This window comes from Cynocephalus volans, chromosome 2 (assembly GCF_027409185.1).
Source record: "Cynocephalus volans isolate mCynVol1 chromosome 2, mCynVol1.pri, whole genome shotgun sequence".
NCBI lineage: Eukaryota > Metazoa > Chordata > Mammalia > Dermoptera > Cynocephalidae > Cynocephalus > Cynocephalus volans.
In genome coordinates, this window is record NC_084461.1 from 154616604 (window position 1) to 154760782 (window position 144179).

General features: G+C 41.6%; 1 protein-coding gene across 1 annotated transcript; it reads left to right on the plus strand.

Moving 5' to 3' along the window:
• Window positions 1-40653: 40653 nt before the first annotated feature.
• Window positions 40654-92114, plus strand: NSG2 (neuronal vesicle trafficking associated 2). Its single transcript, XM_063087991.1, has 4 exons — window positions 40654-40782; window positions 55103-55186; window positions 89420-89530; window positions 91923-92114. Exons 1-4 carry the CDS (start codon window positions 40654-40656, stop codon window positions 92112-92114), a joined length of 516 nt encoding a protein of 171 aa, XP_062944061.1.
• Window positions 92115-144179: the final 52065 nt, after the last annotated feature.

Below are 144179 nucleotides of genomic sequence, written 5' to 3' on the forward strand. Positions count from 1 at the left end.
CAATTTTTTTGAATTTGTTGAGACTTGATTTGTGACCTAACATGTGGTCTATCCGGGAGAATGATCCATGTACTGATGAGAAGAATGAATATTCTGAGGTTGTTGGATGGAAGGTTCTGTAGATATCTTCCTAGTCCAATTGGTCTAGAGTGTTTAGATCTTGTGTTTCTCTGCTGATTCTTTGCCTAGATGATCTGTCCAATATTAAGAGCAGGGTGTTCAGTTCTCCAGCTATTATGGTATTAGTGTCTATCTCCTTTTTTAAAAAAGGTCTAATAGAGTTCACTTTATAAATCTGGCTACTCTGACATTGAGTGTGTATATATTTATGATTGTTATGTCTTCTTGATGGATGAATCCTTCTATCATTATGTAGTGGCCCTCTTTATCTCTTTTTATGGTTTTTAGTTTAAAGTCTATTTTATCAGAAATATGAATAGCTACTCCAGCTCATTTTTCATGTTTGTTTGCATGGTATATCTTTTTCCATCCTTTCACTCTTAGTCTCTGTGTGTCTTTATAGGTGAGGTGAATCTCTTGAAGGCAGCATATAGTTGGGTCCTCCTTTTTAATCCAGTCAGTCAGTCTGTGTTTTTGAGTGGGGAATTTAATCCTTTTACATTAAGAGTTGTTATTGAAAAGTGTTGATTTACTCCTAGCATTTTATTGATTTTTGTTTGGATGTCTTAAGTGTCTTTTGTTCCTTTCTTTCTGATTTACTGTTTGTCTTCTGTATTTGTTGGTTTCTTGGGTTGTAGAAAAACTATTTTTCTCATCATTGTTAGCATTTTTATTTTACTAGTGGGTTTTGATTTTTCTTAAGTTTTTTATGGCAGTGGTAGTTATTTTTCAGGTACCAAACCCAGTACTCCCTTGAGAATTTTTTGTAAGGGTGGTTGTGTGGTAGTGAACTCCCCCAGTTTTTGTTAGTCTGAGAAATATACTATTTGCCCTTTATTTCAGAAGGATGGCCTTGCGGGGTAAAGTATTCTTGGCTGGCAATCTCTGTCTTTTAGTATTTTTGAATACATCATCCCATTCCTTTCTGGCTTTTAGGGTTTGTGATGAAAAGTCTGATGTTAGTCTGATTGGAGCTCCCTTATAGGTGACTTGACACTTCTCTCTTGCAGCTTTTAAGATTCTCTCCTTGTCTTTGTGTTTTGCCAATTTGACTATAACATGTCTTGGAGAAGACCTTTTTGGGTTGAATTCGTTTGGGGATCTTTGAGCTTCCTGAATCTGAAGATCTGTGTCTTTCCTATACCTGGGACGTTTTCTGCCATTATTTTGTTGAATATGTTTTCAATGCAATCTCCTTTTTCCTCCCCTTCTGGAATATGCATGACTCAGATATTTGAGTGCTTAAGGTTGTCTGATATCTCTCTTAGATTTTCTTCAATGTTTTAAATTCTTTTTTCTTTTTTTTTTGTCTGCCTGTGTTATTTCAAACAGCCCATCTTCAAAGTCAGAAGTTCTCTCTTCTGCTTCTGCAAGTCTGCTTGTTAAACTCTCTGTTGTGTTTTTTATTTCATTGAATGAATTCTTCAGCTCAGCAAGCTCTGCTACATTCTTTTTCAGGGCATTGATTTCCTTGTACATTTCTTCTTTCAGGTCCTGCATACTTTTCCTCATTTCATTGTGTGGTCCACCTGAGTTTTCTTGTATCTCATTTAGTTTCCTTAGAATTATCACTCGAAATTCTTTGTCAGACATTTCAAGGGCTTCTTGTTCTATAAGATCTAGAGCTTGAGAGTTATTACTATTTGGTGGTATACTTTCTTGATTTTTCACATTTCTGGTATCTTTCCTTTGGTGTTAAGTCATTGTGGCAGGGGATTTTCACATTCCAGTGGTTTGACACTATTGTCTGGCTAGGATCCTGCTGGGACTGCCAATTTGGCAAGGCTGTCTCAGTGCCTGCTCAGTCACCTTGGCACCTTGGGACACGTGGTTGCCACAGGTCTTGTGCCTCTCCTGGGGGTGGTGCCTCTCTGTTCGGCATGCACTGGCACTCGCTCGTGCTGGTGATGGGGTCTGGTTGCGGTGGTGGGCGGGGCCTACCTACACGGTCGTGTTGGCACCTTGGGGTGCGTGGTCACCATAGGTCTTGGGCCTCTCCAGGGGGCATACATTGCACTTTGTGTGGTCTCCACTGACTCTGAGTCAATGGGCTAGTGGGGGAATGAAGGAGCAAGAGAAGGCTCATTACTTGCTGGTGGGGAAAAAGTCCTGGAACCCTACTTGGCCTTCTCTGGTATCACCCCATTGGGGGTATTGGGGTTCATTAATACGGTCTTATCAGAATGAAAGCCTGGGCTCCCTACTCAGCCTTTGCTGGTATAGGTGTAGTCCCATCTTTTTCTGTGGTATTTGGCTAGAGTAGAGTGGTTATTGTCTTAAAGTTTTCTGTCTTGCTAGACTATCCCTTTCCTGGTCCTTCTGATAGAGAGAGCAAACTTTTGTTGGGCCTTTTTTTCCCCCCCTGTCTGAGCCTGCTGGCATTTCTAGGTCACTGTCTTCTTTAGCTTTGTCTGGAATATATGAGGAAAAGGAAAACCTAGGGAACCCACCACTGAGTTATTCCTCAAATCTTGAGGCCCTTAGCCAGTCTGTCTTCTTCTCTACTGTTCAGAGTCTTCTTATTTTTGTTTTATATTCAATATCTAAGGATTTTAGTTTTTAATACTTTATGGGAAGAATAGGAAGAAGTATGTGTACTCCATTTCCTTGGAAGTATAAGTCTCAACTGATAATTTACAAAGGAAAGGTACAAATTCAATGAAGAAAGGGTAGTCTTTGCAATAAATGTGTTGGAACAATTGGGTATCCATGTGCAAAAAAAAAAATTAACCTCCACTTAAACCTGACATCTTATGTAAAAGAATAGTTAAAAATGGATCATAGATCTTAATGTAAAATGTTTAGATGAAACATAGGAGAAAGACTTCATGACAGGATTAGGCAAAGAGTTCTTAGACATGACACCAAAAGAACAATCTACAACAGAAAAAAAACTGAACTGGTAAATTAGACTTTATCAAGTTAAAATCTTTTGTTCTGCAAAAGATACTGTTAATGAAATTGAAAGCTACAGAATGGGAAAAAATGTTTGAAAAACACATATCTGAGAAAAGGCTAGTATCTAGTACATAAAGATAATCTCTAAACTCAATAATAAAAAAAACAACCCAATTAAAAAATGAGCAAGAAACTTGAACATATACTTCACTAAAGAAGATATACAGAGGGTAAAAAACCCACAAAAAATGTTCAATATCATTGGTCTTTAGGGAAATTCAAATTAAAACTATAATGAAATAACAATGCATACCTATTAGAATGGATAAAACAAAAAATACTGACTATATCAAAAGCTGGTAAAGATACAGAGTAGTGGGAACTGTCATACATTGCTGGCATGGATATAAAATGGTGCAGCCACTTTGAAAAATAATTTGGAATTTCTTAAAAAACTAAACATGCAACTTCTCTACAACCCAATAATTGCATTCCTAAACATTTATCCCAGAGAAATGAATTTACATTCACACAAAAACCTGTACATGAATATCTATAGGAGTTTCATTTGTGATAGCCCAAAAGTGAAAATGACCCAGATGTACTGCAATGGATGAATGATTAAACTAATTGTGGTATGTTCATACCCTGGAATATTACTCACCAATAGAAAGAAACACTGATATATATAACGACGTGGATGAGTCTCCAGAGAATTATGCTGAGTGAAGAAAGCCAATCCCGAGACTGCCAATCAAAAAGGTGGAAAAGACAGTACTCAGCATCACCTTCTCTCACAATCAACCAATTTACAACTATTAAAAAGCAACAAAAGCCAAGCTGAGGCTGCTAGAGCTCGGGGGAAGAGGAGGAGAGACCTATGGAGTTCGTGAAGGCAGGAGAATCCACGATGAGAGAAAGAAAGGATGGCTTCGACTATTTTGAGCCCCAACCCTTTCAAGGCTGGCCCAGGTAAGCACATGGCGAAACAGCTGGCAAAAGCCGCAGCTGTGCCCTTCGTATGAAATTGCTTGGAGGCTGCAGGGGAAAAGAGGGCTTTGGTGGTCCCCAGGCCAGCAAGACCACTAACAGTGTTCCCGTGGACCCACATAGGAGTGAAGGGCCACAGACAACTGAAAAAAGGAGCCACTCAGAGGCTGGTGAGTCATCACAAGGGACTAGTGCATGGCTCGTCCCATGGGAAGTACTTGGAGTATGGGGGGTGGGGGAGATGGGTAAACCGGGAGAACACTGGGGCCAAGCATGCGCAGCTGACCTGCCCTCCAATCAGTACAGGCCCACTCAGTGGAGACTGGTCAGAAATATAGAACTGTAGGGGGTGAAGTTTGCTGAAGAGACTCAAGCCCAGACCAGAGTTTCCACACAACCCAGGTGTACTGAACCTCACAAGACCTGGAAGTGCTTACAAGGTCAACAAATAAAACCTAAGCTGCACAAAAAGGCTTCCCCAGAGAATCAGCAGCAAAGCAGAAAATTTAGCTCCACCACAGGGCTGAAGAGCTGGTCCCCACAGGAAGTTCCCCTGTTTTAGAAGTAACCAAAGGACAACAAATTAGTTCCAATGCAGAGTTTAAGTCGTGGGGGCAGCTAATAATCCAGCACAGAACTGAAAGAAAACAACCACAGATCGTAGACAAAGTTCTGTTATTAACCAGTAAAGGTCTAACACCACCAAAGACCACCTATAAAACCTAGAAGAGCCAGAACACCCCCAGGCTCCCAAACTGAGGCAGTGGGGGGGGCATGCCCCCACTCCAACATCTATATCCAGTCCAGTGATGACCACCAGGCCACAACGGGAAGAGCCCTGGGCTCCTGAGCAGGGCAGGGAATGCTGAGGGCCTCAGCCTCCCCATCCCACCATCTGCATCCAGCTCAGCTATGACCACCAAGCCACTACTGGAAGCACCCTGGGCTCCCAAGCTATGGTGGTGGGGGGCCAAAGGCCTCAGCCATGCCCTCTGATGTCTACACCCAGCCCAGTGATGACCACCAAGCCACTGCCAGAAGTGCCCTGGGCTCCTGGGGTGGGGGGCCTGAGGGCTTCAGCCACGCCCTGCTGAAGTCTGCATCCAGCCCAGCCAGGACCCAACTGTTGCCAGAAGCCCCCTGGGCACCCCTGCTGCAATGAGAGGGGTGCCATGGGCCTTGACTAAGACCCCCCTCCTTTGTTCCTCCTCCTCCAACCCTATTCCCCTCTTTTCCCTTCTCCCTCTCCCCCAACTGCTCTGCAACAACATCTTAGAATGTAAAAATAAAAATAAATAAACAAATTACAAAAAAAAAAAAAGAAAAAGAAAGCCAATCCCCAAAGGTTACATACTATATTATTCTATTTACATAGTGTTCTTGAAATGGCAAATTTATAGAAATATAGATAGATTAATGGTTACCAGGGATTAGGAGAGGATTGGGGCTGGAGAGAAGTGCATGTGGCTAGAAAAGGGTAAAATAAAGAATCCTTGAGGTGATGGAAATGTTCTGTATTTTGACTGTATCAATGCCAATATCCTGAATGTGATTTTGCATTATGGTTTTGCAAGATGTCACCATTGGGGGAAACTGGATAAAGAGTAAACTGAATCTCTCTGTTATTTCTTACAGTTGCTAGTGAACCCACAATTTACTCAAAAAAGTTAATTTAAAAAATTGTGTACTAACCCTTAGGCTCAATTATTACTTATTATAATAATATATAATAAATAAAAGGTTCTCTAAAAATATCAATTGATCATATGTCTGTGGGTCTATTTCTGGATGCTATTCTATTCTGTTGCTCTATGTGTCTGTTCTTTTTCCAATACCACACTGTCTTGAAGTAATTTTGGGGTAGTTTGTTCTATAACTAGCTATAGTAATTTTAGAAATTAAGTAGTATGTCCCACAATTTAAGGTGTACCCTCCCCAATTATAATTGGGTGGGGACCCAATTATTCTGGCTATTCTAGTTCCTTTGCCTTTTCATATAAATTTGAGAATCAGTTTGTTGATTTCCACGAGAAATCATTTTTGGGATTCAATTGCATTGAGTCTATAGATCAGTTTGTGGTTTCAGTCTACATATCTTGCAAATATTTCATAAGATGTATACTTAAATATTTTTAAATTTTTGGTTCGCTTCTGAATGAGACAATTTGAATTTTTCATGGTTAATTGTTAGTATATAACAACTTTTTGGATTCCCACAGATGCCTTTTACTTATTTTCCTTGGTTTATTGCACTGGCCAAGACTTCTAGAATGTCAGTTGTCATGTTGGTCTTTCTGTGACCCTACTGTGTGCTCTATTATTTTAGGAATCTGGTGAAGTTTAGAGAAGTTTTTCAAACTGGAAATAGTCTAGTTTGACTATAGGGAACTCCATTATTCTCAGTATTTAGTATATGCCACATTAGCTATACTTCCACTCTGAACCAGACCTGTTCTTTTCATAAAATCATCATGAAATGTATTCTTCCGGACATCAAGAAGCAGACACCAAGTGAAAACTGAAATTATCCCAACAAAAGGCAATGCCAAGTAATTTCCAAACATGTACTACCTACTCCAGCCTGAAGGTGGGAGTCTTCAATTATATAATGGTGTAGGCACAGATCATGGAGGCGTGGTGACATCTATACATGAGTCTCCTGACTTATGTGAGTCTGTTTCAGGTGGGACCTTCATATATCCATTTATTCATGTAATATTTATTGAGTACATATCACATACCAGATTCTGTTGCAGGCACTGAGGGAACAAAAGTGAACAAAACATACAAAAATTTCTATTTCTTTCACCCTCCCTTCTTCATCCTGAGAGCACTCCCTAATAAACTTCCTGCATTCAGAGCTTCTCAGAATTGGCTTTTGGGGGAACCTGTCCTGCAACCAAAACCTTTCCACTCAATTGTGATTTATTTGAAAACACAGACTAGGAAGTCTTTTTGTTAGAATAGACAGATGACTGAATCATTTAACAGGAAAACAGTCTCCTGGAATGCCTTTTAAAGACATAAATTTCCAGGCAAAATTCAAAAACTTTCTCAAAAAGCCTTTATTCTAATCAACTTATTTCTTTCCAAATGGATTTCTAGAGCTTAATTGGATGGGTTCTTTGTAAATTACCTTGCTTGTACTAAGTTGATGTCAATTTTCACCCCTAGGACTTGCCTCTTTTATTTAGACAATTTCCTTCTTCATCTATTTCTAGCCAGCTAGAGGAGAAATAATGGCCTTTCTGTCACTTGTCTTTCTGCTTCTCTAGTGTCCTTTTTCTTTCTTTAAATCAAAAGTAGTCAATGCCCCTTCCTTTCTTAAGAAGAAAGAGAATCTTACACTTTTCATAGCTTTATGACTACTGTTATTTGAAATTTAAATATAGAACTTCTAGCAATAGTATGAGCATACCTTCCTTTTATGCTTACTTCAGGGAGATTCTTAGAACAGATTTCTAAAGAGCTTAAATTCCTATCAGACCATTAAATTTTGAATAACATTCTTAAGCTGACAACTTAACAAGATTTATAATGAGACATTTAAAGTGCTTTTATTATCTCTTTCATTGGCATATATTTATACTTGGAAACAAAACAAAACACTAAATGCTAAGATGAAATGAAAACTGATTTCAGAGACATCACAGATTCTTTGAAACGTATGTATGTAAAATAATTATTTTCAGGTAAAGCGTCATTTGAGGCCTTCTGGAAAAAAACCACATTGTATTCGCTTTTCTCCTGCTTCCAATTCTGGCAAAATTGTCTCAGGAAATGGAAATAAAACAGGGGGAAATAAGCATCAGTGAAAAAAAGACTCTGGTTTAACATTTAAGGTTGTACTGATAAATATGGGATAAAGGAGAGTCAGAAAAAGGAAAAGGAGAGATACATATGTGCTAATTATCTCATTTTACATGGGGGAAACCAACAGAATTTGTTCTATTTTTGAGGCTGAGAGATGAATGTCGATTTAAATATGTTTTTGACATATTAAAAGATAACCAGACATAATTAAAAAAAAATTATTGGAGAAAAAAAATTTATGTAGAAAACAATGAAGAAAATGATGGAAATAGCAAGGAACCAGAAAAAAACTATGACAAGTTGTAAGACAATATATGTCATCCTAAGAGTTAATTTTAAGTGGTTAAATGCCCATATTAAAAAGGTTACTTATAATGACCTAGTCAAGAAACAAAGTCCAGGTATAAAAGGTTAGGAAGAGCAAACACAAACCATAGAAAGAATTGTTTGTAATTGTATTTTGGATAAAGAAGAGTTAAAATCACAAAATACTAAATAGGACTAATAGGTCCTGTCACATCCATAAAAGCAAAATTCACAAGAAGATGTGACATCATGAAACTGTGCGCCAGATATCATAGCTTTAACGAAAGGAGAACTTTCACAATGGTTATGGAAAATAGAAACACCCCTCCCCTCTCATTTCTTGACAGATCAAGCAAGTCAAAAATAAATGAGGGCACAGGACATTTACATGAGGTAATAGTTATGTATAAAAATCTGCATTTATAGCAAATATGACTTCTTTCCTTATATCCAGAGAATTTTAACAGAAATACTGCATATATTAGGCTTTAAAGAAAATTTAATATATTCTCCAAAGTAGAAAATATACAGACCACACTCTTGGACTTCATGTGATAAAACTGGAAACCGGTCTCAAAAGGTAAACATCTGAGCAACAGTGAAAACCAAGCATTTAGAAACTAAAGCAAAACAAAACCATTTTACTGAAAAACTCTTGAGTCAAAGAGAAAGACAACTTTCAGTTATAAAATACATAAAAAATGATAATGAGAAAGCAGCAGTAATCAGAGATAAATTAAAGTAAAACATTAATTTATTTCATTGTCAGGAAGAAAGCAAATCAGTAAGCTAGATATTTGTCCCAGGAAGTTCAAAAGAGAAAAATGAGATAGACTTAAGGAAATCAGGAATATAAAAATAATTTTTTAAAAAGAATTAATATAAAAAGGCAAGTTATGGAGGTTTTCAAGATGGCGGCGGCTGCGGCGGCTGGCGCGGAGTAGCTGAGGTGGAAAAGGTGGCCACTGGGCCTCAGGCAGCCGGGAAACCTGTGGACCTTCCTCTTGCCATCTCTTAAGGGAGGACTGCTGCTGCTGGCCGGTCGTGGGGGGTGACCGCCACTTTGCCCCCGGCAGGAGAGACTGCCTCATTTACAGGCAACAGCTTTGAAGTGTGGAGCAGGAAAAGAACTGTTTCTTAGCTGCAAAAGTGAGTCTTGAAACAGGGAACGCGGCGTCAGTGCTGCTGTGGATGCAGACAGGATCCTGGAGGCTGGGGCCGTGCTGAAGGTGGCCAGCTGCCCTATTCAGGATTCGAGGTTTCAGGCCGGCATTAAAGAAGATTCCTGGGAGCGCCCGAGCCGCGCCGCGACTGAACAGCCCGAGGCGGCAGCGGCCGAGAACTGGGAAGGCAACAAACCAGAGACAGAGTGAGTGCCCGACCTGGCACAGCACTGTGAGTGACCCCTGGCCCAGCTCTGTTAGGGGAGGTGGATGCCCACCCGGCTCCCGCCTGCACCACCAGGCCACTCACCGCCCGGGTGCTGCCTCCATTTTCCCAGGTGCGGGCAGCCCCGCCCAGGTCGGCCATCACTGAGCCCTCCCACTTGCTTGGCCTGGCACGGGGCTTTCCAGAGCCTGCGGACCGGCCTCCCCTCCCACTCCCTCCATGGTTCTCTGGCGGGGCTGGTGTCGGGGGGCATCCCCGGCCAGTGTCAGGAGGGCAAGGAAGTACAGGCGGGCCGACTGTCACTCCACCACACCCTGGACTCTGGCCCCAGGTAAACTCCCTGTTACTGGGAGGCAGACACCATCTCTGCAGCCACCAGTTTGGAAAAAAGCCTAATGAATTTCTGGTTGGGAATAGTGTGGTAGGAGAGTTCCCAGGTCCGCTTGAACCTGCTGGAGACCAGGCTGCAGGTGGGCGCTAGACTCGGATTATACTGGGGGGATACAAAGGTGAACAAGACCCGAGAAAGATCTACATAGTGCTACAAAGGCACCCAGAGAGACCGGTCGTCTGTGCCTAGCAGAAACCTGGTAGACTTCCTGGGCGAGGCGGTGCCGAGCATGGTCTTGAAGGCCCAGCTGATAGACGAGGGGTGCAGAAGACACGCCCCAGCCCAGCACAGTGTGCACAGAGTGGGGAGACGTGCGGCCAGGGAGGCGGAGAATCGACAGAAACCACACACCCGGTGGGGTCGCCACTGCACGATCTAACAGCCTGGGCCAGAGCACAAAGAACAGGGAGAAGTCCTGCACAGGAAGTGAAAGCTCAACAGAGATCACACACCCTGTGGTACGTGATCCACCAGCCCAGCAGAGTCCAAGCTGACCAGAAAGGTGGCTCCCCGGAGAAGCCCAAGACCCGAGGCAACCACACACACAAGGCACTAGAGGCCAACTGAGCAGTCACGGAGGGAGCCATACGAAATTGGCAACCACAGCAACATCCTAGTTAGTCATTAGTCTCAAACCGGTGGACTGTAAAACCCCCTGCCACAATGAATAAACACCAAAAAAAAAGATACCAGAAATACAAAAAATCAAGAAAGTACACCACCAAAAGTTAATAAATCTCAAACTCTAGATCCTATAGAACAAGAAGCCCTTGAAATAACTGATAAGGAATTTCAAGTGATAATTCTAAGGAAACTGAATGAGATACAAGAAAACTCAGCTAGACATCATGATGAAATGAGGAAAAGTATACAGGATCTGAAAGAGGAAATGTACAAGGAAATCAATGTCCTGAAAAAAAATGTAGCAGAACTTGCTGAACTGAAGAAGTTATTCAACGAAATAAAAAACACAACGGAGAGTTTAACCAGCAGGCTTGTCGAAGTTGAAGAGAGAACCTCTGAACTTGAGGATGGGCTTTTTGAAATAACACAAGCAGACAAAAAGAAAGAAAAAAGAATCAAGGACATTGAAGAAAATCTGAGAGAGATATCAGACAACCTTAAGCGATCAAATATCCGAGTCATGGGTATTGCAGAAGGGGAGGAAAATGGAGATTCCATTGAAAACATATTCAAGAAAATAGTGGCAGAAAACTTCCCAGGTATAGGAAAAATCACAGATCTTCAGATCCAGGAAGCTCAACGATCTCCAAATGTATTCAACCCAAAAAGACCTTATCCAAGACATGCCATAGTCAAATTGGCAAAACTCAGAGACAAAGAGAGAATCTTAAAAGCTGCAAGAGAGAAGTGTCAAATCACCTATAAGGGAGCCCCAATCAGGTTAACATCAGACTTTTCATCACAAACCCTAAAAGCTAGAAAGGAATGGGATGATATTTTCAAAATACTAAAAGACAAAGATTGCCAGCCAAGAATACTCTACCCTGCAAGGCTATCCTTCCGAAATGAGGGGCAAATAGTATATTTCTCAGACAAACAAAAACTGCGGGAGTTCACTACCACACGACCACCCTTACAAGAAATCCTCAAGGGAGTACTGGGTTTAGTTCCTGAAAAATAACTACCACTGCCATAAAAACCCAAGAAAAATCTAAACCCGCTAGTATAATAAAAATGGCATTCATGAAGAGAAAACAAGCTAACAAAAACACTATCTACAACCTAAGGAACCAACAAACACAGAAAACAAACAGTAAATCAGAAAGCAAGGAACAAAAGACACCTAAGACAACCAAACAACCAATAAAATGCTAGGAATAAATCAACACCTTTCAATAACAACTCTTAATGTTAAAGGCTTAAATTCCCCAATTAAAAGACACAGACTGGCTGACTGGATCAAAAAGCAGGACCCAACTATATGCTGCCTACAAGAGACCCACCTCACCCATAAAGATTCACACAGACTAAGAGTGAAAGGATGGAAAAAGATTTACCATGCAAACAGAAAAGAAAAACGAGCTGGAGTAGCTATTCTTATATCTGACAAAATAGACTTTAAACTAAAAACCATAAAAAGAGACAATGAGGGACACTACTTAATGATAAAAGGACTGATCCATCAAGAAGACATAACAATCATAAATATGTACGCACCCAATGTTGGAGCAGCCAGATTTATAAAACAAACTCTATTAGACCTAAAGAAGGAAATAGACACTAATACCATAATAGCAGGGGACCTGAACACCCCACTGTCAATATTAGACAGATCATCTAGGCAAAGAATCAGTAGAGAAACACAAGATCTAAACAAGACTCTAGACCAATTGGAATTGGCAGATATCTACAGAACATTCCACCCAACAACCTCAGAATATTCATTCTTCTCAGCAGCACATGGATCATTCTCCAGGATAGATCACATATTAGGTCACAAATCAAGTCTCAATAAATTCAAAAAAATTGGAATAATCCCATGTATCTTCTCAGACCACAATGGATTAAAACTAGAAATTAATAGCAAACGAACCTCTGGAAACTATACAAACACATGGAAATTAAACAGCATTCTACTTAATGACATATGGGTCCAAGAACAAATCAAGCAGGAAATCAAAAAATTTATTGAAACTAATGAAAACAATGATACATCATACCAAAACCTGTGGGATACTGCAAAAGCAGTATTGAGGGGAAAATTTATTGCATTACACGCTCACTTCAGAAGAATAGAAAGATGGCAAGTGAACAACCTAACACTTCACCTTAAAGAACTAGAAAAACAAGAACAATCCAAACCTAAAGTTAGCAGACGGAAAGAAATCATTAAGATCAGAGCAGAACTGAATGAAATTGAAAACCAAAAAACAATTCAAAAGATCAACGAATCAAAAAGTTGGTTTTTTGAAAAGATAAATAAAATTGACAAACCATTAGCATGGCTAACAAAAAAAAGAAGAGAGAAGACTCAAATAACAAAAATTAGAAATGAAAAAGGCGATATTACAACTGATTCATCTGAAATACAAGGAATCATTCGAGACTACTATAAACAACTATACGCCAACAAATTTGAAAATCTGGAGGAAATGGATAAATTTCTGGACACACACAAGCTCCCAAAACTGAACCGTGAAGACGTAGAAAGTTTGAACAGACCAATAACAATAAAGGAGATTGAAGCTGTTATCAGAAGGCTCCCAACAAAGAAAAGCCCAGGACCAGATGGATTCACAGCAGAATTTTACCAAACATTCAAAGAGGAATTGACACCCATTCTTTACAAACTATTCCAAAAGATTGAAACGGACGCAAATCTCCCAAACTCATTCTATGAAGCAAACATCATCCTGATACCAAAACCAGGTAAAGATATAACCAAAAAAGAAAACTACAGGCCAATATCCTTGATGAATATAGATGCAAAAATCCTGACTAAAATACTAGCAAACAGAATACAGCAACACATATGTAAAATTATTCATCACGATCAAGTGGGATTCATCCCAGGGATGCAAGGTTGGTTCAACATACGCAAATCAATAAATGTGATACACCATATTAATAAACTCAAACACAAGGGCCATATGATCATATCTATAGATGCTGAAAAAGCATTTGATAAAGTTCAGCACTCATTCATGACAAAGACCCTCTATAAGTTAGGTATAGAGGGAAAGTATCTTAACATAATTAAAGCCATATATGCCAAACCTACAGCCAATATCATCCTGAATGGGGAAAAGCTGAAAGCTTTTCCTTTAAGAACAGGAAGTAGACAAGGATGCCCACTCTCACCACTCCTATTCAACATAGTGTTGGAAGTACTAGCCAGAGCAATCAGAGAAGAGAAGGAAATAAAGGGCATCCAGATTGGAAAAGATGAAGTCAAAATGTCCCTGTTTGCAGATGACATGATCCTATATATCGAACAGCCTAAAACCTCTACAAAAAAACTGTTGGAATTGATAAATGATTTCAGCACAGTAGCAGGATACAAAATCAACACACAAAAATCAGTAGCATTTCTATTCTCCAATAGTGAACATGCAGAACAAGAAATCAAGAAAGCCTGCCCATTTACAATAGCCACCAAAAAAATAAAATACTTAGGAATTGAGTTAACCAAGGCTGTGAAAAATCTGTATAATGAGAACTACAAACCACTGCTGAGAGAAATTAGAGAGGATACAAGAAGATGGAAAGATATTCCATGCTCTTGGATTGGAAGAATCAACACAGTGAAAATGTCCATACTACCCAAAGTGATATACAAATTCAATGCAATCCCCATCAAAATTCCAAAGACATTTTTCTCAGAAATGGAAAAAACTATCCAGACATTTATATAGAACAATAAAAGACCACGCATAGCCAAAGCAATGCTGAGCAAAAAAAATAAAGCTGGAGGCATAACACTACCTGACTTTAAGCTATACTACAAAGCTATAATAACCAAAACAGTATGGTACTGGCATAAAAACAGACACACTGACCAATGGAATAGAATAGAGAATCCAGAAATCAACCCACACACTTACTGCCAGCTGATCTTTTACAAAGGCACCAAGCCTATTCACTGGGGAAGGGACTGCCTCCTCAGCAAATGGTGCTGGGATAACTGGATATCCATATGCAGGAGAATGAAACTAGATCCATACCTCTCGCCATATACTAAAATCAACTCAAAGTGGATTAAGGATTTAAATATACACCCTGAAACAATAAAACTTCTTAAAGAAAACATAGGAGAAACACTTCAGGAAATAGGACTGGGCACAGACTTCATGAATACGACCCCAAAAGCACGGGCAACCAAAGGAAAAATAAACAAATGGGATTATATCAAACTAAAAAGCTTCTGCACAGCAAAAGAAACAATTAAAAGAGTTAAAAGACACCCAACAGAGTGGGAGAAAATATTTGCAAAATATATATCTGACAAAGGATTAATATCCAGAATATATAAGGAACTCAAACAACTTTACAAGAAGAAAACAAGCAACCCAATTAAAAAATGGGCAAAAGAGCTAAATAGGCATTTCTCTAAGGAAGATATCCAAATGGCCAACAGACATATGAAAAAATGCTCAACATCACTCAGCATCCGGGAAATGCAAATCAAAACCACACTGAGATACCATCTAACCCCAGTTAGGATGGCTAAAATCCAAAAGACTATGAACGATAAATGCTGGCGAGGCTGTGGAGAAAAAGGAACTCTCATACATTGTTGGTGGGACTGCAAAATGGTGCAGCCTCTATGGAAAATGGTATGGAGGTTCCTCAAACAATTGCAGATAGATCTACCATACGACCCAGCCATCCCACTGTTGGGAATATACCCAGAGGAATGGAAATCATCAAGTCGAAGTTATACCTGTTCCCCAATGTTTATCGCAGCACTCTTTACAATAGCCAAGAGTTGGAACCAGCCCAAATGCCCATCATCAGATGAGTGGATACGGAAAATGTGGTACATGTACACAATGGAATACTACTCAGCTATAAAAACGAATGAAATACTGACATTTGCAACAACATGGATGGACCTCGAGAGAATTCTATTAAGTGAAACAAGTCAGGCACAGAAAGAGAAATACCACATGTTCTCACTTATTGGTGGGAGCTAAAAATTAATATATAAATTCACACACACACACACACACACACACACACACACACACAAATACCGGGGGGGGGGGGGGGAAGAAGATATAACAACCACAATTATTTGAAGTTGATACGAGAAGCAAACAGAAAGGACATTGTTGTGGGGGAGGGGAGGAGGGAGAAGGGAGGGAGGTTTTGGTGATGGGGAGCAATAATCAGCCACAATGTATATCGACAAAATAAAATTAAAAAATAAAATAAAATAAAATAACATAACATAAAAAAAAGAATGTTATGTCCAAATTCTAAACCATTCTCCAAAATTAATCAATAACAAGTACAAACAGTTAAACAATGTATAATAAAGAAAGAAAATAAGAAGTGAATTTTTACATTATAGTCTAAGAACACAGATTTTAATAAAAGTCCTCATTTTAAAAAGTGAAAGAAAAAAAAGAAAAAGGCAAGTTATAACACAGTTGTGCAGTGTGAACTCATCACTGTTAACTACAATAGAGATATAAATCAGAAAAAAATTCTGCAAAGCATACACACGAAAATGTTTAAAAGTGGTAGGAATGAGTAGCTGTTCTTTTTAAATGTTCTGATTTTTCCTTCAATGAACATATAATTAGAAATACTTATATACTTTGAGGTGATTCTAAAAATAAACAACCAAACAGTAAAAAAAAAATAAAATAAAAAATAAAATAAAATAAAATAAAAAATAAAAAGATTTAATAAGTTACAAAACTCAAAACAATGAAACTGACTAATATAAGAGCTGGTTCTTAAACATGCTCATCTAATAATAGAATAATAAGAATAAATATTTTTGTTTTGCATGCACAGGTGTTGTGCATATATTAATTATCTAACCCTTATAACAACCCAATGTGGTAAGTTATTAGTAGTATCCTCAATTTACAGTGAAGAAAATAAGGCACAGAAAGGTTAAATAACTTATCTACAAATATAAATCTAGCAAGTGGCAGAGCTGGGGTATGACCCCAGACACTGTGGCTCCAGAGACTGTATCCTAAATTCCCATAATATACTCACAATTATTAAGAAAAATAGTTACAAACTCACAGAAACAATATCAATTTAAAAATTATAAGTGAAAAAAATGCGTATGATGCTATGCTAAAAGCATGAATGATTTAGAAGTATTCTTTTTTTTTCTTTGCATAGTACATTTTTTTATTGGTTATGAATATTCATGAGATACAAAGCCGATTGTCACCATTTGTGCTCAAGATGTGATGGCTAGATCCATCCTGGCAGCATGCCCATTACTACAAATTGCGATTATACCCCATGTCCCCCACCCAATGATCTCCGACCTCCTTCCCCATCCCCTTTTCCCCCTCTCCACTGTATGTCCCTAGGTATGCTCTCTCCCTCTGCAAGTTCAACACACCACTGTGGTTTTTCTTTCCTTCCTTCTGCCTCTCAGCTCCCACATATGAGTGAGTGCATGTGGTATTTATCCCTCTGTGCTTTGCTTATTTCACTCAACATAAGTGTCTCCAAACTCTTCCATGTTGTCGCAAATGGGAGAATTTCATTCTTTTTTATGGCAGAGTAGTATTCCATGGTGTATATATCCCACAGCTTCCTTATCCAATTATCCATTGATGGACATTTAGGTTGGTTCAGTGTCTTGGCTATTGTGAGCAGAGCTGTGATGAACATGGGAGTGCAGGTATCCCTTCAACATGATTATTTCTATTCCTCTGGGTATATACTCAGAAGAAGGATTGCTGGATCATATGGAACATCTATCTGTAGTTGTCTGAGAAAAACTCCATACTGTTTCCCATAGTGGTTGTACAAATTTAAAGTTACACCAACAGTGCGGGAGTGTTCCCTTCTCTCCACACCCTTGCCAGCATTTGTTAATCTCCATCTTTTTGATTATAGCCAGTCTAGCTGGGGTGAGGTGATATCTCAGTGTGGTTTTAATTTTCATTTCCCTGGTGACTAGTGATGTTGAGCATTTTTTCATGTACCTATTGGTCATTTGTATGTCTTCCTTTGAAAAATGTTTATTCAGCTCCTTTGCCCATTTTAAAATTGGGTTATTTGGGGTTTTTTTTACTGTGTAATTACTTGGGTTCCTTGTATATTATGGATATTAATCCTTTGTCAGATGCTAGAAATATTCTTTATAAATTATTTATAATGAAAGCTACCTAGCATTATTAGATAAAGTTGAAATGAATAATTATTCCTGTGTTTCATCCCAGTCATTGCCAATACACTGCATTAAGGATGTATTATTAGGCTAAAGGTAAAGCTGATGAAGTTTAAACTCTTTAGCATGGCACTGTAATGGATAGATATCTGTTGTTTGGAGTGCTCAATATTCTTTTCCACTTTTTGGGAATGCTTCTTTTCTGTCTTCCAAGAAATGTTGCTGCCCACTTCAATCATGTAGTTTGAATGGGAGTTGTCATCCTCTTACATATCTTATTTCCCATGTCAGAAGTGGGCCTGAGTTCTACTTGGGCCCATCAGAGCCCTTTCTCAGGAGTTTTGAACTTAGAACCTGAGAGAGCAAGTCTCAAATTCTTCTTTGGTATGGTGGAGAAGCTTGTCTTAGCAATACTTATTCTGAAAACAAAATTTTGATTAAAATATAAAACAGCTGGTTGAAAAAACAATGGGATACTGCTATATACATATTATAATGGCTAAAATCCAAAACACTGACATTAACCGCTGGCAAAGATGTGGAGTAAAACAGGAACACTCATTCATTGATGGTGGGAATGAAGAACAGTATAGCCACTATGGAAGAAAGCTTGTCACTTTCTTACAAAACTACACAATTTTTTTCCATACGATCTAGCAATCGTGTTCCTTGATATTTATCTGAAAGAGCTGAAAACTTATGTTCATATAAAAACCTGCACACAATTGTTTAAAGCAACTTTATTCATAATTGCCAAAACTTAGAGGCAACCAAGGTGTCTTTCAGTAGGTGAATAAATAAACTGAGGTACATGCAGATGATGGAATATTATTCATTGGTTAAAACAAATGAACTATCAAGTCATAAAAATACATAAAGGAACTTCAAAAACACATGACTAAGTGAGAGAAGGCAATTTCAAAAGGCAACATATGGTTCTGACTATATGACATTCTAAAAAAGGCAAATTTGTAATATGAGGTTGCCAGAGGTTTGGTGAGAGGAATAAGTGGAGCACAGGGGATGGTTAGGGTAGTGAAACTATTCTGTATGGTACTGTAATGGAGGATACATGTCATTATACATTTGCCAAAACTCATAGAATGCACAACACAAAGTGAACACTAATGTAAATTATGGATTTTGGTTAATAATAATGTATAAATACTGGGTCATGAATTGCAATGAATGTACCACACTAATGCCAGATGTTAATAATAGGGGAAACTCTGTGTGTGTGTGTGTGTGTGTGTGTGTGTTTAAGGAGGAGTGGCAGGAGAGAGAGTATGTGGGACTCTGCACTTTCCACTCTATTTTTCTGTAAACTTAAAACTGATCTTAAAATAGTATGTTAAAAACAAAACAGCTGTTTGAAGGACAGGGAACAATGAAACATGGACTTTAGGAGATAAAGTTCTGGACAGAAGTTAATAATAGGTTGAGGTAAGCTATAAATTCATCACTGTTTTTCTCTTCACACTGCCAATTCTTAATGGCAGGCCTAGAAACTGAGCAGAAAGTGGTGGCCCAGAGCTTTCAGCGGTCTCTTGGGCAGACAAACATTGGAGTTCAGTACTACAACATACACAGGACTGGAAAGGACAAGATCCCAAAGAAAAGGTAGCTGCTGAGAAGTGAGCCCAAACTTCACTACCATTTTTCCCCTCAAGATGTTTTCTGATTCCTAATATGTTCTTGAGACTGATGACCCAAATAAAAAGTGTATGTGACGAGACTAAGAAACTTAAGCAGAACCTTTGAAGTCTCATGGTGCCACAGAGAGACAAGTGGAGTCCAGGGTCTGCCATGGGGGAGAGGTCCTAGTAAACAACCTAGGCTTCATTTGAGACCCCAGACGGACTGTTCAAACTAAAAATAGATCAGGCCTTACAAAAACTTAAGCCTGGCCTCTAATAATCTCAATCCCTAATTGGATCAAGGTGAAAATGCCCCTATTTAACTGCCTGCTAGAACAAAAGTAAATTCTTTTTATAGGAAGATAACAGTATCTAGAGCCTCTATACATTTTTCATATACAATATAAAATTTTCAACAAAAAATTAGCAGGCATGCCAGAGTCAAATTACTAAAAAATAAGGGAGTGAAAAAAGGTAACAGGCCAAGGTCTACGTGTGATCCAGATACTAGTATTATCAAACATGAACTTTAAAATAATTTTGAATAATTTCATTAAGAAAGTAAAAGACAGCATGTAAAAATAGTCCTGACATATATAAAAAGAACTGTAAAGAAAAAACTAAAATCAATAACTCAATAGAATATTTAACAGGAAAATGGACAAATGAATAGAAAAAAAGGCTAATTATAAATATTGATACAAACTTACAACATTACAGTTAGATAGGAAGAATAAGTTCTGGTGCCCTAGGGTGAAAATAGCTGCTAATATTTTATTGTATATTTCAAGACAGAAAAGAGGATCTTGAATGTTATAACCGCAAAGAAATGATAAATTTTTAGATGATAGATACACTAACTATTCTGATTAGATCATTATGCAATATATGCATGTACTGAAACAATAAATTGTACCCCACAAACATGTATAATGAAAAAATTAAGATAAAATGGGTGGAAAAAATAAAGATTAGACGGATGAGCTGATTAGTGAGGTAGAAAATAGGTTGAATAGAAAATATCTAGATGAAAGCATAGAGAGAAAACAAAAGATGTACAGTACAGAAAAGACCATAAGACATTGAATGTATATCATGTATCAAGATCTCAGATGAAGGTCTGACATACATGCAATTAGCATCCCAAAACAAGAGGAGAGAGAAAATGGGGTCAATAAATATCTGAAGAGATAAAGTCAGGGAATTCGCAAATCTGGAAAAAATGCAACCACTAATTCAAGAAATACTATGAATGCTATCAATAAAAACACACTTTGGTATGTAACGAAACTGCTGAACTCTATTTATAATAGCCAAGAGTTGGAACCAGCATATATTTCCATTGATGGATGACTGGATAAGGAAAATGTGGAATATATACATAAGGGAATACTACTTTGCTATTAAAAGAATGAAATTCTGCCATTCACAACAATATGGATGAACTTAGAGAAAGCGATGTTAAGAGAAATAAGCCAGGCACAGAAAGAGAAATATCACATGTCCTCCCTCATAACTGGTAGCTAAAAAATTAACAAATAAATAAAAAAGAAAGTAAGATATAACAATCACAATAATTCTTTAACCTTTTAAAAGAAGAGAACAGAACTGAAGACATCAGAGGTGGGAAAGGGGGAGGGGGAAGTTGGGGTAGGGAGAAACTGGAAAAGGGCCACCAAAAGTGATTACATTGTGTAATGGTGACTATACTAATTATGCTGATTTGAGCATCACATATTGCACACAGATATAGACATTCCATGCTGTACACCACAGATATGTATAATCAATTATGTTTCAATAAATAAAAAAACAAGAACAAAACCAAAAGTTGCTGAAAACTAAAGCCAAGAGAAAATATTACAGGGACCTAGATTAAAAAAGAAACTTTATCTTAAAAGGATTATTAATAAGATGAATAGCTGATTTTTCAAGAGAAATAAAAACAATGAGATGCATCTTTAAAGTGCTAAAAAATAAAATCCACAGCCAACCTATAATTTTATACTCAACAAAAATATTCTTTAAAAATGAAGGACAATACCAGACAGACAAAAAATGAGAGAACTTATTGTCAACAAAGCCACACTGAAATTAATACTAGAAAGTATTCTTTAGATAGAATGAAGTGATTTTAGATGGAAGCCTAGTAATGCAGACAGTAATAGAGAATAATGTAAAAGAGAAACATCTGGGTAAATCTACATGGATATTGACTTACTAAAACTTCATTACAATAATAGTGTATGATGGGTTTTAAATATATGTATAATTAAAATTTATGAAAACAAGAGCACAAAGGTAGGAGGATATGAATGTAGTTAAATTGTTCTAAAGTCCTTGCATTGTTTGAGAAGTATAAATGTTAAGTTATATTAGACTATAATAAGTCAAAGATGTATATTGTAATCTCTAGAGTAATGACTGAAGTAATAAAAAGGAAGTAAAAACAAATATAGGTGAAAATGTAACAAAAATATTTACATAACCCAAAAGAAGTCAAGAAAGGAGAAAGAAATGAATTAAAAACAGATGGGACACATAGAAAACAAATAGTAAGGAGGCTGGCTAGTTAGCTCAGTTGGATAGAGCTCTGTGTTACAACACCAAGGTCAAGGGTTCAGATCCCCACACCTGCCAGAAGCCAGAAAAAAAAAAAAAAGAAAAAGAAAAGAAAGAAAGAAATACAACAGAAAGAAAACAAATAGTGAGATTAGTAAGATGTCAGAATAAACTCAAACATATCAATAATTATATTCAATATAAATGTACTAAATAATTCAATCAAAAGATAAATATTTTCATTTCATTTGTGTTATTTGAAATAAAAAACACAACTGAGAGCTTGAGCAGCATGGTAGAGCAAGCAGAAGAAAGAATTTCAGATCTTGAAGATGGTCTTTTTGAAATAACTCAGGCAGACAAAAAAAAAGGAAAAAAAGAATTAAAAACAATGAGGAAAACCTAAGAGAGATAGCAGACAACCTCAAGTGCTCTAACATCCAAATTGTTGGTTTCCCAGAAGGGGAAGAGAAATGAAAAGGTATTGAAAATCTATTCAAGGAAATAATAACAGAAAACTTCCCAGGTATAGGGTGACATACGGACCTTCAGATCCAGGAAGCTCAAAGGTCCCCAAACAGATTAAATTCAAAAATATCCTCCCCTAGACACATTATAGTTAAATTTTCAAAGCTCAAAGACAAAGAGATAATTCTAAAAGCAACAAGAGAAAAGCACCAGGTCACTTATAGGGGTCCCCCCATCAGACTAATAGCAGACTTCTCAACTGAAATCCTACAGGCCAGAAGAAAGTGGAATGATATATTCAAAATACTGAAAGAAGAAAATTGCCTGCCAAGAATTCTTTACCCAGCAGGGCTCTCCTTCAGAAATGAGGGAGAAATAGTGTATATCCCAGACAAACAAAAGTTCTGGTAGTTCACCACCACCTGATCATCCCTGCAAGAAATTCTCAAGGCATTCATTCATCTGGAATCTGAATAATGGTGAATACTATCACAAATACACAAGAAAGAGTAAAACTCACCATTAGGGCCGGCCCTGTGGCTCACTAAAGAGAGTGCGGCACTGGTAGCACCGAGGCCGCAGGTTTGGATCCTATATAGGGATGGACGGTGTGCTCACTGGCTGAGCATGGTGCAGACAACACTGTGCTGAGGGTTGCAATCCCCTTACCTGTCAAAAAAATAAAAAACAAATAAAAACAACCCCCCCCCACCATTAAAACAAAAATGCCAGCAAGAAAGAAAAAGAAGCTAAATCAACCCATCTTAAATTTCCAACTAACATTGAAGAGGAGAAATAAAAGGGGAAATAATGATCAAAAGATATTTAAGCCATCTAAATAAGAAGCAATTAAATGACAGGAATTAAGCGACACTTGTCAATAACTACCCTAAATGTGGATGGACTAAACTCCCCAGTCAAAAGACACAGGCTGACTGATTGGATTAAAAAGCTATACCCAAGTATATGCTGTCTTCAAGAGACCCACCTCACCTATAGAGACATACACAGACTAAAAGTGAAGGAATGGAAAAGATACACCAGGCAAATGGAAACCAAAAACGAGCAGGAGTAGCTATTCTTATATCAGACAAAGTAGACTTTAAGCTGAAAAACATAAAAAGAGACAAAGAAGGCCACTATATAATGTTAAAAGGATCTATCCAGCTAGAAGACATAACAATCATAAATATATGTGCACCCAATACCAGAGCACCCAGGTATATAAAGCAAACACTCTTAGACCCAGAGAAAGAAATAGGCCCTAATACATTAATAGTGGATTATCTGAACACCCCTCTCTCAATATGGGACAGATCTTCCAGGCAACAAGTCAGCAAAGAGACACAGGATTTAATCTACACCTTACACAAACTGAACCTGGCAGATATCTAAAGAACATTTCACCCAAGAAATAAAGAATATACTTTCTTCTCATCAGCTCATGGAACATTCTCCAGGATAGATGACATATTAGGTCACAAATCTAGTCTCAGCAAATTTAAAAAAATTGAAACCATTCCAAGTATCTTTGCAGACCACAATGGACTAAAATTGGAAATTAATAATAAGAGAAACTCTGGAAACTATACAAATACATGGAAACTGAATAATAGCCTCCCAAATGACCTATGGGTCCAAGAAGAAATTAAACAGGAAATCAAAAAATTTCTTGAAACTAATGAAAATAAAGATACATCATACCAAAACCTGTGGCATATGGCAAAAGCAGTACTAAGAGGCAAATTTATTGCAGTAAATGCTTGCATCGAAACAATGGAAAGACTTCAAATAAATGACAACACTATGCCTCAAAGAACTTGAAAAACAACAATCCAAACCTATAGGTAGTAGATGGAAAGAAATAATTAAGATCAGAGCAGAACTAAGTGAAATTGAGATCCAAAAAACAATAGAAAAGATCAACAAAACAAAAAGCTGGTTTTTTGAGACAATAAATAAAATAGACAAACCATTAGCTAGGTTAACAAAAGAAAAGAAGAGAGAAGACCCAAATAACAAAAATCAGAAATGAAAAGGGAGTCATAACAACTGAAACCACAGAAATACAAAGAATCATTAGAGACTATTAAAAACAACTGTGTGACAACAAATATGAAAATCTGGAAGATATGGGTAAGTTTCTAGACACCCACAAAGTACCAAGACTGAACCAAGAAGAGATAGAAAACCTGAACAGACCAATAACAAGCAATGAGATTGAAGTGATAATTGGCAATCTTCCAACAAAGAAAAGTACAGGTTCAGAAGGCTTTACAGCTGAATTCTATCAAACTTTTAAAGAGGAGTTGCTACCAATTCTCCTCAAACTATTCCAAACAGTTGAAACAGAAGCCAGTCTCCCAAACTGATTCTATGAGGCCAACATAACTCTGATACCAAAACCAGATAAAGACACAACAGAAAAAGAAAATTACAGGCCAGTATCCTTGATGAACATAGATGCAAAGTCCTCAACAAAATATCAGCAATCAGAATACAACAACACATTAAAAAAATTACATGCTATGATCAATATACACATCAATTATACACTATGATCATCCCTGGGATTCATCCCAGGGATGCCAAATGCAAGGATGGTTCAACATATGAAAGTCAACAAATGTGATAAATCACATCAACAAACTCAAGGACAAAGATCATATGATTATCTCAATAGATGCTGAAAAAGCATTTGACAAAATTCAACATCACTTCGTGATAAAGACTCTCAACAAATTAGATATAGAAGGAAAGTATCTCAACACAATAAAAGCCATTTGTGACAAACCCACTGCCAGTATCGTCCTGAATGGGGAAAAACTGAGGGCCTTTCCCTTAAAAGCAGGAACAAGACAAGGATGCCCACTCTCTCCACTACTATTTAACATAGTACTGGAGGTACTAGCCAGAGCAATCAGGCAAGAGAAAGAAATAAAGGGAATCCAGACTCAAAAAGATGAAGTCAAACTGTCTCTATGTGCAGATGACATGATACTATATATAGAAAAACCTAAAGACTCTATCAAAAAACTCCTAGAGCTAGTTAATAACTTCAGTAATGTTGCAGGACACAAAATAAATGCCCCTAAATCAGTTGCATTTATATACCCAAATAACGAACTAACAGAAAGAGAGATAAAGAAAGTAAGCCCATTTACAATTGTCACACACACACAAAAAACTTAGAGATCAATTTAACCAAGGAGGTGAAAGACCTCTATAATGAGAACTATAAACCACTTCTGAAAGAAATTAAAGAAGACACAAAAAGATGGAAAGATATTCCATGCTCCTGGATTGGAAGGATTAACATCGTGAAAATGTCTATACTAACCAAAGTGATCTACAGATTCAATGCAATCCCTATCCATATAGCAATGACATTCTTTACAGAAATGGGGAAAAAAACCCTTACCTTTCATATGGAACAACAAAAGACCCCAAATAGTCAAACCAATTCTGTGCAAAAAAATAAATAAATAAAAAAAAATAAAGCCAGAGGCATAACACTACCTGACTTCAAATTATACCTCAAAGCTATTGTAACCAAACAGAATGGTACTGGTATAAAAATAGACATTCAGAGCAATGGAGTAGAATCGAGAACCCAGAAATCACTCCTTAGGCTTATAGCCATCTGATATTGGACAAAGACAACAAAGACTGCTTCTTCCATAAGTGGTTCTGGGAAAACTGGATATCCATATGCAGAAGAATGAAACTAGATATGCATCTTTCACCATACACTAAAATCAACTCAAAATGGATTAAAGACTTAAGTATAAGACCCTGAACTGTAAAATTACTATGGGAAAATATAGGTGAAACACTCCAGCAACTAGGTCTGAACACAGACTTCATGAACAGGAGCCTGAAAGCACAAGCAGCAAAATAAAAAATAAACAAATGGGACTATATCAAACTGAAATCTTCTGCACAGCAAAGGAAACCATCAACAGAATGAAATGACAACTTACAGAGTGGGAGAAAATTTTTGCTACCTATGCATCTGACAAGGGATTAATATCCATAATATACAAGGAACTCAAACAATTACATAGTTAAAAAAAAAAACAATTAAAAAGTGGGAAAAAGAGCTGAGTAGATATTTTTCAAAGGAAGACATAAAAATGTCCAACAGGTACATGAAAAAATGCTCAACATCACTAGTCACCAGGGAAATGCAAACTAAAACTACATTGAGATACCACCTCACCCCAGTTAGACTGGCTATAATCAAAAAGATGGTGAATAACAAATCTGGCGAGGGTGTGGAGGGAAGGGAACACTCCTATACTGTTGGTGGGACTGTAAATTAGTACAACCACTATGGAAAACAGTATGAAGATTTCTCAAACAACTACAGATAGATCTTCCATACAATCCAGGAATCCCTCCTCTGGGTATATACCCAGAGGAATGGAAATCATCATGTCGAAGGATTCCTGCACTCCCATGTTCATTGCAGCTTTGTTTACAATAGACAAGATATGGAACCAACCTACATGTCCATTGATGGATGATTGGATAAGAAACTGTGGGATATATACACCATGGAATACTACCCTGCCATAAAAAAGAATGAAATTCTCCCATTTGCAACAGCATGGATGAGCTTGGAGAAACTTATGTTGAGTGAAATAAGCAATGCACAGAGGGATAAATACGTCATATACTCACTCATATGTGGGAGCTAAGAGAGACAGAAGGAAGGAAAGAAAGACCACAGTAGTGTGTTGGACTTGCAGAGGGAGAGAACATTCCTTGGGCTACAAAGTATAGTGGGGGGGGGAAGTTGGCAGGGGGAGGGAGGTTGGTGATAGTTGGGGGAGGGACATGGGGTACAAATGCAATTTGTTGTAATGAGTATACAGCCAGTAGAATCTGGCCCCCACATCATGGGCATGAAGGGTGACAATTAGCTATGTATCCTATGAATATTCATAACCAATAAAAAAAGATAAAGATTTTCAGACTGGATAAAATTCAAAACCTCATTTATGTGCTGCTTATAAGAAGCATACCTCAAACATAAGGATCCAGAGAGACTTGAAGTTAAAGGATGAAAAGGCATTTACCATACAAACATTAACTGAAAGAAAGCTGGTATAGCTACTTTAGAACCAGATAAAGCAGGCTTTAAGACAAGAAGTAGTTGCAGAGATATAAGGACACTTAGTAATGATAAAAAGGGTTAACCCACCAGAAAGAATTCTCAATTTATGTTTATCTAATTGCATAGCCTCAAATATACAAAGCAAAAATTAGCAGAAATAAAAAGAGAAATAAGTCTGCAATTATATTGAGAGATTTTAGCATGCTTACTAGTAGTTATTAACAGAACAAGCAGACAAGAAAACTAGTAGTGAGCAGAAGATTTGAACAGTATGATAAAGCAATCTGATCATGCTGACCTTTATAGAACTTTGCACCCAACAATAAAAGAATATACATTCTTTTTAAGTGCACATGAAACATTTACCAAAGTTGGCTATATGCTGAGCCATAGAGTAAGTCTTAACAAATTGTGAAGGAATTAAATCGCAAGTAATATTTTCTCTGACCACAGTACAATGTTATTGATTATTACTGATGAGAAATATATCTAGAAGAACCCTCAAATGTTTGGAAATTGAGCAATACACTTCTGAGAAAGGAATCTCAGAGGCAACAATGACAGGTGGTCCTGACGGCTTTTATTAGTCTTAACTTCTGTCTTATGGAGGAAGATGATCTGAGAAAGTTAACATAGACAGACGAAGAAACAAAAGAGGAATAGATGGATGGATGGATGAATAGACAGACAGACAGAAAGATAGATAGATCTCTGTAGTTTCTGAAATTGGGCTACTTGAACCAATACATTTCTGATTCTGTCTAGGGTAGCTTCACAAACTTGTTGCTTGAAACCACAAGAGTCCTGATGAATGCAATATTCAGGAAACACTTTTCCTACCTGAACTCTCCTTAATTTCTTGACTGCCCCACCTATACTCCAATCAGATCAAACTACTCATCATTCCTGGGAATTGATTAGGCCTTTGCACAAAACTTTACTTTCTTTGCCTTCCTGACTCTCATTTGTTATCAGGTCTCAGCAAAGACTTCCTCTCAGAAAACTTTTCTGTCTCTAGGCTAGGACTGGGTGGGTAATGGATTCTTCCTCTGTACTCTACTCCTACCACAGCATGTGCTTCTCTTTATCATAGTGGTCATGTTAGTGTCTGGATTCAGAGAGACTTGATTTCCAATTTTGTGGCTTCCTAGTTTTTGACATTGGGAAGTCACTTCTCTGAGCTTTGGCTTTCTCATCTGTAAGAATTATGTGATATTACACGTGATATGTACTTTAGACTGGTGTTTGGCACATAGCAAGTACTCAAATGTCAGTTATTATTGTTACTTCAGAGATTTGTCATAAAGATTAAGGCACAATGCATACGTCTTTATCACAGTGCCTATGTGATTGGAAGACCTATGCAATTGTTAGTGAGTCTATTTCTTTTATTGGACTGTGAGTTGTTTAATATCTGGAACCATATGGGAGGTGGATCCAAAAATCCCATGTCTGATCTCATGGTCCATGCTTTTCCCACTCTCCATTATTGCCTCCTTGGACAAAGTTGGGACTCAGCTGACATTTACCTTTAAGCATTTTCTCCTTTCCTTTGAGCTTCTTTCTTCCATTTAATCATGCTCCATTTCTTTCCCTATAAAAATGAACTCTTGGGAAGGGATCTGATAGTCTCATTCACATAAAGGCTGATTAATTTAATTATATCCTCTTTCAGGGCCCTGATGGTTAATAATTTTGAACATCATTTAATGTGTTTATTTGCTATTTATTCATCTTTGATAAAATGTTTGTTCAAGTTTTTTGCCCAATTTTTAATTGGGTTGTTTGTTTTCTTATTCTTGAGTTTTGAGAGTTCTTTATATATTCTAGCTACAAGTCTGTCGTCAGGTATATGATTTGCAAATATATTCTCCCACTCTGCAGCTTGTCTTTTAATTCCTCTGAACAATATCTTTGGCAAAGAAGGTTTGACAATTTGATGAACTCCAATTTATCAATCTTATTTTTTATAGATTGTGCTTTTGGTGTCAATTCCCTTCCATTAATCTGTATGTCTATAGATGCTATAGCATTGCCAATATAATGCAGTCTAAAGTACTGTAGCCTTATAGTAAGTCTTAAAAATGGGTAGTGCTATTTCTCTAATTTTATTTTATTTTTCTTTTAAAAAATGAATTATTTTGGTTATTCTAGTCCATTCGCCCTTCTGTGGACATTTTAGAATGATCTTGTTTATCTGAAAAAATTCCTGCTGGAGATTAGAAGTAAAAATTGATTCATAGGCCAATTTTTAGAGAATTGACATCATTAGTTTGTTGAGTATCCAATATATGATCTTGGTGTGTTTTCAATTATTTAGATGTTTGAGCTCTTTCACAAGCATTCTGTAGTTTTCACCATACAGATCCTATATGTATGTATTTTGCTAGATTTATACCAAGGTTTTTTATTTTGGGACGTTATTGTAAGTGGTATTTTAAAAACATTTTTTGTTTCTAATTTTTCACTATATATTTTCATTATATATGAAAATATAATCAACTTTTGCACATCCATTTATTCATGACTTTGCTAAACCCAGCTATTATTTCTAGGAATTTTAAAAATAGATTTCTTGGGATTTTCTATAAAAACAATCATTTCTGCAAATAAGGATAGTTTTATTTCTTCCTTTCCAATCTGTATGTGTCTTATTTGTTTTTCATGCCTTATTGTACTAGCTAGTATACTTCCAAGTATGATGTTGAATAAAATGGTGAAAATGGACTTTCTTGCCATGTTCCAGGTCTTAGGAAGAAGGCATTCAGTCTATTAAATCTTTTACCATTAAGTATGACATTAGCTTTATTATTATTTTTTTTAAAGATGTCCTTTATTAGGTTGAGGAAGTTTATTTCTATTCCCATTTTTCTGGTTTTTATTGTGAACAGATGTTAAATTTTATTTAATGCCTTTTCTACATCAATTCTACTCCTAGGAAAAAACCCACTTGTTCATGGTGTATTACTCTTTTTGTCTATTGCTGGATTTGATTTTCTAACATTTTGTTGAAGACTTTTGCACCTACGTTTATGAGGTATATTGGCCTGCGGTTTTCTTGTCTTGTACTATCTCTGCTTGATTTTGGTATCAAGGTAGTGCTGACCTCACAAAAATGGGTTGGAAACTGTTTATCGCCTCTTCTATTTTCTGGAAGAGATTGTATAGAACTGGTGTTATTTCTTTTAAAAATATGTGGTTGAATTCACCAGTGAAACTATCTAGGCTTGAAGATTCCTTTTTGGGGGGAAGATTTTAACTACAAATATTATTTCCTTAATAGTAAGGACTATTCAGGTTATCATTTCATCTTGGGTGAGTTTTGATAATGTATAGTTTTTGAGGAATTGGTCTATTTAATCTGCTTCCTCATATTTATGTAAATTGGGTTGCTTGTATTAGTTTCTTATTATTCTTTTAATATCTGCATGCTCTGAAGTGTTATCTGCTCATTCATTCATGATATTGGTAATTCATGTATTCTCTCTTTTCTCTTTGTCAGTCTTTCTAGAGGTTTATCAAATTTGTTGATCTTTTCAAAGAACAAGTTTTTGGTTTAATTAGTTTTCTCTATTGTTTTTCCATTTCAGTTTTATTACTTTCTACTCTTTTTTTATCTCTTTCCTTCTGCTTGCTTTGGGGTTATTTTTCTTTTCTTTTTTCTTTTTTTTTTTAAAGATGACCGGTAAGGGGATCTTAACCCTTGACTTGGTGTTGTCAGTACCACGCTCTCACAAGTGAGCTAACCAGCCATCCCTATATTGGGATCCGAACCCATGGCCTTGGTATTATCAGCACCACACTCTCACAAGTGAGACATGGACCAGCCCCGTTGCTTTTCTTTTTTTCTGAGTGACAGCTTAGATTGCTTGTTTGAGACCTTTCTTCATTTAAAATATACACATTTGATGCTGTAAATTTCCCTCTAAGTACTGCTTTATCTGCATTCCCCAAATTTTGATATATTGTATTTTCATTTTTGTTCAGTTCAAATATTTTTCCTAATTTTTTCTTGAGACTTTCTCTTTGACGTGGATTGCTTAGAAGTGTGTTATTTAATTTCCAGCTGTTTGGAGATTTTCCTGTTATTATTCTGTCATTGATTTCTGGTCTCATTTTATTATGGTCAGAGAACATTCTTTGTATCACCTCAATTTTAAAAATCTGTTCAGGTTTATTTTATAATTTAAGACATAGTTTATCTTGGTAAGTGTTCCTTAAAAAGAATATTTATTCTCCTGTGGTTGGGAGGAGAATTCTATAAATGTCAATTAGGTCCAGTAGGATGATGATATTGTCTGGTTCTTCTATAGCAAGGGATGGTTTTGCACCCTCTCCCCCACTTCTTCCAGTAGACATTTGTCAATTTCTGGAGGCATTTTTGGTTGTCACAACTTAGAGGAGGATGCAGCTAGCATCTAGTCATAGAGACAAGGAACACTAATAAATATCCTAGAAAACACAGGACTGCTCCCTGCCCCTCAATAATTATCCAGTCTGAAGTGTTAATAACGCTGAAGTTGAGAAACCCTACTTTGTATCCCTGCTGATTTTCTGTTTGCTTTATCAATTGAGTGAGAGAGGTATTGAAGTCTGTAAGTAAAATTGCGGTCTTGTCTATTTCTGCTTTTAGTTCTGTCAGTTTTACTGCAGATATATTGAAGCTTTGTTATTAGATTCATACACATTTAGGATTGTTATGTCTTCTCACCCTTTTATCATATGTAATGTCCCTCTTTTTCTCTGTTATTTTCTTTGCTCTGTAGTCTATCTGAGATCAACATAGCTAATTTAGTTCTCTTTCAGTCAGTGTTATCATGGTGTTCCTTTTTTCATTACTTTGCTTTTGATTTTTTCTGGTTGTCTTTCATTGATATATTTTCCTTTGTAGTTTTAACTAGCTGGACATTCCACTGCACCACTGTTAATGTCATCTGTGATGTTATGAGGGTGGTGGCCATCAACACTGCAGCCAACAGACTTGGCACTCCCCGAGATCTCTTTAAGGGTTCCAGAGAGAAAGTTCTCTAGCTAAAGATTAGTGCTGCATGGTCAGTCTATGTTGACAATCTCATCAAAAGTGATATTTCCACTCTGCTTACTGTTTTTCTGCTTCTTTCTGTTTCTGGGTGATTCTTGAGGACTGAGTGTGATGATCAGGGCTGAGGAAGAATGTACCACCTCAGCCAGAGCCTGTGTGTTCTGAATGGTCAGGTTCACTGTAATCCTTAGGCCCTTCCAGGCACCAGTTTTCTTGGCGATATCATTACCAACATTCACCCCTTTTAAAATCATTGAAACATAACATAGCTGATTGTACATATCTGTGGGGTACATAGTTGAATATCAATACCTGTGTGCAATATGTGATGCTCAAATCAGGATAATTAGTATAGTCAACATTATACAATGTAATTGCTTTTCATGGCCCTTTACCAATTTCTTCATTACTTCCCCCCGACCCCTTCCCCTTTCCCACCTCTGGTAAACTCAGCTCTGTTCTCTCCTTTTGAAAGTTCAATGTATTATTTTGATTGTTCTTTATTTTCTCTCTTTCTTTCTCTCTCTCTTTCTTTCTGTCTTTCTTTCTCTCTCTCTCTCTTTCTTTCTTTTTTTCTATCTTTCTTTCTCTCTCTCTCTTTCTTTCTTTCTCTCTTTCTCTCTTTCTCTCTCTTTCTTTCTTTCTCTCTTTCTCTCTTTCTTTCTTTCTTTCTCTCTCTCTTTCTTTCTTTCTCTCTCTCTTTCTTTCTTTCTCTCTTTCTTTCTTTCTTTCTTTCTATCTCTCTTTCTTTCTTTCTCTCTTTCTCTCTTTCTATCTTTCTCTCTTTCTCTCTTTCTCTCTTTCTTTCTTTCTTTCTCTCTCTCTTTCTATCTTTCTTTCTTTCTCTTTCTTTCTTTCTTTCTTTCTTTCTTTCTTTCTTTCTTTCTTTCTTTCTTTCTTTCTTTCTTTCTTTCTTTCTTTCTTTCTTTCTTTCTTTCTTTCTTTCTTTCTTTCTTTCTTTCCTCTTTCTCTCTTTCTTTCTTTCTTTTGCTCCCACTTATGAGTGAGGACATGTGGTATTTCTCTTTCTGTGCCTGGCTTATTTCACTTAACATAATTTTTTCTAAGTTCATCCATGTTGCTGTGAATGGTAGTATTTCATCCTTTTTTATGGCTGACTAGTATTCCCTTGTGTAAATATACCACATTTTCCTTATCCAGTCATCCAATGATGGACATTTTGGTTGGTTCCAACTCTTGGCTATTATAAATAGATCTGTAATAAATATGGGAATGCAGGTATCTTTTTGACATGATGATTTCCCTTCTTTTGGTATATACCCAGCAGTAGGATTGCTGGATTGTATAGTAGTTCTATCTCTAGTTGTCTGAAAAACCTCCATACTGTTTTCCATAACAGCTTCACTAATTTACCATCCCACCAACAGTGGAGGAGGGTTCCCCTTTCTTCACATCCTTGCTAGCACTTGTTATTCTCTGTCTTATTGATAGCAGCCTGTTTAACTGGAGTGAGATGATATCTCAGTGTGGTTTTGTGTTGTATTTCCCTGATGCTGAGTGATGTTGAGCATTTTTTCATGTATCTGTTGGCCATTACTTACCAACTCTTTTTGGAGACAGACCCAGGAAGTTGATCTTAGGGGTCAGGGCAAATGTGGCACTGACTTTTTCCAATTTTCAGGTACACAACTTGATCTTGTTGTGGTCAAACCTGAACAGCATGGAAGAGGTGGCTAGTGTTGGGTGAAAGCAGGTGTGAAATGACAGAAGACTATTGCACCTTGTCTTCCTCTGTGCTGAAAGCCAAAATCTCATTCCTTTACTTTTAACCTAGTCATATTATTATATTTGAAGTAAGTTTCTTGTTGACAGCATATACTTGATTCATATTTTTCCTCCACTTTAACAAACTGTGTTTAATTGGTTTGTTTAGATCATTTACATTTAATATAATTTTATTTATTTATTTATTATTTTATCATTACGCAATGTAAACATTTTTTGTGACCCTTTATATTGCATGAAATGATTACTAATTTCAATGACTAAGCAGCCAAAAAAAAAAAAGAAAAAAAAAGAAAAAAAGAAAAGAGAGAGATTCTTTTGAAAGGGTCAGGGGAACTTCTCAATAAGTTTGAGAAAATCTAAGGGAAAGAATTGAGTAAACTTTTCAAAATAAGTAAAATTCTTTGAAGAATTTATTAGATATTGCTCTATTCCCCCACATTTGAAGATTTCATGTTTCATTTGCTAAATTAAAAATACTATATTTGAGATTTAAAATTCTCTATTTTTGAGGGTCTTCACCACTCCCATGAACACATCCAGGCCAGCAATGGAGCCAGCTGAGATGTGTGGGAGTCCGGAGATGGGGTCTGAGGGCCTCCCATATCCAGGTCAGCAAAGAGCCAGCTGAGACACCCAGGTATCCTGAGATGAGGCAGAGGGCCCTTGCCATACCCCTGTCTACATCCCGGCCAGCAATGGAGCCAGCCAAGATGCCTGGGGGTCCTGAGACAGGAGCTGTGGGCCATACACACCCCCAACCACAACCAGATCTTAGAATATTCTTATGAGTTAAATGTGTTTCTTTGGGGTGTGTGACTTATCTGCTCATGTCCTTCACCAAATTTCTTCTTAGATTTTTCTAATCCATTTTTAAGAGTTCTTTTTGCAATAAAAATTAAATTAAATTAAATACTCTATTTTCACTGAGCTTGTTCCTTAATGCCGCAAGTATCTTTTTTAATGTCTGCAATCTCTATTTTTAAACAATTTGTATCTAATGCTTTTTAGGTGCCAGGCCATATGGATTGTTGTTTTGTTTACTTATTTAATATTATTCTATTTTTATTCTTGGCCACAAAGCAAGTCTTACTACATTTAAAAATACTAAGATAGTAGAAAATGTTAGAAAATGTGTTCTCTGACCACAATAATAGAAAGAAATTTAGAAAACTCAAAAATGTGTGGAAATTAAACAACACTCTCCTAATTAAACAATGGGTAAAAAGAAAGATCACAGGGAAATTAGAGAGTACTTTGAGATAAAAATCAAAGCACAACATATCAAAATCTGTAGGATGCAGGGCTCATGCAGTACTTAGAGGAAAATTTATACTTGTCAACACTTATACTAAAAATAAGAAAAATCTCAAATCAGTAATGTAAACTTCTACCTTAAGAAAATATAAAAAGAATAGCAAACTAAACCAAAAGAAAATATAAGTAGGAAATAACAAAGATTACAACAGAAATTTATGAAATAGGGAATTAAAAAACAATAGAGAGAAACTACAAAAACAAAAGCTGATTCTTTAAAAAGATCGGTCAAATTTGCAAACTTTTATCTAGACTGACCAAGAAAAAAAAGAAAGAAGACCAAAATTACTAAAATCAGAAATAAAGCAGGGACATTGTTACATTGTCATTACGGATTTTGCAGTGGTAAAATTTAGTTCTTTCTCTTTCTCATTTGCATTTTTGTTCTACCAGTAGGTTTTGTTTTTACTTGTGTATTTGTGGTAGTGATGTTCATTTTTCGGATTCCAAATGCAAGACTTCCTTGAGGATTTCTTGTAGGGCTGGTTGTGTGGTGGTGAACTCCTGCAGGTTTTGTTTGTCTGGAAAATACATTATTTTCCCCTCATTTCTGAAGGATAGCCTTGCTGAATGTAGTATTCTTAGCTGGCAGTTTTTTGCTTTTAGTAGTTTGAATATATCATCCCATTTTCTTCTGGCCTATAGAGTTTCTGTTGAGAAGTCTGCTGTTCCTCTGATGGGGGCTCCCTCATAGGTGACTTGATGCTTTTCTCTTGCTTCCTTACAGATTCTCTGTTTGTCTTTGAGCTTTGTCGGTTTGACTTTAATGTGTCTTGAAGAGGATCTTTTTGAGTTGAGTCTGTTTAGGGATCTTTGAGCCTCCTGGATCTGAAGGCCTATGTCTCTCCCTATTCCTGGGAAGTTTTCCATTATTATTTCATTGAATAAGTTTTCCATGCCTTTTCATTTCTCCTCCCCTTCTGGAACACCCAGGATTCAAATATTGTGTGCTTAAGGTTGCCTGCTCACTCTCTTAGATTTTCTTCATTTTTTAAACTTCTTTTTTCCTTTTTTTGTCCACCTGGTTATTTCAAAAAGATTATCTTCAAATTCAGAAATTACTTCTTCTGCTTGTTTTAACCTGTTTCTTAAGCTATTGATTGTGTTTTTTATTTTGTTGAGTGAATCTTTCAGTTCCATGAGTTCCGCTGCATTCTCTTGTAAGGTATTAATCTCTTTGTAAATTTCCTCCTTCATATCCTGGATTTTTTTCACATTTCATTGTGTTGTCTAACTGCATCTTTTCATATCTCAGTGAGTTTCCTTAATATTGTTGCTCAAAGTTGCTTTTCAGTCATTTTGAAAGTTTCCTGCTCTATGGGTCTGGTATTTGAGAATTACTGTATTCTTTTGGTAGTGCTATATTTTCTTGGATTTTCATATTTCTAGTATCTCTTTGTTGATGTCTGGTCATCTGGTAGAGCAGTTACTTCTTCTGTTACTTGGAGTGGGATTTGAGGAGAGAGATGTCCTCTTCTTTTTCTGGTCTCTGCTTGTGACTGTGCTTGTGTCAAAGCAGTCAAGAGTCTGGAAGACTGCCTGCATGGTGGCTATGACTACTGCTGAGGTGCTGAGCCACTTTTGTAGCAGCAGTGGCTGTGGCATTGGTTGTGGTGGACCACCTGCACAAAATTCGTGTTTTTGGCATGCTCTCTCGCCTGCTTCTGGGCAGATGAGGTTAGCTGCTCTTGAATCCCACCTAGGACCCTGAAAACTGCTCTCTTGCCTGCTTCCAGATGGAGGGAGCAGCTGCCCTTGACTCCCTCCCAGAACCCTCTTAATGTAATTATTGATGCATTTAGTTTAAGTCTTCTCTTTCATTATTAGTTTTCTTCTGTTTCCTCATTTTTTTTTTTTTTGCTCATCTGTTTTCCCATTTCTATGTTCTGTTGGTTATTTCAGCTTTTTAGTATTCTATTTTAATTTATCTTTTGCATTTTGGCTATATCTTTTTGTATATTCTTGGTTGCTCTAGAGATTTCAACACACATACTTAACTTTTCACAGATTAATTGGAATCAATACTTAATACTTCAAGTGGAATATAGAAATGTTATTACCATATTGGTCCCTTTGTCCTCCACTCTTTATGTTGCAGCTGTCTTATGTATTACACCTACATACACTGAAAACCTCATTAGAAGATGTTATGATTTTTTTCAACTATCAAAGGTATTTTAAATAATTCAATAGGAGAATAATACTCTATTATATTAAGCACCTCTAAACCTCATTCTACAACAAGGGAAGGAACTTCCACATTACTTCAGTCCTCTGTTTATTTTTGCAGCCTCTCTCTTAGGCTCACATATCAGGAATCCTGGATTTTCCATCGCCATTAGACAGGCCCTCTTCTGGACCTCACTAAACTCTTAGGACCTCTGGCTTGAAATTATTAAAAGTGCAATTTCTGCTTGTGGAACCATTATGAGACATGTCAAAGGGAATTTCTTTTTCCCATGAGGCAGCATGGGAAAAAGGATTGAACACATGTTCACAATTGACTCCATTGGTTGTCTACGTTGTGTTGTCCTTAGACAAGGCTTGCTCCTGAGAATCATTCAGATCTTTGGAAAGGAGGGAGTGGAGGACCAATATTTATTGGAACACCTTTCTCTTATATAAATGCATACTTCTGTTAATAGTGCCTTGTCAGCTCTGATGTGTTATAGCCTTTATTGTCTCAGAAACATCTCTCTTTACACACAAACATGCACACTCATTTCATTACTAAATAGTAGCTGTAGATGATATGCTTAGCATGTGGACATTAACTAAGGTGACCAAACAACTTATGCAAACCAAGATACTGTTATACTTTTTGGAAGTAAAGGGTGTTGCTATTACAAATGCCAAGACAGCTGGACCTCATGAAGTACATCGCAAACAGCATTGCAGCTGGGGGTGAATGGCCAACAGTGATTTCAACCACATCTGGGAGAAACCAGTGGTGACAGTCTTGTCCTCAGAGGGTTTGAGGAGAGTGTAAGAGCAATCCCCAGGGATGGACAAATTCAGCCATTCAGAAGCCTGTCCTTGAGTTAAAGGGGGTTTCCTTGAGCACAATCTCTTCTTATATTCACAACCACTCTGCAAGGGAGATATTATTATTCTAACATCAGAGATCAGGAAATGGAGTTTAGACAGTGAATACAAAATGTCCAACATCCATATGGCCTGAATTTGGCGGCGCTGACACTAACACTTTGCCCTCTCTAATTCCAGACAACAATCTGGAATTCATGTAATGTCATGGGCTGGATACAAACTTTGGTAATGGATCAGGGTTCAAACCCCAGTTCTGGTGCAATACCAGCTCTGTGACCTTAGCTGACCTGTATGATCACAGTGTAATGGTGAGAGTTTATGTTTATGCAGTGTTTGACATGTGCACTGCTGTGTACTAAATGTTTTCCTTATGCTATCTTATTCACTCTTCACACTAATTCCATCGTGCAGGTACTATTAGAAGCCACATTCTGCCAATAAGTAGTCTGAAAGAGGCTGGAAGAATGCCCATTGCACAGGAGATACACAATAAATATCAGTTTCCCTTCCCTTCTCTGACCACTAGTCAGAGCACAGTGTAGGTCTTGAAACATTCTGTCTCATAATATTGTTCTGGCAGGTCTAAGGAGGTAATGTCTTCTCCTAATGAATGTGCCTGCTTTTTCGGTTTTTCCAGCGGCTCAAGGATTGCTTGTTATATGGTGCAGATTATTTATTTATTTATTTATTTATTTGGTGTGGCCAAAATCCCTCCCACTTTCTTAAAACCGTTTTGCCCCGTGCAGTGGTTGTGGCCATGCATAAGAAACAGCAGGTGGTGCCAGATGACAGATGGTGTGGGAGCCCGTTCCCCGTTCCCCGGTGGGAGGGGGCGCGAGCGAGCAGGCAGGCAGCTGCCAGGAGCTCTTCCCCGCTCGCTCACGCCTCGCTCTCAGAAGCTCCCGATCCAGACACACGCGAGGCGCTGTCCTTTCAGCACCACAAGCTCGGGCTGAGGAGGGAGGACTCCTCCTCTTCAAATTGACTTGAATCTGCTCTGACCCCCAAGAGTGCAGCACAGTAAGTAGGCATTTGTTTTTGCTATAGCCACTCCCCAATATCCTCCAATATTTTACAACCTCTTTCACCCCCACAATCACCCTGTTTTGTTGAATAACGTTCCATCAGCAGGACTGAAAAGAGAAATTCAGTTGTGCTGGGCTTTTGAGGGTGGGGTGGGAGCACCGTTTGACTTCTAAGGGATCTGGAGAGGAATAAATGTGATTTGTTTATTTAGTTGGCAATCTTGCAATACGGGGGCTGCTAACTTTCCATGGAACCAAAAAAAAAAAAAAAAAAAAAAAAAAACCCAAAACCAAACAAACAAAAAAACCCGGCCCCTCACTATTGAGGAAATGGAGGCATTCCATGGCTGAATAACAGAATCGGGTTCAAGCCAGCCTTTTTTGTTATGGGAAATTGTATCTCATGTACAGTATACATACGATGCAAAAGGGTACACACAGAAACATTGAACATATTTGTTGTGTTTTAGGGGGATTGCTGAAGAAAAACCAATATAATAAAATAGCAACCAAGGTGGTGAGGTGAAATTTATCATATTGCAGGAGGATCCAGAATAATAGAATTTCACTTTGCTGAAGAATAAGCTTTTTTCTGGGATTATATAAATACTTTAGCTCTAGTGTCTTGGGTATTTGTTTTAAGCTTTTATTATTTTTGGAGGTTTGGGATTTTCCTTGAGTTGCCCAAATTTAAAGGCTGTTAAACCCTGTGGGCAGGTGGTGTATTTTGATGCTTAAAGAAGTTTTAATGGGCAATGGGAATCATGTCAGGAAATCTAGCACAGGATCAATGATTAATCACTGGCTTGAAAACCACCCAAGTGGAGCTGTTAAGGACGGTGCTATTTTCTCTGTCGTCAGCCCCCTCTTTCCCTGCCTCACCTCCTGCTCTAACAAGAATCCCACTGTTTGCCTTAGGTCTGGGAAGAAAGGCATAAGGATGGTGAAGCTGAACAGTAACCCCAGTGACAAGGGAACCAAGCCACCTTCGGTTGAGGATGGCTTCCAGACCGTCCCTCTCATCACTCCCTTGGAGGTTAATCACTTACAGCTGCCTGCTCCAGAAAAGGTAAAGCAGGTACTTTTCTTCTCGTCAGCAACCCCTCCCCCAGGTTTCCTCCATCTCAGGAAATAAAACTGCAAAAAATTTCACCTTCCCAAACCCTTTTATTCCTTCATCTGCCAGGTATGCTCCCTTTCTGGTAAAATGTATTTACTCCTTCCAGAGATAAAACATCTCGTGTTATTTCAGATTTACAGTAAGTGTTTATTCATTTTTTTGTTCATATCTGCATACATGGGCAAGCAAATTAATCTTTCCTTATTAAAGTTTTATCACAGCAGATGAATACTAATAAGCTTCTAGATGGTGACAGAGAAAATCCATCTTGATTATTCTGGAGAGCTGTTTTAAAAATTGACTGGTTTGGATATGAAGACAGAGAATTGAATTCAGTACAATAAGCATTCAGTTTTTACCTGCTAAGGCCCTGTCCCTATACTAGAAGTTGGTTATAAAAATACAAAATTACAAAATCCTCATCCATTATAATGAATTAAATTAATGCATCATGGTAAATGCTATACCCAAGAATTACAAAGATTATGAGAGCACACAGGTGGAAAAAATAAATTCTGTTGAGGTGGGGAGAGAGTGAGGAAGGTCTGTGGATGGGACTGGGAGGACAGGTTAGGTAAACTTCATAGGAGAACATTTGAATTGGGCTTTTAAAGGTGAGTCCAACCTTCCAGGTAGACCACAAGAGGAAAAGGCATTTAAGGCACACATATTGAAAGCATAAAGAGCTTGTGGGAAACAACATGGCTGGAGTGGAATGTCTTTGGGGGAGGCGTGGCTGGAAATGAGTGACTGGCTGATGGCACATCTCCTGACATGGGAGTAGTCCATGAAGAATGGAGGTGGGAATTCATACAAAGACAGGGGAGGGGAGATTTATCCCATGGACACAGGTGGGAGAAATGTTATCATTTAAGATACACCTGAGAGAACTTGGAGTTTTATAATGTGAGCTTTTGCACAGTATAACAGAGAGATTTGGAAGCAAATGATAGACTTCCCTGGCTGAAGAGCAAACAATGGATCATTCCATCTGTTTGATTTTCTCATTGCCATCTCCAGAAGGACATTGTGTGTCTTAACCAATTGACTCCATCCAATCAACGGAAGAGGAGCCAAAGCTAGATAAAGGGTCTGGCTGATTGGCTGGGGGTTGAGTCATTTGTTTTGAAAGTGCTGAGTTAGTATGAGAACGTGCAGGGGTGGGATGGCAAAAATAAAAATTCTTGACCCATCCTGAGAAACTAATAAAGGCTTTAAAAATAAATTTTGAACAGGCCAATAACACTAAAGAAATGTGATGGAATAGTATTAATTATCTGCTGCATGTATATTAGTTTATGGGTTTTTGTTTGTATATGAGAATCACCTGAGAGATTTAAAAATTTCTGCCATCTAGGCCATACCCCAGAACAATTCTGTCATAATCTCTGTGGGTGAAACATAGGCATTGGTATTGATGAAATCTCTCCAGGTGACTCCTGTGTGCAGCTTAAGTCAGGAACCAATGTTTTAGGTGAACATTATTCCTAGGAGTCAGGGATTATGCACTCACATTTATGGATGAAAATTTGGTGGGTTATCCAAGCTCACAGAATGAGTAAGTGGAAATGCTGGACTTTGAACATAGATATAAGTGGAAGTTAGGGAGAAGAAGGAGGGATATTCTCTTGAGGTTTCATGAGGCCAGTAATGACAGTCTTGCAGATCCACGTGTCCCTGAGAGGTGTGCAAGGAAAAGAGACTGTGGTGAGGTCACCTCTCTCTAACTTTCCACACACCTGCAGGTCATGCAGAGATGGCTGTGATTTCTGTCTCTCCTTACTCTCATCACCCACCTCCACAGGCTTCCTTCTCTCCTTGAGAAAGGGGACAGGCTCAATAACTACTAAACATCCAGTCCAGATATACCAAAAAACTGTCCCATAGCTTGAAAAATATCCCTACAAAAACACATCCCTACAAGGGCACATCATAGACTCCCTCTGATGCTCATGACAAAGTCTTCTACCAGATGGACCTCAGTTTCCTTTTCTGTGAAGTGAGGAGGATCACACCTACCTCACAAGGGTCAGAACTAAGTTGGTTGTGGCCTCATATGTAAAGTGCCTGGCACAAAATGTTAAGAGAATAGTAGTTAACCATTTCTCAGGTGCTTCCTAAATGTTAGATGCTATCCTAAGCCACATGTACGTACACACACACACACACACACACACACACAATTTTTTTTCATCCTCTCAATAGTTAATAAGACCCAATAAGGGAGTCACTACTTTGATCCAAATTTTAAAGAAACTCAAACACAGAGTGATAAAGTGACTTCCCAAAGCACTACTTGGTAAAGCATCCTGGATGTAGAACCCATGCAATGTTGTTTCAGAATCTTCCACCTCAGCAGGAATGAGGAACTGGCCTGGGAGTCCACAGACTTGGTTTCTAGCTCAAGCTCGGTGGTTAACCCACAGTGTGACTTTATTCTTCTCCCTTAGGTCTCTGTCTTCTCTGAGTGGGGAAATGTATTAGAAGTTTTCTGTGCTAATATTTAGATTTCATGATCTTTATGAGAGCATGTTTCTTCCCCTCTGACATTAGAACAGATGTGTTAAAAGTAAAATCCACTGAAGAAGCCAAAGGATCATTAAATGCTTACAATAGTTGGTAGTTACCAGCACAGACTCTGACTCCATCTCTTTAGGTGGGTTCAAATCCCCACTCCTCCTTTTACCAGCCTACCTTGGCTAAGAACTTTGGGAGAGTTTCTTAAACTGCCTCAGTCTCCTCATGTGTAAAATGAGGATAATATTGGGAATCACCTCACAGGACTATGATAGAAGAGGCGAAGTAAGCCCTGCCACAGTTGCTGGCCCTTTGATTAGGCTCCCATCAGATGGTGAGTATTTGAAGTCAACATAGTTCAGAAAGAAGTATATTTGACCCCAATGTTAAATCATGGTTTCTTTTTTGAAAATGTAAAATGCAGAGTGTGCTTGATGTGTAATACTGAAAATCATCTTTAGATTCATTCATTCAATACTCTTTAGTAGTATGGGATATGAATGTCAGGAGGAAACCTTTAGAAGGCTAAATGGAGAAGGTGAGCATGAAGTGTTGCCCTGGGCTGAGGAGGCGGCCAAGCAGGGCACTCATTCCTATTATGTCAGTTAATCTTCCCAACAGCTCTGTGAGGTGGGTTTTAATGCACCCATTTCACTGATGAGGAAACTGAGGTTCAGATCCATGGAGTGACCTGCCCAGGTTCACAGATAAAGAGTGGAAGACCTAGAGTTGAAATCCCTGTATACCAGGCACTTCAACTTTTTCCTCCACATGGTGCTGCTTCAGTGATGAGAAGACTCCCATTCCAGGGGAGTGCTTCCTCAGACTACATTCCCTTACCCATAGCCACACTTCCTCCTTGAGTTCTCCCTCAGGCAGGCTCCTCCAGGGACCTGTGGGTGGCACTCTGGGGGTGGTTCCCTAGAGGAAATACTGCAGCCTCCAGTGCTCCCACCCTGCCCAGTGCTGGAGAGATGGGTTCCTGCCTTGAGAGGGGAGGTGGGCTCAGCCTCATGGTGGTCACCTGCCTCTTCTCTCTTTCACTCTACTCAGTCCTCCACGCTGCTTCTGAGGCCACTTCCTCTCCTGTGGGAGCCCTTTCCAGAACCCCATTCCCACAAGATACCATTCTCAAACCCTTACCTTGGTGTTCCAGGTCCTTCATGGTCTGGCACACTGCCTTCCTTTCCTACTACTCCCACTTTGTATCATGAACACCAGCATGTCAGGCCTCCTTAGAGCAGCAGTTCTCATGGGGGGTGATTTTGCTTCCCAGGGGGACATTTAGCAATGTCTAAAGACATTTTTGGTTGTTACAACTGTAGTGGGAGATTCTGCTGGTATCTAGTGAGTAGAGGCCAGAAATACTGTGCACAAGACACCCCTCTTCCATCCCCCCAAAGAATTATCCTGCCCAAAATGTTAACAGTGCCTAAGTTGAGAAACCCTGCCCTAGAGTTTTCCACAGGCTCCAGGGTGTTCCGTGCCTCATTGTACTTGAACATGCTGCTCCTTCTGCCCAGAAAGCTCTCTCACCCCTTTGCTTGTCTGATAAGCCAATGCTCATCTTCCTAAACCCAGTTCAGCTCTCCTGGACACCCTCCCTGACCACCTGTAAGTATAGCTATGTTATACTTATCACACCGGAAGGTATTCATTTGTTTGTTCATTCATTCATTCATCCAACAAATCTTGTTGGGTACTTTCTATGTGCTAGACACTGTGCTAGGCTATGGATATACAGCCATGAAAAATTGGTATGGCCACTGCCTTCATGGAGTTTCCAATCCAATGAGGAAGAGGAACGTCCAACAAGGCATCATACAAATAGAAGTACATAGATGCAAATTGTGAGAAGGGCTTTGAAGGAAAGAATAAGGTGCTATAGTGTAAGAAAGGTTAAGATTTAGGAGGACATAATTATGATGGGAGGATGGTCAAGGGAGGTCTTTCTGAGGAATCAGCCCTGGCTGAGACATGGAGGATGGATCAGTAAGGGAAATGGGGCAGATGGACCAGCCTGTGGGCAGGCACTGAAGAGACTGGAGGAACAATCAGGGAGCCAGACACTGGCTGAAGCTTGTTGAGTGAGGGCGAGAGATTTAGGAGATAAGGTGAGGTGAGTACCAGTTCAAGTGTGGCCTGGAGTAGTTTCTTTTACTGTTGCTAGTTTTTTGTTTCGTTTTTAAAGTTTAAAGCAGGAGAGTAACAGGATCAGAGTTCTATTTTAGAAAGATAACTCTGGCTGCTGTAGGCCACCGTGGGGACAAAGGACAGGCTCAGCCTTATCCTGGTCTTCTGTTCCTCTTTCTTTCCAATCCATTCTCCACACAGTATCAGAGTTAGTTTTCTCCAAAACGGAGGTGACTGGGTTTCCTTTAGCATCCCCACCACGAGCGGTGAAAGAAAAGAGTGAAAGGATCAAGACCAGCTCGAAGGCTGCTGCCCTGTTCATGAAGCCGGGGGTAGTGTTGAGGGTGGGGCAGTGGCAGTGGGAATGGGGAGGTGAATAGATTTAGTCAGACTTGTTGCCTGGTTGGCTGCAAGGAGAATTTGTTCTCTCTGCTCCATTTGCCCACTAGGTCCAAGGGCCCCGGCTCTGCATCATCTTGGTAGCCTTAGCAGTGGCATGCAGTGGGCAGTGGAAAATGCTGGGTGGACGAGGCCCTCTCTCCCTTGCCTAGCTTAGAACGGGGCTCAATTTCTCCCCTTGACAGGTGAGGAAATAGACTTGAATCTAAGCAGTTGGGTGGCTTTCCACAGGCCATGGGAGTGAGCTCTTGAGAAGCTGGAACATTAATCCGAAGACATCAAATTTCACGGCATGCCTTTGGGGCCGTGCTGCCTTTGGTTTATCTAAGTAACCACAATAATCCAGATGTCCCCACAACCCCTCTGTGAGTTTGTTACCATTATACCTATTTTACAGATGTAGAAACAGGCTCAGTGAAGTGGAATTCTGCCCTAGGAAGCACGAAAAGAAAACAGTGCAGCCAAGATCTGCACACAGGTGTGCTGGGAGAAGCCAGCTAATGGATGGCAGCTCAACAGAAAGCAAACCACCACAGACACAGTCCCACCCTGGCAAAGCCCCAGGTGAATCATGTACTCAGCAAGCTACTGCTAGGCTCTGGGAAAATGCTCCTTTCCTTTCTATTGTTTATTAAGTATTCGTGCATCCTGGAGAGGTTGGCCCAACTGCTTGTAGGAGGAGAGGAACACAGACATTTAGCCACCAATTATTGATGTGTGGAATGCTTCAATTTTTGCATGGTAGACCACATGAATTTTGTAGTCCTAGAGGCCTGGGTTCAAAGCTCAGCTAAGCTTTTCACTTACTATGTGGCTTTAGGCAAATTGCTTAGAATCTCTGGGCTTCGTGTAGTTTCCAACTTTAAGGTGAGCATAGTAGCTACCTAACAGGGTTACTGTGAAGGAAAAATGTGAAAATTGTCTACTGGGCCTAGCTCAGTGCATGGGACTCTGAGGGAGCTCATTGATAGTTTCCTTTCTTTCATTGGACATCCATAATATGTCTCTTCAAGACTGTAAAAGTGAAACATGCTGAGAACGATGGGGTCTCAAGGGTGGATGTGGGGAGACGTGGGGCCTGAAACTCCATGGTGAAGACCAGCAAGGTTATTGGGTGAAGGGGACACTGCTCCTGTCACTGAGTCCTGCCTGCCTTCTTGGCCTTTTCCTTAGCTTCACCACTGGGTTTATTTTCTCCCTGAGACTCGAGATGAGAAAAGTACTAGCCTTTCCCCAGAGAGCAGCAGAAATGCACTTCTCTGCAGGTTCCAGGCTTACAGAACCCCTTGTACTTAGAGACTCTCAGCAGACTGATTAGAAATCACCCCAAATTGGAGCAAAGGCTCTGACTAGGCAGTTCCAGCAAATAGATATAAAATGACCAATAAGCATATTAAAAATTTTCTATAATTTAAAAAACATCATTTTAAACAAAATGTTATTTTTTTACCTATCAGTTTGGCAAAGGAAAAATTTGATAATGCCTAGTGTTGATAAGGCGGGGAGCAAACATGACCTCAGTATACTCTTGTTGGTTATGTAATCTGATGCAATGTTTTTCAGAGGGTGTTCTGACATTGTTTATACAATCTTGAACTGTCTGTATCATTTGACTAGTGTGCTTCCTCCTGGTAGGAAGTTATCCTATGGATATATTTTTCAAGTATGCAAAGGCCTATATACATATTTTTAAAAACTGGGAACAATATGGATTGTTCCATGAGAAGGGACTGGTTAAATAAGTTCTGGTGCATGGATGTGGAATGCTAAGCAAGTGCTGGGAGAAGAGGCAGATCTGCATGTGCCCATGTGGACAGAAATAGACACATTGTTCAATTAGAACAACCTTAAGGACACTGGTATGGAGTGATCCCATTTGTAGAAACACACATAATGTGTGCGTGTTTTATGCTTATGATTTTTTAAACAGTTTTGGAAGGACACACAAGAAAAAAACGGTTAAATGTTTGGGGAGCGGCGATAGGAGTGGGTTGGGTGTGTTTAAAGACTTTTATTCTATAATTTTCATCCTTTTTTTTTTTTAACCATGAGCATGTATCGAATTTTCTATTTAAATAAAATCACTCCCTTCTCACAGACAGTAAAACAATCTCAGAGAGTTGATGGAGCTTGCTCACTTTCACACATGCACAGACCACGGTGGAGTGAGCCAATTCCTCGCAATGTACCAGGAGACATTATAGCAACACAGTGTGAATCCAAATTCTAATTCCACCACCTACTTTCTGTGTGACTCTGGGAAATTTTATCAACCATTCTGATCCTCTGTTTCCTTATGACAATACTATCTTCTTCTAAGGATTGTTGTCAGGGTGAGGTGAGAAATACTCATGTCAAATGTTTATCACAGTGCCCAGTGCATAGTAAATGCTTAATACAAAGCTATGATTATTGTTGTCATTATTATCATCATCAATTCAGCCCAAGAATCAGGTTCCCCATTCCTGGAGAGCACAGGGGCTAGCCTCAGGAAGCAGGGAGAGCTGAGCAACGAGGTGGCCTGGCCCTCTGGACCATGGAGGTCCCAGGTGGCAGAGCTATGCACTTCCATTCTAGTGATTTCAGCCCAGTAAGCTAGTCTCTACTCAGAGCAGAAGAAGCTAGAAGACCCTATGGGGTGTACCTCATCTTGCCCAATACTGTGCATTGCCATAGAATTCAAGAGTCATAGACTTATTGGGCTAGATGGTCCATTTGAGGCCATGTTGGCAAATCTTTCATTCTGCCTGTGAGAAAGCAAAGGCCCAGCAAAGAAATGAAACTTTGTTCCATGAAAAGAGCCCTGGACTGGGAGTTTGCAGGTTCATACTAGAGACATGCTCTGACTCAGTCTTATTGTATGACCTGTAGTAAATTACTTCCTCTTTCTGGACCCCAATCTCCCCATCTGTGAATTGATGGGGTTGGAAAACACTGCCACTAAAGTCCTTTGAACAGTGACATTTTATCTTGTGTCTGGGCCTAATACCAAGCTTCAAGGGTCCGGAGAAAGACTCAAACCCAAAAAGAAGTGTGGGGTGAGAAGGGAGGACTCAGACCCCATCTGAGCAACTTTACACCTTCTCTCTTTAGATATAGGATTTATCTGTTTGCTCATTCATTCAACAGTATTTATTGAGTCCCTATTATGTCCCAGGTTCCCAGGATCAATTTGAATGCTAGGTACACTTGAGTCTGAGCTTAGTTCAATTCTTGGCTCTACCCACTAGTGGCTACATAAGGTTATGAAGTCATTTCTGCTCTCTGAGACTTGAGTTCCTCATCTGTAAAATGGGGATAATCACACCCCTACCTCACAAAATGATTGAGAAGATTTGCTGAAACATAAGATATAAAGCTTTTGGCACAGTGCCAGGCACCCCCTTTAAAACAAAAACAGAAATAAAAACAAAAAACATGTTAGATAAGAAGGATGACAATTATGTTGAGTTTGAATACTGGAGCAGACAGTTACAGTCATTTGATCATAGGCAAGTGAAGTGACTGAACTCTTTGAAGCTAAATTTCCTCATCTGAAAAATGGAAATAATAATAATGATTTTAAAGAAGAGAATTGAGGATTGGAGAGAATGTTGTCAGGAAAATTATGAGAACTCAATGAATCTACATCAGCAGGGCAACCAGCATAGTGTCTGGCACATAGTAGGTGCTCAGTGGCTAGCCATTCATTGACCTGTCTCTGACCCTCTCTCTTTGCTGCAGGGATGAGCTGAAGCATACAGTTTAGATCTATTTTTGTCCTGTGTAAGTCCAGCTCATAAAAATACAATCTTGCTCCTTGTCAGCAGTTCTGCACTTTTATTTATTGTTCCTGCCAATCCTGGGGCCTCTCCATGTGGGAACCTCTTCATTATTGATAATCCTGGGAAGTAGTATTTTAAATTTTTATGATCTGTACTTTGTGTCATCTGAATCACTATGTATTATCTGGCCTTGCCAATGAAGGGGGAATTATAACCAGACGAGGAGTCCTTTTGGGATGAATAATTTATCCCATTTTCACAGTGCCAATTATGTTAAATTATGTGCCTCATATTAGCAGCCAGCAGGACAATAGGGGACCAGTGGGTAAATATGAAAAGAAAACAAATTTATTACTTTGCCTAAATCCACAATGATATTTGAAAACCTGGCATTTCATTTTTCCAAATATCTATAAAACTCCACTTCTAATAATAAAAAAAGCAGAAAGAAATTTTTCCTCTCTCCTGTGTACTTTTTTTCCCCCCATTTCTGTTATTCATCAAGATGCTCAGGGCTCTGTTTTGCTCCATTTTTTTTAAGTGTGGAAAAAAGAATGTCCAGAGTATAGCCTTCCCTTGCAAATTTATTTTCTCTTCTCTCTCTCTCTCTGTTTATGCAAGGTGACTCCTCCAAGGTACAATAAATAATGACTAGCTAGCATTTCTTAGGTTTTCCCCTTCATAGTACTAAAACCAAAACAAAACACAAAAAGCCCCACCAAAAATATAGCCGTTACTGCATCTTTTATAGAAGGGAAATGTTTCTGGCTCCACTCCGTAGGAACAAAACACCAAGCTTCAAGAAACTCCTAATAGCTGGTTGATTCCAGTAACTCGGTAGGTCTGTATTTTTCTGCTCTCTGCCTCTCCGCACCCTAGGGTATCCTCACTGTGGCCAGAGACTTCTCCTCTGCCTATAATGCATGCACATCTGGAAAGCCATTCTCTTGTTTATAAGCCTTCCTCAGTTATTAGTGCCCTCGAGTTAATCTTCCAGGTACTTAGTGTGGCATTTAGAGCCTCTGTGTATTCCTCCAGTTCATCTCTGTCACCCCCTCACCTCACCTTGCTGTCTATTCACTCAAAACCACCTCTTTGTAATTGCGCCAGGAGTTGTCCTCCCAGATATCTTCCGAATGTTTGCTGGTATGTGCTTCTCCCTCAGTGTAGAAAGATCTTTTCTCTGGGGTTGGGGAGGCAAGAATAGAAGGAACTTGGCTAGAGCAAAAATCCACAGAGAGATGATAATGTCCTTAACTAGGGTGGAGGCAGTGTAATTGGACAAATGGATGAATTTGAGAGAAATTTTTGAAGAAGCTGGAGCTGGAATGAATGGAATGGTGGAATGGATTTGGGGACTGAAGGGAGGAGAGGGATCATGGGAAATTCCTATATTTGATTTTACATTAACAATTGTGTGGATAATGTTGCTATTTTGTGAGCTCGGGATTATATGACATGGAAATGTTGAGGGTGAGATGATCAGGACAAGTGGGTTAGGGTCCATGCTGTGAACATGGTAATTTTAGGTGAGCATATCCAAGGGCAAGTGTCCAGTAGGGTAATCTGAGTGTTGAGTGAGATATAAATGGAGATACAAATTTGAGAGTCACGAGAATAAAAGATGGACTTGGAAGTGAGGGCAGTGAGTGAGAACACCCAGAGGCCTTGTAGAATGAGAGAGAGCAGAGTGGCCATGGCTCTTCAACACTGAGAGGTCAGGTTGAAGAAGAGCCTGAAGAGGGCTGGCCAGCCAGGTAGAAAGAGAACTGAAAGAGAGACTGCCACGGACCTAGGAGAGGAGAACATTTCAGGGAGGATGGAGAGAAAAAGCCTGTCAAAAATTACTGAGAGATCAAAGGAGATGAGGGCAGAATGCTGTCCATTTTTCCTGGGGAGTGAGCATCTTACATGGAGATGGGGTTCTAAAGAGCTGACACTTCCTTCAGGGTGAAGATACAATATTATGCAGCAGCTGAGTTGCTTTTGGAGAAAATGTGACTTAGCTAAACAGAGGAGCAGAAGACTGAGGACTCACATGGTGTGAGGTACCCACCTGTCCCTGGCCCTGTGTTTGAGCTCTGTGGTTTGAGGAGTGAGGCGCTGAAGACAACAAAACTGTTTTTATTAGAGAGCCAGTCAAGGCATAAGTAGCATTTCATAGGGGTTCAGAGCAAAGCAGGACATAGAAGAGGGGGTTACGGGCTAAACTCTGCCTAAACTCAGCACCCCCTAACCTTAGTACTGCAAATGGTAAATGGTATATTTCTAAAGTAAATTTGTTATATATATAAATTATATATATATATATATATATATATATATATATTTGAAGCTGATGTAAATAAAATCACACAACATATAAAAAACTCTTTTTGTGTTTGATGTCTTTTGTGTAATGTCTGTGAGATTCATCTATAACACGTAGTTGCTGTGTAGCATTCCATTCTATGAATGAACCACAATTTACCCATTCTCCTGTTAATGGACATTTGAGTCATTTCCAGTTTTGAGCTATTATAAACAAAGCTGATATGAATATTCTTGTATATTTCTTCTGGTGGTGCTATTATATTTTTGAACTGACTTTTTGCTGACACCTAGGAAATCTATTTATTCTGGTATCCTTATTTAGTGTTTGGCTATCTTTCTAAATTCTAATGGCTTTTCAGCTCTTTTTCTTGGGTTTTCTTGAAACACCTTTGTATCAGATAGAAAGTTTTTAGTCTTAGGCAACAGAAAACTCAACCTGAATTTGATTAAGGTTCCAAGAGTATGTATTTGCCTACACAACTGCAGAGCTCAGCATGGGTGTAGCTTTAGGCAAGATGTGATTCAGACAGTACGATGTCTGCAGAGCCCATCACCATTGCCCTGGGTTCCTCCTGGCTCTGTACTCCTTTGTGTGCTGCCTTTGTTCCCCTCTAGGCTCCATCTCATAGTGGCAACAATTGCTACAGCATTTCCAGAACTCAAGTCCTTACCACAACATCCAGAGGAAGAGCACGCTCTGGGGATACTCATGAAGACCAAGGAAGCTTCTTTCCTTAAGTCTCTAGTCAACACTGCCTCCTATTTCATTGGTCAGATAGGGTGACATGTCCATGTGTGAGCCAATCAAATTGTGTGATCAATAGGATAGTATTCCCTGATTGGTTTAACCTAACTAAGGACCATACTTGTCATTAAGGGAGGGATCAATTCTACCATACCTCATGGCTGCCACACAGCAGGGCAGGGGTGAGTTTGTTTATTTGGCTATATGGTTCACTTTGCAGAAAATGTCTTTCTTTGCCTTGTCCACCCAGAAAAATTCTATTCATCCTTCAAAACTTTTTTTTTCCAGGCAGCATGGTCCGGGGCATGCTTGAACAGCACTTTTCTTGAGAAATCCTGTGTTGTTCTCGATGGGCTTGGTTGGATACCCCACAGTCTGACGGGGCAAGCCAGACTCAATTCTACATCTGCCTCAGACATCTATGGAAGAAAATGTGGCCTCACCCAGAGGCAGTGTTCAAATAGACATTTGTTATTGAATGAATGGTCTGAACGTTTAACTGCATTAACTCATTTATGCCTTATAACAATCCAGTAATTTGGTTATGGTTATTTTCCCATTTTATAGATGAGAAAACCAAGACAGAGAAGGCTTAAATGACTTACCTAAGGTCACCAGCTAGTAAGTGGTGGATTCAGGATTTGAACCCAGGCCACACTCTTACACCCCTCGAACCTCCTATATTGACAATATTGGTATCTGACTCATAGCATAGAGATAAGTGAGACAATGCATGTCAAATGCTCAATGTCAAGAGTTAATGCACAAAGTATGAGAATTATTATTTTTTCTGTGGTACAGAGGCTTCTGTTTTTCTATTTTTTGGCATAAGAGGCAGGACAAAAATAAAAATAATAGAACACCCTCCCCCCCTCTGCCACACACACATACAAATAAGCCCTTATCCATGTTTGCCTGCATAACTTCCCCATTTAAAGAACTAAAGGGCTTTTGTTGCTTGGAGGAGAAGACTGCAAACAGGGTAGAACATGACAGCAGAATTTACACCTGGAAATGGGTTCTAGTGGCCAAGGAGAGAGGGATGTTGGGGTGTAGCAGCTGGGCTGGGGCCCAGGGCCTCCTTCGCCAACATATTTAAGTACTATATGGTAGATGATCAACATATGGTAGTACTTTCCACATCTCTTCCTTTTTGAGCTACACTGAGTCAATGGCATGCCTCACAGACTTTAAAGAACATTCTTCATAGGAGAGTTCTTGCTCTGATCATTACACTTGATTGTTGTCTCCAAGAAAAGTCGGTGGGGATATTCAGTAAAAATTCTGTTAATTTAAGCTGTAATGAGAAGTAAGAGTGATAATGGTTGGAAGATTGCTCCCTTTTAGCTATGTAACCTTGGACAGTGAGTTAGCATCTCTGAGCTTCAGTTTCCTGGTCAGGAGAATGGAAATAGGAGTGGAATGTGTAAAGTATATGAAGTGCTTGACCTAGTTCTGGCACATAATATATGGTTCAAAAAATATTACCCATCAACCTCTCATTTAACTCTCCAAGCAACCTTATTAAGTAGGGAATTATGTTTATAACTACTGGCTATATTTTATAGGTGATACCCTGAGGTTCAGACAACTTCTGTGTTCCTCATGGTACTCCAGCTCTTGGCAATAATTATTGATTATCTGTCAGGTTTCTTTTTCTTCTACTTTGCATACACAGTGGGATGTAGTTCCATAAATGTCTTCTCAGGTTGACAGCACATCTTGGTAAGATATTAACCACCTCTGCAAATATATTCATACTTTAGAAAAATAAGATGATGCAATAGATTGAACAGACCTTTATATTTTTCTTTGCTCAAGTTCCCAAATCAAATTGGAATTAAGTATATGCACAAGGGTTTAGCTACAGGATGTTCATCATAACTTGTTTATATAACCAAAACTGTGAAAGCAAACTAAATGTTCAATATTGATTGATTAGATCAATTGTAGTACATACATACAGTGAAATGTTATACTACATCAAAAGGCAAAATGAAATCGTATAATTGTCTACACTGGAAAATTGGAAAAAATCTAGTGTTGTGTCATAAAATCAGGTTATAAACTAGTTCATGAAGTATGAATCCATTTCACAAAAAGAAAATTTATGATTTCATAAATAGTGAATATATATATATAATATACATTTATATATGCATATAAAAATGTCTGGAAAGGTGTAACCAAAATTGTCACTTGTGGTTGTCTCTGTTAGAATGGGAAAGTATTACAGGTAATTTGAATTTTCTCTTTTGTTGTGTGAGTTTGGGAGGGGGAATTCTTTATTTTGTGATTATTATGTAACGTATAATAAATTCTAGCTATTAAAAAAAAGAAAAAGGAAAGAAAAATGTTCCCTATTTCCATATGTGCTAACGCTGATGGAACATTTCAGGTGATTGTGAAGACAAGAACGGAGTATCAGCCAGAACAGAAGAGCAAAGGGAAGTTCCGGGTGCCGAAAATCGCTGAATTTACGGTCAGTTTCTTGATGGTGTAACGGAAAGAGTAAAGGTAAGGCTGGCTTCAGCCAGCTTAGTGCACCTCTTGCTAGTGCAGCAGGTACTGCTGGAGAGTGGGAAATGACACAGGCTATCTTTGGAGGATTTCTTGAAGCCACAAAGTCTGAGTTACTGAGTTTAATCAAGTAACGGGAGCCCTGCCTCTGACGTCTACTCGTGCTCTCTTGTACTCTGGAAAGTTCTGATACATATGATGATTGATGAATGCCTCTTTTCTCCTGTCCCCTTCTTCCTGCTTTTCCATTACAATCTCTAGGAAGTGTGCTGGAAATGTATGAAGAAACTCAGATTTTAGTCAGTGAATATGGTGGCAACAAATATGAAAAAGACAAAAGGAAAGAAAAACTGACTTTTGGGCCATAAAAACCAAATGGTTGACTTTCTGTTTCTTGGTGGAGGTGTTGCTGGGAGTACTTACACATGTCATTAGCTGTGATGAGTTGTGGGAAGATCCATGAAGCCCTTCTATGATGATGGAACGAGGAGCCTAGGGAAGTGCTCTGGGAGAAGCCACCTGGGAGCTGATCTAGGAGTGGAGAGTGGCTGAGGAGAGCACAGCTTGTGCAAAGTCCCTGTGGCTGGAGAGAGGCTAGCCCCAACACTGAATAAGAATTGGGCTCTAGGAGGGGGTGGGGAGCAGACAGAGAAGTAGGGAGAGGGCAGGCAATTGTAGGCCCTCTAGACTGTATGGAAGAATTTAAGTTATATGCTAAAAGCAACAAGAAGCCTCTGAAGGACTCGAAGAAGAGGAGAGACATGATTGAAATTGGATTTTGGAAAAAGAATGCTAGCTTTCATGTGGCTAATGAGTGTAGTGGGCAAGAGCGAGCAAGCATGGTGAGGCTATTAGGTTACTGCAATGATCCAAGTAAAAAAATAAATAAATAAAAAGATAGTGGCTCAGACAAGGATGGTGAGCAGTTATAAAAGATGAAGGAAGACCTAAAACATATTTAGGAGGCAAAATCAGCCATGGAGGCAGTAGAACAAGTGGTTTTATGGATGGAGTTTTGAGCAGACTGGTTGAATTTGAGCCTTGTTTCCACTTTTTACTAGCCTTGTGGCCACAAGCAAGTCACTAAATCTCATTTATCAAATGGAGATAATAGTAGGGTTGCTGTGAAGATAAAGTGCAGAATACATGCAAAGCACTTGGATCTGTACAGGATAAGTGCATAATGAATAGTAGCTATTTTGTGTCAACTGTGACTGGAGGGCTTTGAAAGTGAAAATAGCCCATGGTTGGTTATCTGGAAATTTGAGTGTGTGTGCGGATAAGCATATTGGTCTGTTTCTGTCCCTGTCTTTGCCCCTGTTAAATCTATGTTAGAACATCAGTGTGTTTGTGAGAGCCTGAGACGGAATGTAGCACCTCTGTGTGTCTCCCCAGGAATGTGGGACTTCCCTGTATGCTAACCCCCTTTTCGAGGGCAGGGACTGCTCTTGTTTTTTACTGTACCTTCAGTGTCTGCCATGCAGTGTGTGAACCTGGCCCCAACTATATGCAAGTACCTGTAAGAACAGGCACATACCTGCAGGAATGAACACATAGCTTTGAGGGGAGGGCTAGGTATCTTGATAAATAATACATGTATGTGCACCAGGCTGGGGGCAAAGTTGACTATTCTCCTGGAAAAAGAGATCACGAGAAATATGCCAAGATTCACATATGAGAATGTTTATTGTGAGGTTAGTTATAAAATTGAAGTATTGAAAACAATGCCAGACTTTCAACAATATTCTCATGATTCCACAAATAAGATCACATCCATACGATGAGCTTGTTTGACAGTTTCTTAAGAGTCACTTTGTTGTCAGAGAGTAGTTTAGTCTGAATTTTATTTTTCTTTGTTTTCCAAATTTTATACAATGAGCATGTATTGCTTCAATAATCAGACAAAAACATGGGAATTATTTTAAAAATTTGCTCTTTTTACCAAATGGAATAATTTGTTATCCAGCAATCACTTAAAATTATGGCTATGAAGACATCCAATAATTTGGGCAAGTGTTTGGAAATGTTGATTGAAAAAAGCAAAGATTAAAATTGTATGCTTTCTAGTATAGGAACTATGAAAAACTCTTATACAGAGGAAAAATGACGTGGAAACAAATGTATTAAAATGCTATATATGGGTATGTTCTCAGTGGTAGTGCTGGATCATGTTTATTTTCTCTCTTCTTTGACAACTTTTGGTGATGCAGCTATTTTGTCATATTTAAATATAAGAAACAGAGGTAATTCCCTATTTCTCAAATGGTAACTGTGGCTCAGAGAGGTGATATAACCTGCTCACCCAGCTACCCAGTGGCAGAGCTGGAGCCTGGCAGTCTTTCAATTCAGCATGCTGCCTGCAGTAGCTAAGTACTGGTTAGAACAGAAATGAGTCAGCTAAGAGAAAAGGAACAGCTCTGTCAGGGTCCAGGGCCTGCAGAAGCCCCCCATGCAGTTTGACTCAATTAGTCCTGGAGGTCAGGAAGAAAGGGCTGTGTGGCTCAGGAGCAGCCCTTTGTCAGCACTGACTGTCAGGTGTGGGTGGAGGGGGGCCCTGCCACTTGGAACAAAATGGGATGAATGAGGCAAACTCTCGCCTTTGCTTATGTAAAGTTGCAAGCTTAATTAGCCTGGTTTTTCTGCTTTCTTAAAGAGCTCTCCCCCTGGGCCCTGTAGAGGATGATCTGGTGGGGTGAGGGTTGATGCAGAGAGACCTAGGAGGAGGCTGTGCTAGTAATTAAGGAAAGTCTGGGGGTCTGAGCTGAGTCAGCTCACTGGGGCTCAGGGATGCCTGTGGGGCTAAATGGACAGGACTTGTTTCTGGTTGGAGAAAGGAGGAATTGGGGACTTCTTGGTGTTTGGCTTGTCTGACTGGTATCTTCCACTGAGGTAGGAGGCTAGAGGAGATGCACTGAGTGAGAGATGCCTGGCCTCCTTTGCATATTTTTTTTTACCGGTAAGGGGATCACAACCCTCAGCATGGTGTTGTCCACACCACGCTCAGCCAGTGAGCGCACTGGCCATCCATATATAGGATCTGATCCCGTGGCCTCGGCGCTCCCAGCGCCGCACTCTCCCGAGTGAGCCACGGGGCTGGCCCCACCTTTGCATATTTAACTAACAGGTCTGGAGCTCAGGATGGAAATTTCCACTGGAGAACTAGAGTTGGAAGCCAGGGAATTTATATTTAGCCTTAAGGAGCATAGTGTTAGTAAACAGTTGCTGGGCTGCCCCTTTAGATATATTGCCCAGGGCTGAGGTAATCTCAGGAACTGCAAAGATACATCCCCCCCTATCATTCCAATCCCTTCATGGAGGTGGGACAGCTTGTGACTTCGAATTTCAAAACTGACCTGGAGAGAACAAGCAGTTTGTAGCAGTTATACTGTGGGAGAGAGAGGGAAAAGAGAGTAGGGCAGGGAGAGATGAATTGAGGAAGATTTCCTGGAATTTTTGTTGTTTCTAAAACCAAGGAGTCTCTGGAAGTCATTGTAAAGGGCCATCGACTTGAAAGATTTTCATTAGGCTTATCTGAAAAGTTGGGAGCATGCTAAGAAAAAACATCTACTTCTTTCTTAATCCTGGGAGCTGAAGTGCTCCTAAAGCTAACTTTGCTATAGAAGGTGCTGGTGCCATGGGGGGGTGCTGTTTCCATGGAGGGTACTGGTGCCATGAAGGGTGCTGGTGCTATGGAGGGTCCTGCTGCATTTGGCCCTGGTGTCAGGCCTATTTGTTCCCAGGCTGGTCTGTTGCATTTGGAGGCTATTTTGCTAAGCTGATGAAAGGCATTCTGGGGGACAAATGGCCTTTGAGCCTGGCCTTTGAGGCTGGCTGCACATGGGTATCTCACATTTTGGTTTTGTCATCTCTTAGCTTCATGACCTTGAGCAAGTCCCTTCACCTCTCTATGCTCCTGGTTCCTCATCAATAAAACCAGGACACAATCTTGAGATAACAAATAGTGTAAGTCTTTGGTACACTCCAGACGTTTAATAAATACTCATTTCATTTCCTTCCTATTTACATCCCTTGTCATCCTCTTGGGTCTTAGCCTCCTGACTAGTTAGCTGGATTTTGTCTGTTAGTTGGGCTCTAGGCTTCCCTTTCCTGGCTTTTTGTGATGGGAATGTGCCTGGCACAACCTGGAGAAACTGTTCAAGGGGTAGCCGGTTCAGGGTCAGGATTCATGGGCAGCCTCTGCTGTTAGAACTGACTCCTGGAACCATGTCTTTGCCTCCTGGCATTTGTTCACATATCAGTTATAATACAAATAATCAAAATGTGTTAAAAACACTGTTACATTCACTTTTCAGCCTAACAACACCCTTATGAACCAGATACTCTTATTATCCCCATTTTAAAGATGAAGAAACTGATGCTTAGGGAAGTGAAGTGAGTTATTAAGGTCACACAGCCAGGAAGTGTCAGAACAGAATAAGAATGCAGCTCTGTGGCTCCATATCCCACTCTCTCTGCCACACTTTGATGTTACCCTGCTGTTAACTTTGCCAGGCTGTAGCCTTTGTGTCTTCTTTCCTTCCTTCTTTTTCTCCCTCACTTTTCTTCTTTATCTTTATGAATATTTTCTCTGGCTGGGCTCAGTGCCTGTTGCTGGGTGACACAAAGACGAATAAGACAAAATCCCTGCTCTCAAAGAGCTCACAAATGTGTGAAGATGAGAAGCATTCTGGTCATCTTCCCACACCTGAAGCCCTCGTTAACCTCTAATCCTTGAAGGGCAGGGAATGTCTGGTCCACTTCTGTGTTCTCTGTGTTCCCAGCTCCCGGCACAGGGCCCCAGCACAGGAATGGGGTGAGTATTAGGTGTGTTGCAACATTTTGGTATTCTTCCCTGACCACATGTTCTGATTCATGATTCAAAATCTGGCTCCTTTGACTATGGCTTGGGCAAGCCCAGTTTGGAAGGGGTTCAGGCACTTGGTGTAAGATACCAAGGATGCGTGCAGACTAGACCCAGAGCACAATCCAGTGGAAGAAACCAGAATGAGAGGGTGCATGAATCCAAAGGGACCATACCTCACCATTCTCTCAGGCAAATGGACACATTAAAGAAAAGCAAGGTGATGTGGGAACTGAATGTGAGAGGGCTAGTCCTTTTTAAATAACTGGTATCAGTGGGCTATTATTAAAAACAAACAATGACACACACACACACAAAAAGCCCAGGTGAAATTTCAGACTTAACATTATAGGGTGTTGATTTTTTTACTGTTTCATCCATTCACTTATGCATTCAACTCTTTCATCTCCTACCCTTCTCCTGGCCTGTGATTGGCACTCTGTGCATGCTAAGCCACTGAATGATCCCAGCATACTGGGATGGCAAGATTTTACCAAACTCATAGATGAGGAAAACAGGCTCTGAGAAGCTGGGTGATTTACCTGAGGTTCACACCCAGGAGGCCAAGGAGCTGGCATGTGCTCCCAGGCTCTAAGCATGGGCCACCTGCCATGAGTGTAAAGGGTTAGGAAAGGTCTCTCACAGGAAGTTGCAACTGAGTGGAAGGGGATCCCCAGTTAGAACTGAATAGTAGGAGATGCTGCTGGGCTAACTTACCTGCCAGTTGTATCTTCTCTTTTTCTTCTATAATATAAGGCCAAAAGATGGGGGCCTTGGCACCCTTTCTCAGGCCTCAACCTTGCTCACATTCATTTCATGACCAACAGGGGAAGAGACATGGAGATAACAGAACCAACCTCCCAGTGCCAGCTGCTGTGTCTAACAGCCATAGAGTCCAGGCCCCTCTCCCTCTTGAAAGTGTCTGGTGACTCCTTTCTTCTCTCCACCACTCTAGTTCACCTCCTGTCCCAGCCTCTTCCCTGGTCCTTCTGCCTCCTTTCTCAGCTCCCTCCAGTCCTTTCTTCTCACTGCCCCAGAAAGGACTCTTTCTATAGCACGCATCCCACCATGGCATCCCTAGGCTTAAAGTCCTCCCATGCCTTCCACTGCTCATCTGTCTTGACCTCCCTAAAGCATTTTCCTCATGATTCTGGACATTTTATACCTCCCTGCCATTGTCTGTGCTGTCTCTTCCAGCTGGAATGCCTTTCCTGTCTTTGCCACAGGGCCATCACCCTAGTCATACCTTAACACCCAACTGAAATGACTGCTGGCCTGCGAGGTCTTGCCTGCACTCCAGTGGGAAGACTGTCCTTCCTCCTTTGGGCTCCTGTACCTCTAGCACCAATTTCACAGTGCTGGCATCACTGAATTACCTACTGTATCTTCCACTGACTGGACTGTGAGCTCCTTGTGGCAGGAATGGTGTCTTCTTCATCTTTGCAGCCCAAGAGCCTAGTCAGCACCTCTTCAGTTTAGGCACCAAAAGATGTCTTTAATAAATGAGAGTGAATGAGCTAACAAAAAAATCCCCATGGCTGGCAGAGAAACTCCACATTGGTAACACCAACATCTTTGGCTGCCTCATTTTCAATATCTTTATTTAAAATCAGAGCCCTGTCTTTCCTTCTGAGCTTCTTGCTGATGACATATTCTCATAAATGTCTTCTCCTGCCGCCACATTCCTAGGGAGGTGAGACCTCATTTATGGCTTTGCCATTTGCTTCTAGCAATTTTTCATCAAAATTCCAGGGACTGCCTTCCAATGGTGGGATGCTAACATTTGCTGAGGGCAGCAAATGGAGATAAGATGTTTTACTTTATTACTTTATTACGTGTTGTCTTGGTTTTTATTGATCTTCTTTTTTTTTTTTTTTTAAATTCTCAGGAACATTTTTAGACAAGTTATTAAAAACACTGCCTGTTGGGTTGGAAACAGAGTCATTATCTGGCACAGAAAGAATTTGCACATGAGTGCTTGGAGAAAGGCTGTGACAGTATTTAATGTTTATTACTTCACTTCTGGCTAGAATTTTATTGAAAATTAGAGTAAAGATGCTGGCCTATGTTTTTGGCTGAGTGCTTTCTCTTGGCCCAATGTGTGAACTGTTAGAGTGAACTTCAAATATATACTGTTATTAATCATTAGTTGAAAAGCAAATGTAGCTTAATTTTTTTCAACAAAACATTCCCTTGGTAGAGAAAACATGCACTGTGCTGCTTTAGGAGAAATGTGCTCAGGGTTTGGATGAAGAGCTAGGAGATTCAATGAACACCTACAGCCAAATGACTGGGCTGCTTTTATTGCTGGTTTTCATTCTCATAGATTCGAACAAACATTGGTAAATAAATGCTGCAATAAAGGAAGTCACTGGCTAATAAATTTAGTACAGAAAAAGACTTCTAAAATCTAGTGAACATTCTTGTTTTATATGGGACTTCTGCAGGGGTGGGCTGGAGCTAGTTCACACCCACTCCTGAGAGCTGATTGTTCAAGGTTTGCAAGCCAGTTGCTAAACTGTTGGAAGCTTGAAATCAACCGTGGTGTTAGTATTTACATCATAAAAATCAGCACACACTTCAAATCCCCCCCCTCCTCCGAGGTGGTTTACACCCACACCATTGTCTGAAAGGCAATACAGAAGAGGGGAAAATACATGGGTTGAGGGTTTGACACTGCGTGTTTTTTTTTAACTAAAACAAGTCGTTTCACCTCTTTGAACCTGTTGCCTAATCTGTAAAATGGGATAATGATGTTGCATCATAGGCCTGATGTGAGGGCAAAGTGAGATAGTACAGAATGAATATCCCTTATTCAAAATACTTGAGATTAGAAGTGTTTCAGATTTTTTTTTTTTTTTTGATTTTGGAATATTTGCAGAATACATACCTGTGGAACATCCCTATTCTGAAAATTTGAAATCTGAAATGCTCCAATGAGCATTTCATTTGAGCCTCATGTCAGTGCTCAAAAAGTCTCAAATTTTGGAACATTTCAGATTTCAGATTTTGAGATTAGAGATGCTCAACCTGTATATGTAATTAATTAATAACAAATTCCATGTTATTGAATTCCTACTATGTGCTAAATAGTTTGCAAGTCATTTTCTACTTTACCTTTACTATAACAATGAAGTAGGCATTATTTTTGATGTAAAGATGAGAAAACTTGAGAATCAGAATGGTTAATTAAGGTATTCAGGATCACATAGCCAATAAGGGGCAGAGTCAGTCTTTTTCTGACCAAAGAGGTGTGTGTGTCTGTGTGTTATGTATGCATGTGTGTGCACATGCACTTTTTTGTCTATGCCATCTTCCAAACTGGTAAACCCTGCACATTTGGGGAATTGCCCACATCAAACTAAACTGAAAAGTGGTTGCTAGAATACTAAAATTTTGCTGCATATTCCTGTTAATTGCCAAGTATTCGGTTAATTTTGCTTTGGCTCTCCTTTCTTCTCTTTGAATACACTGTTTGGCTGAGTCTTGGAAGGCACTCATCCAAAAAGAAAAAAGAGAAGCAAAAATTTCTCAAGGGAGAAATGCCATTTTCTTCAAGGCTTGTCATGCAGCCTGCTTCATGATCCCAGTCACAAGGTGGGAGGGTTCATCTCCTGACTTTTTGACTCTAGGGGCCCCTGCTGCTACAATGCATGATTATACTAAATGTGATTTTTTAAAAAAAAAATTATGATATTTAAGCTCCTGGGACTGTCAGAGGAAGACAGGCCCTAACAAAGTGACTGTATGTGCAGCTTGTCATGTCACTGCTATGTACTATAATTATAAGAAAACTAGTTGTCATAGCAACTGCCTAGCTTTCTCCTGGAGATGCTGAAAAGTTCTGTGATCTGAGCAATTGGGAGGGGATTTCATTCTCTAAGGGGATTCAGCTCTCACTTAGGTGATCATCATTAACTCATTCTTAGTTCTTCACCACCTGAACTGAGTGGTACTTTGCAATCTGACAGACCTGGGTTCGAATGTTGGCTCTATAACTCACTGGCTGTGTGACCTGGGGCAAGTCACTTTACCTACAGTAGCTTCAGTTTCCTTTTTTGCCAAGTGGGGATACTAATGCCCACTTTCTATAGAGGATTGTTATAATGATTATGTGTGTGATGTACCTAGCATAATGCCTAGCACACAGTAGCCCCTGCTATTATGTATTAGACATCTTCCAACCTCTCACACTGAACAAATGAAAAATGAAAATGTTGAAAGCAGAGAGGGTGGATATTTTCACAATATGTATATTAATTATTATTAACTTTCGTAGCATTTATGGCTAGAAAACCAGGTTTTTACACAGAAATTCTAGGCTGGAACATGTATAAGAGACAGAGACAGAGAGAGAGAAAAAGAAACAGAAAATATAAATGAATATTCAGCCAGATGAAATTGACTTAAATTAAAATTCCTCTGTTTTATCATTGCATTTCCCTGAGACTAAGAAAAAGCCTCTAAGTTCTAAAAAATCTTCAAACTGAGTCTGTAAAATGAGTAGCTGGGTGAGATGATCTCCAAGGGTCCTTTGGCTGTGAGGACAGTGGTTCTCAATCAGAGATGATCTTGCTCCCTAGGGGACATTTGGAAACACTTGGAGACATTTTTTGGTTGTCACAACTGTGTGTCTGTGTGTGCGTGCATGTGCGTGTGTTTTACTGGCATCTAGTGGGTAGAGGCCAGGGATGCTGTTGAACATTTTGTGATGTGTAGGATCGTCCTCTGTAACAAAGAATTATTCTACCCAAAATGTCAATAGTGCTAAAGCTGGGAAACCTTGGTCTGGGATTCACAATTATGTTTATTGGGTCTAAAGATAGGAATCACATCACAGTCACGCAACCAAGATAAGTCAGATTTGTGTGGTATTTTAGTTTCTTGTCCTTGTAGTCTCCTAGCAATTGGAAGCCTTAGAAAAACTAGGAAAGGTAAAGACAAAAAGTTGTCTGTACATTGTAGGGAGCTTAATGAAAATGAGACGGCAGTGGGAAATGGGGAAAGCATATTCCTCTCAATGTTCTTTTTGCTTGGTACTACCTAACTCTAAACAGACCAAATATGATTATTTCATTCATAAAGCAAAATGTACAGAACACAATTTTAGGTCTGTAAGCAGCTTTATTATTTTTTCTATAGAGGACAGTAGGGGTAAGCCTTGCATATATTTCAACTACCGTCTTCATTTCCGGTCCTGTCTTTGGTGTTGACATTCCAAATCACAGCCAGAGTGTTTTTCTTCTAAAACTCATTTGTGATTGGCTCAAACATTACCTCCTAGATAAAGCCTTTCCTGTTAGTCCCTCCTCCCTTCCCCATTGTTAGATTAGGACTGACCTTTCCCTCCTCTGAGACCTTACTCACTGGGCAGAGCTTATCACCTTTATCTCCTTTGTGCAGATTATATGAGGTTTTTTCCCTGGTCATACAAAAGCTTGGGCTCTCGAGGACAGAAACGCCCCTGATTCAGTTCTATAACCCCTATGACTATGTACTCTGGAGCCCTGAATATAATAGGTGGTCAATAACTTTTTTTTCTAAATAAGAGTAACACATACACATATACAAAATTCCAACAGTACAGAAAGACATAAGCTGAAAAATAAAAGTCTCCTTTTCTCTTCCTTCATAGACCTTCCCATCCAAAATATCTATCATCTATGTCTCTGCTATCCAAACCAGAAGCTCCTAGCCATATGTAGCTATGTACATTTAAATTATTCACAATAATATAAAATTCAAAATTGGATTCTTCAGTCATATTAGCCACATTTCAAGTGCTTAGTAGCTGCATGAGCATAGTTGCTACCATATTGGACAGCTCAGATTTGTAGAACATTTTCGTTATTGCGGAAAGTTCTACTGGACAGCCCAGGAATATACGCTATATAGGCTTATGTTTCCATCCAGAGACATTTTCTACTTGTCAGTATATGAGGGTACTTCAAAAAGTTTGTGGAAAAATAGAATTGAAAGATTAAATGACTCCGTGAACTTTTTGATGTACCCTCATATGTATTTATATTTATATGTGCATATATACATTTGATATGCTTTTAAATTTTCTTAAATGGCACCATTTTATACACATTCTTTTGTACCTTGATTCTTTTAATAACAGATCTGAGATCTTTCCGTGTGAGCACATTGAGATCCTTTTCACTCTTGTTAATGGCTGTAGACAGGTGATGTTTTATAATCTTTCTCGATTAGTTCACTGTCGTTCTACCTTTCAGTCTTCTGCTGCTAAAACCATGCTGCAATGAACTTCCTTGTGTGTGTGTCTTCTCACTCACACACACACACTCTCACACACACACACACACACACACACACACACACAACTATGGGATGAATGTGTGTGTCCCCCAAATATTCATATGTTGAAATGTTAATCCCTAAGGTCATGGTATTTTGGGGAGGTGATTAGGTCTTGAGGACAGAGCTCTCAGGAACCGGATTAGGGCCCTTATTAAATAGGCCTAAGGGAGCTTGTTTGCCCTTTCCATTATATGAGGACACAGAGAGAAGCCCATCTGAACCAGAAAGTGGCCTTTACAAGATGCCAAATCTGCCAACACCTTGATCTTGGACTTCCTAGCTTCCAGAACTGTGAGAAAAAAATTTCTGTTGTTTATAAGCTACCCAGTATACAGTATTTTGTTATGGCACCCCAAACCAACTAAGACGCACACACACACACCCACACACAACCACACACCTACACCTTTCATATATTTTGCAAATATGTTTGTAAAGTATGAGAATCTTCAGTCTTAAAAATTTTGCCAGACTGTATGTAAATCCTCAATTTTAATAGATTTTGCCAAATTATCTTCCCCAAATTTCCCACCAATCTCTGTTTCTTCCATAGTGTCTATGAGTGTGTTCCTCCCCACACACCACCCCCAGAAGCTTTGCCAATCTGATAGGCAGAAAATGGCACCTCATTTTAAGTTTGTAGTTTGTACATCTTTTCATTATTGGTGAAATTAAGCCTCATTTCATGTTCTTATCGCCTATTTGATCTTTGGTACCTTTCTGGAAAAATTCCTTTTTGGTTGGACCACTGCTTCCCAAACTTATTCTTTCTCATTAGTTTGCATTTTCTCAGTTGTCCTTGGCCTTTTGGTTTTGTTTATGGTGTAACTTCTTTTTCATCCTATGCAAATTTCTTACTTTCATTCTAGAATGAATAAAGAAAAATATTGATACATTTGACTCTATAAAAATTAAGGCCTTCTTCCTCCCTGATGCTTTTATAATTTACACACACACACACACACACACACACACACACACACACACACACACACACACACACACACACACACACACAGACGTTGTTGTTAAAATTCTGATCTATGTGGAATTTGTCTTTGTGTAATGAGTGAGGTGGAAATCTATCTTTATTTTTTGAATGGCAGTTTGCCCGTTGTTCTAAGATCATTAGTTAGTCCTTCCCCTCTCTGATTTGATGTGCAACCTTTTCTAGATACTGCATTTTCATGTTTTTGAGGCTACTTCTGTCCTCTCTTTTCTTCCATCAATCTGACAATTATTTGGTATTGTGTACCAAATTGTTTCAATTACATAGTGTCATTATACATGATAATATCTGTGTAAACTGTACTTCCCTCTTTTCTTTTACTTTTCAGCAACTTTTTGTTCATTCTTGCATGTTTGATTTTCCTGATAAATATTAATATATTTTTTAGATTCTAAAAGACTATCATTACTTTTTATTTTGGATTACATGAATTTACAGACTAATTGGAGGAGAAGCCACATCTTTAAAATATTGAGATTTTCTATCTAGAAACAAGTCTAGAAAGATTTCTGTTGAAGTTTGCCATGGCTCTCAGTTCAGCTTTGAAATCATCTCTACAGTTCTTGTTAAATTTATTCAAAAGTATTTTACCTATTTTTTGTTGATACTGTAAAAGGTACATTTTCTTTTTATGTTTTGTAACTGTCTGTTATTTGTACTTAATAAAACTGCTTTTCAGTTTCGTATGTTTATTTGCCACCAGGCAGTTACCTACTTCTCTTATAGTTTGTAATAATTTGTTTAAAAATTTGATTTTTTGGATTTTTTAGATAAAAAATTGTTTCATCTGCCCATAATGCTATATTTAATTTTCTTTTGTTATTTTCTCTTTTCAATTTTTAGACTCCCAATGTCATTTTCTTGTCTAATTACATTGATCAATAACTTCAGATCTGTTGTTTCTAATGTTTCACCATTTAAATTTTGATGGACTTTTTCCCCCAAAATGCCCTTTCTGCATTTAGGAAGATGATCATATGGTTTGTCCTCTTTGATACAGTATTATGGTAAATTATACTAATAGGTTTTCAAATATTAAGCCATTTTTATATGTCCCGATTTGGTCATGGTGTACCATTGAGTTCTGTTTGCTTATGTATCATTTAAAATATTTGCTTTAATCATATTGTGAGGTTAAGTTTTCTTTTTTTGTGCTATTTTTGTCAGGTCCGGTATTAGTATAATGCTGCTTCTATAAAAAAATAAAATAAAATAAAATTTAAAAATTACATATGTACTTGACCTTTTTCTTTCTCCATGCTCTATACAATTCAAAACAATAGAGGAATAATCTTTTCTGTAAGTTTTTTTTTAAAAAAACAAAAAAACAAAACAGAATTAACCCATAAAATCATCTGGTTTAGTATTATTGGGAGGGTGTGGGTAGTTTCCAGTAAATATGTGAAGAATTAATAAACAGATTCCGTTTCTACCCAGCTACCTCTCTAAAGCTTTGAAAGATTACATTTTGAAATGGACCCATTGTCATTCTTTTAATTGTAACTCCCTTCAGCAATTTTTCTGAGTGGCCCCATTCAGTCAATAAGTATTTTCATGGTAGCTGCCACGTCTCAAGCCTTGGGGTAGGTGGTATGGGTGATTCATGGAAGCACAAGATATGGCCTGCCCTCTAATGTTGCTGGGATGCTGACATACAGCTGAAACTTCCATTTATGTGGATTTGATTCTAAAGCAATATCTTTTATGTTTGATTATTAATAGAATTCTGGACTCTGGGTTTACAGATTATCCTTTAGGCATACATTAGTCAGCCTTGGATGTAGAGTGCAATTATCTCACTCCAGGCTGTACACACTGTTGCAACAAATTGTCTCACCTTCTTATGTTCAAGTCAGGCTCCCGTTTCTGTTGCAGGTTTGCAGAGTAGAGCCACACTGGTCTGGGGGTGTGGAATCCATCAGCCCTGCCGTATTCACTGGTTCTACCACTGGCTCCCTGGGTGACTCACATCTCTTTATCTCCCTGAGCTTTGTGTCTTTTATCTGTAAGATAGAGAAACTAATCTTATTCTGTTGTACTTAGATAACACATGTATAGCATCAAAACACAGTTAGTACCCAGGAAATGCAAGTTTACCTCTTTGTTTTGTTGTTTCTTGAAAGACCTAGCTCAGCACTGGGCTATAAAGTACTATGGGATATGGGTTACTTGTTCAGGTCTGTATTACTTTTAGAGCTCTTAATTGATCTTCCTACCTCCTAAATTTATTCCCTCCAATTCAATTTTCATCCAAACTGCCAAAGAAAATTTTAAAACACTGGATGTTAAAGGTATGCTATATCTCTAGTGCTCCCAATAAACTCTTTAGTCTGACAATTATGCTCCTTCTTCAGGATACCTCGGTTTACCATTCAAGCCTTCTTTTGCACCAATATGTAGCACTCCCACCTCCATATCTTTCAGCAGGCTGTTCCCTCTGCCTGGATCACCCTTTCACCCTCTCCTTCCAGGCCAGCTCAGGAGCCCCCTACTCCAGTGCCACCTTCATTATAATATTTCTTACTTGCCTTCTAAAGGTCTCTCCTGAGAGCAGAGACCAAGTATATGTTTGTCATCCCTGCATCCCATATGCCTGGCCCTGGGCCTGCTGTGTAGTAGGCTCAGCCTGTATCTGTTGTCTGATGGATGTCAGGTTTTGAGTTCTATGGTAAAATATGAATGAGATTTTCTCCATTTCAGTTCTCTGAGGAGCCCTGGAGAAATTGTTCTTTAAAACACGAAAACGAGGCCAGGAAAATCAATCACATTTCTCAGCTGCCAGAGATGATGGAAAAGCATGACTTTCCTGAGCACCCCAGGGCATGGCACTGTAATGGGGAGCTGGAGGCCCCTTTCATTTTAACGTGTATTTCAAGCAGGGCCCAGGCTGGAACTGACCAAGCCATTTAGCCAACCACTGCTCATGAAATTCAAGAGCAGGCACGCTTGAAAAGCTCTGAACTTCCTTGCACAGCTCCTTTCTTTCTTTTCTTTTTTTTTTTTTTTTTTTAGGTAATAATGAGCTGGTTGGGCAGCCTTGCAAATGATTTTACAGTTAAAAACCCACACTCCAAGATGCCTCCTTTAATAAGTGGAGGGCAGAAAAAAGGCCAGAGATGAGATGGGAGAGTGAGTATTGATGGGGTATCTTCTGGGTTCCAGGCACTCTCCCTGGGGCATTTGTCATCTCTTTGACCTTCATGACTGCCCTGTGATGGGGACATTATTGTCATCAGTCCCTTTGCACAGAGGACAAAACAGAGGGTTAGCGAGAAGTGATTTGCTCAAGCCCACACTAGTTAGGTGGGAGCCATTAGTGCATCTTCCCAGCAATCAGTTTGCTTTTATCTTCTGGACTCTGTGAATGTTATTACTGATCCAGTTCCTATCTTTGTTCAGGCATCTAGAAAACTTTGAGGCAACTTATTGCCCTCCTACTCAAGTATGGGCATTGTTGTCACCCTTGCCTCCAGTTTATGCTCATCCTCATGCCTTCCATTTACTTCATTACTATTTTCCTCATCTGTAAAATGGGGATAGTAATAATACCAATTATGAATAATAATTGTGAAGACACAGGAGAAATCATGTAAAGTGCTCAGGGCAGAACGTGGCACATTGTGAGAATTCAACAAATGTTAGTGATTTCTAAATCATGCAGCCTGTAAGTTGCCTTGAATTATTTCTGGAAAAAGATGGGGGTGTACTAAGAATAAGATGAATGAAACCGGTTGGGTGGCTTTTATTTACTTAGCACAGATTTATTGAGCACCTACTGCAACCAAACGCCCTGGCCACATGCAGGAGCTGCCAAGATGAATCCTGAAGGCCTCTGCCCTCAAGGAGCAAACAGCTCAGTTAAAACCCAGGTCTGGCATAGGCAAATATCAATCTGGTTTTCTCAGCCAGCTTATTGTGGTTTCACCCCACAGAGCCCGTAGCAAAGAATATTCCACACACTGCATCTCTCTCATGTCCTGCTTTATTTTCTTGTCCAGGAGGCCACCCAACCTGAACCTCACCTTCAACCGTGTGGTTTGTCCACAGCCCTTCAAAAAGGAGCTTCACATAAAGGGAGAAACACACCTCACTCTGGGTCATGACGTCCCACTCATCCTGCCAGGGCTGTGGAGGTCACAGTTGAATAAGTGCTCAAACTGGGGACCCAAATTGCAGCTGCTGTAGGGAACTCAGTAGAGGAAAGGCAATTTCATTAGGTTCCAGGCCCTTGCTTCAATGTTCTGGGAGATGTCTCTCTGAAGCCTCGCATGCTGGTAGTGAGTGTAATCCTGTGACTATTGGATGATTTTCTCGTCTTTGTAGAGTCAGAATGGTTTATGATGGACACGCACTTCCGTTATTTGGAGCCAGGAGGAATGGATGAAATGCAAGGGTGTGATTCCTGCCCCAATGAAACCATGGGAAAATTAATTAAGTCTGTGACTCACCAGACTGTCCTGATGAAATTAAACAGTTTAGCTGGGCATCCGGCTATTTTAGTCGGAAAGAAGGCAAGAAGTCAGGCAGTTGGCTCTGTTGGCAATTGCTTAAGGAATGTATTTAAATAATAATAACAGTATTAATATCCAACATTTATAAGGTAGATCCAGCATCTTTGGAAGTCCTTCCAATATACCTGGTATGTGGGTATTATGATTAACACCATTTTTGCAGATAAGGAGACTGAGGCTCAGAGAGGTGGCATCATTTACCTAAGGTCACACAGCCTGTAAATGGTGGAGTACAAACTGGATCCCAGGTCAGTCTGATGCTAGGGCCTGGCTCCTTCTCTCACCTCACACTTCTTCCCTTTTAAAGGGCTACATCCCAGCCACTGAAAAGCCAAAATGAACTGCTTATACCACCTGTACCCTGAACCCAAGGTAGTCTTTTATTTTCTTAATAACAAATTAAAATCATCATTATGGTAGCAGTCAATAAACTTCACAACTTTATGACCTCACTGCTCAAAGCCCATTTGCCCACATGATGGGATAGATTTGTAGCTATAATCACTACTTGTGGAAACAGCAAGGCTGTGTGACATCTTAATTTACCGAGTTTTGCTTTGTGGAAAAATAGCCCTGGTAAGACTGGAGAGGGTTTTCTTGTCTGGACTATTTTTTCCAAGTGCTAGTGATTGACAAGGTTTTGGTGAAAGCCTAATAGCCCAGGCAAGAGGAAGGCCCAGCTGTGTTGTCCAAACGTCAGGAAGAAGAGGTTCGACCTGGCTCAGGCTGTGTGATCCTAGGAAGTCTACTTGTCTGCTCACCACAGTAGGATAGGGATAACATCTTCATCAAACCATGTTGTTGTGGGCTTAAAATGAAGCAATCCATAGGAAGTCCAGTGTGTGGCTTATAATAGGTGCTCAATAAGTGTTAAGTTCTTCTTCTCCACATCCCCAAATTCCTCCACCGAGGTAGAAGGTGGTGAGTCTGTACCTGTTTGGAGATGTTTTGTAGGCACACTCTCCAGATCCCTTTAACCCCTGGCCCTGACCTGCACAGTAATTGGTCACAGTTCCCATAGTGTCACCGGACTCTCCACTCAGCCTCAGACCAGTCACACTCTCTGCCTCACCCTGGACCTCATAGAACAGGTTGGGGATGATTACTGGCTATCTGACCCTGAACCAAGCACTTTTTGGAAATTTATTTTCTGTAATATAGGTATAACAAGCCCTACTTGACAGGGTTGTTGAAAAGTTTAAAATGAGTAATGAAAGAAAGTAATGAAAGCATTGTTTTGGATCCACTGTTTCCATTTTAAAAATTGGAAAATTTCACAGAAAGTTCACGAGCCCTATCTTTTCTTGAAAAATCAGAAGACTGGCTGTTTTAAGAGCTCATTCTCATCTTTATTAACAAATTGTCTGGAACCGCAGCTGCAGTCCACTGTAGACAGGGCAGGTCCCCTCCAGGTCTTTCCAGTCCTCAACACATCCGTGGCTTCACACCTGCCCTTCGTTTGCATTGCTTGCCTGCTCCGAGCCTGCACAGAGAAGGTAACCAGGGAGGGTTAGCTGCTTCCCTCGTGACAGGTTGGTTAGATATATGTGAACGTGTTTAGATCTATTTCACATTTGCCTTTGCTTTGTTGCTTTATAAAGACACAACCTTGTGAATTAAGGCCTCAGCATTTCCATGCTGTACGAGATTCCCTGTCAATGGTCTTAATAACCTCTGACCCAAATTGAATGATAGTTTGAACTTTTAAAATGAAAAATACTTCAAGAGGCCTGATATTTATCTTTTAAATAAGCAGGGCCCCCAGACCCTCATCTCTTCTTTCTAATGATTATAACAATAGCACATTAATTTGGGAAATGAGTTATTGCTTTGAAATGTTCCAATTTAAATTGTGCTTTTTCTCTTTCAAAGATCCCACACACGCTAATGAATCCCTGGCTCTACACCTGAGATCTCACTTCTACACTCCTCATTCCCATGAGGAATTTTCTTCTCTGAGCTCTGAAAGAGACTTGAATTATTGCTCATATAAAATTTGAGGCCACAGATGTTTCATTTTCTTTTTATTTTCAAAAAGCAATTTATTTAGCAGGATTCATTGGGGCCCTAGAAAATGGGCTTCTTTAATGTGTTTTGGGGGCTTCCACAGGGAGCTGACCAAACATTATGATAATGCAATTGTTTTGGTCGTGGACAGATAGAGCCTTTGTATCACAGTCTGCTACTCAAGTAGAAACCATTCTGTAGGCAGTGGAGTGAGTGGAAGAGACACACAGCCTTCAGGGTCACACCTGAATTCAAATTCTGGCTACTCTATTCATTATTTGAGTTTAGGCAAGCATCTTTAACTTCTCTGGCTTTCATTTTCTTCATTTATAATATAGAAAGATGATAGTACCTACCATATAGAGTTGGTTTTAAAAATTATTAGCAAAGTTAAATAACCAGATGGTGTTTAATAAATCCTAATGTTCATATTCCAATGAAATCATCTTGGATATGGGAGTATAGCTCAAAGACAAAGCCAACTGCCTCTTTAGGAACTGATCCCAACTGAGATATTAAACACAATGATGGACAGCAAACAAGGACATCAACAGATGCTCTTTCCAGACCTGTCTTGTCATTTTGGGATTGGCCTTTCTATCCAAGAGAGTCTCTTGACAGAAATCATTCTCATACATTCATATAGATACCATTTACTAAACATGCACTGTTTTAGATCAAAGCCAGACAGGTGATCTCTGTGATCTCATTTCACCTTTCAATGCTTTTGGGTGTGAGGGATCTGTTCTTAGTCTGTGCTGGCTTCAGACCAGCTCTGGCCAGTAATGATGATCGTTTCCAGCCTCATCCCAATATTTTATGAAAGCCAAAGGAAACTATTTCTTTTCTTCTAATTAGGCAAACAGACCAACAGAAAAATCATGATTACTCTAGTTATCTCCTATTCACAGGCATGTGCATGAGTCTGATAAATCCAAAATTGGAGAATGAATTCATTATATTGAATAAATACAGTCTGAAAAAAAAAATAAAAACATGGGAACCATGGGATAGGCAGAGAGAATAAAATTTTATATCCTAAGGCATGTTCATCCTTCTAGATCCTTGATCTGGGCACCTGCTCTGTGCCAGGCACTGCACTCAGCATTTCTACACAATGATCTCATTTTCTCCTCACATTAGTGCTCCAAGGTAGTTATCATGATCCCAATTTCCAGAAGAGACAGCTGAGGCCCAGGAAATGTAATAAGACCACCAGAGGTGATGGGGCTAAAATCCAAGCATAGGTAATTCTAGTTTCAAAGCTAAGGCTCTGGTCACTACCCTGTCTTTCTCTCTTTATCAGGGCAGAACAGAATGGTGGAAAGGTGTTCCATCTGGGGTCATAATGACATATACACAGTGACCTGAGAACACTTAGACTTTGAGGGCAGACTCAGCTTCTAGGTATTATTTAAAGGTGAATTTGGTGAGCACCTTGACTTGGCCAAGTGGATGAGGAATCAGCCCCTACTCACCCATATCCTAACCCCAGGGGCTAAGAAGGGGTTCATGGTGCCAGAATACTACCATTCTTTCCTTTGAGGCTTCTTGCCAAGGAGGTCTGTATATAAGGACAGACCCCGAATGACAAACAAAGAACTATTATATGCACCTGACAAAACATCTGATAACCCCGAGGGGCAGTTTTTCTCTAGAGCAAAGCTGGGGCATGAGAGTCAGAATGGCAGGCCTAAGTGAATCTCTAGCTTCTTGTCCCGTTGTGCCCATCCTCACCCAGGGAGAGATCTCCTACTGCAGTGGGAGAAGGCAGTCCAAAGTGTCCTCACCATCACCAAGGGAAAAAAAAATGTGAAGTAGAAGGTAGAAGGGAATGTATTTGTTCCCAATTTCTAGTGTTGGGTTCACAAAGCCACAGCTTAGGTCAGATGTCACAGGGGAGGAGATGGATAGATTCCAAAAAAGTTGGCCCAGGCTCCTCTGTGCAAGAAGAATAAGACCCTTACCCTCGTCCTGACTCATGAGGCAAGAAAGAAAGGGAGAGATGTGAATATGGCCTAGGCTCTGGGAGACAGGAAGAGAAAGGCAAAAGGCTGGAACTTGGTTCCTGCCTTTAAGGCACAGGGCCCCTCATAAAGCATAGCTAATTGCATTCCAGGCTCTGAAAAATAGGATACACAATGCCTGCTCCTGTAGGGGATCCAGGAAGGGAGACAGAGAGGAGAGCTGTGTTGGGTCCCCAAGACCATCCTGAGATTGGATGATTAACCAGGAGGACTCACAGAACTCATCATTCAGCTGTACGCATGACTATGATTTATTCCAGCAAAAGGTACATAGTAAAATCAGCAAAAGGTAAAGGAGTATGAGACAGAGCCAGAGGAAACCAGGCACAAACTTCTGAGTCCTCTCCCAGTGGAGTCTCACAGGATGTGCTTAATTCCCCCAGCCATGAGTTTTAACAGCACATATGAAATGGTGTCTACTGGGGAAGCTCATTAGAGACTCAATGCCCAGGGTTTTTACTGGGGGCTAGTCCCGTAGGCACCCTCTGCTTAGCACCTACCCAAATTCCAGCCTCCCAGAAGGAAGGCAGGTATTTGGCAAAAGCCATATTTTTATCATAGTTTAGGCACAGTGAGCTGCTCTTATCAGTTTTGGGAATGGTGGGAACATACCTAACACCCAGATTCCCCGATGCCAGCCAAGGGCCAACCTTGCAAGCCAACCTTTCCAAGGGCCACAGTCTCAAGCCTGCTGTGTGAGCTCTTTTCTGTGAAAACTCCCTCCAAGGCCCCTCCTGAGTAGACTGTGTCTCTGTGTAGGGCAGGAGGAATAAAGAGGAAGAAGACTGGATAAAGATTCCTTCCTCCTCATGCAAATTAAGTACAGAGCAGAGATGCCACCCCCCCAAACATGGCTGACTTGTGTCCAGAGGAGATACTGCTGTGTGGGCTAGATTGTGGTATTGGCAGCATTATTTCTCACCCTTGCAGGAATTATAGCAAGACGTGGAGTGGTTTATCTGGCTCAGGAACCCCCACTGGCGAGCCTAGTTGCACCACACAGTGGAATTTAAAGATGATTTCTAATTTTCCAAACCAATTTTGCTGACCTGATTCTTTTTCTTTTTCTTTTTCTTTTTTTTTTTCTTTATCAACTCTTCTGCCAAGAAAGGGGATTGAGGAACAAAAGTAGCTTAATGGAACAAGCTATTTGGGCTGCAGGCCTCATGTTTCCATGGAGATGGTAATGCAGACTGTGTCTAGACCAGCTGGTTGGCTGGGCTGCAGTGAGATGGGACTGGAGCCGGGATCCATATTAATGGCTGTCTGGGCAGAGGAGATGACCTGGCCCCACTCTGGGGCCTGTCTCTTGGGATTGGCTGAAGCAAATGGATGTGAGTACTTCAAAGCTCACTCACGTGCTCTTTGTCCCAGGCCCAGGCTAAGAGCTGGGCAGGAGGTCACTAAGGCAGAGTATCTGCTCTCAATAAGCTCATGGTCTGGTAGGGCAGGTTGACAGGTCAAAAACCCATAATAACAAGGAATGAGATGTGACCACAGCCAGGACCAATGACCCTGAGAGTTCTGGAGAAGCCTTACTCATGAAGGAAAGGTGTGGGAAGGCTTCCTGGGGCACATGTGGGACACCCTCTAAGGGGAAGGCAGTGGAAGACATGCCAGTAGCAGTAGCAGGGAGCCTAGAGCTTTCAGGAATGAGGACCGTTTTGTGTGTGTGTGTGTGTGTGTGTGTGTGTGTGTGTGTGTGTGTGTGTGTGAGGGTTCCAGGGTAGTAGCAGTTGGTGATGTGGGACAGGTAAACAGGGATTAGAGGATGAAGACAGTGAGGAAAAAAACGTGTGTTTTGGATCCAGATAGATCTGGATCTGTATCTAGATAGAGGATCTGGCCTCTATCTATATCTTACTCCACTACCAATGGAGCAGACAATCCTAAGAACTTATCCAACTTCTCTAATCCTCAGTTTCACCATCTGAAAACCAGGAATATCAACAGTATCCACTTTGTGGTACGCTGGGTAGGACTGAGTGAGATAATGTATGTCAAATGCTGAGTAGCTGACAGTCATGAGATGTGAGTTCCTTGCCCTCTTTGCTTTAAAGGCCATACAAGGGAATTTGGACTTTGTCTTGATCTAACAATCTAGATTACTTGCACCTAAGCCTCCCAGGTTTGTGTGGAAGACGCTAATTTCTGGGTGTTATGGCAGAACAAGGGAATCAGAAGCTATGGGTGTGGGGCTCAGGACTCTGCATGTGATCAGTCTCCTTGAACTGTTCTGATGCTCAGTGAAGTGGCAGACCCACTGTGCCAAGTGATGAGAAGTCAGGGGAGGGGTTTTAGCCCCACATGCAATGTTCAGAAGAATAATTTAGGAAGATCCTTCAAGTGACTTGCAGGGAGAACAGATTAGGTAAGAAAGGCAGGAGAGGCCAGAGAGGAGGTGGTCCACATCAGAGGTACTTTTCTGTCCCATTGACATGAATCACTAGCAAATCCTTTAAAGTCTAGGACCCTCAGGTCCTGGGGAAGCCCAGAGGCAGAGGACATGGCCCTGGCCTTGTGGGGCTGTCAGTCAGTTGGGGAGGACTGATCACAGGTGATAGTGACACAATGTAACACCCAATGGCCCTCCTGCTGAAGAAATAACTGAACTGAATTCAGTCTTAATAACGCACAATTATAACAGTGACAAAGGCAGCAACAAGAAGCCTTAATCTGTCACTTCAGCATTTATGTGGCATTCTTTCCTTTTGTATTACTCATCTTGGTTGCACTTCATGATAGTTTTATGTAGACGAGTGTAATGATTTAGAGCCATTTTATAGAAGCCAAAGTCAGGGCCTGTCTTGGCTCTGGGGTCATCCAGACTTGGTATATGAGGATGTTTTATGTGACCATAGGAAGCTGAAAGGGCCAATAATGTGCAAAATGGGATGCAATAGGAGGACCTAAGATTTATGCTGGGATGTGCATGGATAGGGACGAGAAGTGAGCGTGTAAAAACAGACCAGGGATGATGGCAGAATTGTAATGGGTATTCTGCCTCTTGAATTTCCAATATTGCTCTTATGGCAGCTGTGTAATACATTTTTAATAAAAATAAACTTGAATGTGGTTATAGGTTTATAGGCAGCCTGACATATGATTAGGCAGGTGGACCTCTGAGTTATACAGACCTGTGTTCAAATCCTCATTCTGCCCCTCACATATGTAAAATCATTCCATCTGCCTCTGGTACAACATCTGTACAATGGGCACATTGATAATACCTACCCCATGGAGTTCCAAGGACATGAAATGATGTAATACATATACACACTCCACGTGTGCTAAGTTTGTTTCTATGAGAGACTGAACATCTACCGTGGGCCAGGCCTGTCCTCAGGGCTTTCATGCACTGCCACGTTCAGCCTTACAGCAGCCAGTGTGTACAGTGCATCCAGCGTCAGTATCACCTCTGTTTTAGAGAGAAGTGAGGTGAGGACTCCAAAGGGTGAGCAACTTGCCCAGCATCAAACAGCAAGTAAGGGGTGGAGCTGCCCTTTTAGTCTAGACCTTCTGGCTTCAAAAGCTCTATTCCATTAACTACTTGGAACCAGGGAAGGGCCAGGAAAACCAGGGTGTCAGTTGGGTGGAATTTACAGGGGCTGTGGTCCCTTTGCACTTTCAGTCAAGCCCTATTGTCAGGATCTTTGGGGCCCAGCCAGGAACAAGGCACCAGGAAGTCTAATTCTGTCTCTGGAGGTTCCATCTGCCACATACAAAAGATGAATGTCTCTTGGACAGCTGTTGTATCTTCCCACAAAGTTTAATTTCCCTGATGTGAGAGTTCTGTTGCTTTGAGGTTTCCAGGGTTTGAATTCTTTATAAAAAAGGGTGGTATATTGGTTATTGTGGTACTGAGATGCTGCAATACCTGAATGTTAATGACGTTCATGTTTTCTGCAAAGTTCCTAGATCAGCATCTGTGGCAGACAGTGGAATCATCTTTGTTTTTCTCCACTTTCTTCCTAACTCCTGGGGTTTCCACATCTGTGGTGACATATTCTCCTAGAATAAGTTTACAGTGCATGTTGTGAATATCATCTTGCTTCATTGCACTACTGCAAGCAAATGCAGCTGCAGGATGGAGAAATATTTACCAAAAGCTAGTTAAGATAAAGGTTAGGATTAAGGCCTTCAGAATCAGATATCCCAGAGTTCTAATCAGGCTCTGCTTCTTCAGTAGCCATGTAGTAATTCAGACAAATTACTAAACCCTACTGTGCCTCAGTTTCCACAGCTGTAGAATGGGAGTAATAATTGGGCTTATCAAGCTATTGTGAAGTTTAATGGAGATAATACATAAAAATCACTTGCCACAGTACCTATCACATTACTGAATAGTCAATAAGAGATTGGTATTATCAGTTAAGCCCATAAGCCAGGACAACACTGGGCAATTCATAGGCATCGTCTCATTTAATCTTCATGCCGATCCTGTGAGGTGGGATTTTTTGTTCCTGTTTAACAGATGAGGAAACATAGAATCAGAGAGGTAAAGCATCTTGCCCAAGGTCACACAGCTCACCAGAGACAGAAGCAATATGAAAACAGTGTCAGGATACAGCCATAGCTACTGCAGAGAACTATATGGATATTACCCAGAATGGAGGGTCCAGGTCTCCCAGACATCAGAGAAAAGCTTCTCACCTTTTAGGGGCACAGCTGGAAGACAAGGAGAACACTTCAGGGACAACTAATAATTCTTCCAGTATCATATAAACTACACTTCAAATGACCTTGTGCAGTGATTTTATCCAGCTGGGCTCTCCCCTTCCCTTCTAGTTACCCTACCAGCAGTGAAGAGGGGTCCTGAAAACTCACTTCAGATGGTGCTTTGTGCCAAAATTGAGAAAAGGACTGTGGGGTAAGGAATGTGGGATATGCATTAGCATCTCCCCTGCCCGGTACTGGGTCATGAGCTAGAAGCTGGAACTGCAGGGACAAACAAGGCACAGTCACTGCTGGCATGACACACACAGCAGAACAGACAATTGTGATGTGGGGGCTGAATGCTAAATGGTGGAGAGATGAACAATGTAGTGAGAGCACAGACAGTCAAGGGAAGGCTTCCTAGAGAAGATGACATGTGATGAGTTGGGTTTTGAAGCATGACTAGGAGTTCACCAAGGGGTAAAGGGCTGAAAAGATATAGAAGAGCAATGCATGTGAAGATATGGCAGTCTCCCTTAGTGGCTGGAACTTTTGAAGTACATGCTGAGGAAAATGGCAGATGATTTGGAGAAGCAGAGGTGCCCACATTTGTAGCATGTATACCAGGCACTGTGGCAGGGCCCCGTATTAGTTACCTGGAGCTGCTGTAACAAATTACCATGAACCACATGGCTTAATGCAACAGAAATTTATTCTCTCACAGTTCAGGAGGCCGGAAGTCCAAAACTGATGTGTCAGCAGAGTTGCGCTCCCTCTGAAGTCTCCAGAGAAGGATCTTTCCTGCCACTTCTAACTTCTGTTGATTCTAGGTGTTTTCTGGCTTGTGGCTGCATCACTCCACACTCTGCCTCCCTCTTCAAATGGCTTCTCCCTGTGTGACTGTCTCCCTCTGCATGCCTTTTAGAAGGACACTTCTCTTTGGATTTAGCACCCATTGCATAATCCTGGATGATCTCATCTCTAACTTAACTCATCTTAACTTAATTCCATCTACAAAGACCCCTTTTCCAAATAAGTTCACATTGACAGCCTCTGGAGATTAGGATGTGGATATATCTGTTGGGGGCCACCACTCAATCCACTACAGGGTCTCACATGCATTATTCGATTTAATCCTTAGGACCCTGAGAGGCAGATATTATCATTGTTCCCCTTTTACAGAGGAGGAAACTCATTCAAAGAGATTATAGGTAGACTGCAGGAGAGCAGGGGCCTCTCCTGTCTTCTTTAGCACTATATGCCCAATATGTGGAATTATTTCTGACACACTGTGTGTAAACCCTGGGTTAATATTTAGTGAGTAAATAAATACCTCAGTCCATGCTTTGTAAGGAGTATAGCACAGGCTAAATGCCTAGGCCACACTTCACAGAGTTAGGCTCCTAACCTATGTATTACTTATGTAACTTAAGTATCACTTAATGAGCTGTGTGACCTTGAGAAAATTATGTAACCTCTCTGTGCCTTAGTCTCTTCATCTAAAAAATGAAGATTCAATAGTACCTGCCTCATAGAGTTGTTGTGAGGTTTATACGAGTAAATCAGTGTACGTGTGCTGGGAAAGGGTCTCAGCGAGCTGTGAGCAGACGGGAGAGTGGCTAAATACTGACTGAGGGCTTTTGGGGAAGGCTTTGGGGAAGAGAACATACTTGAGCTGGGGCGGACTAAGGATGAGTCCCAGCTCAAGGACTTGACATGCCAGGGAGTAAGATCTGGCTTTCTGGGCAGTGGGATCAGCAACTGCAAGGGCGTGGGAGTGGGGAAAACTAGGATGCCTAGAACATGTAGGGAAGGGGTTGAGGCTAAAAGGAGAGATGGAGGATAAATTGGTAAGGGCCTTGTATGACACATTAAGGGATTAGGACTTGATCCTATAGGTGTGACTGTTCATTTGTCAGGGGAGCATCATGACCAGGCTGACTTGTTAGAAAGTTGAAGGTGGCCTGGAATCTGAGAGGCTGGGGGCCAAGGTGGTGAGGAGCTCACTGCATCCAGGATTTAGGTGATGGGGGTCCTAACCAGGGAGCTCAGAATGTAGGCAATGGGGAGAGATGAGTAAGCTGTGGCAGAGGCATAGCTTACTCACCAGAGCTGGTGGCTGACTGGGTATGGCTCTTGGGGGACGTGGAGGCAGGATGGCTGCAGGAGTCAGGCCCTAGATCTGGTGGGCCGCGCTGCCTTCTACCACAACTGAGGGAAAGATGCTGAGGCCAGTTGTCATGGTGAGTTCAAGGTGCCTGTGAGACACCTCAGTGCATTATCTGGACCTGTCTTTTACAAACTGTGGGAACTTAGGCAGTCACTTAATCTTTCAGTCTCAGTTTCCCCATCAGCAAAATGAGGACAGTAATTGTATTTACTTGGTGTGATTGTGGTGATAGTATACAGTAAATTCCCAGTAACTCTCAGCATCTATTCTTATTGTTACTACTATCACTGTTATTACAGAGGTATGGAACACAGAGAGGTGGTCATCATGATGCAGGGCTTAGCAAAACTTTGCCAGATTTGTCAACTTCATACTCTATTTTAAGTTCTTTTTCTATTCTTCTCCTGACCTCAAAAGCTTAAAGAATTTGGTTTTTTTTTTTTTTTTTTTGTCGTTTTTTCGTGACCGGCACTCAGCCAGTGAGTACACCGGTCAGTCCTATATAGGATCCGAACCCGCGGCGGGAGCGTCGCCACGCTGCCAGCGCAGCACTCTACCAAGTGCGCCACGGGCTCGGCCCAGAATTTGGTTTTGAAGCATGACTAGGAGTTTACCAGGGAGGGAAGGGCTGAAAAGCTATACAATACATGCTGGGAATACAACAGTCCTCCTGAGTGGCTGGAACTTTTGAAGTACATGCCGAGGAGGAATGCATTTAAAGAAAAACCTTGGACACATCTTAGCAGATGCTAACCCACACCCTGATTCTTTTCAAGGTTAAGTTGCTTTTGTTTGAGTGTGTGTGTAGGATTGAGAAGAGGGGATTAAAAAAAAAAAAAAACAGAAGGTGATGTGCGGATATTTCAGTGCTCTGTCCCACCTGAACACAATGTGGTTTGGACTAGATTGCATGTCTGTCTGTGTGTGTCTGGGAGGATTGTGTGTGTGCGTGTGTGTGTGTGTGTGTGCGCGTGTGGTCTTCATGCAATTCACCATTGCAGTTGCAGAAATGTTTCTGGTCCCCATTCTGTATGAGTTAATGTGCCATGCGCAGAGAAGACGATGTGACGTGTTTGCCACCGGAGGCATTCCCAGCAGAAGGCAGGTTCAGAGGGGTGAGGCAGTAGTGATGACTCTGCTCAGCTGGAGCAGCTGGAGCAGCCCTGGCTACAGAGCAGGGAAGGATCAGGTGTTCAGTGCTGCACCTGAAGGCTGAGGAGATGGTCTCCTTGTTGAGGAGGGACACACAGGATTTCCAGGCCTGGACTACGGTCCAGAGAAGTGCAACAGCAGGAGCTCTCTGTGGTCTGGGGATAGCTGGGGGAGGCTAGGCTGAGCAGAGATGTTATTGTGAAGGCACCAGAGATAGACACTGTAGGAAGCTCCTCTCTTGGGCAGGACAAGGATGACACTGGTCTCCAAAGCCCTATAGGGCCAGCCCCTGCTTCCTCCCAGCCTCACCTCAGTGCTCTTTCCTCCTTGTTTCCCCTGTCCCAGCCAGACTGCTCCTTCCAGGCCCTCTGGGACCCTGAGCTTCTCTCCTTTTTAGGGTCTTTGGGCAGGTCTGGAACACTCTGGCATGGGATCACCTTGTCCCTGGCACCTTCCTCCTCCCTGACCACCCTATCAAAGTGCACCCTTCATATGCACTGTTCCAGGTCCTGTCCAGTTCTCATTTTGTAATTATTCATTTTGTTATTTGCTCATTCATTGTCTGCCTCTCTCCTTCTGAAAGCTCAAGGCAATGACTGTCGCAGTGTCTGGCACCCAGTCAGCCCTTTAGCAAATAGGTGCTAAGTGAATGAGTGGATGACTGAGTGGGTGGGTGAGCAGGGAGAACAGAGAGGGGGTTTTAACGCAGTGAGGAACATATCTCCAATGAAACAGTCAGATCTAGCTCCAAAGAACTAATAGGCTGTTTATTGCTAGGCTCAGGTTGTTAAATTCAAGAGGTGCTAGTTTCCGAGGAATGAGGTTATATAAGCCAAGTTAATAAATATTGATGTGGAGTCAGGCTTTCATGTTCAGAGGTGCTGTGTGGGGAAGTGGGAGTTTCACTCCCCAGCCCTCGGAGTCTGCAGGGATCAAGCATGTAGGACCTCTGAATTCCACAAATCTACCAGTAGAGGGGTGGCCACCTCAGGGCAGCCAGTTCTGCAGGATGCCCCACTGAAAGCTGCCTACGGGAAATCTCACCCTGGAACCAAATCAGAATTCTTCAGCTCTCCACCCCAACCCAACAACTTCCCTTCCGTGAGTTGGCCATTCCTCCTCTAGTCTCACGACACTGTCCTCACTTTCCAGGTTTTCTCAAGTTGTTGACTCTTTTGACCCTTCTGCTTTCAGGGCATGCCCTAATGCACGAGCCTCCCCACTGGCCTCCCTGCCTCCCACATTACCCCCTACAAACCTGCCTCCTGTTGTTCCCAGAGACATCTTTCTGAAATATAAGGGATCCTGTCACATCCCTTCTTCAATGGCTCCCTGTCACCCTTGAGATAAAGTCCAAATTTTAGTCTGGTCCCTTATTATGTGTTCTCTTCTCACATACCCAGCCCACCAAGCCCTGCCCTCACTTACACCCTCCAGGCCAGCCATGCTAAACCCTATGATGCTTTCAGAACAGCCCCTATTCTGTCCAGCTCTGCTCCATAGTGGATGTGATTTCCTTTGCTCAGTCTTCTTCCTCTCCTATCCTAATGTTCTTCCATGAGGTCACTTCTGGTGTCAGGTCCTTCCCTGATCCCCCACCCCCAGTCTGGTTAGTTCCAGCAGATCCCTGTGCTGATGGCCTCGATGATGGTGCCACCCCTTGTGTTGCAGATGCCTGCATCCACCTGTCCATCTCTCCCTCACCCTGTAGACTGTAAAGTCTCAAGGGAGGACCTGTGCCTAGTTCACCACTATGTACTGTCTGACCTCCCTAGACTCTTACGGATTCCTGCGCGCAGGCAGGGTTGAGAAGACCTTCCTCTTTTCTTTTGGAAATTCTTTCCATCTAGTGTTTAAAGCTGCCAACAACTTAATCACCTCTTCTCTACACCATTACAATGGCAATCAAATTTCAACGTGAATTTTGGCTGGCTCATTCAAACCATGACACCACTCGGCATTAGACCTTTGACTCTGACAGTCATAGAGGGCACCCTGTCCAGTGTCTACATACAGGACTCTTCTTGACCCTGCCTGCACATGGGAACCATCATGGGGCTTCAAAACATCCTGAGGCCTGGACTCTACCCCCAGAGACTCTGATGGAATTGGCCTGGGGTGGAGCTAGAACATCACTATTGTTTGCAACACTGCCCAGCTGATTCTAACAATGAGCAGCTAGCTAGAGAACCACTCACACATAGTCATACTGGAGTTCTCTTTCCTGGTTGCACATTTTAATCACCTGGAAAGTTTATAAAAATACTTGTGTCCTGGACCGAAACATCCCTGACCCATTAAGTTAGAATCCATGGGGTGGTGACACCCTAGGCATCCACATTAAAAGGCTCCTCAGATGCTTCTAATGTGAAATGGGAGTTGAAATCTCTCTACCTAATGAGAACCTCCCTTCTTGCCTCCCTCCCTACCCTTCCCCCCCCACCCAGAACCATTTGCAGAAAGCCTACTCTGTGCTCATGCTGTCAAGCTCTGGTGACACTTTGGTAAATTGGACCCTGTTCCTTCTAGGTGGGGGTTGTTAACTCAGGGAGTGTTAGGAGTGAAAGAGCCCACCTCTGTAAGGGAAATCTGTTCATGGGCAGGCATTCCGGGCCCTGCTCCAGATCTCAACACCGCATCAACAACCTGTGGCTGACCAGAGGAAGTGTCCAGTCCTGTGTGGTACTCCCACACCTGCGCTGGGAGGTCTTGTCCTGCTCCTGAGTCTTCCAAGAGGCCTGGGTCTCTGCTCAGTCAGGGTCAGGCTCATACATGGTCATTGGGATGGGAGGCTTCCTGGGGGCTCCCTCTGACCCTCCACCAGGCTGGAGGCAGGGCAAGGGAGGGGCTGCAGCCCTCTGCTCCCTCCTTCACATGCGCAAGGTCTGCAGCCACATCATTGTCCATAGATGTGACTGTGACTGTATCTGTGTCCTGGTCTCATAGTCAGCTCTTGTGGCTGAGCTGAGGCAGTGTTCTCTGTGAAGTGAGGGAGTACTAGCAGGATTTTGTGGTTCCTTTGACAGAAAGAGTCACCACTTAGGAAAATGACTCCTTATCCCTGGGACAGAGCTGTGGGTGCCAGGCTGCTGCCTGGGCTGTGGGCATTTGTATTAAAAAACTGAGGTAAAATTTATATAACATAAAATTAACCACTTTAAAGTAAACAATTCAGTGGTATTTAGTACATTTGCAATGTTGTGTAATCAGCACTTCCATCTAGTTCCAAAACATTTTCATCACCACAAAGGAAACCCATTATCAATAACAGTCACTCTCCATTACCCCTACCCCCCAGCCCCTGGCAACCACCAATCTATTCTTTTAAAAAAAAATTAATTTAATTTAATTTTTATTTTTTTATTATTGAAACTAATTGGACATATCTGCAGGGTACAGAGTGGAATATCATTACCTGGGTGCAATATGGGACACTCAAATCAGGATAATTAGTATATTCAACATTGCACATGTAATGCATTTTGTCTCTGTGGATTCACTATTCTGGATATTTCATATAAGTGGAATCATATGATATGTAACCTTTTGTGTCTGGCTTTTTTCTTTTGCATAATGTTTTTGAGGTCTATCCACATTTGTAGCAGGTATTTCACTCTTTTTTATGGCTGAATAATACTTCATTGTATGGATGTACCACAATTTGTTTATCCATTCATCTGTTAATGGATGTATGGGCTGTTTCTGCCTTTTGGCTATTGGGAAATCTGGGCATTTTAAAATTCCTTACATCTATACTGCAAATGTCTGCTGACATCCTTAGGTCTTCAGCATTAGTGGATAGTGGTCATGGGTGACCCCCTTTTCTGTACTATTCAAATGCTGTCTTTGGAGGTCCAAAGGGGATATCTGTCTCTTTGAGGGATCTTCTGCTCCAGATCCAGCCTCCACTTACTTCTCCACTTCACTTTCTCATGTTGCATAGGTAATTCCAGTCCAGTCTCTGCCTCATCTCACCCCATACCATCACCACCCTATTCCCCGGGCAGGAAGCTGCTGAGTGCAGCAGGCTTCAGCAGAGGGCTGGGGGGAATGGAGGGTGTGAACAGCACATTGTGTTAACAATAGTTTAAAACTGAATTTTACATGTCGCTATCCTGAAATTTCATACACACATGTATGAGGAATTTCTTATAACAGTGTCTGCCCTTATGATTTGAATAGACCCCACCCCCCATATCCATCTTCCTCTTTTCCTTTTCAAATTTCTCCCATTCAATATTTAAAGCTACCAACAAAGAACTCCATTTATTTGGAGCAATGTAGACTCCCATCTCCTTCTGTCCTTATAAACATGTCCTAGGATTGGAGGGAGATGGGATGGAGACCCTCGAAGTTGATTTTATTTTTCTTCTGAATCAAAAAGAACCTTTCCTCCAGGGCAGGAATCCTGCCATATTTCTAGGCCAACTGACTCAAAGGACCACCAGCTTTTAAAAATAACAAAAATATTCTGCTTATTAAAATTGTTTCTAACACTAGATGCCCCAATATCATGGGGGTACATAGGTGATGGGACAGGGCCAGTGCAAGCCTTGAGGTTCCTCTCAACTTAGCCATTTATTCCTTTCTGATATATTCTGATGATTCCCTCAGTTTGGTGCTGTATTATTTTTCTAAAGGTTGCTTGTACATAATGACTAGGAGCTGGGTTTTTACTCTGAATGAGTTGAAGACCATTGCATGCTTTTGAGCAGAAAAGGGGCATGCCTTGACTTAGCTTTTACAAGGATCTCTCTGGTTGCTGTGTGTCAAGTACATCGTAAGGGGCAAGGAAGCCACTAATAAGCAGTCTGTTTTGATACTGCAGGTGAGAGGTGATGGTACTTGGGTCAGGGTGGAAACAATTGAGGTGGTCAGAAGTAATCAGGTTATGGACGTATTTGAAGGCAGAAATGACAGTTTCTGCTAGTAGATCGGGTGTAGAGTGTGAGAAAAAAAGAGAGTCAAGGATGACTTGAAGATTTTAGCCTGAGTGACTGCAGAGGTGGACTTGACATTTCCTGAGATGAAGAAGAATGCAGGTGGGGCGGCTTGGGTAGAAGAAGAGCAGAATCCAGTTTGGGAATGTGTTTCAGGTGTGTATTAGATGTCCAAGTGGAGTGAATGAAGGCATTGATGTCTGAGATTGGGAATTCAGTAGTGGTGGTGGTGCTGACAGAAGGCTGGAAGCATCACAAGTGACAGATTTGTAATCAATCCTCTCAACCCTCCTACACAGTTAGCAGGAAAAGTAAAATGAGAAAGAAAATCCTGCAGAAGGGGTAAACTGAGGCCAAAAGAGTGCAGCTGGTTTGCCCAAGGCAGCAAGTTGCAGACAAAGCCAATTCTTTGGCTTCCCACCCCCTACTCTTTCTAACATACCATGCTGCCTAGGAGCTCTAGGATTGGAAGGCTACACATATGAACTGAAGGTGGGCTGGCTGAGGCTGGGCGATTCTCAATTTTGTCTTCTTCCAGGTCACCATCCTTGTCAGCTTGGCCCTTGCTTTCCTTGCCTGCATTGTGTTCTTGGTGGTTTACAAAGCCTTCACCTATGACCACAGCTGCCCAGAGGGATTTGTCTATAAGGTAAGGAGTTTCTGGCAGGTGGGTAGCCCCAGGTCACTGTCAACTTCAAATAAAGGGTTTATCAATGTCCTCTTTTCATTGGTGTCCAAATTCTGAGTATGGCAAACTCCCACAGGCTGTTTAAAATGTAATATGCATCTGGCAAGGAGATTTCATGACAGACTCAGTCTCAAGTAGGCAGTAGAGTTCCTCCCGTGCAATGGCCCTCTCTAGGGTGAGGAGGGGGTCCAGCTTTGGACCACACATCAGCAGGAAGGGAAGCTCATTACCCCTTGATGTTGACTGCTCTGTCTTTGGAAACCTCTGTTTGACACAGGTCTTCCTGGCTTGATGGCTGGTTTCTTACCCCTACAGTGGCCCTGCAGAGGTATGAAGACAGGGAGCTGGTGCTTCTGAGGTTGTCTCCCCAACTCTTGCAGCAGGGCCCCGTTCCCACTGGTCTTCTCTGTGACTGTCCTCCTTCGCTTAAAGAGCTGAACCAGCTGTATGATCTCAGGGAGTCTCCTTACCCCTCTGAGCCTTAGTTTCCTTGCCTGCAAAATGGGGACTGATAATTCCTGCCCATATGATTTTTGTGAGAGAATTTAAGTAAAATTAGTTAGTGAAGCACTGCTAGATAATGAGCTCTCAACAAATGTTAGTTGTAATAGACTGAATCTGTTTTAGAGCTAAAACAGGTGATAATATTAATGTTCATAATTACCATTTACTGAGCACGTTTTGTATATCAGGCTCCTTGCTAGACATTTTCATAAACATGGTCTCAATTGGGCCGTACAACCATTCTGAAAAATAAGACTTATTGTTCCCATTTACATATGAGGAAATAGAGGTTAAAAGGATTTAGTTACGAAGATTTTCCAGAATATCACAGCTATTGCATTCCAAAGCAGGGAGATCAAATGGGGAATGCTCTGCGATATGACTTTCTAAGACTATACACTCTTAAAGGTTAGAAGCTGAGATTCTGAAAGATTGGAAATAACTAACAATAGGGGAGAGTTGAGTAAGCTATGATATATCCACGCAGTGGAATTCTATACAACTGTGAAAATAAGGAAAGCCTCTATCCATGGACATAGACTATCTTCTAAGGTGATATGGGTAAAGAAAGAAAAAAAGGTTCTACCTTTGTGTGAGAAAAGTGAGGTGGTATATATTTGCTTATTTTTTCAGAAAGAAATTCTGGAAGAATAAATTGAAAAATTAATAAAAATCGTTCCTCAAGGGAAAGGAAGGGGACAGAGTGGAGGGAACAGAAATTGAAGCAAGGCTTTTTGGGTTTATTTTGCTAGGTACTTGTCCTTGAAATACATACATGTTTGACATATTTTAAAAATACGTAAATAAGAAAAAAGTAATTCCTGAAAGTTAAAAATAAGATAAACAAAGAACACAGCTCTCTATCAAGTTGGGGACATAAGCTGACAAAGAAAATAAATATTTCAAATGACTATAGGGTACAGTATATTGACTGTGCACCCTCAGTGGAATATATTCTGGGAACACATAGAGCTACAGAGAAACTGCAAAGTTCAACAGAAGTCTACTTCTTAGTAGTAATATTGGTGTTATTTTGTGATGTTCTATAACAGGCAGTCCCTGACTTATGATGGTTTAACTTAGGTTTTTTCACATTACGATGGTGCGAAACTGTCACAATTTCAACATCATCTACAGCATTCAATCAATTACATGAGATATTCAACACTTTATTATAAAATAAGCTTTGTGTTAGATGATTTTGCTCAACTGTAGGCTAATGTAAGTGTTCTGAGTATGTTTAAGGTAGGCTAGGCTAAGCTATGATGTTTAGTAAGTTAGGCGTATTCAATGCATTTTTGACTTACAATATTTTTGACTTGCCATGAGTTTATAGGGACATAACCCCATCACAAGTCAAGGAGCATCTGCATATGCTACAGGATAATGCAAATGCACAATTATGTTAATGTTGTTAGGAACCAAGACTTTGATATAAGAGGAAAGAGATACAAGCATACAATCCAGGAAATTAAAAGAAACAGCTACTGGCTGTGGGCGATGGCCAGGAAACAACTAGGGGATGGATGAATCAGCCAGATAAAGGGGGTCTGGTCGGAGTAGCAACAGTGTTCACTAAGCCCTGCAGTCAGTAAGCAGAGGAGGTTGGCCTTGAATCAGTATCAGCATCAGGTTTGTTTCTGGCTTCTTTTAAGTGGCAGCTTTGATGATGGTGACCGTGATAATACTGAGAAGTCCAGCTGTGTGCCAGGCCCAGGCTGGGTGTTGTCACCTGCTCTCTGGCTGAAAGTCTGATGTGACTTTGGCTCCTGGAGGGGGTGGCCTCGTTGCAGAGTGGATTGGAAGAAGCCTGCTGAACAAACGCTGACACTGTTTCTTTCTTCCCCAGCACAAGCGCTGTATCCCGGCCTCCCTGGACGCTTACTACTCGTCCCAGGACCCTAGCTCCAGAAGCCGCTTCTACACAGTCATCAGCCACTACAGCATGGCCAAGCAGAGCACTGCCCGGGCCATTGGGCCATGGCTGTCAGCAGCTGCTGTCATCCATGAGCCCAAGCCACCTAAGACCCAGGGCCATTAGAGGATAACCCCAGCCAGAATGGGGGAGAAGGGTGGTGTGGAAAGGAGGACCCCCCCTGTTGGCTAAGTCAAGCTCCAGACAACAATGTACTCCTGGGATATGGGGGCAGGGGTGGGGAAGGGTGGGATGGGGGGGAGGAACTCACCGACAATATCGTACACTGGAGTTGTCTGAGTTGATATTTCTTTTTGTCCCTTGGTATTGTTGATTCGTCCACAAGTCAGGCTCATGTACAAAGGCATGTTTCGTGTTGATTGTTCCCATGTAAGATATTTTTAAAGCCACTGCTTATTCTCTGTTAGGAAAATTTAAAAACAGAAAAGGAAAGAAACAAAGAAAATGAACAAAAAGCATTAACTTGGCTCCATCTGGAGTTTGTTGAAGGGCAGTAAAGAGCACAGACTCTGTGGGCCTCTTAGCTGAGAAATTGTAGCTTCAGCGTGGGCTTCGGAGGGAACAGAATCATAAGTGGCACAGACTGGGGCTATTTGGTTTGCCTTTGATCTGAAGGATAGGAACAAAGGAAGTTAAGAACAGTCAAGTTGGAGAGAAGGACTAATCTTGGCATTAGTAAGCCCAGGATGCACACACCCCGGAGTAAAACATACTGACCACTTGTGCATTTTGCAAGATTAGCACAAAATTTATGGGGCATCCATTCTAGGGCCTGGGCAGATCAACATGGCCTGGGTTCTGAATATCTACCCTGTGGAATGTGTTTTGCATAAGTGAACATTGAGAAGGGGGCAGATTTTCTTTGTCTTTTTCTTCTTTTTCTAGATCTACTCCTGGATACTGCCCATGTTTATGAGACAGCAGGGGTGGAGTGGGAGAGAAGGAAGGAGAGGCTACAAGAAGAAGGATGGCACAGGACAGGCACGTAACACTTGGCCAAGCTCCAAGCACAGGCACCCAATTTTAAAATTTTGTTTGTTTGTGATTTCCCAAAGTGCTAATGACAATAGCAACAACAATGTAACAAGGAACTTCAAGTGATAGCCAGGGAGAGACTCTAAGACTGGGGCTGCAGCAATGCCAAGTCATTTCTAAAGGAAACTGAAAAATGTGACTGTCTTTTGCCCACTCTGTTGTGTCGATGGGGGACATTTCCCAACCAGGTTCTAGAAGCTCCTGATGAGGAGGCAGCATCCAGCACTGACCAGGCCCCCCTCTGCCCTGGAACCATTTCAGGCAATCCCATGCTGAGGAGGCCCATTCTGTGGGTTGTCAGCTCCAGGCCCAATGTGGCCAGAACTGGTTGGGAGAGTTGGTTATTTGAGGTGTGGTACTGTTTCCCTGTGAATCTCTGACAGGCCATTTAAAGGATATTTTTTTGTGGCTTGCTATGTTGCCAAAATTATCATACACAACAGCTGGGTAATAAGACTAGTATAGCTCAAACTATCCTGCCAAACACTCTCATCAGATTTTTCCTCCCTTCTCCCCCACCCTCCCATCACCTTGAGTCACCTGTAAATTCATTTGTCATCCAAAGCGGAATAACAAATTGTCCCTAGCAAAACCGCTGAGCGCTTTATAATTTCGTGGTGTATTTTTGTCAGTAGGTAGCAGAGGCTGAAGTATTTTTTGGTGTAATTCTTGAAATTTTCTGACAGGAAACAAATAAAGATAGATGTGTCTGAGAGTCTTGACCTTCCTTTGCAACTTTCTTTATCTTCTGCTCAGTGCGGAAAGATGCTGAATGGGGCAGGGGGTACCGGGGTCATGGTGTCCTGATCGGCAGGGGCTGGAATTGGGCTGTGGGGAGACCTCTGTTCTCAGGCAACTGGGACTGTAGTGATACTGAGGATCTAAGCAAGGACCAAGAGATGTACCTGGCTCCTGTTTTGCAGCCCAACATTCTTCATCCTGTGAGCATCTGCTGGGCACCTTTTGAGGGTCAGGTTGTGCTGGGCACAGGGCACACAGCAATGAATGACATGGCTGCACTGATGTCTAGTGACAGAGTCATATGTGGAAATAGACAGTGGCAAAAGAAGGATCTGATAATGCCGCTGACATATACAATGGGTGGTTAGCTAACAGGTTGAGGAGGAAGATATTGAGAGATGAGTGGGGCTCCTTTCACATTGTGAGCTCACTTAAGGCTTAGTATGACCTTGGCAGGTAGAGGTTACTGACACCCATTAGACAGATGAAGATACCACGTCTCAGAGGGATGAAGAGATGTCCTGGGGCCATAGCAGAGAGGCTGGGATCTGAACCCAGGTTTGTGTGACTCCTTAGCCCCGCTGGACTGCTTTTGTTCTGTGTAAGATCCCCAGCAACAATGTCAAGGTTATAGTTCATTCCTCAGAAAGTCAGGTCACAGTTACCATAAAAGTGAACTAGCTTATTTTCAGTATCAATGGTTAATGTTAAGAATAGCAAACACTTAAGAACAGCAAACACATCTTGCTCCGTGCCAAGTACTGAGAGCTTTATGTGTCTTAGTGCAGACAACCCTTCCACCGATTCCAGGAGGTAGGTCCCTTCACCCTCAACATTATTGCCATCAGTTTTTAACATTATCAATTCTGTTTTAACATGAAGAAGTGGAGGCACAGAGTAGTTAAGCAGATTGCTCAAGGTCATGTGGCAGTAAGTGGCAGAGCCATGATTCTCACCTACACAGTTTGTTATCAGTGTCTCAACCACTGTGCCATGCCGTAGTAATCACACATCTCTGCATTTTGCTTTGTAGTTTATAGTTTGTGTGCACACATCTTCTATAACTTAGATGGCAAGCCATTTGAGGAAGAGACTAGGATTAACTTTGGGCAGAGTTGAAAGCTGAGGCTCCAAGCTGAGTGTCGTCCTGGGGGTTGTGGCCAAACATGCACGGTGGGCGGTGGAGAGGGGGAAGACAGCACAGCTCCTGCTTTTTAGGGCTGCACAGGCTGCTGAGCACAAGGCATTAGACAACCCTCCCCACACACAAGCAGCCTTGGATTCCCACTCTGTCTTTAGGGGACAGTGACCCGGAGAGGACAGGGCAGGGATCTAGGCTGACATCCCACTCACAAAGGCCAGCTGATCCAAGTGGCCAACACAATAACACCCGATGTTTTTTTTTGATTACCAAAGTCAACTAAAGACTTAATGAACACATGTTCAAGCATTCTGTGATAAATGGATTTGCCACTCCATTGCTTCAAACAAATAAACCAAATCTGTCTTTTCTCTGGAATGAACAGGCTATGGGATGTAAGACTGGAAATAGATAGAATAGAAGGGATAGGAGATGGGTGACAGATAGCTCTGTTTAGGAGTGACCCTGGGGCCAAGTGTGATTCTTGACAGCTATAATTTTCTCATCAGAAAAAGGAGGATACCTAACTCTTCCTATGAATATCCATGGAATGAGAAATCAGCTAGAAGAGTTTACCAAATGGGATTTGGTCAAAGCAAAGCTCTTCTGGAGGATGGGATTGACAGAGGGTCAGAAGAGCCAGGAAGTGATCATACAAACAGCACCTTGGTTTGTAGAAAAGTTCTGTTTGTGGCTTCTGCACAGTTTAAATCTGTTCACCACCACTGAGGACCTCTCTTGAGTGGCTTCCAGTTAACAGGATCAAGGCTGGGCAGGAGAGGCAATGTGGAAGAGGGGTTCTGAGGAGGAAAGGGGTGTCAGCGTGGTGCCAGCCATGGGTTATTGGAGGAAATAGCCTTAGCACTGGGCATGGAAGGACGGGGTTTCATTTTGACAGGAAGAATTCAGGAGGGTGGAGAAAAGATTTGAGTGATGGGAACAGCATCATAATGGTACAGAGGAGGCAGCCCCGACCTTCTCCTCACAAATGCTCATGCTGTCTCCCCTGTGCCGGTGCTGGAAGCAAAGGCTAAACACGCCCTAGAAGCTGCCCCTGCTCCCCTGGGGCTCCCAGCCTTGGGGGTGGGGGGGCATAAGTGAATGGGCAATTGCTGCGTGCTGGGGAGGAGCAGTGATGGTACACGGTGGGGTGGGGTGGGGGTGGGGTGGGGGTGGGTAATCTCAGCAGGGCTCCGGTCAGAAGATATTTAGGGAGACCTACATTTTTCTGGAAAATTGAACAATGTATCCCCCCTCAATCCCTTTTATGTACTCTAATCCAACTGCAGTCATGTGGAAGAAGAAGAAATAGATCCCCAATAATTTTTCTAAGAAGCACACAATGCCACTTCTTTAAAAAAAAATAGTGCTCCGGAACAGTGGAGGGAAAAGGACTGGTTTCCATGGCAACATCAATGCAGGTTCCCATAGATCAGACTCAGTCTAGCACAGCAGGGTGTTTATCTGACTCTGTCCTTTTGTCAGAAATGATCTGTTTCTGGGAACACAGACCTAAAGTTCAATTAGTCAAAGTGGTCCTCAAAGATGGCTATCCCCCCAGCCTACCTCTGTCTCCTATCTCTCTTCAATTGTCTCTGTCTTTTTCTGTCTATGCCTTTCTGTTTCCGTCCAAGGGAATGGTGTCCAGAAGCTGTGGACTGACTTGATATAATTTATTTTTCAATTGGAGGTCCCTGGTGAGTGCTGTGCTGGGTTTGGGCCAGGTGCAGGGCAGGGCATGTGGTGGGATGGTAGCAGCCAGTCCTGCAGTCAGACAACATCCAGGCTCCTGGATCTGGCCTGGCAACTCCCTTCCTCTCTATGGCTCAGCTTCTCCATCCTTAAAATGGGGATAATAATTGTTCCTACCTCATTTTGTGAGAATTCACTGAAATAATGTTTCAAGATTTACCTACAGCAAGCACTCAACAAATTATGGCTATTTGGATAAGTCACTCAGCCTCAGTTTTCTCATTTGTACATTGGAAATACTTATAAACACCCGCTTTCCTCCCATAGGGTTGCTGTGATTTAAAATAATGTAATGGTCTTGAAGTGCCTACAACAAAGAAATCAGTTTCCTCCTTGCCTGCCTTAGGAAGCTTATGACCTCCCATCCCTTTTCTGCCAGGGCTCCCTTACGTCATCTACCACACATGCTTCAACACAGAGCCACAGGCTGCCCCATTTTCCCCATATATACTAACAGTTTTTAATTGCTAAATTTAGTTACACAAGAATATCTTTTGCAATGATAAGATTAATTTAAAGTATTGCTTTGGGGTCTCCGTCACATTTCACAAAACATTTCTTTTTAATTTTATTTAAACATTTACTTGTACATATTTGTGGGGGCCAAAATAATTTTGATCAAACTCTTACATGCATTTTTAAAAAAGAAAAAACAAAACTGTAGACTTTATTCGGATCTCACCAGCTTTTCCATTAAAGTTGTTTTTCTGTTCAAGGATCCTCTATAAGATCCCACTCACATTGCATTTAGTCGTCTCCTTTTTTTTTTTTTTTTTTGTCCTTTTCGTGACCGGCACTCAGCCAGTGAGTGCACCGGCCAGTCCTATATAGGATCCGAACCCGCGGCGGGAGCGTCGCAGCACTCCCAGCGCCGCACTCTACCAAGTGCACCACGGGCTCGGCCCTAGTCGTCTCCTTTGTAAAAACTCTTCCAGTTAGCGACAGTTCCTCAGTCTTCTCTTGTCTCTCATGACCTTGACACCTTTGAAGAGTGCTGGTCAGGTATTTTGTAGCCTGTTCCTGAATTTGGGTTTGTGTGATGTTTTCCCGTGGTTACACTGAGATATGGATTTTGGGGGAAGACTCTCACAGGGGCAAAGTGCCCTACTCAGAGCATCATATCAGGAAATATGTGATATCGATGGGTCTTATTACTGGTGATGTTAACCTTGATCCCTTGGTTTAGGTGGTCTTTGCCAGTTTTCTTCATTATAATGTTACTATTTTTTCCTTTCATAATTAGTAAAAAGTTGGGGGAAGTTACTTTGAGGATAATGCAAATATTCTGTTTCTCCTTAAAGTTTCATACACACTAATTTCATCATTCATGAGAGGATCTTGCCTGTAGCAATGACTACTGTAGTGTTCTAATCATAGTTTTCTATTTCCTTGTTTCTTCTACCTTTATTAACTGGAATTCCTCTGTTAGGGAGAGTTGTACCTTCTCCATATTTGTTTACTTATTCAATTGTTTATATTAGCATAGACTCATGGATATTTATTCCTTGGGTTATAATTTAATACTATATTTTGTTGCTCAAATTGTTTCAGCTTTTGTCATTGGGAGCTTTTTCAGTTTGACTCCTCTGTCTTTTTGACACATCTCATTTTTTTTTTCTAACACTTTCTTATATTTCAGCATCATAAGGTGCTTCCATTCTCATCTTGTATTTTCCCTTCTCCAGTCCTGGAATCAACCATGTCTCCAAAGATCCCTGGTTTCTTTTATGGGGGAATGGTATTTAGAAACAAAGATCTGGATACTAGGTATTCTCATTGCTACAGAGGTGTCGTTGCTTCTAGGTTTTTTTGGTATACAGAGAAATTACGGATGATATTAGACCATGTATACATCTATCTACCTATCCAATCAAACAAATGAGTTTATTTTAATCCCTCTTACTCCACTGCAGAATCACAGGGGTCATTCTAGTACTTCCTCTTTGCTTGCTTGTAACTTCTTTCTCTAATGGTGGGAAATATAACTCTGTTATCTATAATATATTTATTTATTCATTAGTCTCTAGTATGCATGTGAAGTCATTTCAGATAGATGCATTTTTGGCATTTAGAATTTCTAATATCACCAGGACACTTTTTAAATTATTAACATTATGTTTGACAGTCTACTGTCTTCTTTTATATTTAATTGTAAGCACTCATATATAAAGCCACTTCTTATTTTCTGAAGGCAAACATTATTGGAGGGGGCAATGCACTATGTCATATTCAGGCTGAGCTTCCCAAAGCTTCCCTGCCGAAAGTTATGATGGGGTCTTATTAACAGTAATGCCTTAAACATCACAGATACCTACCCCATCTTCTCATGCAGGATTCCATCCCTTTTGTAAACGTCTCGCTCCCCACCCCACTCCAAGTATTTCTGGGAGTTTCCAGGTGGAGTCTCACATGTGCCCAAGAACAGGTGTGTACCTGCAGGACTCTGTTGCTGTGCTTAGCTCCATGGATGCCCCAGATATTCTCAGACTCTGATGAATAGCTCCACAGATACCCTGGAGTTCTTGTAGTTTCCAGTTTCCTTGGGCTTTTGTGGTGTAAGTGGAGAGAGCATTTTTTTTTTTAAATTTCATTCTATTATTAGGGGCCCATTGCAGGACTGCTTGTGCCTTCAGTGTCCTACAGAGTTTTAAACAAAACAGTTCTCTTTGTTCTTTTCATTTTATTCATAGCATCCCTAACCCCACCCAGCTCTACATGGGACCCATACATCAATCCACAGGGGTGCAGTGTAAGACAAATTTGAGTAACAGCTGCCATGCTTGGGTTGTAGGTAGATGGCTCACACACCCTCACTGCTCCTATCTGCACCCATGGCACACTGCAAATCAGTCACATCATTCTTTCCCACTGAGCCCTGTTGCAGCCAAATAATTTCTCCCTACACAGCTCTTTATGCTCCCTCTGCTACTCAATATGATGCTGATTGTGGCAGAAATTCCTGGTTCTCTAGAAAGTTTCATGACCCCTTCCATAGCATGGGATTGTCTCCAGGAGGGCCTTGACTAATGAGGGATTATCTTTTCCAGCTCCTCTTGCTTGTAAATTTGATCACATGCTGGTAATCACTGTCTGAATGTGAGTGGAAGTGCTGCGTGTTACTTTTAGGTTGGCACTTTCAGGTAAGTAGGGGGACTTCTCTACTCTATCTTCCTCACTGGCCCTCCCTAATCTCTAATGTCTGGAAGCTGAGGACTCCCAGGCCTTAGGGGATGATGGAGCCACAAGAAGGAAGAAGCCTGGATCCCTGAATCTCCATGTAGAGGAGAGCCACCTGCCCCCAGTGGGCTGTTACCTGAGCGAGAAACAACTTTTACCATGTTATCAGTGAAATTGTGGCTGTTGTTTATTATGGTAGAAAGGATTACCCTGACCAATACACAAATAAAATCTATTTTCCATCTGGACATCATACTGGTTTAGAATTGGTCCTGCATGAACTGATGGGGGTAGGTGTCAATGGCTAAGCTCATGAGGCGCAGTTCCATTCTCCCTCAGGTGAGCTCTCTCCAGAAACCTCCTCAGCCTCCAAGCTTTCTCATCCATCAAGCAAATTCCAGTTTATACTCCAGAACTCAGTTCAGGTGTCACCTTTTCCATGAAATCTTCCCTGATCTCCTCAAACTAAGTAGGATTCTCGACTTTAGTCCTCTGAAATCCTGTGTATCCATCTGTCACAGAATTATCACAATCAATTTTTACCATTGGATTACCCATCTGTGAACTCCTGGATGGATGGCTGACTCAATGGATTAAAAAAGTTGTATTCCTGCCAATAACTTCTAAATGTCTATCTCTAGTTCAGATCTTTCCCCTGACTCACACCTGTAGACACCTCTTCCTGATACTTATCTCTAATTGAATACCCTTTCAGGCACCTCAAACTCAACATGTCCCCCCAAACCTCCATCACATCTCTCTCAAATATGCTTTGTCCCCTGTGTTCCACAAATTGGGTGATGACTTCACTAAACAGTTGGCTTTCCAGACTGTAACACTGAATATCATTATTATTTCATTTTATTGACAAAGACATGTGTATTAGTCAGGGTTCTCCAGAGAGACAGATTTAATAGGTATGTTATAATTATATGAGAGGGATTTATTAGGGTAATTAGCTTACATGGCTATGAAGAAAAGGCCCACGATAGGCCATCTATAAACTGCATGCCGGTAGCATGGCTCAGTCCAAGTCCAAAGGCCTCAGAACCAGGGAAGCTGATGGTGTCCTTGGTGTAAGTTCTGGAACCTAAAAGCTGAAGAGTCTGAAGCTCGAATGTCCACGGACAGGAGAGAAGAGTGTATCCCAGCTCCAGCGGATCGAGAGAAAGAGAGAGCTTCACCTCTTTCCTCTGTCTTTTGTTCTCTGTGGACCCCCAGTGGATTGGATGGTTCCCACCCACACCGAGGGTGGGTCTTTCACACCCAGGCCACTCAGACTCTCATACTAATCTCTGCTGGAAACACCCTCATGGACACACCTGAAAAAATTGCTTTACCAGATTTCTCAGCATTCCTTCATCTAACCATGTTGACACCTAGAATTAACCTTAACAACATGGAGTCTCAGAGAAGTTAAGTGCTGGGGTTTTAATCCATTTTGCTGCTCCAGTGCCTGATCACATGCCTCTGCACCCTGGCCTGGAGTCCCTTCGTTCCTGTCTTTGCCATCTTCCAGCCTCTTCGCAGCCCTCTACCATCTGGCTTGGAGGCCCCCCAGCACTGTTCTCCTGCAGGACTGACAGCATCCACTGACATCTCCACTGGGTTGCCTTTCCCCCCCTGCAGCTTTAAATAAACACATTTGATTAGGAGGATGTGCTTTTCTATGTTGGTAATTTATTCCCTTCTATGCAAATTGTCCAACTAATTAAAAAAGAAAAAACAACGCAATTCAGACTGGTGAGCTCTTGAAAGAGAAAATGAAGATGCTATCAGCAAACCCGTAGCATCCAAAGAATCCTAAACTGGGAGTCAGAAAAGCCTGGGTCTGAATCCCAGCTCCACTGCTCTCTAGCGATGGGACCTTGGGCGGGTCACATCACCTCTCTGAGCTTCACTTTCCTCATCTGTAAAGTGAGGATATTAATTTTGAGAAAGTAAACAAATGTGTTGGGAACTCCAAGATGCTCTGGAAGTAGTGGAGGTATATTACTTTACATTAAATTGCAGAAAAACAAACTAGTGACCCATGTGTCCCCTTCAGGACTCTAGAGTACATGGTCACATTGCTAGAAGCTCATGGAGTTATTACTTGACTCAGGTCTATCAGACACTGTTGTGGGTTGGATTATGTCCCCCCCAAAATATATGCTGGTCCTAACCTCCCAGTATCTCAGAATGTAACTTTATTTGGAGATAGGGTCTTTACAAGTTAAAATGAGGCCATTAGGGTGGGCTCCAACTCAATGTGACTGGTGTCATACTATGAAAAAGGGAAGCTGGACACAGAGGTAAAGACAGGGTGAATACCCTGTGAAGGCAGAGGATCGAGGTGATGCGTTTACGAGTCAAGGCACACTGAGGATCACCAGGAAACCACCAAAAGCTGGAGGAGAGGCATAGAAGAAAGTCTCCTTCACAACCCTCAAGTGGAACCAACCCTGCTGACACCTTGACTCTGGACTTCTAGCCTCTAGAACTGAAACAATTATTTTCTGGCTGAATTTTTTTTTTTTTTTTTTTTTTTTTTGGCTTTTGCGGTACTTGTTATGGCAGCCCAAGCAAATAATAGAGTCCAAACGTGGTGCCCATTCTCCAAACTGCGTGCAGCAATTAGTCACTGTGTATTCATTATAATAAACAAATACAAAGTTGAATGAGTGTATACAATTCAGTGTTCACTGACTTCCACCCGCATGCAGGGTCTTTGATAAGAACCAGGAAACCAGCAATGACTAAAATGAAGACTCTACCTTCAAGGCAATAGTGACAGATGCCAAATACAGCTTCAAAGTGATGATTTTTATTCTTTTACGTGTCCCACAATAATTCAGGCAGTGCCCTTGCTGCCTGGATCAACTGCTGGGGACCTGGCCCTACCCTTCTCAGGCCGCTCCCAGGGTGACACTTATGGGACAGGATGCAGGATTTCAAACAGCTTGGAGGGGACAGTATGAAGGAAGTACTCCATGGCCTCTGGTTCCAGGGGTTTCACAGGGTGGTGAGAGGGAGGACAATCCACAATTAATAACATCCAACGTCATGTCAAACGCCACACCCACACCCACAACCCAACCTTCAGCTGGCTGGGAGAAAAAAAATAAAAAAAGGAACTTTTTTGTTTCCCTAAAAAATTTATTTAGTAGAAGAGAAACTTCATTTGGACTAGATGAACCGGAAAACAAACTCTCTTCCTCACATATTTGCTGTTAGCTCAGTCCTGTTTTGCAATCATGAGAGTTAGATAAAATAGCATCAGCAATTTGGGCTTGAAATCAGCTAAGGTAGTTGGCATTTAATTGCATTTAGAACAAAAGTAGAGGAAAATATTTTAAAGTCATTATTCTCCTTCTGCACCATAAGTGGTGCTTTTAATTAGTTGTTTTTTGACCCTTTCCTCAGCAGCACAGATGAAAGCTGGTTGAGCTGGGCTGAAGTCAACCCCAAATCCACTTCCATCCTCTTTGACACACTTGCTAGGCAGGTGGAGGGGCAGCTGCTGGCATGGAGCCTCCTCATTCTATAGAGCGCCACCCTCCGAGTGAAGATGGCAAAGGAGCTTCAGACTCTGCATCATTGAAAAGCAACAAGCGGCACTTTCTGCTTATACTTTGGCCTGCAGTACCTTCCTGCAGCTCTGGGAAGAAAGCCTCTTTCAACTGAGGCCTGGAAAATATGTGCAGCTGAAAAGCGCACCATGTGATTCCATTGCTCCCTAATATGTCTATGTTTCATCCGGGCCCATCTGACAGCTTTATTGTGGCTGATCGAATTCTTTGCAAATGAATTTCCTTTCCCAAAAGCAAAGGAACAGCTTTATTTTTTCCCCTCCCTAATGCAATGAGATGGGGAGAACTTAATTCACCAGATTTCCTCCTGAGGAGAGCACTGTATTTATTTGAAAGAAATGCCTTGGATGAAAGATATCCAAAGGCAGTGGTCTTCAAAAAAAGTTACTCAAAGTCCCCTTAAAACAACAATAATTTTAAAAACTACGCTTTCCCTTACACATTTTTAGGATGATATGTGAATCTTTTAAACCACAAGTTTAAACAGTTGAAAAAGATGTAACTTACTGTTCATTGTATTTAAGTATGTACATTAAACATGTTTTCTTTGAAACCTTGAAGCTGCACATTTAGACCTTTCAATATTGAAAAATATCCGTCATGTAGCCTAGTGCCAAGGCCATCTATTTAAACCATCCGCCAAGTAAAACTGTCTGTCCAGAAACATTTGACTTCATTACTTAATTCAAATAAACTTGACCTAGAGACTAGTATCCATTTTTGAATTTCAATTCTAAGATAGATAGACAAGCAGACAGACAGACAGATGGTTGAAGAAAGTCAGACAAGAGCTCTGCAAAAAGTTTACTTCAGTATTCCTCATTGAAGGTTTTTGCTTTGCTCTAGTGACTCTCTCCTGGAGCTGTCCATTCTCAAATCTTTCCCTTTATTTGGGGCTGGCGGTCTTTGCGCTTTGTGCAAAGCACTGTATTACAATGAGGGCAGATGGGAGGCAAGCTTTACTTTTGTTAAGTGGGAGAAGGAGATTGTGAAGGAGAAGGTGGGAAAGGAGAACTGGCAGACCCTGGAAGTCACCAGAGGGGCTGTTTTAGAAGCTAAGGGATTTTGCAAGCTGAAGATCTGGAAACTGATTCCCTAACACACACTCAAGTCTTTGTATACTCTCCAGGGGACTTCTCGCATATCAAGAGTCTCAGACATTATAAGCAGAAAAAAGAATTGATTAAAGCTTGCTGAGAGGTTCACAGAGTCATTAGGAGGGCTGGAGACCCCAACTCCAGTCTTAGCTTTCTGGGACAGCTCTCAAAACTACGCTGCAGAGGGGCCTGATTAGGAGGCGAAATGCCAGGGACTCGATCTACTGTGACAGCTGCAGGGTGGTAAAAGAATGGAGAAACAGCACTAAAATATCCTCATCTCTCTCAGCCCAGACTATTATTTCTCTCTGGTATTAAATAGGTCAAACGTTTTTAGAGTGAATAAAAGAGTACACTGGCACGGCTATTAAAATATTCCACATTTATACATCTTTTTAGTCCCAAGAAATTATTGTCTAAGTTAAGAATAGAGTTTTCTCTCTCTAAGGCCCATCTCATGTCTTGGTAGCAGTGTGGAATTATTTGGAGCACACACAAAGAATCAAAATCATGCTGGGTTATAAACCTTTTCAAAAGATGAAAAGATGAGCGAGGTCTTTGTGACTTGGGAGATACTTGTCAAGTTTCTGTCATTCTTCTCCAGAATATTGCAGAAACTTCTCAGCCAGTCACCTGCCTGGTTGGGCTCTGCTTTCTTTGGTCTGTCTTTCTCAGAGGCCACCAGAGTGATCTTTCTTTTTCCAAATCTTAGAAAATTGTTAGTGGAAGTGTAGAATAATACAGCTATTTTGGATAAAAGTTCTGGAAGGTTTTTTTTTTTAAAAAAATAAAACTAAACATTTAACTACCCTAGGACCCAGCAATTATGAAAGCATGTGTCTGCACAAAGACTCATATAAGAATATCCATAACAGAGTTTTTCATACCAGCCAAAACACTGGAAACAGCCCAGGTGCCCATCAGTAGGAAAATAGGTAAATTAACTGTGATATATCCATACAATGCAACACTGTTCAGCAACAGAAGTGAGCCACTGATATACAAATGTGTAATAACATGCATGAATCTCAAACATTATGCAAAGCGAAAGAAGCCTTACACCGAAGAGTACATACTGTGCAATTTCATTTACATAAAGTTTTGCAACAGGCAAACTAGTCTCTAATGACAGCAATCAGGACAATGGCTGTCTCCAAGGGTGGGTGAGTATGGGGATTAACTGGTAAGGGAGCACACAGGAAGCTTCTGGGGTGATGGGAATGTTCTGTACTTTGATAGGTGTTTGTGTTACACAGGGGTATCATTTGTCAAAATCCATCAATGGGTGCTTTTAAGATTTGTGCGTTTCACTGTATTACATTTTACCTCAAAATAAGAAAAAGAACTGTAAATAATATCAAACACTGGTTAACAATGTGCATGCTGAAATGTTTAGAGGAAGTGTCTAGTACCTGAAATTACTTTGAAATTCACAAAACTTAAGATGGAGTAATGGATAGATAGAGGGGATGGATAGGTAGAGACATGTGATAAAAGACATGAAACAAAGTGTTAATTGTGTCTGAGTGATGGGGGCATAGCTGTTCACTGCACAACTCTTTTAAGGGGAGCCTGTCTTAAACAATGCTCTATAGCGGTATGAGTTTAGGACTATGCCTGCTGTGAGCTACTTATAAAGCATCATTGAGTCGCCATAATAATTTCATGTGGTATGCATTACCCTAGGTTACAGATGAGAAAACAGAGATTCTGAGATGCTGAAACAACACATACAAATTCAGTTATTTAGACTTAAGTCTGAATTTGAACCCAGGCAGCCTGCCTCTGGCACTCACATTTCAATCATCTTACCAAGTTCAAAGCCCACCCTGTTAGAGGTTAGGAGGTACTTCAAAAAGTTCATGGGAAGATTCATATTGTCTTTCAATTCTATTTTTCCACAAACTTTCTAAAGTACCCTCATTGATGGAGTTTGGATGTGTTGTCCCCTCCAAAACTCATGTGGAAATTTGATCCCCAATGTGGCAGTGTTGGAAACTGATTGAGTCATGGGGGTGGATCCCTCATGAATGGTTTAATGCTCTCCCTGGGGAGGGGGGATTAATGAGTGAGTTCTCCCTCTATTAGTTCCCCCCAGAGCTCGTTGCTTAAAAAGACTCTGGCATCTCCTCTCTCTCTCTTGCTTCCTCTCACCATGTGATCTGCTTGTACCCACCAGCTGCCTGCCACTTTCCACCATGAGTGGAAGCAGCCTGAGGCCCATGCCAGATGCAGGTGTCCCAGAACCGTAAGCCAAATAAACCTCTCTTCTTTATAAATTAGCCAGTCTCAGGTGTTTCTGTTATAGCAACACAAAACGGACTAAAACACTCATATTCTAAGTCCTGAGAAGTAAAGCTGGAAAAATTGTTCTCTAGGTATAGATCTGACAGAGGCTTGTTAACTTTGGTAAGTATATTTAATTCTTACATTGTCCCTGCTGTTTCTCCTTTGAATATTTTGATTTTGAAACAATGACTGTTTATGGGTTACATTGTGTCCTCCCCAAATTCATATGTTAAAGTCCTAACCCCCAGTACCAGGGAATGTGACCTTATTTGTAGATAGGATCTTTATAGATGATGAAATTTAGATGAGGTTATTAGGGTGGGCCAATATGATTGGTGTCCTTATAAAAAGGGGAAATTTGGACATGAAGACACACAGGGAGAACGCCATGTTCTCGGGGAGAACATGAAGGCAGAGATTGGGGCAATGCAACTACAAGCCAAGGAATTCTAAAGATTGACAGCAAACCAGCAGAAGCCAGGAGAGAGGCATGGAACAGGTTCTTTCTCACAGCCAACAAAAAGAAACAATCCCACCAACATCTTGATTGTGAACTTCTAGTCTCCATCACTGTTAGATAATAAATTTCTGTTAAGTCATCCAGTTTGTGGTACACTGCTACAGCAGCCTCAGGAAACTCGGGAAACTAATACAACCTCCCAGTAATTTTCAGTCATTGGGCATTTTATTTTGTGACTTATGTCAAGAACCATCCCCCATCCACACATACACACTTAAATCTTTGATATATGTTTAGCTGAATTCTTAAATATGACATAGCTTAGACTTATGATCCCAGAGAAACTCGACTTTGATAGCATAATGAAGGCCAGGGGAAGAAAGGATTTAATTTATAGAAATCTATTTTCCAAGTGACCTTTCAGGAATTATCTATATGTGAATATTTCCATAGAGATTCTGGGAGTGAAATAAAACTGCTTAATAAAATCATAAAGTTTTCACTGAGTTATGCTACCAACACATCTGTGGAGTAAGTCATTCATCCTCATTTAAGAGTAAGAGACTAAAGCTGAAGAGAATTTTATCTCACTTAAAGAAAAAGAATAGGGTAGGACACCTTTTCTTCTTCTGTCTCTCTTCCTTCCTTCTCTCCCTCGTATAAGCTCCTACAACATGTCTAACCCTGTGCTAGCTGCTGGTGACAGAATGTGGCAAACATGGTCCACAAAAGATTCATGCATCCCTCATAGAGTAGAGTTGCCACAGGGAAGCAGCTGTTGAGCTTTGGACTACATTTCCCAGACTCCTTTCCGTCTAGGAGGGGCTCACTCAGATGACTGAATTCTGGCCAATGGCATGTGAGAGGACATGGTGTATTCCATCTTCCGATTCGCCTGGTTCTTAATGATAAATTAGAAAACTCAGTCCACTTAATTGCCAATATATCACTTTGTTATGATATTTTTGGTTGCAATGATCAGACACTTGTTAGTAGGTTAAGGAGAAGGAAAATAAAAAGGCCATTGGGGGAGAGAGGAGGAATTTATTGGGACATGAGCTATTAAAAGTACTTCTGAGACAGGGCAGTGCTTTTAAGAAGTTGGGGAAAAGGCATCAAATAACATTGAATCACATCAGGAAAAGGTTATTCTTTTTCTAAATCTCTACACATCTTGGTACATTAAAGAGGAAGTCTCGATTTAGATCTACATTGTCTTAATACATTTCTATGTGTCTCTACCTCGGAACTGTGATAGCACCTTAGCTAGTGTTTATATGGTTTTCATTATGTTTATTTTCATCATTACCTCTAGGTGTAGCAAATGGTACTAATTTTCTACTCACAGTCTTGACATAAAGTTTCCTCTTTAAATAAAAACTCTTAAGCAAAAATATCCGGTCAATTTAAAGAAAAGTATTAAGTGAATAATAGTAGATATGGTATAAAGATGTGGCTAAGATAAGGTAGTATTTGAATGCCCAAATATTACCTTTTGGAAAGAGAGTTGGAAATCCAGGTTAGGAAGATGTTATCCTGTCTCAAGAAGCTTTGCCTCAGGAACCAGAGAATAGAAAGAGAATTGGTGAAGCCCTCCAATTCTGCCCTCTTTTTTTTTTCTTCATATACCTATTATATTTTGCATCTCTTTGCAGACCAGCTTTTTTTTTTTTTTTTTTTTTTTTTTTTTTGTGACTGGTAAGGGGATTGCAACCCTTGGCTCAGTGTTGTCTGCACCACGCTCAGCCAGTGAGCGCACCAGCCATCCCTATATAGGATCCGAACCCGCAGCCGCGGCGCCATCAGCACCCCACTCTCCAGAGTGAGCCACAAGGCTGGCCCTGCAGACCAGCTTTATCACAGTAAAAAATGGTCATCAATATCTCCCCAATTTTATAGCCACTCAGGGAGTAATTGAATGACTTGCTCTGAGTCCCAATTTTACATTCCTTAGGAATGAGATCATTGGCCCAGTGGGGTCAGGTGTCCATTTATGTATCAATCACTTGCATTCATGATGGCACATGGCTGTCTCTGCCACAGTCATGGGGCTGAGATCAGAAGTAAGTTGGGACAGAAAAAGGGGTCCTGACAAGCTAGAGAGCAAAAAATAAATGAATTTGACATTGAAATGGAGGATTCTCTCTAAATGAAATATTCCATCGGAAAAGTTAATAGACAAATGTCAGATTGAGGGAAGGTATTTGTAATATATCACATCAACAAATTATTGATACCTGTGCTATATAAAGAACCCCTACAAACCAATTATAAAAGAACAAACTCAACAGGAAATTGGGCAAGGAAAATGAACAGTTCTTTCATAGGAGGGGAAATCCAAATGGCTAAGCAATTCTATGAGGATCTTCAAAAAGTTTGTGAAAAAACAGAATTAAAAGATAATACAAATCTTTCCATGAACTTTTTGAAGTGCCCTTGTATGAGGAGAGCCTCAAACTCACTAGCAATGAGGGAAATGGAAATGAAAATAACAATGTGATAATCAATTTATATCTACTAGCATGACAAACACTAGTAAGTGAATAATTCCAAGTGCTGGTGGGGATGTGGAGAGACCAGAACTCTCCTGCTCTGAAGCAGTAATGTAAATTGGTAGAGTTCTTCTGGAAAGTGATCTGCAGCACTTAGCAAAATCATGCATGCCCGCTTAGCACATTCCTAGGTATACAGCCCAGATAAATTCTTTCCAAGGTCTGCAAAGGATAGTCATTACTAGTGGAAGGGGAGGAGAGATGGAAGGCAACCTCGGTGCCCATTATCATTGGTAAGAAGAAGTAAGAGTTGGTGGATGCACACTGTGAAATACACACAGGAGCCAGAAACCACAAACCAGGTATACATACGGCTGCATGGAAAGATCTCCATGCAAAACAACTGGGACACAAGTGGGAAGCCAAATGAAATTAATCTCATGATACAATTTATTTAAATTAAAATATAGTGAACACAAAACAACATTACTTATTTGATTAGAATCAGCACATATTTAAGGGCATACAAGAGACACATTATACTGGGTGCCAAGGAGGGTTATGCTTATAAAGAATCAGGGAGAAAGGAGGGAAATTTAAAATAAAGAAAATGGCTCGCTAGGCAGACACTCAGAGGACGTCTGAATATTAGCCTAGGTGGTGTATGCATCAGAGAAGGGAGAGTGCTAGAACAAAGAACTCGGTTAGGGGCTATTAGAATAGTCTGTGTGAAAGAAGGTAAGACTTGAACTTAGTCTGTGGCGATGGAGATGGAGTGATGCCAACACATTTAAGCGATATATGGGAGGAGGTAGAAATAATGGGATGAGTGGAATGTGGTGGTGAAGGAGAGGGAAGCATCCAGAATATTTGTGTTTCTTGACACCTAAGTGCACTGTGCTGGCATTACCAGGACAGGGAACCCAGAAGGAGCACCAGGTTTGGGGTGAAAATAACGAGTTTCCTTTTGGTTGTCAATACAGAATTAAATCATCATTGGCATGTCTATGACGAAGTGTGTGAATGTTTCACTGCAGATAAACATTTGGGTAATACATCTGAGCAGATTCCTTCCCTGATATTACACATACTGCCATGATAACTTAGTCTTTAAAAAGTGGTTAGGATGCCTTAATGAACTGAATTTCTGGACTCAGGAAGAAACCAAATAATATTTATATCCCAGTGAAGGTCAGAATTTGGGCAGACTCAGACCAAATAAACTGTTTTCATCTGAAGTTTGAATAGAAATACTAGAGTTCATTTTTAAATCTCTGTTATAAACTGGGATTTGTGTAAAGCGTTTTATTCCCCACTCACTCCAAATCATGGTGAATATCAGTACTTGAGGGCTTTTGTAATACAATGCCAGAGTTTATTGAAGGAAATAAATACTCACGAGAATGACAAAAGTCTCATTTCCCAAACCCTCAATTCATGTAGCAGTCGGCAACTGCAAGGATTGAGGGATGGGGCAACATCGATTTGACTTTACAAAAAGACAAAGATGAGTAAGACTCCTCTTTGGATACTGTACCAAACTCCACAAGGGTCTTGCTAAATGTTAAGAGAAGTCTGTGAAAATTAAGTGAGAGACACATGAAGAGTATTGAGCTCATTGCAGACCTGGGTTCCAGTTTTGCCACAAACTTGTTGGGGGACCTGGGGTGAGTCACCTCCATCTACTTCCCTAAGCACCTGTTTCCTCATTTACAATATAAGCTGGTTCAATGATAGGGTGTCTAAGCTTTTCCCAGCTTGACTCCAATACTCTCTGCTCCATCCCAACCTTTCATTTACTAAAACCGTGTTCTAAAATAGGCTCACACGTGTGCGATCCTTTACCAAAGACTTTCTCACTCATGATCTCTACGGATACCTCATCACGTGTCTGCAAGTGGTGAGCTCAGAGCTGGGCTCACTTTCCAACTGAACGAAGTGAGGCTCAGAAAGGGGAAATCATTTCCCAAGGGTGCACAGCTAAGAAGTAGGGTGACCAGCTGTCTCAGTCTTCCTGAGACTGTCCCGGTTTTAGGACTGGAAGTCCCACATCCTAGGAAACCCCTTAGTTTGGGGAAGTTGAAGTGTAGTCTCAGAGATTTAAAAGCATGCTGTTATTTTTCAAATCTTGTACTCTTGTTAAATAAATATTTTACCATGTACTCAGAAGTGTGGTCCTCCCCCTCTTTTTCTGTCTCTCAGTCCCCACCTCCTACTCCTTCCCCCACCTCCCAGAAGATTCCCAGAAATCCTTAGAGCATCTTTGTGGATTTTGGCTTAGAATTAAAACAGAATGGCAGAGTCTGGTGAGAGGTTCATCAAAGCACTTATCGCCTCTGCCCTCTGGGCACACAGACTACATTTCCCAGCCTCCCTGTGAACAGGCAGGGCTCAGAGACGGAGTTATGGCCAATGGAATCTGGGCACACCACTTCTAGGTCTGGGACATTAAAAATGCTCTCCCTTTCCTCCTCATCCTCTATTCTATTTCCCCCCCCCCAGCTGTATACAGAAGGCTCTAAGGGTGGACCAGGAGGAGAATGTTAATACAGACTGGAAGGAATTTGGGCCCCTGAGGCACTGCTGAGTTGGAGCTACTGTCAAGAGATGATCCTCCACAGGGCTCTCCCATTTCTGTACCTCTTGTCAGCAGAGGCACCGAAGCTTTTGTTCCAGGCTATTTTTTCAAGAATGTTTGTATAGCAAGCTGCCTTGGTAGATAAAGACAGTGTCTACTTCCGGAGCAGAGTGCATATTTGCTCACTGCCTGATATAATAACTTCTCCCTCTGGGGTGAAAAATCAAGCAGACTTACCACCCATTACAAAAGATTCAGTTTCCCTAAGCTTGGGGGCCCTCATCTGTGATGGAAACCCACGGTGCAGCATCTACCTGAGCCACCCTGCGTGGCCACACGGGACTTGGGGAACAAAGGAGACCAATATGACATGACACTCATGTCCTTTGTTTCTGACCCAGGAATCTTGTGCCTTCTGCCAGCATCCACAAAATGGTGGCAGGCCGATTTGTTAGGTGTGCGAATGGGGTACAATATCAGACCTTCACAGTTCTTGACTGCCCCCTGGGAAATCTACCTGTGCAGGAAGAGCCACTTTGAACTTCTGTTTGAATGAAAAATAGGCCTTTATTATGATGATCTGCTGAAATGTTGGGGCTGCTTGTTACAGCAATTAGTCTACGCTGACCAACACAAAGGATCAGGAAGAATTTTCCAAGCCCTGTTGCCTACCCAGTGCTGCACTGGGTCTAAGGTAGAGGAGTTTAGTGTCTTTGGGTTCCATTTCTGGCTCCTTTCCACATCATGTTACTGACCCGATCCAGGTGGTGACCCCTAACCAGAGGTCTTGAGATGAAGCTCAGCACCCATCAGGGCACATGGTAGAGCTTGGTAGGTTTCAGTCCTCCTTTCTGCCCCCTTGTCCTACCTCCCACTGTGGAGACCAGAGAGGAAAAGGGATGCCCCTCTCAGTGGTGGCCTGCAGTCAGCCCCTGGAGCTTGCTGCTGTCTAATGGAGGTAACAGGAGGCAGTTTGTACACCTGAAGTTTGTTTAAAGTGAGGAGAAGCAAGCCCAGTAGGGAGAAAAGGTCCTGCACTGTATAGTCTTTAAGAAAAGATTATTGATTCTCAGCATCAACAGGAAGGTGGCAACTGTTTGGATTCAGCCAGCAAATCCCACCAGGTGCTGTTTTGAAAAGGTCTTAATGGCAAATGCTTGTGTTTGGAATCAGCAAAAAACAGTTCCCACGTGTCTTCACCTCTTCTTCCTGGCCAGCATCAAGGCTGCATCTTCTGCCGTACAGATACCTTCCAATTTGGATCAGAGACAACTCTAACACTATACGTGCGTGTTAGAGGTTGAATTGTGCCCCTCCCCCCCAAAGATATGCTGAGGTTCTAATCCCTGGTACCTGTAAATGTCTCCTTATTTGGAAATAGGGTTTTTATAGATGATCAAGTTAAGATGAGGTCATTAGGTTGGGCCTGAATCCAATATGACTGGTGTCCTTTTAGAAGAGGAAAATGCCACGTGAAGACACAGACCTATGAGGGGAGAACAGAAGTAAAAACCATAGAGCTGTAGCTGTGAGCCTTGGAATGCCAAAGTTTGCTGTCAAATAACCAGAACTAGGAAGACACAAGGAAGGATTCCCCTGCAGGTTTCAGAGGGAGCAGGGCCCTGCTGAAACCTTGGTTTCAGACTTCTAGCCTCTAGCACTATGAGACAATACATCTCTCCCGTTTTAAGCCATCCTGGTTTGTGATGCTTTGTTACAGCAGACTTAGGAAACAATACAGTACAGCTCCATGGAGTGGTGTTTCTAACACACCAAGTCTGAGCACTGTCTCTCCCCAAGACAGAACTACTGTGGCTCCCACTGTATGTAGGAAAAAGATCAAATACTTTCATATCTTCCCAACATCCTGTCCTACTGTGACCCCCGCTCTCCACCTTAAACTCCAGCCATGGCCATGAGGGAGCCAAATTCATGCACCCGAGCATTTTGCCCATAAGGATCCTCCCAAACTCTATCAGATCCCAGCATCTGGGCCATATTTTATTCATCTCAGCTCCTGCTGATTTTCCTCTTGTGAACTTTGTTTTGGCCACACTGATCTTCTTTCTTCTCTTCAAACATGCCAAGTTGGTTCCCAGCTTAAGAAGGGTCTTGGAAGACTCCCTGGGGGGAACTCTTGAGCCATGTTTTCATGCATTCATCCAGGGTCCTTGTGCCTGCCATTGCCAATGTCCAGAACTCTCTCGCTGTTCCTCAGCTAGTTTCTTCTCATTCTCAAGGAATTAGCTCAAATGTCACCTAATTTAAAAGAACTTTGCTATGCACTCTATCTAAGCCACCGTCTCCTGGCCACTCACCATCTCAGCACCCTGTATCATTTCTATTATGGCACTTATCGCTAGCACATATTATCTCCTTCATGCATTTGTCCACATGCTCATTGCTTGTCTTCCCTCTCTAAAATGTAAGGTGCATGAAGGCAAGGACCCTGGCTATTTGGGTCATTATGATGTCTCCAGTGACTAGAACAGTGTCTGGCACCCAGTAGAGCTTAATACAGGTGTGCTGAATAAATGACTAATTATATCTAACATACAGAGTGCTTATTTATGTGCTAGGCACATTTTTAAGTGTTTTAAATATGCTAACTTGTTTAATCCTCATTGTAACCCTATGACAAAAACAGAGAGTAAGAGACTTGGCTGAGATCACATAGCTGCTAAGTGGCAGAGTTGAAATTTGAACTGAAAGCTGGCACTCTTCTTAAAAGACTTAAAATTAAAAAAAAAAAATTTTATTGAGATAAAATATATGTAACATAAGGATTGCCATTTTAAGCATTTTTAAACACACAATTCCATGGAACTAATTATGTTCACAATGCTGTGTAACCATTACCTCCATCTATTTCCAAAATTTTTTCAACTTCCTAAACATAAACTCTGTATCTATCCATTAAGCAAAAACATCTCATTATTCCTTTCCCCCAGTTTCTGATAACCTCTAATCTACTTCTGTCTCGGAAAAATTTTTTTCTTTTTAATTTATTTTTTTCTTAATTGACCCATGATAATCATATATATTTATGGAGTACAATGTGATATTTGGGTACATTTATACTGTGAGCAATGATCATATCAGGGTATTTAGCATATTCATCACCTGAAACATTTCTAACCTCTTTGTGTTGGGAACATTCAACATCATCTCAACTAGCTACTTGAAGGTACTCAGTGATTTGTTGCTGACTGTATTCTCCCTGTATTGCTATACAACTCTGGGTCTTATTCTTCTTATCTCTGTTCAATTTTGTTTCTATTAACTCCCTTCTCCCCATTTCTCTCCATTACTAGTCTCTGGTAACCACTATTCCACTGCTATGAGATCAACTTTTTTAGCTTCCTCATATAAGTGAGAGCATGCAGTATTTCTCTTTCTGTGCCTGGCTTATTTCACTTAACACAATTTTCTCCAAGCTTATCCATGTTGCTGCAAATGGCAGAATTTCATTCTTTTTATGGCAAAGTAGTATTCCATGGTGTATATATACAACATTTTCCGTATCCAGTCATCCTTCAGTGGACATTTAAGTGGTTCCATATCTTGGCTATTGCAAATAGAGCCGGCGCTCTGGTGGAAGGAAAGAAAAATTGTTGCGGTTATTGTGTTATCTGAGAATTCTTCCCAGACTCTCATCATGTGCTTACCTGGGGCTCCTTCCAGCCTCCAGGCATACCTCAGTCATAGCCCCCACCACACTGTGTTCCAGGTATTTTTATTGCTTATCTAAGTTTTCATTTCTCTTACTAAATCGCATGCTCCTTGAGAGCTGCTACTGTCTGCTTTTTCTGTACTCAGTGCCTGACACAGGGTCTGGCACATGGGGTATGTCTGCAAATTCCTAATGACCATCATCATTTTTCACCTTGCACAGGTGTTCCTCATCCCCCCAGCCCTGGCTGTGCCAAGCTCTCTCCCGCCTCTGGGCCAATGCACACACACTGTCTTTTGCCAGAAATATTTCCCCCCATCTCCTCTTTCTGGCTCAGTCCCCCTTACCACTGAGGTTCATCACCTCCTCCAGGAAGGCTCTCTGGACTACCAGGTTGGTTGGATGCTCTTGCCGTGGGTGTTCAGAGGCTGTTAATTATTCTTCATCATGGCACTGATGTTACCAGGGGCCACTGCTTATGCAGCTGATTCCCTCACTAGACTGCAGCAACCTGGGGGCTAAGATCGCATCTTGTTTATCCCTGTATCCTCCATGTCCGGGACCTAGAGCAGAGCAGACACTAAGTAAGGGCTAGTCATATGCCACATCTTTTTATTTACTTTTAGCCAACATCCATTGGGTATCTACAGTGTGCCAGGTATTGTTCTCCTGCTTTCCATGTGTGAACTCACTAATCTGTAAAACAACCCAGTGAGACAGGTACTGTTATTATTCTCAGTTTACAGAATCGGAAACCAAAGCATGAAGAGTTGTGTAACTTGCCTAAGGACACTCAGCTAATGAGAAGCAGAGATTCTCAAACCCAGACAGTTGGGCTCCAGAGCCCATACTCTGCAAACATCTAGCAAGCTCTCTGGGGGGCTGCCTCAAGCCACCCCAGTCCCCCCTCTACAGGGATCTCTTCTCTATGTGCCAGGGGCAGTCCTCTGGCTGTGTTGGCTATTGCAGGTTGGGGGCGAGGATGGGACAGGATGATGAAGATCATCACACCAGTATCCCCAGCCCATGCCCTCCAAACCACTGCTCTATCCCGTCAAGAGGGTGGGTGTGAGGGTGACCCTCCAGCACAGCTCACATCATGCTTTTAAAGAAACACTGCCTGTTAGGATGCTCGGGGAGGAGGATGTGTAGCCTCTCTTGCATCCAGCTGTCCCAAATGTGCTAAATCCCAAGGTCTCATCAAAAATACCTACTTATTTGTCATCTGTCAATCCATCCATCAATTATTTATTGAGCCCTTACTATGCACCAGCCATTATGGAGAGGGCTTCTCAAACCTCATCTCGTTTAATCCTCACAGCAATCATGCAGGTATTTTTATCCCTACTTGAAGGTGCAAACACTGTGGTTCAGGGACTTATGAGCTTGTCCAAGGTGGCAGAAATGGAGTTCCAGTTCAGGTCTGCCTGACATTAAAACTTCTGATAAATGGGCTGCTGGGAAAGTGAACTGACCGGTTACTTGCTGAGATGGGGATGGGAAGGAGAAGCAGCACCACCCGTGTAGCGACGCATGTGCTCAGCCGGGATGATTCCCAGTCGCTCACTCACTCACAGACATCAAGGAGAACCTGGCGTGTTTTAACAACTCTGCTAGAAGGTGGTTGGGGGGGGGTGCGGGCTATGAGATACTGACAATAAGGTTCCCTAAAAACAGTGAGGCAGAGGACATCTTTGATGGGTCTTATTGCCCCTCACTGCTGAGTTTGGGAAAACCCTCCCCAGCTTTGCCCATGCAGTCTCTTCTATCTGGAATGTTCTCCTTCCTCCTTCCCCTAGCCCACCGAGCCTCTTATAATTTAAATTAAGTAATTTGCTCACACACTCGTACTGGCATTTGTCTGATAAATATTGAATGAATACCTAGGCTGCATCAATTACTCATCCAGGTTTTGAGGACACAGTGATGAATGAGACAGGCAGGGTCTCTGCCCTCAGGGAGCTTACACTGTGGTGGAGGAGATGGGAAACAAGCAAACAAAATTAGGAAACAGACCAACTACAGTCATAGGAAATAATGGAGGTGGGAGAAGAGCCCTACTTTTGGTGGAGGTGTTGGAGGGCGATTGCACCTGAAGGAGGAGGAGTTGGCCAGTTGGAGAGCCAAGGGCAGAGTGTCTCAGAGAGAGAGATCAGCAGGCTGCAGAGGGCACAATTCTTTGACCCCCACCCTACAGAGCACTAATGAGCTTTCCATCTGTGTTCCTGCAGCAGTGTGCTTCCTCCTGTTGGAATAGTTTCTATGGGAATTACTGATTCATGCCTTTGTCTCCCCCATGGAACTTGGAGGGCATCTAGGTCAGGGGCCATTTGTAACATGTGGTCAATAATAGTGCAAGCCCTACAAACCTGGAGAAAATCACGAAAAGCCTTCTGCATAATTTATGGCATTGTAAATGCTCAATAAATGTTAATTGTTTTCATTGATAGTAACCTACTGCCCACCCAGCCCAGGCGCCAACAGAGAAAGTATTGGGTACTGCTTACAATGCACAAAAATGAGGGAAGCAGGTAAGCTGGTCCCATAGCAAGGCCATCGAGGCTGTCAGTAGTTCACCACCAACTGGCTGGGGGCTTCTGCTTCCACAAAAGTGCACCTACCATGAATCTCAGTCAACAAACTTAGTGCAAGAGACAAAACTTCATTTCCTGTAGCTTAAATTAATTCTATTTTTTGCCCCATTCTAGGGTGGTGGACACAATCAAATATTCCCTCACCTTTTCCTAGGGTGGCAGCTACAATCTGGAGGACTCAAATACTGTACAGGGAGTAAGAAGCTGGCTCCTCTGGTGTTTGATAACATCCACTCAGGACTCAGGATTCCACTCTACTGGCCCTTGGTTATCTGTCAATAAAGGCCATTTGTTTATTCAATAACTGTTCATTGATCACATAGGAAGTGTCAGATGCTGTCCTAGGTTCTGGGCATACAGACATGAAAGTGATGCTCTTGGAGCTACATTCTAATTGAGTGGAGGTGGAGGATAGAAAATAATCAAAGAAACACACATCAGGTGATGATGAAGGCTATGAGGAAAAGTAAAGTAGTTAAGAGAATGAGGAGTGACTGGGTGAGGACGATCTCAGCTAGGGCGCCCAGGCAGTGTTTGGGCCAAGACCTGAACCAATTAAAAGAGTAAGTCCCATGTCTGCCTGGGAGCATTCCAAGGCATGTGCAAAGGCCCTGAGATGGAGGGTCAACTTGGTGTGTTGTAGGAACAGCCAGGAGGGCAGGGTGGCTGGTGCCAAGTAAGCAAGGGGGACACTACTGGGAGATGAGGTCTGAGGGGGTGCAGGTAAGGCCTGGTAGGTCACAGATGGAATTTGATTTTTGTGCTGAGTGAGATGAGAAGTTGCTGGAGTATTCTGAGCAGAGAAGGAATATCATGATCTAACCGATGTTTTAAGAGGATCACTCTGTTGTGGGCAGAAAAAACCGTGGTAGAGTGAGGGTGGAAGTAAGTTATAAGAGTGTTGCAGCAGTTCAGGTGAGAAATGGTGGGATGGTAGTGGCTGGGTCCGGGGTGTGAGGGGGTGAGAAATATAAAAGCAGAAATACTAACACAGCTAGGACAATCTCCCATGTACTTGTGTTTTGAAGGACTGGCCCAAGATTTGCTGATGGGTTGGATATGGGGGAGAGACAGTGCTATGGTTTGAAAGTGTTCCCCAAAGTGTATGTGTTGGAAACCTGATCCCCAATGCAATAGTGTCAAGAGGTTTAAGAGGTGATTATGTCATGAATGGACTGATGCTGTCATCATGGAAGTGTGTTAGTTATCACAGAAGTGGGTTCCTCAGTAAAGGACAAGCTCGGTCCCCTCTCGCATGCTCTCTCTCATTCTTTCTTGTCCTTCTGTCTTCTGCCATGGGAGGACACAGCCAGAAGGTCCTCACAGATGCAGCCTCTCAATCTGGACTTCCCATCCTCTAGACTGTGAGCCAATAAATTCCTGTTTATTACAAGTTAGCCAGTCTGTCGCATTCTGTTATAGCAGCAGAAAACAAACTAAGATAGACAGGGAGAGTGAGAGGCGAGAGAGAGCGAGCGCTTAGAAGTCACCATTGCTTCTGCAGCCCCTGGTCACCAGCACATCTGTATGAGGCTGTCTATGACCTTGTTTCTAGGACACACTGAGCACTGGTCTCTGTAGTTTCTCTCACTTCCTTTGAGCTTCCCATGGATAGTGAGGCAGGTCCTCTCTGCTCTGACACCCCACAAACTATTTTGGCATTTTCTCCCTTCCTGGGGCTCAGTCTGGAGCCTCTAAAAATGCTCTTGCTCCCAGGCTGGAGAAATCTGATTTGAGGGGTAGCAAGTTACAAAGAAAGGGGGAGCCTTGTTTGTACAGCCTCATGTTTTCTCCTAAATATTTTGTCTGTGGTATAAGGAGATTGCTTCCCCTAAGGGTTTAGGTTTTTGGAAGTTGAAAGTGAAAAGCCAGGAGCAAGCTCCCATTTCCTGTGCATGGGCTCCGTGTCTAGTCCCTGAGGCAGCTGGCAGAGGAGGGTGAGGAGGTGGGAGGAGGAAGTACAGGGAAAGTGCTGTGGGAATGGCTACGATTTCCAAAGCTTATCCTGCCCCAAAGCAAAAGGAGGAGTTCATTTTGGACCTGAAAATGCATTTTTAAAACAGCTTTTGTGACTGGTCATCGATAAAGAATTGCTCACATTCGATGTGTATAATTTGGTGGGTTTGGACACATGCAGACACCTGTGAAGTCATCTCCACAGTGAAGGTGATAGACACATCCTTCACCTCCCAGAGTCTCCATGCACCCCTTTGCTTCTGTTCATTTATTTTTGTTCTGTAATAAGAACACTCAACATCAGATCCACCCTCTTAAATTTTGATGTGCCAGATATATTGTTAACTGTAGGTGCAAATTTCTACGGCAGATCTCAGAGCTTATTCATTCAGCATAACTGACACTTCATACCCACGGAACAAGTCCCTATTTCCCACTTCCCCCAGCCCCTGGCAACCCAACCACTGTGGTGTTCCCTACCCCTATGAGTCTGACTATTTTAAATACTTCATATAAGTGGAATTATGTGGTACGTGTCCTGTCTGGCTTATTTTATTGAACATAATTTCCTCCAGGTTAATCCATGTTGATGCAAATGACAGGATTTCCTTCTTTTTTGTGGCTGCCTAATATTGCATTATATGTGTGTGTGTGTGTATATATATATATATATATGTATGTATGTATGTATATCACATTCTTCTTACTATTCCTCAGCCATGTACCCTTCTCATTTCTGGCTCACCATTGCCTCCTCCAGTCATGGCTCCACTCAGGTGCAAATGGAATCTTTCCACGAACCTGATGGGGAGAGAAATGGGTCTGGTGAGTGAGAAGTCTGTCTTCTCTGCAGTGGCTCTGTACAGCTACCTTCATGGCATCCTCCCACTGTCAATCACCATCTGCTGGGTGGGGGCAGGTCTGTTGCATGGGTGTAATGCTGGGATAGAAGAATGGGACTTTTCTGCTTCTCAGCACTGCCTGGAACATGGTTTGTCAGTTTTCTCACCACACCTTAATGGAGTAAACATTGTGTATCAGTCACTATACCCAGAAATGAAAATACAGGTATAGAAGTTTTTGTCAGAGTGAACAAGATCACATTCATCCATCTACCAACACATGCGTTTTGCAAACATTTATTGAGCACCCACGTTGTGCCCAGTGTTGAAAGAATGGCCATAGCCCCTGCCTCACAGGGCACCCAAGTCAGCCATGCTTCATGATGGATCTGATATGCTTGGTCTTCCTTACCAGTGTGACCCTGCGTGAAAGAGCCACCTCTGACTCTCAATTTTCTCATCTGTAAAATGGGGATGATTGTATGTCAAGATTCAACAATCTTGCACAGTGCCTGGAGTAATAGCTCTCTATTGGGTGTTGAATACCTGGACTTTTTCTTCCTTTCTGGGAGCTCAGACTGTCTGCTCTGAAATTCTCATTTTTTAAAGCCAAAAGTTTGCCACCAATTGGTGCCAGAAGACAGGGAGGGAAAGCCAGGGAGGTCAGAGTTCAGGCCTCCACAACATCACTTTATTTGCACAAAAAGGTAAAAAATGTACTTGAACCCAGAAATGATGAAGAATTTTTAAAAACTTTGATGTTAACATAATTGACATGGAAGGAAAAGGATGACTTGTTCTCTTTACTGCTGACGTTTAGACAAGACTGAATATGCAATGAGAAAGCAACAGTCCCATGGGGGTTGAGCCTGTGGGCAACACGGGCTTGTCCTCAACTACTGTCTTCTCTTCCCCTCTTTCTGACACTTGTCCCCCTCAAGTCTTTTGGCGGGTAGATGATATAATGTAAGGAACTTGGGTTTTGATGTCAGAGGGAACCAGATTTGATTCCTGGCTCTCCCCTTTCCTACGTGTGAAAACTTGGATAGAATTTTCAGCTTCTCTGAGCCTCAGTGTCTTCATCTGTAAAATGGAGATATGAGTGCCCACCTCACAGACTGAGTGATGCCATGGTGTGAAACATCTGGCACATAGTAGGTAACAGCATGTGATTGTTCTACCTTCTCTCTTTCTTCCTTGGGAATCTTTAGAACTGTGCTAAAATTGTAAAGCAGTCAAGCTGTTACTTAAAAAGCTCTCAGGTCCCCTTTCTTCCTAATTTCATGCTCACCTTGACTCAGAGCTCTCCCTCCTGCTCCTCACTTTCCTGGCCTCCGTAGCTTCCCGCCCTGCCCCAGGTCAGGAGGCCCCACCCCCTCCCAGACGACCCTCCTCCCTGGTCTCTTACTTCCAGTCTCTCCCCTCTCTACTCTCCACTGCATCAAAGTGACAAATCTATATCTGACCCTGCCACTTTCCTGCCCAGAAGCTCTCTACACAGCTTCCCATCGCTCTTGAGATGGTTCCTATTCACCCTGACCTTGCATTTCAGGATCAGCCCTCTCTCAGCAGATCCCCGATGCTCCAGCCTTAATGAATGACATGTCCCACTCAGCGTTTGTGTGCTTACATCTCATCGACTGACAACCTCATTCTCTGCATGCACAGCCTCCTCATCCACCTGCCTGACTCTTACTCATCCCTCAAAGCCCACCTTGACTCTCTCCCAAGAAATGCCTTCCTGGCCACCACTGAGGCAGAGTTCCTCCCTCTTCTTGTTCTGTCTCTATTACAAACAGTCCGACTTATGATGGTTCAACTTATGATTTTTCCACTTTACGATGGTGTGAAAACAATACGCATTTAGTGGAAACCATACTTTGAGTACCCATACTATCATCCTGTTTTTCACTTTTAGTATTCAATAACTTACACGAGACATTCAACACTATTGTAAAATAGGCTTTGTGTTAGATGCTTTTGCCCAACTCTAGGTTAATGTAAGTGTTCTGAGCTCTTTGAAGATAGGCTATGCTAAGCTATGATGTTCAGTAGGTTAAGTGCATTAAATGCACTGTAGACTTACCATAGTTTTAACTCGTGATGGGTTTATCAGGAGCAACCCCCTTGTAGGTCGAGGAGCACATGTCCTCCTTATGGCACTGATCTCACTGAACTGGTACCGTCTGTGTGCTTGTCTCTTGTTGTGCCCCAGAAAGAAGTCCTCTGGGTACGGAAACTGTACTTGGTTATAATTTATTTACAAATTTATTCCACAGACATGTGTTCAGTGTCTCATATATCGGGCCCCAGGCTGGCACTGGGAACTCAGTGGAGAAAAGCACAGACAAGATCCCTGCTTGGAGGTGCTCATGTTCATTCACTAACAGATGAATGAAAAAATATCCGATGCTGGTGAGCACTACAGAAGGAAATAGGCCAGCAGGAGACAGGGTGGTGGGATGGGTACATTGGCTGTCTGTTGGGTTGTCTGGGAAGGTCTCTCCGTATCCACCATAGAAGGTACTGGAATGCTTGGTGACAGAGCAGGAGGCGAGGGAAGATGACGTGCCTACTCCTGTTTGATGCAGGTGGTCTTGTGACTGGTGGCAGTTCATTAGTGGGTGCTCCCACCCTTGGTTTATATTTTTCCAGAATGACAATTCTCTGATTGGGTTCAAGTCTTATAGAAGCTGACAGATGCTTCTCTCTCTCACCACAACCACTTTGCTTACCCTTTTGGGTGGAAAGACCTAGTGAGTGGGTGCTAGAGGGGAGTGAGTGTGGGTTCAATGTCAGAAAAGCTCCAGAACAATTAGTGCCATGTGACATCCTCATAATAGTGGTAATTATGATAAAAATAACCCTCACCTTCCATTTGCAGCTTGCCGATTTAAAAGCACATCCATAGCCAATGCCGTCCTTGAATCTCTCTGCAGTCCTGTGAGATTATGGGCCCTGCTCAGGGAAAGAGCAGCTGGAACTCACGGGCGTGAACTGGCTTGTCCTGGGTCACGCAGCTGAACCGCACATTTGACTCAGGGCTCTAATTCCAAGATCTGTGTTTCAGAAAGGGCTGTCCTGGGAGGTGGTAAGCCTTCTGTCAGTAGATATGCAAGGAGAGGCTGAACAGCCCCTCAGCAAGGAGGCAGAGGAAATCATGGGATGAGAGGTTGAGGTTCTGGGCTCCTCACTGTAAGACCGTGCGAACAAGACAGTTCTAGGTGCATAGGAGAACCTCTGTGTCCTTACTTCCCTGACATCAGCCAAAAAGCCAGCCTGCCACTTGCCATGTTCTCATTGAGGAGCTGCTCAAGCCTTCTTGCTGGGTTAGAAAGAAAGCTGGTGAAAGCTGGCCCACACTTTGGCACATGAACTCTAAAATCTGACGTGCTCAGCCTCACACAGATGCCTGAGCCTTTTTCCTGCACATTCTGTGTCATCCCTCCACTGGTAAGACCTGAGACAAAGGACTATAAAAGATGGAGTTTTTGATAATTGTTTGAGAGGTCACTATTTGGCTCCCAGGCACAGACAGCCACCTCCTGGGGTGTCTCCTGGGTGGAGAGGTGAGTCCAGAATTAGCCAAACAGATGTGTTCAAGGGAGGTTTACCCTGCATCGGAAGTCCAGAGCCACCTCCTCACCTTCTTGAGCCATGGGCCATTGTGACACCTCAGTGCCAAAGTCACCAAGAGATGACTCTAAGGTGCTCTCACTCACTCCAGTGTCTTTGGCTGTACTCAGCTCTGGGGACCTTACCAGGAAGACGGGGTGTGGATGGCATGCAGTTCAGGGAGGTTGCCAGCACCCCGAGCTAAACAGGGCCACTGTTTTGAAAGTTCCTGGACTCTCAGAGTCCCTAAAGTTCAGGCAGGAGGGTGTTCAATACATGTGGCCTCTCCAAAAACCAGTACCCCTGACTTCATAGCAGGTGTTCAGTTTCTGCCAAAGCCAACTCTTGCCTTTTTAGAAGTTCCCAAAGCTGGAGGTGAGAGCAGGGTATCAGCTCAAAAAGCTCCTCTTAGCAGTGGCTTTTATGTCAGAAAGAGCTGGTGTGTGTCTGTTGCTTACCTGCTGGGGTACTGGGGACACAGCCCTCTGCCCTGTGAGCTTCAGTTTCCTCACCTGGACCCAATATTCCTGCATGTGAGGATTCACATATATAAGGCACTTGGAGAAAGAGCTTGGTATATGGTAGCAGTTATCTATTATCATTATTAATAATGTTATTGTTAGAGAAAGCATCACTCTTTGGGCAAAGCTGGGAATCATTAGGCTGAAAGTTTTTCTTAACGAGGTGATGGCAGTGACTTTCAGTGATCATAGTCTCTAGGTTTCATGTGGGGTGTGTCATAAGCTGGGAACACCTGTGTGTGTACGGTCCGGCCCCTTGATTTTGGTCTTACTTGGAATTGTTGGAAATGAGAAAGAAATTCTTCATAATAAATAATAACAAAATTAATAATATTTATTGGATGTTTAGTGCACGCTAGGCACTGTGCCAAGTATTTTCTAGTCATGAACACTTTTTAATCTTTCAACACCGCTGTGCATGTGTTCTGGTGAATGCTTGATGAAGCTGGAGCACCTCTTATGCCCTAGTCTCGGAAGCCACATGCCATCATGTGCATTTTATTCTGCTTGTTAGAAGCAAACAACTGAGTCCAGCTGACATTCGAAGGGAGAAGAATTAAGTTCCAACATTTGAAAGGAATGGGAGAATGTGTGGACATATTTTAAAACCACGACCATCATGAAACTAGGCAATTGCTTTGCTGGGATTCAAACCCCAGTCATCTTGGTCCACAAGCCTTCTGCTGCCTTCACAGGCCACCTCCACACCCTCAAGACAGATGTGACAGTGTTGGTCAGTCTCACAGGTGTAAGTAGGTATCTAGAGGGTTGAGAATCAGGAATAAGCTGCACCTGACTTGGAATTTAGGACATATTTCTACTGTACAACTGGTGTGTCAGAGAGGGACATCAGTTGCTAAAGTAAACAGCTGTCCTTGGCCCATCTGTTGTCAGGGAGCATTGGGAACAAAGGGTATGGATCCATGTGTGTGTGTGCGTGTGCGTGCGTGCATGCGTGCGTGTGTGTGTGTTGGGGGAAGCAGTCATGGAGACCAGAAAGTGCAGGGCCTTGGAGGCCCTGGTAAATAGTATGGGCTTCAAACTGTGGGTGAGGTGGAGTCATGAGAGGGATTTAAGCAAAGGAGTGATGAGGTCAGATTTAACTTTCAGAAAGAGCAGCAGGGTGGAGGGTGGGTGGGAGGCTGAGGCTGCAGGTCAAGGGGTGAGTGCACCAAGTCCAGGAGATCATGGCCAGGCCTGGTCCTGAGAATGGAAAGGAGGGCACATGAAGGGGGCTGTTGTCGGGATTTGGTGACTGAGTAGTCTTGAGGTTGATGAGGAAGGGAAGCATGCAGGACAACACTTACTTTATTAGGCTTGAGTGACAGGTAGGTGTTGGCACCATCACTGAGGAGAGGACCTGGCAGAAGAAAGAGCTGGATGAGGGAGGCTAAAGAGCCAGCTTTGCTCATCTCAAGTGAGCTGCAGGGGTTCAGCCATGGGCGAGGCCTGGGCATGATGGCTATCTGTGTCGAGAGCTCAGTAGAGAAGTCAGGGCCGGGGAGCAGGGTCGGGGAGGCATCACTGCCCTTGTAGCAGAGTAAAATAAGCATGGTCTTGAGGACACACAGACTTGAACTTTGAATGTTAATACTCTGTGCCTCCTTGTTCTCAGCTGTAAAATGCGGACATACATTGTTCATGTATAACGTATGCAGGGTGCTCTGGCATATAGTTGGCACCCAACCATCTTTAGGTCCCCTCCTTATACAAGAAGGCCCAGGGGATTATGAGAGATGTGGGCCCCCCTGGGGAATCAGAAGGAAATATAACTGAGGGGATAGGCCCTCCCTAGAGCTAAATTCTGGGTGTATCTGATCACTGCCCAAAACAAGGACTGCTCCCACCAGTTCCCAGAGACTGGCTGTGACTCATTTCTGCTGCCTTTGTTTTGACTGGTGCCTGATGTAGCCTGGCTCTGCCATGATGCAGATGCTGATGCAGTTGCTAGGCAACCGAGCTACAGCACAAATCCTATGAGGCCTCTGCTCGCCCCTCAACCCAGAGCTGCTGAAAGTGGTTGATTTGGAACTGGCTGTAAAACTGGGGAGGGGTTTTTCTGAAAGTCCAAGAGCACGTTAGAGCAAAGGGTATACATGTGCGTGATAGGGAAAGGCAGCAACGGTAATAGCTTTCATTCACTGAGTGCTCGTTCTGTGCCAGCCACTGTGCCAATGGATTTACTCATTTCATTTTTTAAAGCAGCTATAACATGCATTTTCTAAGGTACTCTCATTTTACAGATGAGAAACCCAGGACTTCAATGGGAAAAGGGGCTTATCCAAGTCCACCTAAATATGAAGTGTCAATGCTGAGATTTAAACCTGGGAACATCCGATTTCAGGGCTCAAGAGAGGAAGGGGAGTTCAGCTTTGGTGTCCTCCTGCCTCATCCATCGTCCACCACAATTCATTCTCTGCACAGCAACTGGAGGGATGTCTGAAAAACATAAATTGGATCATGCTGTGCTCCTGCTACAGCCTGCCAACGGCTGCCCAGTGCCTTCGGAACAAAGTCTGCACCCCCGGAATGAAATAGTACCGCTGCGTGTGGCCTGACGTCGCTGAGCCCTCTGGAAGTGTCGCCTCCTCCCTTTTCATGCTTCTCGCTCCCTCCTTTCTGTATTTGCTACCTTTTCTCAAAGCGTCATACTTTCCTGCCTCAGAGCAGGTGATTCTTCCACCTTGACCTTGGTAGTTCCTCCCCCTGACTCAGGTTTCAGCTCAGACGCCCTTCCTTCTAGCAGCCGTCCCTGAAGCTGAGTGTGGGGCTTTTTTACCCCCTCCAGGTCCCCTTGTAACCCCTCCCTGTCCAGCCACACGACTCTCCTTCATCAGGTGCTGAGATCCCCCATATTGCTCACCACTGGATCTGCTCCAACATCTGGCCCAGGCTGGCACACAGGAGAGGCCCGAAAAATACTTTTCTAATGCATGAGCATCTGAAAAATGCATGTTTGAATTGGTGAAGTGAACCTCCTGGTGTCTTTGGTCTCACATTGACTTGGGAGAAAGCAGTGCATTAATACTAAGTCTGTTTCTGCTGTGGGCCAGACATTGTGCTGGGGCCTAGTGCTCATCACCAAGTAAGCACTCACGCCTCACAAATAGCCCACTTTATGGATGAGGAACCCGAGGCTCCGAGATGGGAAGTGACTTGCCTGAGGCGGCACAGCTTGTGATTGATGGTGCCAGGATCCAAGCCATGTCTCTCCAGATCCACAGTTCTGCTATGAAGCCCCAGGTCTCTTTGAAGGGCATTTAACATGAAACAGCAAAAAGAAGAGCCCTGACATTTTCACATTTCCACAGTGTTCACGGATACCTTCAGTTCAGAGACAGCACCTGCCAGAGACTGAAAAGGCCAAATGAGAGAGTGGGAGTGGAGGAGCGTGGAGAGCAACAGTGTGTAGGATTTGCAGGAAAAGCAGAGACAGTGAGCTGCAGCCTACCAGGCACGGGGTCCTATCCCCTCCCCAGGACACCAAGAGTATCGTCCTTCCACCCACCAGGCTCAGTGGGACCACTGACCCAGAGCCAAGCCCCTACCAAAACATTTTCTCATTTATAAATCAAGCAGCTTGGCACTGCTGTCTTTGTCACCTCTGTGCCCTCAGTGGCCTGGCTACTCTGATCCTGCAGACCCAGGAGCTGGGCAGGGCCTCCCCTGGCTGAGAAAGAACATGGCCATCCCCGGGCTGCAGAAGCTCTTCTCGGAAAGTGGGGCAGGAGACACCTGGAGAAGGAAGTCGGAGAGCTCTGGGACAGCCAGCATGGTGGGCAGACAAGCAGGTGGAGGGGGCAGATGGGTGGGTGGGCGGCACCGGCAACTCAGGGTCAGGCTGCAGAGACCATTTCTCCCTCTTGGGGCAGCAGTAGAGGTAACTTCCTCCATCCATGACCTCATGATCTCATTTAATTTTCACAGAAGTGAAGCTTATTATCTGCACATTACAGAGAACCTCGAGCCTCATTCATTCATTTATTCATTCACCCAGCAAGTTTTACCTAGCAGTCGTCAAGCCCTAGGTTCCTCCACTTGGATGCCTCGTTGCCATGGCAAATTCTCTCCCAAACCTGTTCTTCCAGTCTTCCCATCTCCATACGTAACTCCTCACCTACCCAACTGGGGCTAAAGCCCCAGCAATGAGCAGCATTCTCAACTCTTCTCTTCCACATGCTGTACCTTTGTGTCTATCTACTTCCTCAGCTTCCAATGTGTGCACTGACTAGATTCATGTCTCCCCTTTAAAAATCATGAATTGGATCACATCTAGCTTCTCAGGGAACTCTTCCATGGCTTCCCAGAGCACTTAGAAGGACATGCTGTCCTTACCTGAGACTGCTCACCTGAGATGAGTTGTCCTCCCGCCACCTCTCCCCACACTCAGAGCTGCCCCATGGCCTTTGCTGTTGCTTCCCTCCTGGAACAGCCTGTTGCATCTTTGCATGGCTGATATTCACGCCTCAGCTCATGTCACTCTCTTCATGAAGGCTTCCCTCTCCTAGTCACTCTCTGTCATATCACCCTATTTTATTGGTTGGTAACTTATTTCATTTATTTTCTTGCTTATCATTTCCCTTCCCCACTATGCTATAAGCTTTATGAGAGCAGGAATTAGTCCTATTTATAGCACCCAGAACAGTGCCAGGCACTGAGTTGGTGGGGCTGATGCACTGCACAACTCCAGGGGGCACTATTCACATCAAAAGTCTATATAAGGAATCTCTGGAATAGTGCAGCGCACAACTTGTGCAGCTGTACATGGCAGCCTTCAGGATACAGTAGTGAGCAAAATAGTAAAAGTTCCTGACCTCACAGATTCTATAGTTTAAGGGATTTAGTTCAACAGTTTGAGCCTTTTATAATAAAAATGCCAGACACTCCTAGACACTTCAAATTTATTCTTCACATTTTTTTTTAAAAAGTGACCATTTTACAGATTAGGGCATTAAGGCTCAGAGAAGTAAAATGATTTGTCTTAAGCTCATCCACCTGGTAAGGGGCAGAGCCAGGACAAGAGCACATGTCAATCTGCTGACAAAGTCCAGGTCCTCAGAGATGCACAATACGAGGGTCCCTGTCCCCACAGAGCTCTCTGCCTTCTTGGGGTGAGGACCTAATATTTATTGTGCTCTTGATGTGAGCGTGGAAGGCAGGCTAGGGAGGTGGTCACCAGGTTTACAAAGTAGTTGCTGACACAGGGCCTCAGAAAGTTCTGGAAACAGCTCCAGGGTTCCAGAAGAGTAGTTTCCTGACCTGTTAGTGTTCAGTTCTTCAAACTTGGCAGACCCTATTCCAAGCATCATCTATCCCAACCCCGGTGTCCCTGCCCTGGGCAGGCAGAGATGATGGCACAGCCTGGACAAGGTGGGGAGAGGGCATGAGGGAGGCTCTGATTTCTGTGTCTATACAGTAGGTGGAATATATTATCCCCACCAGATCTGTGGGAGAGGTAAATAGGGACATGGCTGGCTGCATCCTGCCATAGCAGAGGAGTGCAGGGTGGGGACAGGACCAAGGCGTGTGTGTAGCAGGCTTTCCCTACTGTGGAGAGTGGGTTGGGAGCCTGACTGCCAGGGTTTTTATCCCCTCTCCACCACTGACCAGTGGGGGACCTTGAGTGAATTAACTACCCTGGAGCATCCACCATTTCCCATATCGAGACACAGAGTTTGTTATCCTGGAAAAAATAGATGAGTTTGCACACAGAGACCAACTATCTCCAACGCTGAGGCCATACATGCAACCCGACACACTCCTAACCTAGGAGGAGCATCTTGGGGGAAAGCATAATATAACTTCTCTGAGCTCAGTTTCCTTATCTGGGATAAGGGATGATGATAAAATGGGGATGATGATAAAAATAGCACTCTCCTCCTAGAGTAGTGAAGATGAAAGAGAAAATCTATGCAAAGTGCTTCCACCATGAGATCCTCAATGCACATTCTCCTGCTGAGCTCGATCCATTCCCTGACCCTGCTCTGCTTTCAGTCAGCTTCTGATGACCCCCAAGACTGTCCTGACCCAATGGCCCAACCCCTCTGTTTCAGGAATGACAGATGTGACTTCTGGTTTATGCATATGGTTCTGGTGAGTCTGATGGATTCTGAGCCCAGTCAGCTCCAGGGGACCATATCAAGTCATATTTCTGGTCTGGCCATGCTGAGGCATGACTCCTGAACTTGGTGGTTACACATGAGAGGTAAGGGTACACACACACAGACACGCACGCACACACACACACACACACATACACACACACACACACACACACACACACGAGGGTGGAAGGGAGAGAAGAATGAGATTATTTACTAAATGGTATGCTCTGTGCATGATCTTACCATACCCCTAATCCTGTGGGGTTGCTGCTATTACTGACACTATTTTTAATAGATGTGGAAGCTGAGACTGGACTAGGGGAAGGTACTTGCCTGAGTTTACACAGCTGCTAAGAGGCAAAGAGGGTTCACACCCACATCTGTGTGGCTTCTGAGTTAAGTGGTCTCCATCTGTATGTCCATGTGTTTGTCCATCCTTCCATCCCCCATCCAACATTAACCAAAACCATGTCAGTGTCTGTGAGGCCCTGGTGAAGGCGCCCCTGCCTCTCTCCTATCTCCTCCACTCTCTGCTTCCTTCTCTGGGCTAAAGTTGCCTGGCTTCTTTTCAGGTTCTCCAAGAGGTCCATAAATTCCCTGTCTCAGGGACTTCACATAGGCTGTCCCATCTGCCAGGAGCACACTTCACCTGGCTGGTGCCTTCTCAGATTTCAGTTTCCAGTTTAAATGTCCCTTCTCTGAAAGACCACTCCTGATTACTTTTTTTCTAAAATAGATTTTTTTCTCATTATTTTTATCACTGAATCAGGTTAATTTTCTTCCTAGCCATTGTCAGAGCAGCAATTAAATCTGATAACCTAATATTCAGTAATGACAACAAGAGCCAAAATGTCCTGAGTGCTTACTATGTGTCAGACACTGTTCTGTTACTCCATATAATCCTCATAACAACGTGGTGGTTACTATTATCTCCATTTTACAGATGAAGCAACTGAAGCTCCAAGAGGTTTTGCTTATTTACTGGATTATTATCTTTCTCTCCAGCTATTCTGTCATCTTCATGAAGGCACAGACAATGACTAGCCCACGATAGGTGCACATTATATATTTGTTGAAAGAATGAATTCCAGGCTCTGTGTTGGGTGTTGAAGAAGAAGAAGACATGATGATCTTGGGAAGAGAGATCATGATTTTAGGACCACATGGTCAGTACTTTTAAGGGCACCCGTATAATATATAAATGGAGTCTAGAGGAGGAAGAATTCGTGATGCCTGGGCTGTCATGGAGGGCTTCACAGAGGAGACAAAATCTGAGCTGGATTTCTAAAAACCAGCTTTATAGAGTACAATTTATGTACAATAAATTGCATTCACTTGAAATATAAAGTTGAATGAGTTTTGACAAAAGTATATAGCCATGAAACCAATGTCACAGTCAACATACAGAATTACTGCCATTATTCCAAAAGGATTCTTCATTCTCCATCACGCTTCTTGCCTCCTTCACCCACCCAATGGTCCCGGGCTACTGTTGATCTGATTTTCATACTATATGTTCCTTGAACTTTATATAAATAAAATCATGTTGAATAGATGTGGCAACTTTCAGTCAGCATACTGATTCTTTTTTAAAAAAAATTTAAGGAATGATATACATAGAGTAAAATCTACCTCTTTTAGTATACAGTTCTGTAAGTTTTGACAAATGTGTAGAGTTGTATAATTAACAAACAAGATATAGGATGGTTTCATTAACCACCCCTCAAATTCCCCCATGCCCCTTGTAGTCAATCCTTCTGCCACTCACAGACCCTGGAAACTTTGGATCTGTTTTCTGTCCCTATAGTTTTATGTTTTCCAGGATATCATATAAATGGGCTTATGCAGCATATAGCCTTATGAGTCTGGCTTCCTTCACTTAGAATGACGAATGGGAGATTCATCCATGCTCTTGAATGTCAACTGTGTCTCAGTAATTAGTTCTTTTTCATTGCTGAGTAGTATTCCATTGTATCAGTGTACTAGAGTATGTTCATTCAGTTACCAGTTGAAGAATATTTAGGGTTGTATCTAGATTGTGTTGACTGCAAATAAAGCCACTATAAACATTTGAGTACATATTTCTTTTCACTTAGTTAAATACCTAGGAATGGATTTGCTGGGTCCTATGGTGAGGGTGTATCTAACTTTATAAGAAACTGCCAAACTGTTTTCCATAGTGACTGCACCATTTCACATTCCTATCAGTAATGTAGAAGAGTTCCTACTCGTCCTCACCAACACTTTATTATAAGTTGAAAAATTTTTGATATCTGTACTAATAGGTATGTAGTGTTATGTTATTGTGGCTTTAATTTGCATTTCTCTAATAATTAACGATGCCAAGCATATTCACAGGTGCTTATTTGGCCATAGTGTATCTTTTCTGATGACATGTCTGCTCAAATCTTTTGACTATTTTTTTCCTGGATTTTTTTTTTATTACTATTATTGAGTTTTGAGAGTTCTTTGTATAATTCTGTATATAAGTCCTTTTTCAGATATGTGGTTTGAAAATATTTTCTTCCAGTCTGTGGCTTGTGTTTTTATTCTTTTAATAATGTCTTTCAAGGAGCAGAAGTATCTGTCTTCAAATATTATATTGCTCAGTGCTGTATTGCTTACGGTGTAAGGGCCTTATAACAACATACTGCCAATCCTTCTCCCCTGTCATGTGTGCCACTGTTGCCATGTGTATCAATTACTTTTATATATACTGTAAACACACAACATTGCTATTCTCATTTTTCTAAAAAGTCAATTATCATTTGATGCAGTTAAAAATAAGGAAACATATTTTTATATTTAACTTCATTTTTTTCTACTTTCAATGTTTGTTTTGTTTTGTTTCATTGTCACTCCAAGTTCTTCGCTGGTATCGTATTTCCTCTGCCTGGTGAGCATCTCTTATAGTGCAGGTCTGCTGGCAGTGATTTCTCTCTGATTTTGTTTGTCTGAAAAACTCTCTCTCATTTTTGAAAGATATCTTTGTTGGGTTTAAACTTCTGTTTTGGCAGCATTTTTCTTTCAGCTCTTTAAACATGACACTCCATTGTGGTTCTCGACTGCATAGTTTCTAATGAGAGATGTGCAGTGATTCTTAGCTATTTTCCCCTTCGTATGCAAGGTGTCTTTTACTACTCTGGCTATTTTCAAGATATTGTCTTTATATTAAGTTGTCAGCAGTGTGAATATGATACACCCAGTGTATGTGATAAATCTAAGAAAAGTTTTTATTTTCTTCAGATTGGCTTGCAGTTTGTTGTTTTTGTAAAAGTGAGACCAGTGCTCTTTCCAGCATTATATATTCTAAGTTAAAGCTGTAAGTCCACCATTATCCAGCTAGTGTATTTAAATTTCAAATATTGTACTTTTCAGGTCTGAATTTTTCATTTGGTGTACAAACACACACACACACTATTTCTCTGATGATATTTTCTACCTTTTTATTCATTAACGTATTTTCTTTTACCTCATTGACCACAATTAGAATTTTTTTTTGTAATAATTCCAACATCAGAGTCATCTTCTGGTTTACTGCTGTTGATTTTTCTTTTCCTTTGCAAACGGGTCACATTTTCCTGGTCCCTCATATGTTGAGTTATTTTGATTTTACCTGAAAATTTTGATTATTATGTTGTGGAAACTATGGATTTCTGATATATTCTTCCCAAGAATGTTGTTGTTTTTGTTGTAGCAGACAATTAGTTGGATTCCAAATGTGATCTCTGGCTTGCCTTTGATGAGTGGTAGTTTAATTTTCAGGTGAGTATTTAACCCTTATTTGAGTTACTTTGAGTCTGTCCCATGCATACACGGTTCAGAGGCTTGGCCAGATCCTTGGATGAAGTTCACACACAGAACCTGGGGCTCTCCTTCTCTAGATTTCTTCTTTCCTGTAGGTCACCTCTCCCCCATTTTCTGGTGGCTGTTGACCCTCAGGCTCTGTTCTCTTCTTCCTAAGAAATATGGTGGTTTTCTTATCAGACCTTCAGTTGCCTCACACCACTCTAAAATCACAGCCTGGCCAAAGGCAGCCCCTTCCTCCTGGAAGCAAGCAAGAGAGCATGCCAAAAACACCACTTCCATGTGTTTGACTCACCACAGCCAACACCACAGCCACAGCTGCTGCAAAAGCAGCTTGATGCCACAGCAGTAGCCACAGCCACCATGTAGGCAGCCCACCAGACACTCAACTGCATTGACACAAGGAGAGTCACCAGCACAGACCAGACAAAGAAGAGGGCGTCTCTCTCCTCAAAGCCCACTCTGGAGTAATGGAAGAAGCAAATGCTCTACCAGATGACCAGACATCAGCATAGAGATACCAGAAATATGAAAACCTAAGAAAATATGACACCACTGAAAGAATATAGTAATCATCAAATACCAGACCCGATACTGTAGGAAACCCTTGAATAGCTGAAAAGGAATTCTGAGCAACAACCTTAAGGAAACTTAGTGAGATACAAGAAGACTCAGACAATATCATGAAATGAAAAAAAAAAAAATTCCAGGATATGAAGGAGGAAATTTACAAAGAGATTAATACCTTAAAAAAAGAATGTAGCAGAACTCATGGAACTGAATGATTCACTCAAAAAAATACAAAATAAAAAACACAGCAGATAGCTTAAGCAGTAGGCTAGAACAAGCAGAAGAAAGAATTTCTGATCTTTAAGAGTCTTTCAAAATAACCCAGGCAGAACAAAAAAAAAAAAAAAGAAGAAGAATTTTAAAAAATGAAGAAAATCTAAGAGAGCTAGCAGACAACCTTAAGTGCACAAACATTTGGATCATGGGTGTTCCAGAAGGGGAGGAGAAAGGAAAAAGCGTGGAAAACCTATTCAATGAAATAATAACAGAAAATTCCCAGGTATAGGTAGAGACATGAACCTTCATATCCAGGAGACTCAAAGATCCTCAACAGATTCAATCCAAAAAGATCCTCTCCAAGACACATTACAGTCAAACTGGCAAATCTCAAAGATAAAGAGAGAATATTGAAAGAAGCAAGAGAAAAGTGTCAAGTCACCTATAAGGGAACCTCTATCAGACTAAGCGGACTTCTCAACAGAATGTGTACATACCAGAAGAAAATGCTATGACATATTCAAAATACTAAAAGAAAAAAAATGCCAGCCAAGAATACTATACCCAGCAGGGCTATCCTTCAGAAATGAGGAAGAAATAGTGTCTTTTCCAGACAAACAAAAACTGTGGGATTTCACCACCACATGTCCTACAAAAAATCTTCAAGGAAGTCCTGCACCCGGAATCCAAAAAACAATCATTGCTGCCACGAATACAAAACAACAAAACCCACTGTGGAACAAAAATGCAAATGAGCAAGAGAAAGAAACTAAATCTCACCACCATAAAAAACATAATGACAATGTAATAATGTCCCTGCTTTATTTTGGATTTTAGTAATTTTAGTCTTCTCTCTTTTTTTCTTGGTCAGTCTAGATAAAGGTTTGCAAATTTTGTTGATCTTTTTAAAGAATCAACTTTGGTTTTGTTGATTTTCTCTATTGTTTTGTAATTCCCTATTCATATATTTCTGTTGTAATCTTTATTTCCTATTTATATTTGCTTTTGATTTAGTTTGCTCTTCTTTTTCTATTTTCTTAAGGTAGAAGTTTACATTACTGATTTGAAATTTTTCCTACTTTTAATATAGGTGTTCACAAGTATAAATTTTCCTCTAAGCACTGCATGATCCCAGCATCCTATAAATTTTGATATGTTGCACTTTGATTTTTATCTCAAGGTACTCTCTCATTTCCCTGTGATACTTCTTTTTAACCACTGTTTATTTAGAAGAGTGTTTAATTTCCACACATTGGTGAGTTTTCTAAATTTCTTTCTCTTCTTGTAGTCAGAGAACATATTTTCTATGATCATAGTCTTTTTAAATGTATAAAGACTTGTTTAGCAGTCAAAAATAAACAAAAAAAATTAAAATTAAAAAAATTAGATATGCTGACCACAGAAATAAATAAATGAATAAATAAGTAAGTAAGTAAATAACATCACAGTCCGCCCTCAAACCAAACCTGCAAAAATGGGGAACTTGCCCTGTACCAGTTTTTCCTACATTTTGACTCCTCTCCTATATTTTTCTGCTTTTAGTCACTCTCCAGAGTCTTTTGTGTAGTTGCTTCTTGTATTCTGTGCAATGCTTATGCTTGTTATTTCTGGGAGATTTGATGTCTGCTAGGAGTTAACTCACCATACTCCAAGCAGAATTTACAGCTGGATTGTAGAGGAAAAGTAGACATTCCTTATGCAGAAAAAACAGGCAAAAGCTTCCAAGGCAAAAGGATCAGCATGTACAAAGGCATGAAGGTAGGAAACAATGTGACAAGCTCAAGTCTACCTTATGACAGTTTCCCTTTAAATAAGCATACAAGAGAAAATGCTTACAAACAGATACAGCTACAGTTTTTGGCATCCCCACAGCCTGCTCTTTCCCCTCGAGAAGAATTGAGATAATGAGTGCTTTAAATTCATTGTTCTGAATATAGACCAAATCCTGCCACACATTCTCTTACACACAGCCTGCCGGCTAGCAGCCCTGAGGGTAATGACACACTTTGGGCCCATTGCTCGAGACAAGATCTGGAAACTTACTTCTGGCATCCAGATATTGTTAAAAGAAATGTATCATTTCCTGTCTCTTTAAAATTCCTTGCAGATTTCTATGACATATACACAGATTTATCCAGAAACAGATTGGCAGCAAGCTCAATGTCAATAATTTAAAATATGTCCCTCTTTGGACCTCTCTCTCCCTCATCTCTTCATGCATCCCAATGTGGCACATGCTTCAGAAAAGCAATCCGCACACTAATAAATGCTGTGGGCTGGAACTCTAAGATGTGATCAAAGGCTACTACATTTTCCTAGGAAGCTTACTAATGTGCCATTGAATAGTGAAAAGCAGAAATAAATTATAATTCATTCCATCTGATGCATACATTTCTGACCTTAGTTAAAACAATTTTTGAAAACTAAAATTTTAATGGGTAAAAAAACTTGATGACTATTTATGCTCACTTAAAAAAATGAAAGGAGAAGTAGACCTAGGTGATTGTTTATACACACCTGCCTGTAGTACTGGGAAAGAGTGAAATCAGAATGGATTCACAAAAGATGACCATGATGTTTTATTTATGGAAGTGTTGATGATTTTGCTTTTACCAGTTAGGATTTACTAGGGAATGTATGTTCCTTTGTGGTTGTTGTTGTTGTTGTTGTTTAAAGGAAGCTCTTTCCTCTCTTTAACCTCTTCCTGTGACCACTGACATGCAGGCTGCAGAGCCCTGTGTAGTTAGACCCTGCTCCTGTCCCTTCTCCTTCAGTGGGAGTGAGGATGTGGTCTCCACGCTGGGGACAGGGCATGCACACCTGCCTCTCCTCTGATTGGGCTGCCGTGGAAGCTGTCCCCTCTCAGCGCAGCTTATCCTGTGGGCAGTGGAGGGCAGGGCATGGGGGTGCTAGGGCCACTCTCCATTTCCAGCTGTGCGCATCTAAGCCAGAGAGTCCTTAGACACCTGTGTCTGTGGGGTGGAGGCATCATGAGCTGTGAAGGTCATGTCTGACCCTTCCTGGCTGCTCAAAACTTCTCCAAGAAGCCCTTTAAGGACCTCTTATCTCACTCAGAAAAAAATCCAGAGTCTGAAAAATGGCCTACCAGGTGCTCCACAGTCTGGCTCCCAGCTACCTCGTGGGTCTCTTCTCGTATTACTACTGTTACTCCTACAGCACCCGAGCATGCTTCCACCTCAGGACCTTTGCACTCTCTCATTTCCTTCTGCCTAGTGTCAGCTCTTCAGAGGAGCCCTCGCTGACCAGTCTTTCTTCCTGCCAATTTATATGCCTTCTGAGCACATGTCGTCACCTCTTGACATTATATTTTTGTTTGTTCATTGTGCGCCTCTCCCCACAAGAATGTCAGCTCCATGAGAGCAGGGACTTTGTTTTGTTCACTGCTATATCAGTGCCTGGTACATAGCAAGTATTCAAGAAAGTCTGTTGGATGAATGAATTAAGTGTCATTTTCCCAGTGTCTCCATTGCTCTCATTCCTAGTTTCACCATCTTTAAAATGGGAAAAGTGACACCTACCTCATGAGTTGTGAGGATATGAGTTAAGTTTTTATGTACAATGTGGAGTTTCATTAAATGAAATAATGATAGTAAAAACAGTTCCTACTTTTTGAGTGAGTGTATGTGCCGGGACCACCATGTAATAGGTGCCCTTTACTGTGTACTTACTTTGTGGTAAGAAGGTGCTAGCACCTTGTGTTTATTGTCCCATCTCTAAGCAGGGCTGGCATTTAGCAGGCCTTCCCAGAGCCTGTTCTGATGGGCCTGACAACTGTCTTGATTAGTTGAAGGCCACACCGAAAACCAGCTGTGAGGTATTTATCTTCCTTCCTGTGAGTGAGCTAAGTGCTGTTATCCTCTGAGTTTGGTCATTGAGGAGACTCAGAGGTGAATTGCCTCACCCACGGTCACACAGTAGATCCCTGGTGGAGTCAGGGTTTAAAGCAGCCCCTGTCACACTTCATTCATTCATTGATTCATTCAATTTTTCCATCCATCCATCCATCCATCCCTCCATCCATCCATCCATCCATCCATCCATCCATCCATCCATCCATCCATCCATTCTTCATCCAATGAATATTTTTTGCAATATCTACCAGATACCAGGCACTTCTGGCTTTGTCCAGGGGCAGGAGAGGGAAAGGGAGGGGCTCCCATGCCTGTTCACCCTAGGAGGACCTGTCTACTCTCCCTCCCCCACCTCTGAATGCCCACTTGTCTCCTCCTTACTGCCCAGGAAAGTCCAAAAAGTCCTTGAGGTTGCAGCTTAAGTATTGCTCCTTCCATTAAGCTTTGTGTGACCTGACCAAGCTGAGCCTCCCTGCTCGACCCTCCACAGAGAGGCAGCATAAAAGCATGAGCTTTGGACTCAGACATGCCCGTTCAAGTCTTGCCTCCACTGGGCACTGCCATGCAGTCCGAGTAAATCACCCCTCTGAGCCTCATTTTTCTCATCTGTAAATGATGATAAAAAATGCAACCTTCATAGGGTCAGAAAAACAAATTAAGTAACTTAGGTGAAGTGTCTGGCATAGCATAGGTGCTCAGTAGATAATGAACTACTATCATCGCTGTCATTGTACCCTTTATCCTGTCTCTCAGCACAGTGCACCCTTGTCATCTGTCTTCATTTCTAGACTGTGACCTCTGTAAGTAAGGGGCTGGGTCTTGTTCACTTTTGGGTACTGGTACCTAGAGTGAGGGTGGGCAAACTCCAGCCCACCTCCTGTTTTTATAAATAAAGTTTTACTGGAACACAGCCACTCTCATTTGTTTACATATCATTTATGTCATGAGATCAGCCTTGAGTAGCTGAGACAGAAACCATATGGCTCTCTTAAATATTCACTATCTTTTCATTTACAGAAAAGTTTGCTGAGCTCTGACCTAGAACAATGTCTAGCACCTAATGGGCATTTGGAAATACTTGTTCCAAGAATGAGCAAATGAATGGGTGCTATGTGACTGTGTCACAGACTGGGGTAATGAATTAGCCTGATTGGAATTTTCCTCGTTAGTTTTTTTTTTTTTTTTTTGGTAGGTAGGCTCTCTCCCTTGAGCTAACTAGTATTCAAAGCTGACACCCCGATTATTAACTTCATCAAAAAATGGTGCAGCCTCTATGGAAAATGGTATGGAGGTTCCTCAAACAATTGCAGATAGATCTACCATACGACCCAGCTATCCCACTGTTGGGAATATACCCAGAGGAATGGAAATCATCAAGTCGAAGGTATACCTGTTCCCCAATGTTTATCGCAGCACTCTTTACAATAGCCAAGAGTTGGAACCAGCCCAAATGCCCATCATCAGATGAGTGGATACGGAAAATGTGGTACATCTACACAATGGAATACTACTCAGCTATAAAAACGAATGAAATACTGCCATTTGCAACAACATGGATGGACCTCGAGAGAATTATATTAAGTGAAACAAGTCAGGCACAGAAAGAGAAATACCACATGTTCTCACTTATTGGTGGGAGCTAAAAATTAATATATAAATTCACACACACACACACACACACACACACACACACACACACACACACACACACACACACACACACACACACACACAAAACCGGGGGGGGGGGAGAAGATATAACAACCACAATTATTTGAAGTTGATACGACAAGCAAACAGAAAGGACATTGTTGGGGGGGAGGGGGGAGGGAGAAGGGAGGGAGGTCTTGGTGATGGGGAGCAATAATCAGCTACAATGTATATCGACAAAATAAAATTAAAAAAAAAAAAAATGTGGCTGGCTGTGTAGGTGGGTGATGAAGCCCTGGAGAAGAGAAAATGAGAGGGAGAATAAGCAAGGAGGAGAGAGGCGGGGCGCAGAAAGAAGAGGCACAGAGGCTGTCCCCTTACCGGTCTCTGCTGCCACTGGCCTCAGTCAGCCCTCGGTAAGTCAAGCCTGGGCCGTTGCAGTAGCCCAGCCTGCAGCCTGGCATGTGGAAAGCACCCGGTAGATTTCTGTTGAGTGAATGAGTGAGAAAGCTGTGGAATATTAGAAAGCACAGAAGTGGAATTCAGAGACTGACTTTACCTCCCAGCTCTATCCAGCTGAGTGACTTAGAAGAGGTCATTTCACCTCTCTGCTCCCATGGGGACAGGAACCTAGTTCTGCTTCCCTCATAGGATGGTGGAGAGCAATAAATGGCACAGTGGGCACCAAAAGGAAAAAATTGTCATATATGGAGCAGTGACTATGAGGTGGGTACAGAGAAGGAGATTTTATATACCTTGGTTAATATTCAAAACAAGCCAGTGAGGTAGAGATCACCAGACAATTTTACAGATGAGCAACTGGGGCCCAGGAAGTTAAGCTGATGGTCTTTTCATGTCTCATTGAGCTTTGTAATTTGGGCTTCTCCCAGGAATGAAGGGGGAAGGTTAGGTGACTTCCCCAGGTCTAAGAAGTGAACTTCTTATCTGGACAATGAGTAAGAACATACGGAGAGGACCTGACAATTTACTAAGTGCATTCTCATCCCATCAGCCTAATTCAATGAAATAATCTAAAGATATAAAATAAAAATAATGCTACCACTTGGTGAGTGCTTATTTTGTGCCAGACACTCCAGAGATTGCTTTGTCATGTGTTATTTTGCTAACATCCATGGCCACGTGAGGGAAATTATTTTAACCCTATTTTACAGATGGGGAAACTGAGACTCTGCAATGTTAAGGGACTTGTCCGAGGTTACACAGCTAGTCAAGGCAGGACTGGGATTGAGTGACTCAGACCACTAAGAAACCTCTTATCCTGCTACTTAATTGTTGTTTAAAAAAAAGAGTTCATTTTGTATTCCTTCTGGAAAGAAGGTCCCCATTTAGTGCTGCGAGGGTAGCATGATTGATTATGGTACTTATAATATCGTCCAAGTAGAGTTTTCAGTGTTGTTGAGCCCAACACCACCAACACAGACCAAGCAGCCCAACTCTTTTTGAAACAGCTGATAATTAGGTTCTTATAATTATACACCCTGCTTTCTTGGAGATAGAAAAAACAAGTATCATAGGTTGAGGGAGAGTTCTTTACCAATTGTCAGAAATGACTATTTTTAACGGAACTGAGGAAAATGTGAAATGCAAAAACACACCTTTGGGAGCTGGGGTACATGGAGCGCATGGCCATTGACTTTGCATCTAGAAGGTTTTTTTACTTTGAATGACTCTAACCAAAACACAACAAGGCTTAGGCAAGACTTAATTTGAGATTGGATTTCCCTGAATACAGCTGGTGTTAAAGGCAAGTGTTTGATCATAACCTAGAGGTAGACTGCACTGTGGCTTTGGGTGCCAACCTCCCTGGCATCTACTACCCACCCCCACTTTGGCCAATAGACTGATGTTCATGTGGGACATGCTCCTCCTCCCCATAGTCCTTGGATGTAAAGAGGGGCAGCTGGGACTTAGCTGATCAGCTCATCGAGCTCTTCTTTTGTTCCTGGTCATCTGGGCAAATGAGCTGACCCCTCTGAGCCTCAGGTTCCTAATCTACACAGTAGGCAGAGAGATTGTATCTGCACAGTAAGATTGTTTCAAGGGTTAAAAAGATAAAACCCGTCAGTGTTTTACAGAAGTGCTTGGCAATGTTAGCTGTCATCATGATTTTTATGCTTGTCATGGTTTATGAAATTATAGTCATGTTCCTTAAACCATGAAGTTAAACACATACAAGTTATCACAGATCCCTCTGAGGATTTTAACTATCAGTCTCCCCTTGCCTGGGGGTTGGGCACACACTTCAGTTTTCTTGTTCTGTCCCCTAGTCTTGATGCCTTTTCTTCTTCTGAGCTTCTCTATTTTCTTCTGGGTTCTCACTAGCTGGGCAGAAGGGCCAGTAGTTCTTCCAGCATCTCTTTTCTTGGTGACAGTTCCATGGCTGTCTCTCTGAGTC

Bases quoted from the DNA above. Each gene is read 5' to 3' on its own strand.
- NSG2 (XM_063087991.1), top strand. From the start codon at position 40,654: ATGGTGAAGCTGAACAGTAACCCCAGTGACAAGGGAACCAAGCCACCT. The intron at 40,783-55,102 runs GTAAAGCAGGTA...GGAACATTTCAG, and splicing joins AGCTGCCTGCTCCAGAAAAG to GTGATTGTGAAGACAAGAAC. The intron at 55,187-89,419 runs GTCAGTTTCTTG...GTCTTCTTCCAG, and splicing joins CGAAAATCGCTGAATTTACG to GTCACCATCCTTGTCAGCTT.